Below are 139,014 nucleotides of genomic sequence, written 5' to 3'. Positions count from 1 at the left end.
GAGGGAACGTAGCAGAGGGGTGGTGTGGGAGAACTTGGGAAGGTTGAAGATCAGTCGTGCTGCTGCATTTTGTATGAGTTGTAGAGGTCGGATGGTACATAGTGGTAGACCAGCTAGAAGGGAGTTACAGTAATCTAGTCGTGAGATTACTAAGGACTGAACCAGTAGCTGGGGGGCCTGTGTTGACAGATAAGGGCGGATTCGTCTGATATTGTAGAGAAGGAAAGATTGGTAGGGAAAGATTGCTGATGTGAATCGAGAAGGAGAGTTGGTTGTCTATTGTTACTCCAAGGTTGCGGGCTGTTGTAGAAGGAGAGAGCTGTGAGTTGTCCAGGTAAATAACAAGATCCTGATGTAGTGGAATGAATATTAGTTCAGTTTTGGTGGGATTGAGTTGGAGGTGATGGGCTGCCATCCAAGATGAGATGTCGGTTAGACATGCAGAGATTTTGGAAGCAGCATGTAGATCAGAGGGAGGAAAGAGGAGTTGTGTGTCGTCAGCATAGCAGTACAGGCCAAAAGTTTGGACACACCTTCTCATTCAATGTGTTTTGTTTTTTTATTGTCATGACCATTTACCTTGGTAGATTCTCACTGAAGGCATCAAGACTACATGTATACGCAGGATTTCTAATTTTGTTTGTAATTGAGGGTAAAAACACATATCTGTGCACCTAGAATTTCCCGTCCTTTATGACCTTTATGAAGTAAATCTGTACAAAGAAATGGCCTTTTCAATTTCTTGATGGTATGTTGTAATATCATTGTATATTGAATATCAGAATTATATCATACATGAATGTGTGTATACAATGTGAGTTTATACCTAATTTACTATTATAGCTGCCATCATGTGTAATATTAAAACTGTCTAAGCATTGAAAATATTAGGTTCTTGAGTCTGACATACACAACCATTCAAAAGCTGGGTAATTTCTAGATGTCCTTTTTTGGATCTAAATTAATAGTTTGCTGCATTAAAAACTCCTGTTACTCCTGTTGATGATTGAATATATTCATATATAGAGAGTAACGATATCAGCAACTATTTCTTGAGTTAAAATGGAGTGCTGTCACTTTAATTGTTTCATAATGTTAGAAAACCTTTTAAAATTGATTTTAATGGAGTCCAGTTGCACTGTTTAAAGAAGAAATAAAGACGAAACAAATGAAATGCTCTGATGAATTGGCAAGGGATCGAAATTGACTGATCTTCAGCCTGATCAGACAGATCAATGACATATTCTGATGTATTTCCGAGGTGAGCACGAATACAGATAAATTGAGACACATACGTACGTGTTTGCAAGGAAGGACTTCTTTAAGGATGAATCGCTATGAAACTCGTGAAACTCTGCTTTCAGATCGAGCATTAAAACCCGACAGCCACCGAAGGCGGCTGTTCTTGCAGCGGGGGTTCAAATTAAAATTAAAATTTTATTTGTCACATACATAGTCATACACGGTATGATATGCAGTGAAATGCTTTTTGCGACTGCTACAGACCACAGTATTGCAAATGTTGCAAGTATACAATGAACCAATATGCAAATATTGTAAACACGCTAAAAGTAGGGAGGGTTAAACCATCACTGTGCACTATCCTCACTATCCCACCATGTCATAACTGTACCTCATTATTTCCAACTGAAATGTAGGTCTATAGGTATCCCGTGCCATCAACAGGCAACGTTCATGGTCAACCCCTGGCAGGCCCACTGCACCTGACGTGTTTTTCCAGCATTTCGCCTTCCCATAAGAGATAATGTGAATGAATTAAATCGCAATAATCCACTTTTTTTTTTTTTTTTTTGGTTTCAGGGCACGCTTTGTAAACTTTGTTTCTAGTGGTCGCACGTCAATGCGTCGCAGTGCGCAGAGGTCAAAGTTCAACAAAATTCAGCTTCGACTGTGGCGTCTGCTTTGGGTTTCAGAGCACAGCGCCACCCTTGCCGCATTTTGTTTTGCAACCTGGCTTAGGTGTGCAAGAGAGATATTGAGGTAATGTTGCATAAATATCCCACAGCACCTGTTTTTTTAGCACTAACCAAATAAATCGATTGAAATATGATAAATTATGTAACTGTATTGATTGAAAAAAGAATCCTGTCGTGTGCAAGATAAACACCCATTCCCACCCAAGGCAAACATTTAACAGTGGACAGTGCCAACCAGGATGCCAGCTAGCACACTAGTGAAGTTAGTCAGGAAGTGTGTGAGTGATCCAGCTTCTTAGACTCGAACCTGCTTCCACGCTTCACAACAGCTGTACAGTGTTACAATCTCTCAGTGTCTCTTGCACACGTACAGTAGTCAACCTCTCGCTCGCTTTCTCGGCATCTCCAGCGTGCCAAACTATGATTGGATTATGGCCAAAATGATAATCGCAATAAAATTATTATTATTATTATTTTTTTTCAATATTGTAATCACTATTACTCATCATGATTACACATTTTATCGCACTTTCTATTTTAAACAAACAATAAGTGAACAAATTAAACCTCAAATAAAAATAACTCATAAATAATAAAATAAAATGTACCCAAGACAAAGGGCTAACAAAAATTAAATAGTAATTGCAGAGTACAATGATCATGCAAACAAATGAAGGAGAAAAGAAGCCTATGCAGAAAAGACGCATACTACAGAAATACCAGCCTGTCAACATTTTTTTGGGGTTAAGAGATGACAGAAGGCAGGCCACTATGAAAATACTTCATTTTTTATATTTAATATGAAAGATGAACACCCATTTACCTGCTTATTTGGAAAGAATAACTATAGACAGGGCAGGTCCATAAACAGAGGCATTTCGTATAGACTGTAGACAATGAACTAACTGCAATATATACAGGTGTCAGTACAGAAGACAGATGCTCTGGTCTGTAGTATGAATAACGTTATTTGTCGAACACAAAATTTCGCAACATACAAGATGGTAAAATGAAATTTTGAGCAAGCGCCCAATTGTTGACACTAGAGGACTGGGTTAAATCATGTCCAAAAGAGCTGTGCTCAAGACTCACTGGTGTGCAGTGGATAGAATGCTAGACTATCTGTACAATGGAAGAGATACTGTAGTAGAACTGCCTGAAAAGGTCTTTGCTTGATGCACTGATTGCAGCGTAGCCACATACTGTAACCTACAATAGGATGTGCGAAATGGAGCAATGGAAGACGGTGGTCTGTGTTGTTGAAGCATGGTGTCTGGGTGTCGTTCACCCGGGCATGAGAGGAAACTTGGGAGATGGGTTTCTGCATCTGTAGAACTGTAATCCGAACAGAGGGCAGCATTTGGTTACATCGGTGTTTTACTTGATTCTGTATGAATGAATGTCATGAGAAGACATTTCATATGGTGGCTGCTACGCACGCCTAGTCATTGACCCTTTTTTTTTACCCCCTTCCATTGGTAAAGTTAGTTGATGAAAAGGTCTTTTGTTTAAATGTCCTCAACAAAGGAGCTGAATCGTATTTTCTCCTAAGCAGTAAAGCAGTGCGGATGACTAGGGATGAGATTACATATGATAACTGCTGTACATGAGATGCATTACTCTCTTATATTATGCCAAACAAAGCACCATGTTTTGTGGTGCTAAGTAGGGTTGCAACAATTTTGGTGCAGTTTTGGAGAGATAATCCCGGTCTTTTACATGAATTGATTTCACAACTGCATTAACATATATATAAATCACACAAACATATTATCTAAAGTTTTTGAACTTCGTTAGCAACTTATTGCAGCTTTTCAGACAGTTAAGAAAATATTTTTTTTAAATCTCTGTACACATCTATAGGTATATGTGCTCATTTGTGGCTTTATTTGTTTTTAACTTAAATAGAATCTAAGAATTCTAACCAATAGAATCTAAGCGGGCGAGTGTTCTCTCTGCCACTTCGAAACACACACGAAGCTTGAATGGAGGAAAAGCTGCTCCTAACAATCTCTGCACGTCCAGAGATCTACAACCCGACATTATTGTCTTTTAAACCACGCATATCTTGTGCTCTGAGCCCTGTGGCGAGCACAGTGCTCCAAAATTGTCCAATAAGCATAAAAACGGTCTGCGTTCAGTCTGGGCTCACCTGACCCCGCGGACGTCTGAACCAGGCGTATTTCTGCCGTTTGTGGCTTCCAGTTGTAATGGGTTTGATTCATGTAGTGGAGAAAACATGCAGAGAAAGGTGTGCATTTTAAAGGAGTTCTAGCAGTAGATGCGCAGTGAGCACAGTCATTGTAGCAAATCAATGCATCCACACAGATGTACGAGACCTTAACTCTTGTATTTACATTTACGGCATTTATCAGACGCCCTTATCCAGAGCAACTTACTATCAATAGTTACAGGGACAGTCCCCCTGGAGCAATTTAGGATTAAGTGTCATGCTCAGGGACACAATCGTAAGCGGGATTTGAACCTGGGTCTTCTGGTTCATAGACGAGTGTGTATTTGAAAGCATCATGTGACATCAAATTTATTTGAATTTTTTGCAATGTCTTGCAACCTTAGTGAGTTTGCAAGTGAGTTGGAGTGAAAGAAATACGAGTGACTAGACAAATGCTAGTCACTTGAGTGTTTCTAGAGACATAATCATCAGGAGTGTCTTTGCTTGAAATAGTTATTTAGTGTGACTGGCCCAATCAGATCTGATTCCATGCCAAAGCCTAAAATCAGAAAGGTGTTGGGAGGGCAGATAAAGAAATGACGGTCACAACTTCTCTCTTCATGCAGATTCAGGCTCAGAAACTGCGTGTTGCCAGAACCCAGGGTCCATATTATGGAGGCTCGCTACCAAATGTCAACCAGATTGGAAGAAATACATCTGATTTCCAGGTAAGGCTTATCAACGTGTGGTTCAGGGTTGCATTAAAGATGCCATGCATCTTCATGTGAATCCAGATTCCTTTGCGATCTCACGGTGGTTCGTATTCAGCGTGTCTGAACTGAATGTTGGGTTGTGCGTAGGGCTGCACGATTTGGGGGAAAAAAGACATTATTGAGATCAATATTGCGATATGATGGACACTTGCTTGTATATCAATGAAACGTGGCATACAAATTACTAATAGTGAAATGTTTACTTTCAAAGTGAAACATACAAACTACTTATAACAACTTGAAATGCCCAGTGCTTTCAAAATACAATATTCTACAACATTAAATAATCACAAAAAACTATTTACATTACTGTCGAACGACAAACCCTGGTAAGACTAAACAACTGTTTTGATTATCTTTGGCCATTATAAAATCCTGTATTATAGTTCTTACATTTAACCAAAACGTTGTTTGGAGGCTGACTTGAACACAGGGATGCATAGCTTTGCTAGCTTAGCTAAGGTTAAGTTTTGTAAACTGAGGTGAATTTCTTTAGGAAACCTTCAAAGTTTGAGAAAAGTTAACTAAACAGCTAAGAACAGTCTAAATAGTTAATGCCTACGTTTAGCCAAAACATTGTTTGGAGGCTGACTTGAACACAGGAATGCATATTTTCGCTAGCTTAGCTAAGGTTAAGACTTTTTATAATGGGCAAATATATTCAAAACAATTGTCCAGCCTTACCTATGAAATGTAATCCCCCCTGGACCTGGTTTGGCGCGTACAGCGGTTTGTACAGCCCCAAGCAGCACAAGAGTGAGGCCTTTTTATGCACTTCTGTCCATAGACATGTATATGCTTCACTCCACAGCAGAACCTATCGCAATATGGCGGCAACGTTGACGTCTACCCATATGTCTCCGAATTGAAAGTCATGTGACCAAACACGTTACATTCGACTGAAGTGAGACTTCAGTCAGGTCGCAAACTTTGAGAGAATGAGTGATATGTTGCCGATTCAATCCATGTACTAATCATTTAAATCGCAGCTTTTTGCGTTCATGTAATCGCACAGACTGACATCGCAATTGCGATTAGATTAATTGTGCAGCACTAGTTGTGCGTTTCCTCACAATTGTTTTGTTTTCAGCCCAAATCCCACCTGAAAAAGTGAAATCCTCCAGTTGTTTTTCATACCTTTTTAATGATCCCCTCAAGTCGATCTCCTCGCAGGACAGCCTCCACTCAAACAACAGCTCATTAGGGCTCCTGGCCTCCCCTGTGTGCCTGTCTCTCACAGGGCCCCTTTCATTCCAACCTGGACTCCGCCCGCGCTACGCGCCACCATGGGCTGGTGGAGAGGGTCCAGAGAGAGCGGCGATTCATGTCCCCGAGTCGTCCCTACAGGAGACAAGTATCCTGCTCTTACACCTGTCGCAATTTTGTTTGAACAATTTTTCAATCAAAGTATTGCTTTGATAAAATATATGAATAAACGTAAACCTCAGTAATAGTTGGAGTTCTTAGTTGGAGCCTGCTAAAATATGAACTCAAGGCTTGACTTTAAGGTTGCGCAATATGAACTTATGGCCTTAACGTGCTGTTTTCAGGTCGACAGCTCCCACTGCAGTTCGACATATCTGTCCGCGCCCACTGACCCCAGCTGGCGAAGGTAAAGTCTGCTGAGACTGAGCCGTCCTTTGGGAGGACTGGTCTTCAATTTAGATGTGTTGTTTTGCTTTCTTGCAGCCTCTAAGGGATTTGCATATGTTAGTCTGTCTTGAGGATGTGGCACACTAACCTGGTGGACTAACACACAGCTTTCTCAAGCTTTCGTTTGTAGCCTTGAGAAGGTGCTTTGCAATCCATTCATGTCTTTTTTTTTTTTTTTTTAAATTAACGTGTAACACCCCGTTTTGTTCTTGCAACATCTGGGAAGAAGGATTTTTGTTAATCTTTGCATCGTTTTTATTTTTGGCTGAACACTTTTTCTTTCTTCTTTAACAAAAACACTTTCAGAGAGGGGGAAACTGACTTAAAAGTTTAGCCTTTTTTTCATATACAAGTGACATTCACCTTTTTGATATTTTCAGTGTTGAGGGTGTGATGAGGGCCCTGTCGAAAGCGGGCTTCTCAGCCCATTCATTGAGACCCTGCGTTTTTAGCGCTGGAGGCCGTCAATCAAGAAGAACCATGGACCTGTTTTTTTTTTTTGTGTGTGTGTGTGTGTGTGTGTGTGTGTCAGGGATGTTCAGCACTGGTCATTGATTAACAGCACTCTAAATTCAGCTGACTTGAGTGATTTGCTAGGCCACGTTGTGATGCCAGTCTGATTATTGACTCACCCACGCAAGAAAATCATAGCCCAGCGAGGTTAATTTACACGTTTAGGAGTAGGTCTTCTCACTGTTTGTGAACAATTATAACGGTTTCTGGGTTGAGAGAGACTCATGCCTTGGTTTATTTTTCACTTAGTCAGTGTCCCTCTCTTTGAGCCTCTTCACTGCTTCAGGTTCATTCTCAAACCTGCCTCACTTTTTTATGTGGTTTGGAATAATGGGCATTTTTCTGTCAATCATGAAGGAACTGGTCCAGCAATTTCCCCATGGACAAAAGCCAGTTGTTCCATCTCCCCACCACAGCACTCAACAGGTGAATTCAACCTTCTGCTTATTCTGCTTGAAGCTGAACCTGAGCAGCAGTTCTTTGTCATGAGGTGGACGGTGCTCCCCGTTTTCCCTTGTTAAACCTGTGCGCTCCTGAAAAGAACTTGAATGAATGAGCTCTAACTCTATGCATGTTGTCAGCCTGTATGTTTCTCAGAGAGGTTCACCTTGAGCTGCTTTGGATAAGGCTGATGCGGCAGGAGTCAGCTATTGATCCATTCCACTGCGTGCTTTAGTTCCACCTTTTTTTGAATGACATTGACCCTGGAAAACTAGAGCCTATAAGCCAAATGTGTTTAAGCAGACACCTCTTTCTCTTTGAAATTGAAGCATAGGTTAAGGTGAGAGTACCTTCATCAGGGATCCTAACAAGGCCTGGGTATAGCTCATTTTAAACATCTCCTACCTGTGAGTCTGATGTAGTCATCAGAAGTTTTAATTATTTAACCAAGGGTGATTAACTGACTTGGACTATAAGCGACTGTCTGATATAAAATTCAACCATTTACTGCTCCATTAACATGCTGAAAATGAAGGGCTGTACTTTTTTTTTTTTTTTTTTTTTTTTTTTTGATTGGCAGGAGGGTACCATTATAATCTCAGGCAACGTTATTTGTTCATCTCTAAGGTGGGACAGGGGGCTAACTTGACACAAGGGTGGGCTGCTGCTATCCTCTGATATTTGCTTTCTCTGCAAAACAATACACATGCACAAAATATTAATTGAGGTACATTTTATGAAAGTTTGAATTAAGACACACTGCATCTTATAAGAGCTTTTTAAATTGATCTTATCGAACATTTTTGGTACATTTACATGTCTAGTTTTTATGTGTCAGCAGGAAAATGTATTAAAAATTGTTGTTGCACATTTCTAATCAATAATTAATTGATTATTTGACTATTAAACTGTAATCTTTGCAGGATGGGAAGAACCTTGCCTTTTCCCCCAAGCCTCTTCAAAATTCACATTCCTTTTCCTTTCTTGACCCAGTTTGTCAGGCTCCAACCCACCCTTCTCCTAAATTTTCCACTTACCTTGTTTGGTTTCTTTCCCTTTACACTGTTCTTCCTTGCAGAACCAACTCTGACTCAGCCCTCCACATCAGTGTTATGAACCCTCCATCAGGGGATCCTTTCAGTTCAGGACATGCAGTCAACTCTCAGGGAAGGCGGAGTGGTGAGTCCGGTCCTTCCCTTCATCCATGACATTTTGTCATCACTGTGGTTGTGGTTTCCTTGTTGGTAATAAACTGGCCTATGACCTAGAAAGGGGTGTAACAGTACTGTGTGTAACCCCGTGCTCTCTGCACCGAGTGCCTGTGCTGCCAGCAGCTAGATGTTGTCCAGAGCAGCCATCCAGCCCTTAATCTGCCAATGTCAGTTCCTCTTTTAAATGGCGGCATCAGTGGACATCACAATCACTCAGAATCTTTGTATAGTGTAGAATGCACTAGCATGGGTATGGGTGTGGTAGTAGCCTATTCATTTCCATATGAACCAGAAGACCACAAAGTCACAGGTTCAAACCCTGCTTACTACCATTGTGTCTATTAGCAAGACACTAAACCCTGAGTGTCTACAGGGGGACTGTCCTTGTTATTACTGGTTGAAAGTCGCTCTAGATAAGGTCGTCTGATAAATGCCATAAATGTAAATATACTGGGTTATATGAGTCCTCAATACATTTAAATTATAATTATAAAAATATAACTGAATGTCAAGGTTTGGTTTATGATGACATGAACATACACATTATTATTTATTGTACTGCCACAGTACTTTAAATTCAAATTCAGGTATTCAATTCCACTAATTAATGTCATGTTCTCTTTTACTTACACACACACACAATTTATTTATTTATTTATTTATTTTTCTTCAGGGTTAGCTGAGGCTGAGGGACGAAGAAGTTAGTATCTCTTTATTTCTGTGTTATTTGGACTTTCTTTTTTTACATTGTGATAAATAGCACAAGGATGGAATAGTAGTGAGATCTGTATCAAGAATGTTTAATATTTACCATTTATTCATATATTTGTGTAGTGTTTCCTTATCCTGTACCTCCTATTGAGGAAAATGTGCTTGATGAAGGAAAACTGTTGAAACCCTGGGACACTAAAAAGGTATGCTGTGTTCTGGAGCACTGCTGATTTCTGAATAGAATCTGAATGAAATCAAGGTTACTCAAAAACCCTTCTCTGTCCTATAGCTATCCATGTTGTCGTCTCGACCAAAGTCCTGTGAAGTTCCTGGGATCACGTAAGTTAAACCACCAGATTTACCGGGAAAGACTGTCCCACGGATGTTGTCAGTGGCGTGCTTGCACCTCCAGCACAAATTGTCCAGGGGAGGAGACAATGTCAGGACTTTACAACATGGTTTTTGGTTGAGGTTGCAAAGAGAGTTCACCCTTGGCAGAGAACATTCTTTCTCAAAAGGACTTGACGTAATAGCTTGCGATAAATCTTGATTAATTCGTCCCTGCAGCCTCTCTGCGTAATGAGCTGTCAGTCACGCCATATCTTTAGACCTTTTTGCTAAGTCACAAAATCTACCGCTGCTTCATTTTATTAGTGTGACTAATGCAGCCCAAAGATTTTCCAGAGACAGGTGACACCCTCCTTGGTCTCCTATCCCCTTGTTTGTGGTCTGCAGGACTTCGCTCTCTGTACTCTAGTTAGTCAGGTTGGCCTCAGGTTGCTGAAATTGGCCTCTGTGGGTTGAATTCTGTCATGCTCACCCTTTGCTTCACCAACTTCCTAGGCTTTATGGGCTTCACAGATTGATGATTCATATATATATTTTTTTTAATGACTATCCCCACTCCTTGTCCTGCAGCATATTTCCTTCTCCGGATCAGCAGTCCAGCGCCCCTCATGTCCCTTCAGCTCTGAACACCGGTGGCTCTCTGCCGGATCTCTCCAGCCTCCACTTCCCTTCCCCTCTGCCAACACCTCTAGACCCAGATGAGCCAGGCTACCCCTCTCTCAGTGGGGGCAACAGTACACGCAACCTGGCCAGCACTCTCACTCAGCTGGGAATCAATACGAGCAATGCCTTCCATTCACCAGGTACTGTGTCTGACATTTTCCCAACAGTTCATTAGTCAAAATCATCTTTTATCTGTGTATGTTGTGTGACTCCCAACACCTGTTTTGAGAATCTTATTTAATTATTCAATATCTTACAAATGTCTTTTGGTTTATTTTGTCAAATGCATTAAATAGCATTCAATAACATTTTGAAGTTATAAAAAATATAGCATTAAATGAGGAAGAAGTTGGAAAGTAAGATGCCTTGCTTATCTGCTTGAGAGGATCAAACACAGGAAACACTGTCCCACCCCTCTCTGACACAATTGTGGGTGTTTGAGCTATCTTTTTTTCCATTTGTATGCCAAATGGGTATTATGAACATTTTACTTCAATTTGCACAATCATGTTTTTCACTTCATAGGTCAAAGAATCACATATTTATAATCTGGATCATTTAAAGGATCTTTTTTTTTTTTTTTTTTTTTTTAGGTCTCTTACCATCTTTTCAGGGTACAATGAGTAACCCCACTCTCCAGTCTTCGCTTAGCAACCCCAACATCCAGTCCTCTCTCAGCAGCAACTCATTCCCCAACTCCCTTAGCTCCACCTCTTTGCACTCGTCACTCAGTAACCCTTCACTACAGTCCTCTCTAAGCTCCTCCCCTTCGTTACAATCATCCACAAGCAGTCAGTCATTGCACTCCTCGCTCAGTAACTCTTCCCTAAGTAGCCAGTCCCTACAGTCAGTGGCAAGTAACCAATCCAGCTACAGCAGTGGGATAGGAGGCTCGGGCTCGTCGTCGTACTCTCCTCTCTTACCTGGCCAGGTTCAGGCACAGCTGGGCACGTCCCCACGGAGGAGAACACAGCTTTCCCCTCTCATTGTGACCATGGGCACAGACTCCCGCCGGCACCATTCCAAGCAGTTCTCCCCCACGATTTCACCCGCTCTGTCCTCAATAACACAGGTAAAAAATACTCTACATTATAATCTTGCCTTTTTCTTTGGCGTTCTTGAGATCAAATATAGAGGATCCCTGAATGTTTTTTTTTTTTTTTTTAAACCATGCAGGGTGTTCCCCTGGACACCAGCAAACTGCCAGTGGATCAGAGGCTCCCACTCTATCCCTTTAACCAAGCTCAGCAACACCAAGATGGATCTCCAGCCACACATCATCCCACTCAGAAGGGCATTGGCTCTCCCCAGACAGGTCAGCCACGCCCCCAACAGCCCGGCATCCATTCAGCAAGCCAGCAACAACACCAGCACCAGTCCATGTGCCATCAGCAGCAGCCACGGCAACAACAGCCACCATGTCCACATACTCAAGCTGCAATGACACTGCATCTTGAGAACATGCAAAACCAGCGCAAAACGCACAACGTTCAGATGCAGCATCCATCCAGGCCAGTAGCGGGAGTGGCCATAATGAACATGAGCAGTAACGAGACCCCTGTGGAAGGCCACAACTCCCAGTTCATGCATGAGCAGGGTTCTGTGACAGCCACCACTGACAACCAACAGCAGCAGCCTTCACAGAGCCTCCCCCAACTGCAACAGATCAGCCAGTCTCTGCCCACTGATCTCAGCTTTTACAATGTGAGTTCTCACATAAACCTCAGTTTCCTTGCATCTTTGTTGCCTGTGTAGAGAGGATAATAATTATTGTTCACAGGCTGTGTACCTTCACAGTGGGTAAAAATAGAATCATAATCAGTAACAGTGCAAGTAACCTGTAAGTAACACAATTTAATAGTCTGCAGTGACTCATTAGTTACTGCCAGCAGCCCCACCCTTGTCAGCTCATCATCAAAAGTCATATTTGTTCATGATTTTAGATGTGTGCATTTTGTATTATGGCATCTACACCTCTTCCATACATATATGTTACAGGCTTATTCCAAAATGGATTAAATGCATTTTTTTAAATGCAGAATTCTACACACAACACCCATAATGAGTTTATTGAGATTTTGACAAATTTATTAAATCAAATCACATCCACATAAGTATTCACAGCCTTTGGTCGTCAATACTTTGGCAGCAATTACAGCCTCAAGTCTTTTTGAATGTGATGCCACAAGCTTGGTACATCTATCCTCGGACAGTTTCGCCCATTCCTCTTTGCAGCACCTCTCAAGCTCTGTCAGGTTGGATAGGAAGTGTTGGTGCACAACCATTTTAAGATCTCTCCAGAGATATTCAAACAGATTCAAGTCGTGTCTCTGGCTGGGCCACTCGTTCAATATTTTGAACGAATATTGCGATTGCAATTTTGGCAACTGTTTTTGCTTTTTCAAACAAGCTACATACATTCTAAATGTATTCAGTGCACAAGAAGTGCATAACAAAACATGAAATAACGTAGTATTGTGTTTAATAAACAAAACTGTAGTAAGATTGTCTTTAAAACAGACAACTTAAAATAATTAACTAAGATTAACTAACCTCAACTCTAGTTAATAACATACTGTACACAGTAGTACTAACTGCTTGATAAACAAGACAACATGGAAAAAAATAAAGATAACCTCAATTCCAGTCATAACAATAAATCAAAACCAAAAAACTGATTTCTCTCTTAAAGGTTTTTTGCAAGAAATGAGTGCGAGATGGCAGCTGGTATCTTTTGTCAAGTGTTTGTATTAGTCTTCGGAAGCCGTCTTTACTGACTGTCTCTGCATATATGATAGGTGATTGCGTCTGTGATTTTCTTTGTGCCATTTTGATCCGTTCTCATAAGGCACGGCGCTTGCACATTCTTGAACAATGGATACTTGTTCAGTATGTTCAAGCTGTCTTTGTGTGCTTTTGTTTTTTTCGATGGTCTTTGTCGACATGCATTGATCATGCAATTTTTTATGATGTGGTTGTAAGTTTTGGAACAGATTTGTAGTATTGCTCTGTTTCGTTGGAATAATAATTTCGCAAGTCTTGCAAATTACCTTGCTCTGTGACACATCCTCTCTCCTGAATCCAAAATACTCCCAAACGACTGACGTTGAATTTCTCTTTGGCAGCGAATCATTTATTTTGACCTGCATCCATATTTTATGTTCTTTCCTCCCGCTCGCCTATTCGATTCTCCTGATCAGCTTCGTCATGCGCTCTGATCTTTCTCTTGCTCATCTTAGCTGTAATTGCCCCGTGCGCTGCGTCAGCTCTGATTGGTTAACATATTAAAATCATGCGCACAAGAACGTATTCTGAATAAAAATCTAAATAAATTAATGGATACAATCGCAGCCTTAAGCGGTTTAGAAATCACATGTGCTTAAATTGTTATTGTGATTAATTGCACCGCACTATTTTGCAGACGCCCTTATCCAGAGCAACTTACGTGCTTCCATGTTACATCAATGAAGTGATCAATTCTGGTTCACTAGGACCCCCAACTATGAATATAATCTTTTTATTCACTCTGTTGCAGTTTCTATACATAAATCAGACAACAAGAAAGTTGCAAGTTCATCTAAATATTCTCTAAAGAGGAAGGTCTTGAGCTGTCGTTTGAAGGTGCTCAGTGACTGAGCTGTTCTGACCTCGAGGGGAAGTTCATTCCACCACGAGGGGCCAAGACAGAGAAGAGTCTAGATGAGGGTCTTCCTTTTACCTTCAGAGATGGAGGGACCAGGCGAGCAGTACTGGAGGCTCGGAGTATACGAGGTGCAGTGCGAGGTGTAATAAGGGCTGTGAGGTAGGATGGTGCTACACCATGTTTGGCTTTGTAGGCCAGCATCAGTATTTTGAATGTGATGCGTGCAGCTACTGGGAGCCAGTGGAGGGAGCGTAGCAGAGGGGTGGTGTGGGAGAATTTGGGAAGGTTGAAGATCGGTCGTTGTAGAGCTTGGATGGTACATATAAGCACCGTTGACAGTTTTGCTGATCTGGCAGCATGTAGCTTCTCGGAAACAGCCAGAAGAATTAGCTGTTCTGCAGTCAGCAGTCTCAGCAGTCTCAGTAGAATGAGTTGTTCTGAGGCCAGACTGGTTAGGATCCAGGAGGTTGTTCTGTGACAGATGAAGTGATGGCTGATTGTAGACACAGCCCTCAAGGATTTTAGAAAGAAATGAGAGGAGAGAAACCGGTCTGTAATTGTTGACGTCTGTAGGATCAGCGGTGGGTTTTTTTAGAATTGGAAAAACCATGGCTGTTTTAAAGGCAAATGGTACATGGCCAAATGAGATTGAGCTGTTTGATATAAGAAATGAAAGGGATGATGTGGGAAAAGTGATTCACTGTGAATACTTTCCGGATGCACTGTACATAAACCTCTTCAATTCAAAACCTTGCTGCTCTTTCCCTTGTGTGAAACTGCAAATATATGCCAGTATAGTTTTGATGTGGCATGGTTATGATTCCAGCCTCTGTGTATTTAAAGACTTATGAATTGTGACATTTTATTTCAGTCTTATTTGTCATGCATTTGATGCACAATAAATGAAGTTATAGAGATTAAACATTGTGACACTTTTTTTTTTTTTTTTGTCAGGATGCACTGCTGTCACTCTTTGAAGAACCTTACTTGGGTTTACAAATCAATGCCAGACAAAACCAGAACCACTCTCACCAGGTTGGTCACAATCACTTCAACGGTGTGGCTGTAATTTGAACTGTTTAAACGTGGAATGTATGTGGTATGTTATGCTGCAACAAATGTAACAATCTGCTTAGATGTGTGCTGATTGGTGTTTTTGATATAGACTTGTTAATAGATTTGCTGTGGAAAAGTTACCAAGCTGTCTCTGTCCCCACCCCCCACAGTTCAGCATGGACAGTCGTGCAGAGGGCCTCTCTTTTAACCACAGTTTGAACTCTGTTGCTTCTACTGGCAAAGGCCAGGAAGGGTGTTGCCCTGGAAACCAGGGGATCCTTGACCTCCTGGACTCATCAGAGCAGCAGCTCCTCAATAACTCAAACCAGAACTATAGTGGTGGTGGACGCCACAATGTACCAAACATCATATTGACAGGTATGACAACAGCAAGCCTTTGTTGGATGTTATTCTAAGGACACTTTTTCAAGGACGCTTTCAAGCGCACTGTTGTCCTAGCAGGTAAGGAGGCGGACCCGTTATCTTAAGGTTGCCGGTTCGAATCCCTAACCGCCACGGTGCCACTGAGCAAAGTTCCGTCCCCACCCACTGCTGCCTGGGTGCCTGTCATGGCTGCCCACTGCTTAACAAGGGTGATGGGTTAAAAGCAGAGGACACATTTTGTTGTGTGCGCTTCACAATGACAATCACTTCACTTTTCACTTTATGGTCTCTTGTCTTTTCTTCCCTGTAGGAGACTCTCCCCCCGGGCTTTCAAAAGAGATAACCAGTGCCCTGTCAGGTGTCCCAGGGTTCGAGCTTGATCACTTCTCTACTGACGATGCTCTCAGGATGGACCCTCTTGGTTTAGAAGGATTTGGAATGCTGGCAGATGGAGACCTTTTGCTCTCTGACCCTGCTGTCGAGGATTCCTTCCGCTCTGACCGCCTAAAATGATGCTTGGTAGATGTTGGAGAACTTTTTGGAAATGAGACCAGGGATTAAATCGGGTAAATGGTTGGAATATGTATTAGTCGTGCTTTGGCTGTCCACTGAGGATTTTAATGTGGGTCTGATCAAAGACTCCTGTTCATCTGGTAGGAATACTCAATCATGTCAAGGGGAAGGGGAAATATTAACAGTGTACAAGAATGGGACCATCATGTCTTTGGTCCGGCTCTTTTTTTAATAGTTTTTTTTTTTTTTTTATGAGATGGCACTTACAAAATTTGCCCTTGAGATTCAAAAGAAAATATAGGCATTAGGTTGTATGAGTCTTATCTGCATGTTAACAAATTGCACTTGAGGTAACATAGCCAGCATCCTGCATGCAAAATCACATCTGACAGTCCACTCAACTGGAAGAGTGAATTTTAGAGGCTCTGCTTGCATTTGTGCCCATTTTTTTTTACTCACAGTACTTTGAAGTAGAACCAAATTTGCTTGCACACATCACTGTGTATGATCTTGCAGTACCATTAAGATTCTGATCAAAGGTGGTTTATGCATATTTTAAAGACTGTGCAGACGTGGACCAGTTTCTGATGGATTCTTAGTCATTTTGACAGGAACTTAAAGATCTCTATTTTGATTGCACTTGCATCAACATGTTAGTCAAGTCTCCGCTTGCTTAAATTTTGCATGCAGAGGCTTGGATGTTGATTTAGATGTCTTGCAAGTTATAACATGATCACTGTGCGCAAAGACCAAGCAACCACTGGTCATTTTTATTCTAACTGCACGTAGATTACAGTTTACCCAGCGAGGTAATTATGTGTAAATGCCATTAAGCAGTAGTGTGTATATGCTGGCCTGAGGCCATTTTTGCAGATCATTCCAGGCATTTCTGTGTTTGAATCAGAGCTTATTGAGTAATTCAGGTGTTCTCCTTTGTGCCTGATGTTCTTCGGGGCTCCTCTTTACCCTTTACCTGTGCTTTGCTTTGTTTAGCTTTATACAGAAACGTTCCTAAACAGGTACTGAAACATGGACCCCCCCTAGTGCTTCACCGGTTATATTGTATTGGTGTGTCCTGTTCTCAATTATATTTATGATATTATTTTGCAATCGACCAAATGTTTTGAATCACGTGTATGGTAGTAGTCATCATTCAAGCTTTTTGCCCCTGGTTTAAAAAGTTAAAGTTGAAGCCTGAAAGTGCTGGCAGGTAATGTCACTGTGATTTTGCACCCGTGATTCTTCTCTCCTGCCTGCATTTGCACATGGGTATTCCTGAACAAGGCCATTATCAAGAGACATTTTTATGTAACTAAATATTATGTACTATGAAGAAGTTTATTTTTAAGAGAACGTTGGTCTAGCTGTATATGTATGTAAATTATTACATAAATGTATATCTCTAAATCCAATAATTTATAAAGAGATTCTATATCATTGTATTGGGATGCACCAAAGCAACATCCTCTGTCAGAGACCACAGATTTGGATGTTTGAGCTTGCTATGTCAATTTGCCATCAAAAAAATATTGTTGGCATGTATTCTGTGATATATGATTTATGCCATATTTAAAACTGAAATGATCTTTTACTATATTACTGTTTGTTGGGGTTATGTTTTTTATGTTCACTTTATTGCATAGCTTGTGAAGCATATTTGTAGTGTTCCCTATTTTGAAGTGGAAAAGTAAACACTTGTGTCTTACAGGAATATCAGGAAGTTGGCGGATCAGGAAATTTTCCTGTGATATACACAGGGATTATGAAAATTGCCTCATCTCAACTGCCTGTTGGCACGGTGTATATTACAATGTGTGAAAACTGACCTTTGTCTAGAGTGGTAGCTTTTAGAGTGGGTGTGTTTATGCAAACAGACAGCCTATCGTGTGTATTTTCAGTAGTATTTCGCAAATATGACAGGAAATGGGGTTACTTGCTATCTGATTTGAAATATCAGCATTGTTTTTTTTGTTTTTTTTTCTAGGGGCCTAAAATCATAATGGTTCTTATCAGTATAGTTTTCCAACCAGGCCATATGTACAGTATATGCGTAACTGACAGAATCGTAATGCCTTTATGGATCATTTGATGTGCATGTTATCAGTGTAGAGATTTGTAATTCATTCAGGGAAATTTGGTTTGAATGAAGCCGGTCTGAAATAAAAGATGAGACTTGCAGTTTTCAGAACCCTGCAGTGATGGGGATGTGTTTTTAGGTTCACATTGTCAATAGATGCCTGGCATCCATTAAAAGTATTACTTTTCCACTCTGTTTTAATTTGGCTAATTATACATTTCCCTTGTTACTGTGGGACAGGTCCGATATTTCCTGACCAAGTCCTTTTTCATTTCCATTTTAAATTCTGATTGTCAAAGATGCATGATAGAAGAAGAAGCCTTTCAGTGCGTATAACTGATAGTTTTCAAGATCGGCGCTGGAAGCTGTCTTAACTATTAACTTAACTAAGGGCAGTCCTGAATTTTAAAGGAAGTAATATGCTTGTTCATATTATTTAAACCAGACCTCACAAGTCAAAGCCATGAATATCACAGTCATGATATGTGATTGGTGTTTTTTTTTTTGTTTTTTTTTCCAAAAGGTGTCTTCAGGTTAATGTAATGAAAAGTGAGCTGAATGTTACAGCGGTAATGGCATCATGCGAAATGGCATAGAAAGCTTACATTGATTGTAAAGGCCTGGCTGGAATGTTCCAAGACAATGGGGGCATTATAGCAGCAAAGATTTATGACATCAATAACTGAAAAATACTTAGAAACTGGTTACAGCAGATACCATTCATATGTGGATGTTAGGGACATTCACAATTGATTGGTCTATATTTTGTTGCATGTAGCTTGAGAAATGTACTTTTTTTTATTTTTTATTTTTTATTCTTAATCAGAATTGCAATTGTAGTCTCTGCCAGTAGAGGTAGCTGTTGAACAGCAACACAAGTGATCAAGTTCTTGGGATGAGTAGGATGGCCATATATATATATATATATATATATATATATATATAGTTTTGTTTTCTTTTATTATTATTTTTATTATTTTTGCCATTCTTTGCAGTTATGTTTTCTGTGCTCATTTTCTTTTTTGTTTAGTTTGTGGAAATGTGTTACACATTTTTGAAGTTGCTGTTCATGTCCAACAGTTTATTAACCAGGGAAATCATGTCTGTTGTAAATAATATTCTTAAACATTTATAGGTGCTTCTTATACCTAACAAGTTCTTCTTTTTTTTCTTTTTTTTAAAAAAGACTATCGTCAAAATATTTTACAAAAAATAAAGAAAGAAATTAAATTGCCAATAGTCTCATGCCAATTCTGTCCATGAAATTTTTAGGACTGGTCTTAAATTAGACCACCAGATAGATCGCTGCTGAAAGTCTGTAATTTATTTATTTTTTTTTTCTGCCATATGTCATCCGTTTTTTTTGCACTCTACAGTATTTTTTTTGTGGTGTGTATGTGCCCCCTTTTCTGATCATCAATAATTTTTAAGACACTCATCTCTGATTAAAGCCACACGTGCAATGCATAAATAATAAGATGATTATGATAATGATGATAGTAAAAACTAAGACTTGAAAGATGTTTCACATAAAAATGTTTGACACATCTGGACAAATTAAACTTGAGGTTTTCCCTGAGGAGTGTGTTTTGCTTGCACACATACTTGTATGGCTCTGGAAAGTTGACCATGTTTGAAATCTTTCTTTGTGTCAGAATAGTCCCTGAGAATTGAGTGAAGCGTATGACAAAATCAAGAGTGAGCGGCTTGCCTTTCATGGCACTATTAAAATGGAACAGATACAAATTGTATAATTCCTATATTTAAAAATATATATATATATATTTTGACATGTTTATGCAGGTCTGCTAAAATTATTTGGCGAAACTGCAACTAATAAAGCAGTGAACTGTTTATAAAAAAAAAAAAAAAAAAAAACTCCAGGTCTGTGTATTTACAGTTTGCCCCGCAGACGGCACAGCGCCCCCCTGCGGCCACGACGCGCACGTCGTCAGTTACATTGAACGGTGCCGAGCAGCTAGGCAGCTTATATCCGCACACGGCGCGAATCGACCTCTACCGGCACCGACGAGCTCGAACATGGACGCGCACGTCCTCCGTGCGACACGAGTCCCCGAAACATGAGGGTTTGTGCGGCGCTTCCAGGACTGCCGACGTAAGAAGAACAGGTACGCGCCCGGCCACACGGCGACAAAAACGAACGCAATTGCGCTAGCGCCCGCTAAGCAGTTAGCACGACGCCCCAGTTAGCGCGGCTGTCACGGCTCGGCCCCCCCCCGGCTCACGGCTTCCCTCGGACGCGGTGGAGGACCGGCAGCTGACAGGCGCCACGCTCCGGGGCTCCCCCGTTACTGGCCCAGCGTGTCCGCGGCGGGGGCGCACGCCGTCGCGGACCGGGCGAGGGGTCCCTCGGGAGCGGCGGTAGGTGGCACGCCGCTGCTGCGCGTCAATGCCCGCCTTGTTTCGGGCTGCTGCAGCCCGGCAAACGCCAACGCTGTCAATACTGTTACGTCGTGCTGGAGCCGCCCGTTCTAGGGACGCGTGTGGCGGGACGTTGCACAAGCGCATCGCGTCATGTTTCTTGCACAAGTCTGGACATTACATTACATTTTTACATTTACAGCATTTATCAGGCGCCCTTATCCAGAGCGACTTACAATAAGTAGTTACAGGGACAGTCCCCCCCTGGAGCAACTTAGGGTTAAGTGTCTTGCACAGGGACGCAATGGTAGTAAGTGGGATTCGAACCCGGGTCTTCTGGTTCATAGGCGAGTGTGTTACCCACTAGGCTACTACCACCCTACAAAAGTGGACAAAATGTGGACTTTTTTTGGGGGGGGGGGGATTCAAATGGTTAATCTAGTGACCGAGATGGGGAGACGTGGCGAGAAATCCCACTTTACTACCATTGTGTCCCCGAGCAAGACACTTAACCCTAAATTGCAAGGGTGGGGGGGACATGTCCCTGTAACTACTGATTGCAAGTCGCTCTGGATAAGGGTGTCTGATAAAAATGATGTGTTACCACAGTGTGAAGCTCCACATGACTGCTGCACCAGATCACTGAAACAGAGTCAATGACCTTTAACTAGAAGTAACCATGGGCAATCGGAAAAGGGCAAAGCCTTTGCTGTTGATATATTGGTTCGGATTTATTGCGTTTCGTTTGTGGGCACAGGCTCTTACTCATTTTGGGATTGAGGTGATGTCACTTCGGCGCTTGGTTAGTAATGGCGATGCCGTATTGAAGAAGCTGTTGGAAGTGCCAAGATGTCATTCTTGGCATTACTAAAGTAAACGCAGTGACATGCTTTCTCTTGTCAGAGGCTGGCAGATGAACGCCCCACATTTGGAGGGGGGGGGGCAGAGTGAAATTTTGCAAAATAAAGCTTGTTGCCATATTTTGCTGAGCCCAGAAAATGTCCATGACGGATGAAAATTACGGATAAGGAAGGGTTGTGGGTTCCAATTTCAAACCATCGACGAGGTACCATTGAGCGAGGTACCGTCCCCGTCCCCTAAGGGTGATGGTTTAATTCAGAGTGTGTGCACTACAATTTTATTATTATTATTTTTTATGTATATTTTTCATGAAACGTGATTTTTCTTTGTACTGGTTTTATGGTTTCTTATATGTGACGAGGGGGTTTGTGAGCTCGCTGTTGCAGCTCACGTGTGTTTTCCGGGCAGCTCTGCTGGGCTGCTGCATTCATAGCCTTCTGAAATATTTGAGGAAGTTCCTACTTAGCATTGAAAGTGCTTATACAGCTGTGAAATTGAACAGAAAACCCCTGCAATTTGTAGCCCGAGCTAAAAACGGGAAGTTGGGCTTAATAATAGATGGAACACTTGCATTTCATCCATATGGTGGTTTTCGGTTCTCTCCAAATGTGTGGCGATCACATCTAATGTTTTGGACTTCAGTGATTTTGTTGATTAATGGTAATGCACTTCACGTTAGTTTAATAAAGAATGAGAAGTTTGCTGTTCTTCATACGGTACGGTCAAAAGTGACAACTTCTCAAAATCAAACTTCCCGTGCACTACTCACCTTTCCTCTTGGTTCTAATTGTCTGGTCTTCCATCTGTGCTGCTGTTCTGTCTCCATCACGTTTTTTGCTGCTTGGATGCTTAACCTTCGCCGTCCTTCTTTATTTTCACTCAGACTCATTCTCTTTCTATCTCTCTCTCTCTCTCTCTCTCTCTCTCTCTCTCTCTCTCTCTCACACACACTTACACACACACACACACTCACACAGATCCAGTTTCTCCCCTCCAGTGCCACAGGCTGTAGGTCATTCTCGTGATCTTTTCCCAGCTAAAGGCAATCCTGTGTTCTCCACAGGAGCAGTAACTAAATGGTCCTTTTAATCAGCAGTGTGTTCTGTGAGTGCTCCGTCAGCAATCGGATGGAATCGCCCGGGCTACATCTCGCCCCTTTTTAATAGCGCCCACTTCATTTTTGGAATTGTATTTATGAGCCAGTATAAAGTGCTGGAGCAGCATGGAGCTTGATGCTATTGTTGGTCTTGAATAAGACTATTATTTTTAATAGTGCTGTTATTTAATTGTATTTATGAGCCAGTATAAAGTGCTGGAGCAGCATGGAGCTTGATGCTATTGTTGGTCTTGAATAAGACTAGTTATTTTTAATAGTGCTGTTTTTTTTTTTTTCCCCGTAGGCCTGAGTGCCACTTAACGCAAGACGTTATTTTGAAGTCGGCTGTAAATAGAGGACCTGTTTCTCTGGAGTGCTGATATGTAGAGAGCTGATATAGAGTGGCATGAAATAATCTTTTACAATATCCATATTTATAATGCTAATCATACAAATGATAGGACCAGCATGTGTTGGTCTATTTAACTATCAGGAAGTTGGCGGATATGATCTGTACTGCACTGAGAGTATTATTACTAGAGACTACTCTGCATTTAAACCACCATCTTTGAATAGGACCAATCATTTTGGAATCTGTTTGCATGCTGCGCGAGAGCACTGTGGTACCAGTGGTAGCGCCATTGGTATGTGTATTACAGTTTGAGAACCAAGTTAATGGCATATTATTACTGAAAGGCTTGTTTGGAAGACTGATACAATCTGGTATTGAATGTATGTGCAGAATTTCATAGCATTCAATGTCAACATGTAGAGCGTGTGTAGGGTGAATTATGTGATAGTAGTATTATTATTGACAACCAAATGAAATATATAGGTTTTAAGGATGTAAATTGCTCAAAATGTCAGCCCATTTGCACACATTTAGGATTGTTATAGTGTCTTGCTCAGTGTCCATGTTCGTTTTAGAGTTTTGAACTCATTGAAATAGTTTAATTGTTTAATGTCTGATATTTATGATGCATGTCATTCTGGCCTTAATCTGTCTTGAGCAAAATGTGCACTCAGTTTTATTTTGCTTAGCGTAAATAGATCTTACAGAAAAGAGATCCGCTTGAGAGCTTTCATTTACTAGGAAAATTTGGCTTAACAGTGGCTTTCTGAGTCTTCCGTATGTGCTAAATGGTTGTTTCGTCAGAGTGGTGGTGTTGTGGTAATCCTGCTTTGCAATGGGAGTCACTGTACCAGAAATGCTGAAAAATGCTGAATGCGTTGCCTTTGGCCATGCCATAGATGTGGCCGTTTATAGAAAACAAACTGGACCCGTTCAGTAACATTTGGTTGTTAAAATCTTGAGGAATCTGAAAATCTATGAAATATATATTGAAAACCCATTAAATTGTAAACTCCGATTTAACCCTTAAATTCCTAATATTATGAAAATGAGAGTATTCATTTTTAAACAATGTGTTGTAGCATCATGGTCTTATGTAATCTTTTGTACCATCATTATCTTATATAATCTCTATATAAGCTTAGGGCATGTCGATTAAAAATACTTATGTTAGACCGTAACATGCATGAACAGAAATACGAGGCAAACACGAAAGGAAGAATGAATAAAGAATACATTTATAAAAGTTTCCCGTGTTTGTACGGAGTGGTAGTGACTTCTTGTTGGGTTATTGTTCTTCAAATTTTACAGCAGCTGCCGAGTCTGCAGGAGGACTTTACTGTAATAGAGGGGTTCAGAGTCTCCTGCCTCTGACGTGTCCGCTGTATGTGGGCGAACGCAGCTTGGCCTCTTACGCGCCATTTTTTTTTAATGCGCTAGGGATTGTGAAATCAGCCTCGCCTTTCCCTCCCTCCTTTTTCTTTTCTATTTCCGCTTGTTTAATCTGTGTGTGAGCATCTCTTATGATGTCACCATCATGCACACGTCTCTTCGAAATCTCTCCTTTTTTCCTCGGGTTGGCGTGTGAATGTTAGAATGTGACACAGACCTGACTTAAAGGTAGGAGTTTCATACCCGTAGACGAAGAAGAAGACACAAACATTTACATGTTGCTGCAGGCCATGCTGCTCTGGCCTAAACTAATGTGAAACCGGAGAAGAATCCGACTTTGTTGACATGGCTGAGCACCCTGCACCAGACCTCAGTACCAGGCCCAGACAGCTGAATGAAAGGGGATCAGCACAGAGCCCCAAATGAGCACGGCTCTGCTGCTGCAGCAGTGTAAGGAAGGATGTTGCAAATCCACCCGGCAACATTGTGAAGAGACCAGTATTCAACGAGCCTGGCTTATTCTGATATTCTAAACTGAATATTTCTTAGCATAATTGAAAGTAGATAATTAAGTAGATAACCCCAGCTGGTTTCTGTATTAATGCACAAATCATGTGTTTTACTGGGAAAACAAAAGTTCACTCTGTAGAGAGAAATGGTCTTCATTGTGTGTGCGCGTTGTACGTTGGTCCGTTCATCTGTCATTATGAAACTGTAAACGTGTGCTGGGAGGCTGACAGGAAACAGATTGATGGTGAGAATATCCTGTTTGTCGTTTGACCATGGGCATTAGCCTTTTTGCTCCTTTTTTTCCATTTTCACTTTTTGGCCAGCTCATGAAGTCCACGGTGGTTAATTTTAATGGAAGAATCCCGGGATGCAGCGCAGGGGTGTCCTCACACTGTCATCGGTTGTGTTAGGAGAAATGACGCCAAAGAACTGCTGACACTTGCACATTTCAATCCTGTAGGGCAGATGCAGACAGAGTTAGGTAATAGTTTCTTTAATGTACTGGCTCAATATCAGACTGAGTTCATATATATTTCATATATTTAGAAAAAGTTGAAATGCCCCTGTGACCAACTCTCTCTTTTTTCTTTCCTTTTCCTTGTGTCCCTGTGAAGTGGTGGGTAGACAGGCGGCATGACTGAGGAAAAATGTCCTCAGTTGGTGGACTACTTTGTGGTGGCCGGCATGACTGGAGGCACGGCTCCTCTGGACGAGGAGGGCCAGCCGAGAGGGGGCCGCTCCGTGGAGCCCGTGACTGACCTGGCAGTGATAGCCCGAGGCCTTGGGGAGGAGGTGCCCGAGGGCTTCACCTGCATAGAGAAAACCCTGGGCGGTCATCCGGCGGAGCTCAGCGCCGGCCTCATCAACAACCCACACATGTACCTCTGCTACCGGAGAGGCCACGACAAACCACCCATTGTTGAACTGGGGTAAGGGGTAGGCTAGTGTCACTTCACTGTGCGTATTGGCCACAGTCAGCATTCACTCTTCCTTTATATTGAAGGAACTGCTCTCATGCCTTCAAAACTTTAATGAATAAAATATTCTTAATTTCAGCTCATTTATAGGACAGCAGCAGTTACCTTAACTGTTTTTTGTGGGAACTGTGCTCAGTTATTATTATTATTATTATTGAAATGTACTCAAAATACTACGTAACCTTAGCTACATCAATAAACTTTTGAATCTGTAAATGTTATCATAATTATAATTTATTATAATGAATTAATTAAAATGTATTATAATTAACCACTGATATATAATGTAAGTTTTATTATTCATTATGTTCAGGTAATGCTGAAATTATTTTTGTTTATATTGTTCATGTACTCATGAGTTGTATAATTGCTAGCATGATGTTTCTGTTTCTTCAGAGTTCTATATGAGGGCAAGGATCCCGCCAAGCACGGATGGCAGGTCATCGAGACCACCCCCTACAGCCGTTCTGCCAGCCTGAGCTATGGCAGCCCCACCACCCACCGGACCTTCCTCATGTACAGGCGTGCTCCAGACTCACAGGCCCTCAACACGCTTGGGATCACTGATATCTCCCTCCTCATGCCCAGCAAAGGGGAAGTTGCCCCTCACACCTTCTGTCGTGTGGACAAGAACCTCAACACTGGCATGGTACAGTGTTCAGGCGTGGTTTATTTCCTAATTTCATTATGTTCCACAATAAACCTTAATAAGATGATTAATCCTGTTTGTCCTTTGGCTTGCCTTGTGTGTACAGTGGGGTCCAGCATTATACCTCTGCTATAAAAGAGCAGTAGCCAAGGCCAACGCACTGGTATATGAGGCTGGTAAGTTATTCACTGTTGTCAAAGGTCTTTTAATGTGAGTTAACTTTTGTCCATGCACAATCCCTATTTGCATAACTAAATAAGAGTGCTACATGTTTAGAGAATTTTCTGTTATATAATGTCGGTATCCACTATGATGGTGTAAATGTTTACTTTATCTTAGCTTTTGACTTTATCACAAAGAAATGCTTAAATATATGAACCATCTATTGGCAGCAATATTTAAAAATAGATTGATGCACTCAAGCTGCGGTTTATAGCTTATAATTAAAAATACCAGACAGCAGACATACTTCATTGGTAAATGTCATCAAACTGCTTCTGTGAAAAGGATGTATCTAAATTTACATTTACAGCATTTATCAGACGCCCTTATCCAGAGCGACTTACAATCAGTAGTTACAGGGGACAGTCCCCCTGGAGCAATTTAGGGTTAAGTGTCTTGCTCAAGGACACAATGGTAGTAAGTGGGATTCGAACCCGGGTCTTCTGGTTCACAGGCGAGTGTGTTACTCACTAGGCTACTACCACCACATTTTTGACCTTTTTCCCTTTTGTGATTCAGTGTCTTAAGCTGGAGCTTTACATTATGTGTTCTGTTTGTGAAACTCAGGGCTCATTAGCAGATATCCTGAGGAAGACCTGGAGTCCTTCCCCCTACCAGACTCTGTGCCAGTCTTTTGTCTGCCAATGGGTGTGACTGTAGAGAGTTGGCCACTTAACACCAAGTACCAGCTACCTGTCTTCTCAACCTTCGTCCTGACAACTGCCTTCGGAGATAAGGTAAGCATGAATGCATATTTAAATGAATGAGAGAATTAGATCTTGTTTTACCTTATTAGATCAATTATCTTATTAGATTAGATTACATTTTTCAAGGAAGGTTTCAAGAGCAGTGGTGGCCTAGTGGCCAGAAGGTTGCCGGTTTGAATCCCGAGCCGCCATGGTGCCATTGAGGTGCCACTGAGCAAAGCACCGTCCCCACACACTGCTCCCCGGGCATCTGTCATGGCTGCCCACTGCTCACCAAGGGTGATGGTTAAAAGCAGTTGTTGACAATCACAATAATTTTTTTTACTTTTAGGTTTATGGTGCTGCCATTCAGTTTTATGAAGCGTTCCCAAGAGAGGCACTGTCTGAACGACAGCGTGTGTGTCTGGGCCTGGTCAGTGTGGTGGACCGCAGGCCTATCACCAGCCGCTCTGTGCAGGTGAAGAAGAGCATTTGTGTGTTGTCCCACTGGCCTTTCTTTACCGTCTTCCAGAAGTTTCTCACCTTCGTCTACCGCTACTCCATATCTGGTCCTCATGTGCTGCCTCTGGAAAAGTGAGCTATTGTGCATTCTTTTTTTAGTTTAATTAAATGTTTTATACATATATGCATACATAGATAATATCCCATTCAGACACACTGTACACACTACCACCACTCCTGGCAATATGGACATCTTTTATCATGATTTTTTCCACCATATTGAATGATTTTGAATTATCAGGATAAATTGTCATACTAATATTATACAATAAAAAGTAAAAAAATATAATAATATAACTATTATATAATATAATAATATAAAACATGATTTATTATGTCCTGATTGCCCAACATCTTTTATTATACACAGTAAAGCTTTTATAATGTTTACCAGATGGCTTTTTTGTGTGCAGTGGGGAAATTTGCATCATTGTACATGATTGGCTGTTGTGCTCCAATATAGGCCGAAGACATTCTCTGTCTCAATGTGTTACTATGTTTTACTTGTGATTGAATTTTATAATGGGTTTATCATCGATATAGTCATGTCTCGATAAAATGTTCTGATATTCTAGTTTTCTAATATTTGGTTGAATATCCCTTAACAAGTTGTACCTCAAGCAAACAAGCTTCTGCCATCATTCTAGATGCATATTTGATCCCTCTTTTTTTAGCAGAATTGATAAGAGCTCTTTAAAATGTGCTTGTTTCCTGGGATGAATCTTCAGATGTGCAGACTTTGCAACCAAGTGACAATAACGCTCCCTATCACTTATGTGCTATGTACATGAGCCTGTACATATATATTTAAAAATATATTACATCTTTTGTGGATTTCAGAAAATTCTTGCTTTTGAAAAGGCTCACAGAGAACCTCTTTATCCTACATTTTAGTGCTGCATATTTCACAAATACTATTTTTAAATGGATAATTAAATGAACAATTTCCCATTTTTCCCTTAAGGCACATCTCCAGCTTTATGCACAATGTCCCCTTCCCTTCTCCACAGCGACCGCGGATACTGGTGCAGGTAAGGCATGTTAATAATAATTGTATATAGTATAGTATATACATATAATAATAGTATAGACCTGCTTAAAAACGTACTCTTTCTGCTTTTTTCAGTTTTGACAAGCTAACTCTAACCTTGTTGCAAACAGAAAGCTGCATGGTGCTAAAAATATGCTCCAACTGCATCTATTTCACTATAGGGACTTGCAGATGTGGTTTCATGCAAAGTATATGTGAACTGGTATCTAAAATAAATACAGGTCAATATATAGAAGTATAACATCTGTCGGAATTTGCTTTTAAATTGGTTATTTTAGGGTGCGGGTGGTAGTAGCCTAGTGGGTAAGACACTAGCCTGTGAACCTGGAGCCCCAGGTTCAAATCCCACTTACTACCATTGTGTCCCTGAGCAAGACACCTAACCTTAAGTTGAGACTGTCCCTGTAACTACTGATTGTAAGTCACTCTGGATAAGGGCGTCTGATAAATGCTGTAAATGTAAATGGTTATATTGGTTTGCATTATACATGTATCTTGACATTTGTGTGTTTAGTTATATAAGTAAACACTTATATAAGTAAACACACAATATACAATGACATCATCAAAACATACATGAATAGTACCATTTTAATGCAGTCCCTATTGACTCTGAAATTGCTTAAATTGCATGATTGAGGTGAATCTGGGAAGACTTGTCCACATATGTAGCTTAATGCTATTTGGCGTCAGTATGTCTTTTTTAGAAACTTTAACTCGTAATAAATGAAAAAGCAGAAAACAGAGCAAGTATTCTTGAACAGGATGTATGTCTGTTTTCTGTGCTTTAAATTGCATTTTGATTGTATTGAGTGTAAAGCGCAACTTGGTGTTCTGCATATGTCTATTTTAAGGTTTCCACTTCCTCCACAGGACGATATCACTGGTTAGTTTGCTATCACTGGAGTTTCCTGAGTAAAACTGGGTAAAGAAAAGTTAGCATAGTTATTCAATCATTAGTTGATACTTTCTCAAGCACTAAGAAATCTTTTTGTTGTCAAATTTGACCATTTAAGTGGTGTGTAATTTGTGGTGGACATTAATCAAAGCATGGTGGTCTTAATCAAAGCTTGGTGGTGTTAATCAAAGCTTGCTGTCTGTGTTATGTTGATCCAATGCCAATGCATTTGCGTACTTTTTGTATACTGTCTTTTGAGATGCAGTTGTATTTTTTTCAATACAGTTGTCACCATACGACAACCTTTTTCTGTGCCAGCCAGTCTCATCTCCACTACCACTCAGGTATGAAAATGTAATTTACTTTCATCTCACGGAGCTATTACTTTCTTATTAACACAAACCTAGAATAGCTCTTCTGAATAGAACATTAAATATGTTTTTTGTTAATTGTTATTTACTTTATCCTGCAGTGGTGCAAGCTTTGTGAAACTGTTGCAGAACCTGGGCCCGGAGAACGCCTGCACTCTGCTGTTGGCGGTGCTAACTGAACACAAGTTGCTACTGCACTCTTTGAGGCCTGACGTTCTGACTTCTGTTAGCGAAGCCCTGGTGTCTGTGAGTTCAGACCACAAACATGTTTACTATGTGCAACAATATAATATAATGTCAAACAATATATTTAAATACTAAAGCACTTTAATGGAATTGAATACTGATTGAAGACTAGAGTGGGATCTAAGTGTTAAATATTGTGATAAACTGTATAAAGTTGTTTTATGGTTTGTGTGCTGCAATGGTTAATATGAGGGTGATAAGTGGGAGGGCCTAGTAGTGAGCATGCACCTCATGAGTTGAGGTAAGAGTCTGAGATCGGCAGCGTGAGATGTAGGTCCTGTTGGTTTGGTTCAAGTAAACCTGTTGAAAGAGGTTTGTGGGAAACAGCAGGGCATGACAATATAACAACCCATCTGACTGAGATGCACCAATTGGTTTGACTCTACGATGTTTTTTTACTGCCTTATTGTTGGGGTTTGGTCTAAAGAAATACACATGCATACAAGCATTTGTTTATTTCTTAGTCTTGTTTAAAATTTAGGTTAGATCCAGTGATTTTGTAAGAAATGTAGGTTTATACCAGGGATATTGTAGGAGTCAACACATATGTTTATGGCAAAGCATAATTTTGTGATAGTTACAAAATTGCTCTAAAATAAATGTAAATATATTTTTTCAGTGCTTGATTCATCAGTGGAATGTTTCATTAATCACCTGATTTTGGTGATCTATTAAATGCCAGTTATCTGAATTCTGGGTATTTGGGTCTTTTTTTGGAAGGAACATGGCAAGACATAAATTTTGCAGTGGCCATTCACCTTTTTCTTGTTCTCTGCCTTTTGTCCCCCCACAGATGACATTTCCACTACGCTGGCATTGTCCTTATATCCCGTTGTGCCCACTGAGGCTGGCAGATGTGCTATGTGCCCCCATGCCCTTCATTGTGGGAGTGCACTCTAGCTACTTTGACCTTTATGACCCCCCTTCCGATGTGGTGTGTGTTGATTTGGACACCAACACAATATTCCAGTGAGTCTCTTTTTTGGCCATTTGGCAGCAAGTGATTTAGAAGAGAAAGAAATTGCGTTTTTTGTGAATCTGACAGCTTTCATGAAGGCAGGTTTTTCACTCACTCGATTCAGATATAATGATAACATTCTTCATTCACAGATCAGAAGATAAGAAGCCATTGTCATGGAGGTCAATGCCAAGGAAACATGGCAAAATTTTACTGAATTCACTATCCAATTTGCATAAGACACTGGAAAAAAGTGAGTCTATACAAAAACACAAGACTCCCTTTTTGGATTCTGGAATTGTTTTGCAGAAGGTTACATACATAATTCATACGTTCCAAAAAAAGATGATTGTTCTACTTGAAATATTGCTACTTTGCTTATAATTAAATGTTTGTTTTATGGTCTGTCTAAATTCTCCATTACATAAATAGAAATATCTATTTGTTTCACCTTGAGGTGTGTGTGTGTGTGTGTGTGTGTGTGTGTATATATAAAAATAAAAGCTGAATTCCTGTAAGGAAATCAGATATATTGTCTCTCTGGAGGTTTTGTTGCAAATTAACATGTGATGATGCAAATGAGTTGGGCTGTTGCTCTGAAGCATATTGATTGATATTATCATGCCTTGTTTGCTTTGGCCAGTTTACACTCCTGGGCAGGAGGAGGCCACTCTGGAATTTTTGCTAACAGATTACGATCTGATCTATGGACGCCAGAAGCAGCTGGAGCTGGAGATCCAGGAAGCTTTCCTTCGCTTCATGAGCTGCCTGCTGCGGGGCTACCGCACCTACCTGCTCCCCATCACACAGGCCCCCTCCGACAGAACCAGGGACTGCAGCTCACTCTTTAACCTACATGGTATGAAAATATATGACACAATGCATGAATATGACACAAGCCATGAAAATGGATGGTATAGGGTGAATTAAGGGTGGTTTAAACCTTGCAGGATTCCTGAAGTCTCGGGATCGCACACAGCAGAAATTCTACTCTCAGCTCACTAAAACTCAGATGTTTACCCAGTTCATTGAGGAATGTTCTTTTGTCAGCGACAGACATGCCTGCCTAGAGTTCTTTGATGAATGCGTCCAGAAGGTCAGAATATTAATGTGTACACTAATGTGTTCATATGCTATTGAAATTATACATTTGTACACATGTGATTGGACCATTTATGACAATGCAGTGTCATGAACTCTTTCAGGTTGATGTAGAGAAACCGGAGGAGGTTCGGCTGATAGACCTTGACGAGTCTCACAGTGGTGAACATACCGTTTTCATCATGCCCCCTGAAGAACCTCAGGAAGCTGATGGCTCCGAATGCCCAGCTATCTACAGGTAAATGCAGATGAAAGAATGCACATCCTTTAACACATTTTTTTTAAGTCTGCAAGTCTCCATGAATGAATGCAGTCAAGATGACCATTGTTCTTCTGGTGTGATGTGTTTGCAGTTATGAGACCTTCCCCATACTGCAGCCAGAGTTATTTGACCGCCACGAAAACCAGCTGCGCACTCCCGCCAAGGGAAGTGCCCCCAACAGTCCTGCTCCACGCCGGACTAAACAGGTGGGAACTTGCTGTCATGACAGCTTTATTTGTTTGCTTTAGAAATATTTCACAAACTAAAAGTGTGTCACTTAAATGTCCTCAATTAACAAAAAGTTTCAGGAGTGCTTTATGTTAATGAATTTGTATGAAAGTACAACTTCAGACTAAGGTCACACTCAGTGGTGTAATTAGCACAGCCTCCTGTCAAAGCTTAATTTTGTTAAATACTCTGGCGCAGGAGATAAAGCTGGCCCAGAAGAGAGCCCAGAAGTATGCTTCTGTGCCAGACATGTGGTCCAAGTGCCTGCTGGGACACTGTTATGGTCTGTGGTTCATCTACTTGCCCACGTTTGTGCGGGCAGAAAGTGCGAAGGTCCGTACCCTCCACACGGCCTATGAGGTGCTGAAGCACATGGAGACACGCAAAGTTGTGCTGCCTGATGAGGTGAGAAGTCACTCTACCCGACTGTCATTATTTTTTATTTGCCATTAGTAATTTAATAATTAATACTAATGTTTACCATAAGGACAGGTTTGGATGATGTATGGCGTAGATTTCAGTGATGAGAACATAGCTACCACATTGAGATTAACCTGGTTCATTGCAAGCTTGATTTTGCCTTTTCTTCAAGACTTTTTTCAAGTGATTATTTTCTGTATGTAGAGTTCGTCTTTAATTTGTCACTGACTTTATTCTTGTCCCTTGACACTTCCTAGGTGTGCTACCGCATTCTGATGCAGCTTTGTGGTCAGTATGGACAACCAATTCTTGCTGTTCGGGTACTTTTAGAGATGAAGAAAGCAGGCATAACTCCTAATACCATCACCTATGGATATTACAATAAGGCAAGTTGTCTGATTATACTTGTGGAGTGATGGAGCATATATTAAAGGTCCCATGACATAATTTTTTTTGCATTTATATAGCAAATATCATTAAAATGATTAGTAATCCTTAAATCCAGAGTTAAAGGTCTTAAAGTACCGCAGACCCAATACATTTGTTTACTGGTAACGTCTAAATAATTTGGCACATTTCTAATATGTGTTTTGCATTTTGTGTATGAAATCAAATGAGACAATCCTTCAATCTGTCAGTAATCCACCAGTCTCAGTGCACTGCACACTTTCATGTTTACAAGTGCTGCGTCATGTAAACACAATGTCAGATTGTGCAAAATTATGTGACTTATATTATGAGTAAGTGGAGATTTGCCAGAGAACACCAAATTAGCCACTGGCACCTTGTGTGGCACATCAATGTCAAAGTCAGCTTTATTGTCAATTCTGCCACATGTACAGGACATGCAGAGAATTGAAATTTCGTTACTCTCAGACCCATGGTGCATACAAGTAACATTAAATACAAACAGTAACATTAAATACAACAATAACATTAAATACAAAGGTATAAATACAATTTTAAAAACACAATATACAAATAAGGACACATGGTGGTGGAGAGTGCAAACCATGTAGTGCAACAGAGCTTGTAAGTGTAAAAGTGACAAAAGTGAGGTAGTTGGCAGACCAATGCTGCACAGAGTGACTGGTGCTCGGTCAGTTTGTGTGTGTGTTTGTGTTGGAGTTCAGAGAGTTTGTGGAGCGGAAGAGGGGAGTGAGGGGAGTGGAGGCAGAGCCGGGAGAGAGCTTCCTGACGGCCTGACGGCCTGATCAGCTGCTATGCCGAGGCTTTCTTGGTGAGGCGTGTGCTGTAGATATCTTGGAGGGTGGGGAGAGGGACACCGATGATTCTCTCAGCTGCTCTGACTATGCGTTGGAGAGTTTTTTGGCAGGACGCATTGCAGGCTCCAAACCACAAAGTGATGCAGCTAGACAGGATGCTCTTGATGGTTCCTTGGTAGAATGTGTACATGATGGGGGCTGGTGCTCTTGCTCTTCTTAGTTTTCGGAGGAAGTATAGACGCTGCTGTGCTTTCTGGTACATCTGGTTGAGCTTGGACGGTAAATGAGCGGTCAGCAAACTTCTGGTCTATAGTATCTTCTACATATGATTCGCTGCTTGTAAATTTGTTTTGGTGATTTAGTCCCATGGTTGGTCAAACGCCACACCCTACCCTTACAACACCCTACCTGGTTTCTTGAAGCACCCTGCACATTTTTAAAATAATTTTACTTTGCCTCTAAAGCAGAATGGACAAAGCTTTAACATTTCTTGTTAAATGCAGGATCACAGACAGGCTAGAGGAACTCGTATTAATGTTAAGTAATCTCACAAAGTGATTTTTTTTTTTTTTATGTCATAGGACCTTTAATACACCATTGCTTTCAATTTATTTGTATAGACCCCCTAACGATCCTGTGTCATCACAGAAATATTTTTATAGCTGCTCTGGTCTCCTGATGTATTTTCATTACACATGGTCACGTGGTGCTGCCTTACTTGTTATGGCAAGTTGTGAGCTTCAGATTTTTCTCTTTAGGCTGTCCTGGAGAGCAAGTGGCCCTCTACCAGTCAGGGTGCACGTCTCCGCTGGGCAAAGTTACGCAATGTCATAAAGGCAGTTGCACAGTTCAGACAGCCACTCAAACAAAGGCACAAGCTTTATTCTGTGGGTTCTCGACCAGGTGTGTACCAGAGTGTAAATATCTCTTCTCTGTTGAAAATAAAGGAACAATGTGGGCACTTAAGAATTTTGTTTGTTTGTTTGTTTGTTTGTTTTTTTACAGGAAATGCCCTCTCAAAGCTCCGCCCTCAGTCAGAACTGGTTCGCCAGTCAAGCTGGAGTGGTTTGAGTGAAAGTTCAAGCTACGAATCACTTACTGGCCCCATGGTGAAAAGTAACAGCCTGAGCAGCATGAGTGCTTCGGATGGTAGTGAGTCTTTTTTTATAACTAATGTTATAAATCAATAAACATATTTAGAATTCAAAATTCTACTAGTTATGTCTAGTAATAACTATGACTAGTTATTTCACCCAATGTTCCTGACAGAATGCAAGATGTCCAGGAAAGCTCTTCTAAATAATGCGACTCATGATGACGCCGCTTCTCGAAAGCCCCCTGTTGGTCCCCGTGACAGTGGCACTCCTCCAATGAGACCTGCGTCTGTTGCCTTGGTGCGGCGTAGTGATGTGTGTCTGTCCACCTTCTACAAGGACTATGCTGAGACAGCAGACTCTGAGCCAGACTGCCGCTGCCAGCCCCTTGAGAGGGTCAGCAGGTCAGCGCTGGTGCATCTCTTGAGAACATTGTTGTATTTCTGTAGAGGAGGTGATGTGACCAAAAAAAAAAACAGAATACAGATGATGTTATGTAAATGTGGTGTTGTATGTTTCCCACTTATTGTACAAATAAAGGATCATCTTATGTATTATATAAAATGCACCATATCTGAAATAGTTTCTATAGTTATAAGCCTCTGTTTAGGACTAGTAGGGTGGAGAACATCTATGACCTACATGTATGATCTACAAAGAAGAGTCAATTTCAGATTGCATTTTGAGAATCCAGGACTTTTCTAATATTTTTTTATCGTTCTTTCCCTCTAGGCAAGAGAATGCCAAAGAGAGTTTAAGTCGGAAGGTGGATGAGAACTCTAATAATGTTTCGTCACCAAGCCGACGTTTGGCTGGCAAGATTCAACAGTTTCTGACCCCCACACGTCACAGAGCGTCTGTGCGACGAGCTGCCAGCGTGGATGACCGCAAACCTGCAGGAGGAAGTGGAGGATCAGGCAGTCGAAGAGTTTCTGAGCAGAGGCAGTCTCGGAAGGCCCAGATGACTGAGACGCTGCTGAAGGCTAAGGAGCGCCTTGTAACTGCTACCTCAGAAGTACTTTCAACTCGTCTTTTCAAATAAATTATGATTTATGAGATCATACCATATATTACGTGAGACCTTTGGTATGAATGATGAATTTTTTTTTAAGTATTAAAGTTTAGATTTTTATTCGTTTTAACCAACCAATAAAAAACTGATAATCATTATAATATTAGTATGTTTTATTAGTAAATTTTGCAACAAATTGTGTGGATGGCTTCAGTGACTGATATGGATGTTTTGACATTAAGAAGCACAGCCATAACTGGGCTGAAACTGATACTTAAGCTCTAGACAAATTATTGTTTAGTGAATATATATATAAAGAATATCCAAATGAAAAGTTTTAATTGATTATCTTATTTTAACAGAGCTCTTTATCAGTTGGAAGCGATGTTGACCCATTGGAAGCTCCCAGTCTTCCAAGTATTCCACCAAGAAAATCCTGGGACCCAGTGCCGGAAGGGGCAGGATTTGAGGTAAAAGTGAAGCAATTTCTCTTGGGTTTAGTCTTTCAGTATATTAGATTAGATTAGATTCAACTTTATTGTCATTACACACGTACAAGTACACGGCAACAAAATGTAGTTTAGGTCTAACCAGAAGTGCAATAAGCAGCAAGTGCAGGACACAGGTCAAATAAGTTATGTATATACATAAAGTGATATGTGCAGGAGATGGAAAATAAGTATGAACATATTTATAAAAAAAGTCAGTGTAATGATTATGTGCAAAAATGGGTAGTACAGCGATTATCAGGAGTGTATGGGGGGGCAGAGGAGTTCAGTAAGGAGACATCCTACCACTGCTATGCTGACGACACACAACTCATCTTCTCCTTTCCTCCCTCTGATCTACATGCTGCTTCCAAAATCTCTGCATGTCTAACCGACATCTCGTCTTGGATGTCAGCCCATCACCTCCAACTCAATCCCACCAAAACTGAACTAATATTCATTCCAGCAGATTCTTCACCACATCAGGATCTTGCTATTTACCTGGACAACTCACAGCTCTCTCCTTCTGCAACAGCCCACAACCTTGGAGTAACAATAGACAACCAACTCTCCTTTTCGACTCACATCAGCAATCTTTCCCGCTCATGTAGATTCCTTCTCTACAATATCAGACGAATCCACCCTTATCTGTCAACCCAGGCCACCCAACTACTGGTTCAGTCCTTAGTAATCTCAAGACTGGACTACTGCAACTCCCTTCTAGCTGGTCTACCGCTATGTACCATCTGACCACTACAACTCATAACAAATGCAGCAACCCCTCTGCTACGTTCCCTCCACTGCCTCCCAGTAGCTGCACACATCAGGTTCAAAATACTGATGCTGGCCTACAAAGCCAAACATGGAGTAGCACCATCCTACCTCACAGCCCTTATTACACCTCGCACTGCACCTTGTATACTCCGAGCCTCCAGTACTGCTCGCCTGGTCCCTCCATCTCTGAAGGGTAAAGGAAAACATTCATCTAGACTCTTCTCCATCTTGGCCCCTCGGTGGTGGAATGAAATCCCCCTCGAGGTCAGAACAGCTCGGTCACTGAGCACCTTCAAACGACAGCTCAGGACCTTCCTCTTTAAAGAATATTTAGATTAAATTGTAACTTTCTTATTGTCGAACTTGTGTACAGAATCTACAACAAGAGTGAAATAAAAAGATTGTATTCATAGTTGGGGTCCTAATGAACCGGAACTGATCTCTTCATCGATGGTAACTTGAAAGCACGTTGTAAGTTGCTCTGGATAAGGGCGTCTGCCAAATGCCGTAAATGTAAATGCTTTTAAATGCTGAGCACAGATAAACCTTCAAAGAAGGGGTGGTGCTTGTCCCTCAATAAGAAACTGCATGCCAGAGATTGGATCAGCATCAACGAGCCAGTGACCTACTTAGCTGATGATGAGGATGGTTTTAATATCAGCCTTTTGTTGGGTGCTGTGTACAGGTGCTGATGTCAAGCTGCTCTCTGTGTCGGAGCTGCAACTCTCTGGTGTATGATGAAGAGATTATGGCTGGGTGGTCATCAGATGACTCCAATCTCAACACCAACTGCCCTTTCTGTGGTGCTACCTTTGTGCCCCTTCTCAATGCTGAGATCTCTGATCTCAATGCCAGCAGGTACAGTTTTCATTCAGCTTGACTGCGTTACTGAATAATCTCACAAATATTATCATATAGTCACAAAAATTGAATAACCAAGGTCTCACCTGAATACACTTTTAATGTCTTTTGGCTGATTATGTGTTTGTTTTTATGTCTAATTAGTATATCATAGTTGAATGTTCATCATATTAATTCTAATAATTATTTTAAGGTCTGAAAAATGTATGAGGACTGAAAGTGAATGGGAATGATTGTCATTGTGATACACCGCAGCACAGCACACGGTGCACACACAAAATGTCCTCTGCTTTTAACCCATCACCTTAAGTGAGTAATGGGAAGCCATGACAGGTGCCCGGGGAACAGTGTGTGGGGACGGTGCTTTGCTCAGTGGCACTTCAGTGTAACGTTGCCAGATTGGGATTTAAACCAGCCTTTTGATTACGGGTCCGCTTCCTTACCCCTTAGAACACCACTTCCCCATGGAGATAAACTCGCATAATCTCCCATGCTAGACTCCTGCTAGACCATATGGGAAGTTCTGAAAATTCAGCCTGATTGTTAGCAGGACAGGGTTTGATTTGTGACCAGACCATTTTAAAATTAATTGCATTCAATCAGATTATTATCAGAAAAGTCAGAGCATTTCATATTTTACAGCTTAGAGCGCAACAACTGGAATACAGAAGATGATGTAGAAAGTGCATTGAAGCCCCCTGGTGGACAGGATTGCATCCAGCCACATCTGCATAATGGTGTCAGTGAGGATTCCAGCTCTGAGACCAGTGGCTACTCAGAAAGCAGCAACAACACCATTGTGAGCCCTCTGATTTCTTTTCTATTCTATTTTATCCTAATTTACTCAATTAAACATCCTTTTTGTTCTCCAGTGGGATTCAAATATGGACTGATTAATTTAGTTGGCTTATTACTTCGGTGTCCTTAGGGCTCATTCATTGGGGGTCCCCCTCTGGTCACAGTGGCATATCTCAGCCCACTGGTGCTGCGGAAGGAGCTGGAAAGCTTGTTGGAGAATGAAGGTGAAATGGTCCTCTCCCAAGCCCAGCTGCTCGACAACCACTCAATCATCTTCTGGAACCTCGTTTGGTACTTTCAGCGGCTTGGTCTTCCCAGCAAACTGCTGCAGCTCCTGCACACATCGCAGCTGGCTTCTCACTTTACACCGGTAACCCATTTTCATATTTCATGGGAGAGGAAAAACTTTTAAAAACAACTTTTTATATAATTATATAGTTTATAAATCTTTATTGATTTGGAAAGTTGCATCTGTAACTATCTTTTTGTATTACTGTTGATCACTGGAATTTTTTATTATTATTGTGCAGAATTGGTTAACTTTGGAGCTTCATATTCTTCAATTGTATCTAATTATCAAAGATGATACACTCTCTTTTTTCTATGTTTATATCACAATATATTTAATATTTTTATTTGTGTGCAGAGTGTAGCGAACACAGTTGTAAGAGTGAGACTTATGTGGGACACACTCATGCCAGATACTGACTACTGGCCACCACTTTACATGCTTTGGAGAATACACAGTAAGCTTTGTAAGCTTTTGAAGTCATTCGGCCCACCTGTCATAATTATATGGCTGGTCTGTGTATATGTGTTTTTAATGTTCCTGTTTTCTGGAGGTGGCATGCCCATGAGACATGGCTGGCGGAAACACAATCATCCCTTCAGTCTTGGCTTCCTGGAGGAGGTGCTGCGCTGGGTTGGGATGAATGAGGTACACAAGGCAGTCACCCTTTTCCTGGATACCATTGCCAAGCAACCTGGCAATCCAAAGATACAGAGGTAAGTACTTTAAATTGTTTGAATGTTTCATTAACAGATACTGAAGCAGTGTACCATTTTGGAATGTGTAATGTCCCCACCACATTTATAAAGGTCCTAAAAGTCCCTAAATTTTGTTTTACAGGAGCTTGTACAGAGAAATCCTATTCCTCACCCTGGCTGCCATGGGAAAAGACCATGTTGGTTAGTATGTTCCCCTGATTTGTCTGTTTTCAAATGTAGATTTAATAACATGCTTCAGCAGTTGTTTGATTATAGAGATCATCTTCTGAACCCTGTGTCACCTCATTTTGTGTGATTTCTAACATGTATGTAATTTCCTTCATTGTTTCCCAGCTGCTTTTGATAAGAAGTACAAGGCTGCCTACTCTCGCCTGAGCAGTTCTTTGGGCAGAGACGAGCTGCAAAAGAAGCGAGCTCAGCCCCCGAGCCCCAAAGCTGTGGACTGCAGACGCTGCTTCCTCCTGCCTCTGGAGTGCTGATCCTAGCCGTGGACCAGGGAGACAAACTCCCTTAGGCCCTGACCCACAAGGCCCAGCAGCCAGCCTCCTTCTATAGCCTGTTCAGTGTCAGTACCTTGCTATACCTCACAGTGCTTCGGTCTGTGTGCCCGGACTCACTCTGCACTCTGAGACTATGATCCATCTACAACCACCCCCAAGTGCTGCCTGAAGTGGCTGACCTAGCCCGGTTCATATCTGTGCCTCGTTCTTCCCTTGCCTTGTGGCTGCTGTTACAGTTGAGTGGAACTAGTAACGTTTCTACCCGTCTTCTTCATTAGCCAATGTGTCTGAAAAGCGAATCCCTTTTTAGGTAAAACTCGTGTTTTTCCACATGCTTCGGACAGTAGAGGTCGTCATAGAGGTATATTGCTCGTGAGTGGATCTGTCAGGAAGAGTTTACACTAGGACACCCGCTTCCCTTTACACTTGTTAGTGTCTGGCCCCTTTTCTTTCCGAGTGAAGTTAGGAACCATCTGAAGGCAGCCTGTGACATAACTATGCATCTCAACCTGGAATTATTCCTGCAGTTTGGAAAAGGCACCATATTGAGACTGAATTAACCTCTTTGTCAAAAACCATTGTAGACAGAGATAAAATTTTACCAATTTCAGTCCTCAAAGAGTGTGTTTTATTTCCGCAATCCACAGAATTTGAATGCACATGTGGACAAGTGGCACCCAAGCAAAGGAGGACACGAAATGAACAAAAACAGCAACCTCTGTTTAAGATTCACAGAAGAATCTTCCCATTCTACTCATCAAGCTGTAAATATTCTGTGTTTTAATAGGATTCGACCACAACATCGTTTTTCACTCAGAGACTGTTGAGCTGTGATCAAGGTAAAATGTAACTGACAGAGACGGATGGTCTGCAATTTCAGCACATGTATAGCTTTCATAATGTTATGTATATTTACCTCATTTAAACACAGGTGATGGGAATTTCACACTTTCACTACACTGCTTGTGAAGGTACAGCCTTCTCCCCACTGTGGCTGCCATTTCTTTCAAACTGTCAAGCATCAGTCAGCATGTCTGCTGGGCTTGCTTTAGACACTGTATGAACCAGATTATTATTATTTCCAATTGCCAGTTTTTTTTTTTTTTTTTTCTTTCTTTCTCCACTGGAAACATTTTACTTTATCTCCAAAAGTCTTCTTGCACATCAGAATCCACTTTCATACCAGAATATCTTTTTGGTAATCGCTCAGTCTTTCACTGAGTGATTACCAAACAGCAACAGCAAGAAAAAAAAGAAGCTGATCACGGTACTTATTTTTAGATTGTGGGAAAAAGTTCTAATGCCAAAACCAAACTGGTCTCACTTTGTAAATGGCTGTGTAATATATGTCATTTTTTTGTTTATTTTATTTTGAACTGCTTGCTTTGGTCATAGCCCCAATACTATTCTATAAATATATTTTTCCATTATTCAGTCATCATTATAGGAAAAAAGCTAAAGGACATGTAACATTAATACAGTTATTTGGCAGATGCGAATCATGTCATTAGTGTGTGTGTATAGGCTAATAACAATGGTGGTTTTGGCAGCAATGTATAGCAAGGCAGTAAGAGCATGTGTTGTGTTCAGTGTTTGTGTCCTGAGTTTATGTATGAAACTGGTTTGGTTTACTATTTTATTTGAGAAATAAAGCTGTGAGATTATTTATTCTATTTGATGGATGTCAGACAGTAACGTTCATATTATTTTAGTCTTAAAGTGAGTTTTTTTCTGAAGGCACTGATTTTACTTTTGTATGATATAAAGTACAATCTGAGTACAACAGTTTTCTTTCTTTCATTTTTTATTTTTTTAAGTTCTATACAAACTGCAATAATTGGTCAGGAACAGTAGAGGGCAGCATGCTCAAGGGTGACCACTGTTTTTAGCTGAAAAGATAAAGGATGTGAATGTCTGGGTTGGGGATCAAACAAAATGAAGAAACTCTGTAATTGTGCTAAGGTTTATTCTGCTCTCCTATTTTAATTTTCAAGAATATTTCCCTGTGACCTGGGATAGTGTGGAATAACCAGTTTCATAGTGTTGTTTTAAATGATTATTAAGAAGTGTGTATGAACTAGAAAATGCTTCTGCTGTGAATCAGTACTCATTAGAGTACTGTATTAGTTCTCTCACTTGGATTTCATGTTGGCAGGTAAAGGGAGATCCCAAGGGTCTTGACAGGGTTCAGGTAGTTCTGGGGCGGCCATTACACGTGGGAACATGATTCTTTTACAAATTAATTGCCTGTGCCATCAATAATGATAAATTCACTGAAATGTATATATAAAGGTATATTAACACTGCACCAGGCCACCACCTCCAGGATCACACCTCAAACATACTGAGTTTGAATCCTGTACAGTGCATGTAAGTGAAATTCTTGTATGCAAATTTTGTCACGCAGTGGGTTACCAAAACGTGTGTGTGTGTGTGTGTGCTTGTCTGTGTGTGTGTGTATATACACACATACAGCTCAAAAAATAAAGGGAACAGAATATTAAGACATCTTAGATCTGAATAAATGAAATATTATTATTAAATACTTTGTTCTTTACATAGTTGACTGTGCTGACAACAAAAACACATGTTTATTGATGGAATTCTAATTTCAATGATCCATAAAGGTCTGGATTTGGAGTCACACTCCAAATTAGAGAGGCCGATACAAAATTACTCAGGCTCATCAAACTTTGAAGTAATGTCCTTGAAGCAAGTCAAAATGAAGCTCTGTAGTGTGTGAGGTCTCCACGTGCCTGTATGACCTCCCAACATATCCTGGGCATGCTCCTGATGATGTGGCAGATGGTCTCCTGAGGGATCTCCTCCCAGATCTGGACTAAAGCAGATCTGGACTAAAGCAATTAGATTCAGGTCTGGGGAACGGGTGGGCCAGTCCAAAGCATTAATACCTTCATCTTGCAGGAGCTGCTGACACACTCCAGCCACATGAGATCTAGCATTGTCTTGCATTAGGAGGAACCTGGGCCAACCGCACCAGCATATGGTCTCACAAGGAGTCTGAGGATCTCATCTAGGTACCTGATTGCAGTCAGGCTACATCTGGCGAGCACATGGAGGGCTGTACGGACCCCCAAAGAAATGTGCCACCTCACACCATTACTGACCCACTGCCAAACCAGTCATGTTGCAGGGAGCAGAACGTTCTCCATGGCGTCTCCAGACTCGTAACGTCAGTCACATGCTCAGTGTGAACCCGCTTTCATCTGTGAGGAACACAGGGTTCCAGTGGTGAATTTGACAATCTTGGTGTTCTCAGGGGTGTAATTTTGCAGGACTCTGGCAGTGGTCCTCTTGTTCCTCCTTGCACAAAGTTAGGTAGCGGTCCTGCTGCTGGGTTGTTGCCCTCCTATGGCTTCCTCCACGTCTCCTGATGTACTGGCCTGTCTCCTGGTAGCGCCTCCATGCTCTGTACACTATGCTGACACACAGTAAACCTGGATGAGCTGCTCTACCTGAGCCACTTCTGTGGGTTGTAGACCGTGTCTCATGCTACCACTAGAGTGAAAGCACCGGCACATTTCAAAAGTGACCGAAACATCAGCCAGAAACCATAGGAGCTGAGGAGTGGCCTGTGGTCATCACCTGCAGAACCATGCCTTTATTGGGGACATCTTGCCTATAATTTCCATCTGTTGTGTATTCCATTTGCACAACAGCATGTGGAATTGATTGTCAATCTGTCTTGGTTCCTAAGTGGACAGTTTGATTCCACAGACGTGTGATTAACTTTGTCTTGTAAATTTGTGTTGTTTAAATGTACCCTTTATTTTTTTAAGCAGTGTTATACAATGTACAGTTCAATGTACAAAATTGTGCGACAGGGCAAATTGCAGGCAAGTCAGTAGACCATCAACTAGTTGGTGGTCTGCTTGTCCAGGACCAGATGCTGCTGTACTGTCTGCCTGACTATAGCAGACTGATCAGGTTGTGACTGGGATGACTGAAGTCTTTGATTATTTTACCTGCTCTCCTCAGGCACTGCCTGGTGTAGAAACCCTGTGTTGAGGGAAGCTCAAGTCCAATGATCTTTTCAGGGCACTGCTCTATTATCTGCAGAGTTTGTATGTGCTGTTGATTCCATATCAGACTCTGATTCATTCAGTTAGGATGCTCTCAGTAGCACAGCTATAGAAAATCCTGAGGATGTGAGGGCTCCTGAGGAAAAAGACAGAGTGTGGACTGTCCAAGTGAGGTCCTCTGGGATTTGCACTCCTAGTAAAGGGGAGATGCTCACACTCTCCACTGCAGCATTGCTGATTGTGACGGGGGCGTATTCTCCCCTCTTCGTCTACCAGTTCATTGGTCTTGATCTCGTTGAGGATGAGATGGTTCTACCGGCGCCACTGTGTCACGGTGCTGACTTCCTCCCTGTATGCCGTCTCATCGCCATTGGTGAAGAGACCCACCACTATAGGTCCGTCAGCAAACCTTCACAGTGATGTTTGAGCCGTTCTTGGTGTGTAGAGTGAGTATAGAAGAGGGCTCAGTGCACACCCGTGAGGAAAGCCGGTGTTTAGAGGATAAGGTGATGTTGTCCACTCAGACTACCTACATTTTTTTACATTTTTACATTTACAGCATTTATCAGACGCCCTTATCCAGAACGACTTGCAGTCAGTCCCCCCCCTGGAGCAACTTAGGGTTAAGTTATCCAGAGCGACTTGCAGTCAGTCGCCCCTGGAGTAACTTAGGGTTAAGTTATCCAAAGCGACTTACAATCAGTAGTTACAGGGACAGTCCCCCCCTGGAGCAACTTAGGGTTAAGTGTCTTGCTCAGGGACACAAAGTGGGATTTGAACCTGGGTCTTCTGGTTCACAGGCTACTGCCACCCTACACCACTACCTGGTGTCTGGCTGACAGGAAATTGAGGATCCAGCTCCACAGACAGTTGCTCAGTCCCAGGTGCCTTAGTTTCCTGTCTATTCTCAAGGGTACAATGGTATTAAATGCTGAGCTGTGATCTACAAACAGCATTCTCACAATTCTGCAAGAAATCAGAAGGTCTTCATTGTGTCGGTTAACATGTAATAATACCAGAATATAAGAATCACTACAGATTCAGATGTTATCGTTAGTTATTTATAAGGGCTTGCCTTCACCTGCACCAGCTGTGTTGGGTCATTTGTGACATAGCTTACAGATGAGTTTACGGTGAATCCGGAAAATCACTCGCAGTTATGGGTGAATAATTTACTATTTCAGCATTAACAGATCTCAGATCTTGAGTACTTCAGCTTATGATCAAATCAATTTATCTCAATAAGATCTTAAAAACATGTAATGTTCAAACATGTTAGTGAGTGGCCATGTGTGTTTGTCTTGCGGTTCAGGTCCTTCAGTTTTATTCAGTTGAATTCAGTTCTGCTGTGTTGAGAAGTACACTGAAAGGGACTCGTCATAGACAGGATCATCTGAAACCTGGAACAGAAAGAAAGAAACCAAAAAACTCAACAGAGAAACTATGCAGAGATGGAACTATGTTTGGCTAGCGATTGCATCCCCAAAGGCAATCTAGTCCAAACTAGTGTTCATATAACATGTAAAATGTTTTGGTCAGATTTACATGATCTGAATGTAACAGTAATGTCAAAGTTTCTTTTGTCCTCCTCTCCTGTAAAGCCCGAAATCAGGGCAGTTTAACACTACATTCATGGAAAGGATTGTTAAGGGTCAACATTTTTGAAACTTTGCCAGAGACACCATAGAACACATGCCGTTCGCTTAAAGGAATACCAGGCGGTCTTTGCTGGTTGAGTTTGGAAAGAGGTCAGCCCTTTTCTGAATAAAAAAAAAAGCAGGTTGAGAAATAAGGACCAACTGAAGATTGTGGTTTTCCTTAAAACGTATCAATACTAACCATTTTTGTTGTATTTTTTTTAGAATGTGGCACACTGTTGCCATACTGATTTATTGCCTAATATTTAAAAAAAGAAATTATTAATTTAAAAGTTGTTTCTTCCCTCCTTTGTGCCTACTGCTTAGCCCCTCTCCACTATTGCTTCCTACTCGCATCCTTGCTGCCTGTTCTCCTCTCTGCCGGAGCATAATGGAGTCAACAGCTTGTGAAAGTGACAGTGTGAAAAGCATGCAGAGAGGGAGGGAGCAGACCGGCAGCTCAGATTAGGCCAGTGTGATCGTCGCCATGCGAAACCAAAAGGGCCATTATGCAGCTAATAGGATGAAGGGCTGCTGTTTGCCTGGCCGCGGGCAGCCAGAGTTAATACGGCCACGCCGCTCCCACTGCGGGACCAGCCCGCCTCAGCGGACAGCTCCATTACACAAACGGAACACCTTCCTGCTCCTCCTGTCCTTCCTGGGGATTTTAATGTTAGGCCAGTACAGTTTTTAATTTTTAAACTGTGGGACATATTATGACATATAAATGACATATTCTTGATAGATTTTTTTTTTGTACAGATATTATTGCATGTAATAGCAACCTGATGCAAGGTATCACCTATTATGTATCAGGCTCTAATATAACCTGATGGAATATAATTTTTAAAAACACATTCTGTTGTATCTTGAGAATAAAATGTAATTGTCTGGTTTTGCCCGTTGGTATGGCAACTTCAGTTACGAGTTCGCACCTGCTAGATCACCACTGCCCATTTCAGCACATTTTATTACTTATCACATCACTGAAACATTACAATAACGCAGTGCGTTTTGATTTATCTGTGCATTAAATTGTTAATTTAAAAGCCGTGCAGAGCAACTCTGAGTGGGTAGATCACGTGTGTTCACTGGAGGGCAGGCTTTAAAGGCATAAATTGGGTTTGGGGTTGTTGTTCTCCTCCCCTGTACCCAGCTCGCCTTTGTTTAGTTTGCTGATTGGCTGGGTATAGTGAGTGGGCTGGCACAACTTGGACCCGGCCCTAATTAGATCCCTTTTGCATGTTTTTGGAGGGACGCGAGGACCACCTAATGAAAAACACACTACTGGCCTGTTGTTCTGTGGTTTGGGGGGTATGCATTGTGTACGTTCGGGGAGACCCCACTGCGTATGTTAATGCTTGTTAATTGGCTGTTCTGTCATGCAGCGTGGTACACAGCATTCAAACAACTTGGCAGCCGAGCCGCTCTTTGAACTCAAACCAAAACGAAAAACTCCGGCACCAGAGACCGGTTCGGGTCGACCTGTTTCACGACATTATAACAATATAAAACCGTGTATAATAGCGAATGATTATTTAACAAAAACATTTTTATTGCACTATTGTCGACTATTGACTATTGTCAATTAATTGATCCAGGGAAATTAATTAAAACGAACTGCACTGCCTTTATGGCCTTTTGTCAGTGAAAAGCCCCACAGATCGGCTGGTGAATATTGGTGACCCTCAGGTTCTCCAGGTCGTGACCTTGGCCTTGCTGATTCTATATATTAATATATGATATGAACATCTGATTATTTTATATACATGTATATATATGTATTCACCTCCGGTGAACGTGTGGCGGTGTGCGGGGCGTCTCTGACAGGACGGGGACCTGGGGGGGGGGACAGGGCGCCGCCCTCGTGACCCGCCCTTCACTCCGTCATTGGCTCGTTCACCCGCAGCCGCGCCGCGCCGCTCGCGCCATCAATGTCCATTCAGCGCGCGCGTCACAGGCGACGACGGCGACAACAACAGTGTCGCATTAATTACCGGCAGCGGCGAAGTGAACACTGGTCCGGCACGGCTATTTCTGAGAAGGGCCCCGGACGGGACGGGACGGGACGGGTCGAGGCGACTCCGAAGTTCGGAAATGCGGGGTTAAGTCTCACGGCCACTTCTGAGGGGACGCGCATGTGGGACGTATCCGTTTCCTCCCGGTCGGGTGGGAGAAGTGAAATGAAATGTCTCTTTGAAAGTCGTCTTTCCTCACGGATTCTTCGAAACATGGACGCGACGGGGAGTTTCCTGCTGCTGGTGCTGAGCGTCTATTGCACAGGTAACTTCTGTTCAGAATGGTCTAGAGAACTTTGCAATGTGTGTGTGTGTGTGTTTTTTTCCCCACTTTATGTACACAGCACCATAAAATCCTCTAATTTCTGTTTCCTCACGCCATGCATTTGTGGTGAAATCATGTGGCTTTGGGGAATTATTGGGTCTGGATGTAGTCTGTGCAAGGTGCATTTTGGGACTTAATTGGGGTGTAATTTTATAGACTGACAGCCATCCTAATGTGTGTGGTGTTTTCTCTGTTTGAATTTGGCTCCTGAAGGACTTTTCCTCCCCTTTGGAATTACATTATGGCTAATTTTAGTTTTCATGGATGAGTGTCCCTGAATAAGCCATAAGGTGCTTTAAGCTGTTCAAGTTCAAGTTTTTGGTCCAAGTAATCGGCTTCATGGACCTAAACCAGACGCTGACCCTAATACCCGACATGGTCATTACTTTTACACCCTCATTTCCATGAGACTGCTGCGAGATTTGCCCCGCGATTGAGACCTCACTGGAAGGTGTGTGTGTGTGTGTGTGTGTGTGTGTGTGTGTGTGTGGGACAGGGGGGTAATCCCTGACCAGCTGCCCTGCACCATACCTCCTATCCTCACACGTCCTCGGCCAAGACACCCCACCAGTTCAGCCGACTAATCCAGGTCTCCGCTGAGATTGAATGAAGGGTCTGCTCTGTCCCTGCGAATCTCGCTTAGGCCCGTCCTAAAGGAGAAGGGGACACACCAGGGTGTATGTGTGCAATTGTGGAGTGTAGAGTGGATTTGTGTTCCTCACAACACCCCAAAAGCAAAAAAAAAAAAACTCCCCACGTTGCTTGTTGCATCCATTTCACTTTGCGCTGTGGGAATAAGGCTTACAAGAGGAAAATGTTACAGGCAAGCACTAACATTTAAAATATATCTCTAGCCCTGTGCATTTGATCTGCAAAACGTACTAGTAAATTTAGGCTGATTTGCACCATTAGAATAAACATATAGGGCCAGTGATCACTGCTCCGGCTGTGATGGTGGTAATTATGCGCTCACACTTCACTGCTGGAGGATAAAATTGAATGAACACGAAGGCATTGTTGCACGCTGAAAACATTTTTGTGCATTTGTCAGGTTTAAAGCCTGGAAAAGCACACAGCAAGCCAAGAAGTGAGGCAAGTTTAACTCCTATTAGAGAGACAATTACCCCATCCTGGGATGTCTGGCCCCCGCTGGGCCCTTGCTTTGAGCTGTTCATGGAGACTTTTTTTTTTTGTCTCTGGGACTCTTTGCAGTCACGATACAGAGAGAACTCTTAAAAACTCTTTAAAACTCTACTGTAGTTTGAGGAAACGTTATGCTCAGTACTTGGACTATTGCCCTCAAGTTCAATTAAATGCATCACATATTTATCTGATGTGTTTGAGTCTGTGCCTATTAATGCTGCAGTAAAAAACGGTTTTGGTGGAACACTTTGGGCAGAATACTTCAGGTTTGTCCAAGCTTGTACTTCAAATTGTGTAATTTGTAGGTAAAGAGCTCCAGCAGAATGGGACATTTCAATTGCAGATGCTGGGATGCTCTTCAGAGAGTTCACCTCCCCCCATCCATCCACAGCAGACACAGACAGAGAGGGATGCAATCAATGAGGGGATTTAGCCTCCAGTGTTTGCCTTATCCATGTCTCCCTCATCGCCCATTTACTTTCTTGCGAGGGGGTGAGCTCAGAGGTGGCCACAATAGATTGTGAAGTTCACGGCCAGTCTGGGGGTGGGGGGGCAATAAACAAAAGGTAGGCGGAGACGGAGGGCTTTGGTGGCCGAACGCAATCTGTCCGCAACCTCAGCCCCTCCACCAACTCTCTCATGACCCCCAGGGGCTGAGGTCACAATCTGCGGGGTTGGGGGCGGGGACAGACGGGGCCCCCCCAAAAAAAAACCTCTCGCCTCATTACGAGCGCCCAGATGGGTGGCGAATTCATCCCTGAACTTCAGTGCTCAGTCACAGAGTTAAGGTTTAACTAGAGGATTGGGGCGTCGCATTGTGAGGGCAATGAATACAGCTGGGGCTGCAGACAGGCCACAGCAAGTCTGATGTGACAAAGGGCCCATTTTCCCCTTTGCTGACTGCACAGCATACACAATCTACTTATAATCAATTAGTACCGTGTGTGTGTGTGTGTGTGTGTGTGTGTATATATACATATAGATATATAAAACAGCATAATAGCAGTGAAAGTAGTCAGTATGCCCCATATACCGAGGCATGATACACAAAAGAAATGAGATCGATTTAAATCTTAACTACGCATTTTGACTGACCTTTATTACAAAGCTTTTTAGTATTACATTTAAAAGGCTTTTCCACGCCCAAGAATGTTTGTGTGACAGCATCAGCATCATCAGGATCTCGAGTCAATTTGGCTCATCCCCAGAATCCCATTGTGACGTTACATACTCCATTCAGAAAACAGATGTAGCGTTCCCCAGGTATCCCGAAGGCCAGCGCTTCCCACTAGGATTCTGAGTGCTGTGCTTGTGTGAGACGCTGGCTCTGAGGCATGAGCCGATTGAGGCACAAAGGGGCAGAGTGCGAGCTGCGCTGTGTGACACAGGCGTCCTCTGGGAAGGCTGAATCGCGGGCCCTGTCACCGAGCTCCTCGGGAGGCTGCAGCCTGGACCACGAGCCTCTCCATCTGCTGCTGTCCCATCAGTGCAGCAGGAGCCGAGGGAGAGAAGCGGAAGTGTGAGAACAGAGCAGGAAAATATCTTTTCCAAAATCCGTATTATCAACGTCGATGTGTCTCGATTGGCAGGGGTCAGCGGCTTTTGGCTCAGAGGAAATAATTACGTAGGCAAGAGTTAATTTGAGGGACAAAACCAAGTTGGGTCTAGTGGGTGGACGTTTTTCCAGCAAGAACTGGAGAATTGCCAAGGGTGTTGCCTGATGTTTGCAGATGAGGACAGCTTGGCGCTGAAGATCCTTGTCCTCTCAGGCTGGGATTGAAGTTGATGTTGAGTCAGGTCACTGGTGGCCGCCATTTGGGGCAGCTGCGGTTGGTGTAGGTGACTGTGTCACACTGGGGTCAAGTTTTTTCTCTAGGTGTCAGCAGTCCAGACGTCGGACGTAGTGTGAAGTCTCATTTTCTCATCTGAATGCACAAGTTCAAGTGCAGCTCCCATGTTTTGTTCCGTAACAGCTGGGAAAGGGACAGGAGGCTGGATGTTAGAGAGGTCAGAGGACTGAGATGGTGAATCGTGGAGCAGAAGAGGTCCCCCAAAAACTGGAGAAAATGGGGAGACGGGCGTGTCTGCCGTGATGGGACTGGGGCAGCATTTGAGTGATCGAGTGGCATGGGAAAGTCACCTCCAAGTTCAAGTGAAAAGAGAATGATCGGCATGGAGGCGGGGTAGAGGGGTTGCAGAAAGGGGGCAGATGGTCCTCTTATATGGCTGACGAGATTGGATGGGGGTGGGGTGGGCTATCAGTGGACTTCCTTAGCCCAGTCACCCTGCCACCCCCAACAAACCCTGCCCCTTCTGCCTTCTTCCCTACTCCTTGCATTGTTGCAGCTTTCTCTGGTTCAATAGCTCCACGGCATTCATGACCATTGTGAGGATGTTTTGAGGGATGGGGTGGTGGGGGCTTAGATGTTCGCTGTGACGGAGAATGGGAGAGGGTGACGGCGGGGGGGGGATATGCTAACAGAGCTATCAATCAGGCTGAGGCAAAGTCAAGTGCAAGTTCGTCCTGAAAAATGGACCTAAACAGTGGCTCTTCATGCTCTTTGTGGGCCCCCTCCTGTGCTGTTGTCTCTCACTTTTTTTATGCAAACACCCAGCAGTACCGCCCTCAGAATGAAGCTGTCACCAGTGCGCCCAGCGGTGGGGCTCCTTTCACTTCCCGAGTCCGGACCCACTTTTCTCCCAGCACCTTTGTGGCAATGAGTTAATGTTCTATGCCTTTTGCTCTGGCTCAATTTAGCACTGCTTTCATGGCCTTGTAAGACTCTGGCTAGCGCTGTGAGATCCAGCCACATCCGAGTCCATTGCAGTCAGGGTCTCTTAAGCTTTAATTAATAATGGTGTTGCTCGGCTGCAATTAAGACGCCATTAAGCAAATGGGAAGCCTGGATGCTGTCTGGCAATATCAGATGTGCATTAATAAAAGCCAAGTATGTCTGCTTCCTGTGCTCTGTAGGATTCAATAATGAGGTTTAAATACATTGTTCCTCATGGCCTGGAGCAGCTGCAGTATGAAAAATGTCATCTCAGTAGGGCTAGCGTGCAAAAGCCGGAAAAGGTTCACCCACCGCAGACATGCTTCTCTTTACTCTAATTACATTGGACAGTGAAGTGTTTTACTTTTATTCAGTACAGCGTAATTTATGCCACTTTTATTTCTTGTTAACCCAATAATAGCGGTCCACTTGCCGCTGCTTCTTTCAAATCTAGGTCTTAGGTGATTGTAAATAATTTATGAAGGAGTAATGGTGGATCGATAATGTCCGGTCATGGTCTTAATTAATTACTTTAATGTGGTCACTCATTACTTGCCCTCATCCTAATTATCAGTGCCAGTCATAAAACCAGTCTTTATGGCTCTATAAACCTTAGGCACACAACCAGTGAAAGGCTGTGCATTACGTTGAGGCAGAGACTGTAAAGCAGAAAAGGGCGTCAGAACATTAAAGGTTAAATGTATAACTTGATATAAGCTGAGGACCATTAGGTAAAAGGTCTAAATGTTAAAGATGTGAACTGTGCTGTCCATGATATGATAACCTCACTATATACTCCATAACGCTCAAGTTCATCCATTCGTATGCCACGTTCTCTGTTTGACTTTAGATCATCATCTTCATCATACGCCATTGAAAGCCATCATCCCTCTCATCCTCCCTGAGTCTTACCTCACCACCTCTGCTTCTTCTTTGTCCCATCATGCCATCATGTGAAGCCCTTTCATCAACCTTCAGTAAAATAATCTCCACCAGCATCTGTGTCCACTGATCCAAGCTCCTTGCTAAACCTCTGACCTTACTGGTGCCCCTGTCACCCAGACTTGGGAAGAGCCTCTGAACTAGCCTTCATGAAGGAGCCCATCGACGTCATAGCTGTGAGAGATCGGCCCTTGTTGCTGGACTGCCTGGTAGAGGGAGAAGGACCCATCTCAGTGACCTGGCGCCGCAACGGGGTGCCTGTGCCCACGGGGCAGAAGGCGAGCGTGCTGGAAAACGGAACCCTCCTGATCAAAAACTTCCAGAAGCGAAGGGAGAGCAACGAGACGGATGCAGGAGAGTACGACTGTGCGGCACAGAACCGATATGGCATGCTGATCAGCCGCAAGGCCCGGGTGCAGTTGGCATGTGAGTACAACTAGAGACCACTCAGTAAAATTTAGTTTACCACTCAATGATTTGCCAAGATGCACATAAACACTATATATAGCCAGAAACATGCAGATTATATTAAATATTTTATATTCAACCTAAAGTTTCAAAAGTAATGTGACTGTGCTTTGACATGACAGGACATTGGGCAGAAGCAGAAGGGTCGACCAGTGGGTTAAAGAAATTTCCTGGTTCTGTTCGCTATAGTTGGCAGGATCAACTGGAAATGAGTTACTGTAGAAATGGTCACTTTAGAGTAAATTGCAATGATCAGTCCTGCGCTGCTTAAAAGACTCTCTCATGAAGAGGAGCACATATACATCAGTGTGTAGATGGACCGGCAAGAGGTCACAGATTAAATATTAATATTTGATAAAGCACACATGAATTGATTGTTGACTTTATTGCTTTTTTCATAGATCGTTTAGTGTTTGCAAAGGAGTAAAACTCTGCTCAAATAGAATAATAGAATAATAGTAAAACTCTGCTCTTCTCAATAGAATAATGTAGTAATGTATTAAGTATAAATGGTAAGTGGGATGGTAGTAGCCTAGTGGGTAACACACTTGCCTATGAACCAGAACACTACAGAGTCACAGGTTCAAATCCCACTTACTACCATTGTGTCCCAGAGCAAGACACTTAACCCTAAATTGCTCCAGGGGGGGACTGTCCCTGTAACTACTGATTGTAAGTCGCTCTGGATAAGAGCGTCTGATAAATACCATAAATGTAAATACCATAAATGTAAATGTAAATAAATGATATTACATTTGTAGTGAGTAAAATGCGTGAACAGCATAAGTAACTGTATCTGAAAGGCAGGCATTAGATTCCTTATTTCGTCTCACTTTAATCACACCTGACAACTCCACCTCCCCTCCTTCACCCGCTCACTTCACCCAAGCAGTGCTTTTGTTGGCGTTGGCCATTAATATCTTTTGCTTTGGTCTAACAGTCCTTTGAAAAGCAAACAGCCTTTTGTTCTGACCATTCCCGTGGTCAAATAAAACCGCAGGGTGCCAGAAAGGGGTTAGGTATAATCCAGGAAAAAATATTGCTCTTATAAGGTTTTTTGGTGTGGCTCTCACCAGCCAATATGTTACCATGGTAATTTAAACGGCCACTACCATTATTGATCATAGCATCATGGTTTGATAAACTGCACATGCTTGTGTAGAGAATCTCTGCAGCATGGAGTAGTTTTTTTTAAGGCAGGAGTCGTATAAACACGGCTTCATCTCTTTCAGCTCTGCCCAAATTTCACACACATCCCGAGTCCATGACTGTGGATGAGGGGGGTGTGGCGCGTTTCCACTGTGCCGTCAATGGAATCCCCGAGGCCAGCATCACCTGGGAGAAGAACCGGACCACCCTGAAGATCGACGATTCCAGGTGGGCGGGGCTTAGCATTTGCACTCTGGAAATCCACACAGCCCTTACACACATGTTCTGACTTTTTTTTTTGCTTTCCTGCTGGCTTTCACGCGCACAGGTACACTCTGCTACCCACGGGCATCCTCCAGATCACCGGCGTGCGCAAGGCGGACAGCGGTGTGTATCGTTGTGTGGCCGTAAACATCGCCAACACCCGCTACAGCCACGAGGCCCAGCTCACAGTCACAGGTGGGGCTTCCGCTCTGCACATCTGTCTGTCGATGTCTTCAAGCTCAGCATTTCCGATCTGTGAAACACGCTCTCTTCTCCACTGCAGTTGCAACCGGACGTACCTACAAGGAGCCAGTGATTCTCTCCGGCCCGCAGAACCTCACCATAACTGTGCACCAGACTGCCATTTTGGAGTGCATTGCCACAGGGAACCCACGGCCTATTGTGTCCTGGAGTAGACTTGGTGAGATATGAAATGTTTTATGTGCTCTGATCATGTAATGATGTTATGTTTTACAGTAATGGAGCAGGCATGTATATAGGGTGAATGATTTTTGTCTGTTCTCTGTATAGATGGCCGCTCCATTGGAGTGGAAGGCATCCAAGTACTGGGCACAGGAAACCTGATGATCTCTGATGTGACACTACAGCACTCTGGAGTTTACGTTTGCTCTGCCAACCGGCCTGGCAGCAGGATGAGGCGTACAGCATTGGGCAGACTGGTGGTCCAGTGTAAGTCCTCCAGGCACCTTGTGCTCCACTCTGTACATTTTTATAACAAGCAATAGTGGTGTTCTGTTACCAGAGATATGCATGTCTCAATATCAATCTACACATCAGTATTTCATTGCCTTTTAGTTATTGAATAAAATAGATGTATTCATAGTTGGGGTCCTAGTGAACCGGAATTGATCTCTTCATCGATGGTAACTTGAAAGCACATTGTAAGTCGCTCTGGATAAGGGCGTCTGCCAAATGCCGTAAATGTAAATGTAAATGTAAAATAAAATTCTGCGCTCTTACTAATTCCTAAAGCGATATTAAAACAGTTATGCAGTTGTGTGATTAATGCTGACTATTGAGGACCTCCAAGAAAAAAACATAACAGAAAACATTTATAGATTTTTTTCCCAAAAAGAAATATTGTTTGGAGCAATTTATTCAACAATAGATTTTTTTTCTAGTCTGTGCTGTCCAGAGACTTACCCTAAGGCAAAAGCACTCGGACATCTACTAGAAATAAGGATGAATATGCATACCTGGACAAATAAGGCAGTGATTTTGGGATGGTCAATCTACATTAAACCTGGGCAGGATGTGTCCATGACCTTAGGCTTGATTTTTTTTAACGCCCATCCCCCACTCACCTTTGACCCTCAGTAAAGGGGCTTGGGGTAAATGCACTGCCGTTCTGAGACCCCGACCCCCATTTTATAATTAATGGAGCAAGCTCCAGCTGGACACAGATAATGGACTATACTGTGTCCAGGCTGAAATTACCCTGCCTCAGTATTGACAGTGTTTATTTATCTTACAGCATCCTTTCCTGCTCTCACTGATGCTGGAAGTATATTTATGGCTTAGAGACTCATAGGCTACATGGCTCACGTTATTAACAATTGTAATATGTGTTATGTCCAAACAACTCAAGTGGCCCTTGGATGCTCTTGGCTGTAGGAAACTGCCCTCTGGGATGCAGAAACAGAGTACACTGGTGGTCCTGAGGATATGAAGCTTGCATCCAATAGAATCCGTGAATTTTCAACCCAGCTCAATCAATCAATATTGCATCCTATCAGTATTTCACAATCTGATTGGGGTTCAGCTTTTATGGGCAGATGCTGGCTAATGTATTCATTAATTTATTGATTGACTTTGAAAAGGGACCAAAGTCCCTGACCAGTGTAATTTAAACTGTCGCCCTCTTTATGTGGCCACAATGTATAGATATGGAGCTTCCAGTTTAATTAAATAATGCAATTTTATTAATAAATAAGTACTAGTCTTCTTTGGAACTTATTTTAGATTTTGTGCACGTTTGGATGTGACTTACCACTAATATCTTAACACATACAAGCAGGTTTCAATATTAAATGCATTTGTATGGGTTTACTATCCATAATGTTATCCCATCTGCTTGCATGCATTATGACTTCTCCCACATTCACCGGCTGGACTTGAACTTCAGGATGATTTTGCATTTGATTGTCTTTCCAGTGCTCATTTGCATATGGTGCAAGATAATGGGATGTCTTTGGCCTTTCACATGGCCGTGATCTGGCCCAACACATGTCTGGCCCTGTCTGGTCCGCTCTGGTCATGGTTAGATATCAGTCAGGCTGAGACAATGGGGGCCATCTGTGAAAGAAGAAGGAGAAGAAGAACATATTAAAACGTGTGATCAAAAGTAAAAAACATAGTCCAATGTAAAGACAGTGTTGGAGAAAAAATATTGAAAAGTGAAAGTGTGAGAGATAATTAAAGATAAGGCCTGAATAAAATTGGATCTGAGTATAGGGGGAAGGGGAATAATTGTGTCTGAGTGAAGGATCACCTCTCACCTCTCACCCTTGACCTGCTCCCAGAAGGCCCCCAGGAAAAGATGCATATGAGGTCTGGTGGACCCAGGGATGTGGTCTGCAGGGGGTGCTTCTGCAGAAGCGTGATTGATGTACCTTTATAGAGCTGGGGGACGTCATTTTCCCCCTCAACATGTCACTGGGTCTTCTGGGACAGTCACTTTGGTCCCAGCCTTCAGGCAGCTGTGGCTGACAGAGGATTGGCCAAGTTCAGAGTGAGGGGCTGCGAGAAGACTAAAGGACATAAAGGCGCTTGGGGGCCACTGTGTTTGCATAACAGCTTATTCTAAAACGTCCGCACATACTCCAGTTTCCCAGGACATCACTGCATGCATTTTCTGAGGAAATTAGTTCCATAAAGATTCATTTAGATAAATGAAGATTTGAAGAGAAATTATGTTCAATTACAGTCCATGGCAAAATTTCCTCTTTGCTCTTGTTTGTTGTAAGAAAAAAAAAGGTCTTTGTTTAGAAAGGTCTTAGTTTGACAGAACACTCATCTCATCAAAATAAAGGGTTTTGTTGAAGTTCAAGTGTGAAGTGCACTTCAGGGGTGAAGAGTGTGAGATGGGAGAGATTTATTAAACAGCTGCCCCCTCCCTTCCCAGCAAACACCTCATCCAGCTTCATACACTCCAACCCCCCCCCTAGAGTCACCCCCCAATTCAGGCTCACAATGGGCCCCGTCTATCTGTCTCTAGTGGGCAAACCTGCACCCTAACCTCTATCACCGGCACCCCCACCCTGCGTCTGTGCTGCACTGCACAGCTGTAGTCTAGAAAGCATTCTGTTTGCAGATAAAAAAAGACAATTTCCCCGGTCCCATCAAGCCTGTGTGGATGTGAACTGTTTTAAAAGGATAGGGATAAGAACTCGCTCCTGTCTGTTCACGCTGGGTGTTGTTTTAGTCATATTTGTCCCATAACATGGCTTTGCTGTTTTTCACCATATGTGATACTTTGGACATAAGCAGGTTTTTGATTCAGGAGATGTGTAATAGCAAGATAACAAATACATAACAAACACAATTCTGGATTGTTGTGAGCTGAGCAGGAGAATATAATCCCACAATTGATTAATTGCTTCTTTTCAAACCATTCTAAGTTCATCCCCCCCTTTGCCCCTCCAACACCCCCCTCCCTCTTCACATAACCCTGACAATAGGTCTGAGAGGACACCCCCCAATCTATTTTTTTAACAAGGATACGCCATGGCAGTAGATCAATTATATGAGGAAAGTGGAGGCTCCAGGTTGTGTGTATACCCCCAGTCATTTGCTTTATTGGAGCAGGTGTTTGTTGGGATTTCTGTCCCTCATGTGACATGACGGCACATATTATTCCTTTAGAATTATTTAGAAATTTCATTATATAGTATAATCATATGTTCGCCGGACTGTGATCTGCCACTATTACTTTTTTTTCCAGATTTGGGAATTGTTTTCTTGTTGTTTTTTTTTTTTGCTATCGCCATCCCTTCTGCATATCCCTTAGAAGCAGTAGATTGTTTCTATGAAAACCTACAACCTTTTGGTTTTGTTTGTAACAAAGTTGAGAAATTGATTTGACTTTGCTGCTCTCTACTGTTAATTTAGAGAAGTACAACAGTAACAGCACTGAGCGCAGCAAAGCAGTGGGAATGGCCTGTCCAAATAAAAACCAACTTATACTGTCACATCATATGACATGCTTCTCTCTCTTTCTGTCTCTGTCTTGTCTCTCAGCTCCCCCTGAGTTCTTGCAGTGGCCACAGTCTGCGTCAAAACCACTAGGGGGCAGCGCTGTGTTTAGCTGCAGTGCTCAGGGAGTGCCTGAGCCCCATTTGATTTGGCTCAAGAACGGCAAGATTCTGACTCCAGGAGACAATGTCAAGCTTACTAACAACAACAGGTATCCCGTTTTTCCTGCAAACAATGTATAAAGTTTATAGTTATAAAATATATTTAAATATTTGAATAAATATAAGTAAACATTATTTCTATTTCCTATTCACTTTTGCTCCAGCACATTGGCAGTGACTCGCATCACACCAGATGATGAAGCCATCTACCAGTGCATTGCAGAGAGCAGCGCCGGCACCAACCAGGCGAGCGCCCGCCTGGCAGTGTCCATTTCCAGTGACCTGCCGGATGTGCCCCAGGACCTGACAGCCACGCCGCTCTCCACCACCAGCCTCCAGCTCAGCTGGTCTCAGCCGACACATTCTGCCACTGACAGCATCATCGGATATGTGTTGCACATCCGCATGCTTGGTGGTGAGTGCCCAGTCATAGCCGTCACTGGTGGGGCTCTGAGAGGCTGTCAGACTCTACAACTTTCTCATTTTGACTCACAGAGCCTGATAGCAGGGAGCTGCAAGAGGCGGTGAGCAAGACCACCTTCAAACACGACTTCAATAACCTGGAGGCAGCCACCACCTACTCCATCTACGTGAAAGCCTATTCCCCACTGGGGGCCAGCCAGCAGTCCAACACTATCATAGCCACAACACTAGGGGGTGGTAAGTTACACAGCAGCACTTTCTGCTCAATCATTCAATTATGATTCATTCAGTGAACTAAAGAAACAGTTCATTTTCCAGCTAAATGTGTTTTTCTGATGTCCTTTCATTTTCCCTTTCTTCCACACAGTGCCCACAATGCCCAGTTTCTTCACGAAGGTGCTGAATAAGACCGCCATGCAGGTGTTTTGGGAGCTGCCCAGTAAGCCCGGAAAGGTGCAGGGCTTCAAAATGTCCTATCGCATGGTCCCTGAAGAGCAGTACAAGGGCGAGGAGCAGTTCCCCAGCCACATCAACACCCACACCATCTCCCACCTTGGTTAGTGAGATCAAATTACACAAAATGAGCTGATCCTTTGAAAAGTACAAGACCACTATGGGCTGTGTCTTCAAAATATTAATATCTGCCTCTATCAGAACTTTAAGACCCACTGTTTTGTTCAGATGTTACTGTTTATTTTTGCACTCATGTCATTGCAGAACCTAGCGCTGTGTATGAGATCCAGTTGGTTGCTTTCAATGGCAATGGGAACAGCACTGGTAACAAGCGCCTGGTATCATTGGCTGAGACTGGCACCAAGAGCAGCAACGGTGAGTATTTAGTAAAGCTATGAACCTTCACTGGTCTCACGATTCGATTCGATCACCTCGATATTGATGCATCCCATACATTTTCGACATTGTCACATGAAGTGTTCGAATACAGGAATTAAGGTCTCGTACGCCTGTTTGGACGCTTTGGTTTGCAACAATGAGCAGAAAAACTGTCGCTGTTAAATCCGCGCTCACCTTGTAACAGTCGTATATGCTGTTAGTTCCCCTTTAAATGCACACAGCACTATGCTGTGGACTGAGTTCGTCGTTTGCCCCGGTTCAAATGCATATCGACCAGTCAGAGAAACTGAGCAGACTGGTCCAAGCTCCTGTGGTATCTTTATTATTTCATTTTGTATTACATAAAAGCAGTAACGTTTGGTACGTGTGATGTCCCTGTCGCATGTACAAGAGGTTACTGACATTTACCCGGGCGTGACGGAACTGAAGCGCTGTAAGCCTAAGAAGTAGAGAGCATGATGGAAACCACAGCAGCGGTGTGAGATTCTCGCCTGGTTCAGACGTCCGTGGCGTCAGCTGAGCGCAGACTGAACACAGATGTTTTTTCTGCTCATTAGAGAAAATCTAAAGCCGCTTTCAGACCTAATGCAGCAAGGTCCACTGCACTTGAAAATTGTTGGTGATCTCTGGATACTCTGAGATTGTTGCATTGATTATACGATTAATTGTAACACCCCTAGTATTTAATGTCTTCAGAACCCTGGGCATTAATACGTAAGGTGTCTTTAAAGTCTGACGTTTGGTGTCTGTGCTTTCTTTACGCAGGAGGGCAAAGTCTCTGCAACTGCAGGCAGGAAGGAGATGGCTCCATGACTGGCATTGTGGTGGGCATTCATATTGGTATTGCCTGCATCATCTTCTGTGTGCTCTTCCTCATGTTTGGATACCGTTGCAGGTAGGAGAAAAAGAGGCGATTTACTTCATTACACCTCCAAAGTTGTAAAGGTCTTGAGATTCTATTTAACTGTAGTTTACCCTGCAGGAAAGGGACACAGAACAGCTGGAACTTGCCACAGAGAGGTGACAGTGGCCAGGTGGGCCAGAGAGATGGAAGTTCGAAAGAATTGGTGATCCGCCCATCAGAGGCCATAGAACTGGTGCCTCAGGTAAGGGCCATAATCAACATGTATCAAATAAACATTCTGACTGTTTAGATTGAAGAATTTTCCTGAGGATAAAAAAAGGAACTTCATGGCCTGAGTAGCACTGTTCGCCATCCACAGATCCAGAACTCCAACCAGAGGCGAGCTGAGGAATGCCAGCCCACATCGGCACTGTGCCACGTTCTCGTTGAGCAGCACCCAGGCAGCCAGCAGTCCTCGGGCACTGGATAAAGCGTCAGGCTCAGCTCCAAATGCCACACCTCCCCCATTAACCCTGCTGGCTGTACTGCATTTTCCTCCAGGTCCTCTGCCTTAGCGATACAAATATCTGAGCACACACAGATAGTGGTCCATCTCACTGCAGATCATGGACAGCCATACTAGCATGACTTTTTGAATGTAAAAATGAGTCTCTATAGACTTTTTCTTTCTTTTTGTCCAGTAGGAGTCCTTTTATTTTTTCTCTGGTCTGAAACCAAAGCTGGTTTTCTATTAGCTTCTTTTGAAAATGCTTATCCAGCACTACATCTATAAACATCTACAACATACTATTACGAATACTAATAATAATGTAAGATATTTTATAACCTCTTATAACCTTTTATGTGTAGACTGTAGATAGACCAACTAATAACATCTACAGTTATGCTGCACAAAAAATACCATGGTTCATAATATATTAATTTTGGTTTAGACGGTTGCAGTGTAGATGTTAAGATGTTTTGTATCTGTAATAGTTTTACAATGCCTTATACACTTATACAATACAAGACTCATTTGGTTCTCTTGACATATTAGCCTTGAGGCAGATCAGTGTGGAGGAACTCTCAGTACAGCCATCCCACCCCAACCCCTTCCCCTTCCTTACCCACCAGACCTCTTTACCTCCAAAGATAGCTACCTCAGCCTGACGAGAACGTCTGAGCGATCAAGGTGACCATTTGCCTGCGATGCTGCTGGTTAAGCATACCTACCTCAACCAAAACTACCCTTGGTGTGTCTTTTGCCCTCTTTTTTAAAGTCTGCCAGAACTAGAGTCCTTTTACCAGCTGCTTCTTCCTACGTTGAGAGCATCTTCCTAAGACTTTGGATTTTTTCTATTTCTTTTTTTAATCCAGCGGTCTTTAAAGAGGAAAAATGACCCATGAGAAACATGTTGCCAGGTCTTCTTGCAGTTTTGTTTCCTGCCTCATCAGTAAATGATGGTAACAATGGCTGATTCAGGACTGAGCTGTATGTCCCTATGTTGTCCCTATGTTTGACCTGCTACTGTAACAGGCAGACCTGCACAACTTGTTGCTGTCTTTTTACTAGAGTATACGTGCTGCTGTCATTCCTGCTGCTGCAACAAAACAAGAGCAGGATCGCTCTCTGACAAAACATGGAGGAACACTGAAAACAATGACCCACGATGCAGCGAGAACAGGAAAGTACGGACATGAAAGAGCAGCATCTCAGCAGAGTGGTGGGATGTGTTCGAGCCCTTTTCTGTGTCTTCTGAACATTCTGAACAGCTGGATTGCCTCTGAGATTTGGTGCTGTGGTCAGTGCCCCCTTGTCGTCTTGGAAACTTGATCTCCTTTTGGAGTCTTGCCAGCTCTTTGTTAGGTTTCCTTGGTGACTTTTTTTTTTATTTCAGGTTCTTTAATTGATTACACCAGGCAAAATAGAATACTAGTCGATTTTATAAACCTCTGCCTCACCAGCTTTCCAAAAATTCTGTGAAAACCAAGCTGAGTAATATCCAAAGATGTTAAATTAATGGTTTTCAGTCTTTTTTAAAAAAGTCAATATTACATGTCAGCTGTTTTATGAATTCTTACCATTAACCAAAGCCAAAAGCTCATACCTTATAGATGTACTTATAACATAGAGACACATATTAGATTAAACAGAAGCTTCTCTGTACCTCTGAATACACAGAATTTTTACAAATAATATCTAACCTTTGAAGAATTTCTGGTGAAAATGTGATATATTTTCATATATTGATACAAAATGTTCTTGCATTTCTCTTTATGATAACGGAGTTGAAATAGCCAAAAACTGTCCTCTTAAAAATAGGGATTCTATGACCAAATACTATAGCTATTTTCTGTGACATTTCATGAAAAGCACAGTAACATGGGAGTGTGTGTGATTTGTGAGTGGGGTAGTTTTTTTATGCTGTATGTATGTGTGTATGTGTGTGTATATGATTCTACTGTTGCTAAACCTTGAGAATATTAGGAACTATAGCTGGGCTTTAAATTATTTCATGCTATATTTTGGTTAATAGCCAGTGTACAACTTGACAGCCCCTATGTTCTCAAGGTGGCAGAACAAAATGTAATTTCTAAAACAAAAATACATATAAAGCCAAAACAGGACAGGAAACACAGATATTTTGTCATCTGAGTTAAGACAAAAAAAAAGGTAAAATATTTGTAATTATATAACAAAAACAAAAAATTAAAAAAATTAAAAAGAAAAATACTGGCAGTTCTTTTTATAGAACTTTTCCTTTCCTTTAAATTATTTCCCTCTCACCAATTGTTTGTTCTTTTGTGAATGGGAAATATTGCCAAAATTGTCATAAGTTCATTTTTTAAATGTTATTAAATTGTTATTAATTTTATAATTAATGTCTTTTGATTCTCCATCCTTTTTCAAGTTTGTATTGCTTTTCCCATTTTGGTTTATTTTCTTGATAGTTGTTAAATTTGGTATGATATGAGGTAGACAGAGGTTTAGCAATGGACTGTGCATTGACAAAAGGTAACAAAAGGTTGACTTGAAAATATTATATCCACCCATTATATCCAAACCTATTATACTTTGGATCTGATTAATATTTAAGAATATTTGGTTATTACACATTATACATTGATAGTACTCATGTAACCTAATGGCTGTCTTCTTCATCGTACACCATGAGCAAACATGAACCTCCAAAGATAACAGTTGATACATCATAGATCACATTTCTACTGGGGAAATATCCTGTACTTGACAGAATACCTTTTTTGTATATAAGACATTACCAATTGTCCAACACGTCCACTAAATAGAAACAGACACAAGTAGATAATTTAGAAAAATGCTTGTACCAATGAGAAAAGTAATGCTTTAATGTTCATTTTGTTCCCTTCTATAAAACCTTGTTTTGTGTGTCATTGAAAACTGAAGCTTTAATCTGTTGTATCCACTGCTTTGTTTTTGGTTCAGACTGAATTCTGACATTGATATTGTTGGCAAAATTGTCAGTGGCTTAGACCCTAAAATCTTTTCATTCACTAAGGTTATTATCTTTTGAACTGACTGGTCTCTGGATTTGCTGTACATATCCTTGTCATGTTTAACTGCGATTCTCTGTTTTTCTGTTTTCTCTGCATTTGGTTTTAATGTCACCTTTCAACCAAATAAAACAACCAACATGAAGTAGACCACGTGCTCTCTGTCTGTGTCTGTACTCTGCTCTGGCCCTGTGATATTATGCAATGGCATGCGCAGCACAATATGGACTGCATCTGCTTGGCAGTGTGACCTGCACCACTCATGCTCATTCTGCTGAGCGATGAGATATTGGAGCCAAGGCCCCCCGGGCAGCTACAGATGAAAAGACCTGGCCTGGTACCAGGTAGAAAACGTTCAAGGTGAGCACTAAATCAGCACCATACACACCAGGGGGTTATTTATTTCAGTGTAATTGTATAGAAAAGACTGAATCAGCAACGCTCTGTTGGCTGCGTCCACTAGGCATTTATTTCTTAGGTCATGTAACAATAACAATACCTGTATAGCTGAAAATGTATTACCTAAAAGTTTTTTATATCACTAATTGTAGAAAATCAAGTTCATTTGTCAACCCTTAAGCTCCAACTACATATTAACTGATCTGTACAGAATGCTAAGATGTACTGCTAATGCAGTTTTTATACTAGAATATAAAAATACCACTGACATTTTTTAATTCGGAAATGTGAGTAAAGTGAAAGTGATGGGTTGTCACATATGACACACCACAGCACAGCACCCGGTGCACACAGTGAGGGAGCAGTGGGCAGCCATGAAAGGCCTGGTGAGCAGTGTGAGGCAATGGTACTTTGCTTAGTGGCACCTTGGCCGATTGAACCACCAACTTTCCAATTACAGGTCTGTTTCCTTATTTGCTCGGCCAAACACTGCTCTTATGAACTATGTGCAACATAACTGCATTATTTTGCATACTAATATATGCATGATGGCAGTGCATGATTCAATAATGACTAATTATCTGAAATTAGTTGTAATTGGCTGCCTTATGATACCCGACTTAAGTATTTCAGAAAATTGTGCTAAGCTCATAATTAATATATTAAGCATTTCCTCACTTGGCTCCGATCTTCACCATAGAAGAGATAGGAAGTGAGTTGCGCTTTTCACCTGATTCATACATTTTTAATTCCTGTGCCATATTTCACAGAACATACATGACACTATGTAGCATCTAGTTGGTAACAAAGGGAATGCCTTTTAAAAGGAGAGTGACATTTAAAACTTTGCTGGTAGATAAGTCATAGAAAATAAGCAGTTCAATCATAAAATTTCGAAATCATTATGCAATGAATTCAATAGAGCCCCCTTAATGGCTTTTTGTGCTACATGGATGTCAGATCCTCATCTTCTGACCTTGGCTTCTTCCTCATTCCACTTTCATGTATTATTCAAGGAGTCTATAAATACATTTTTCTTTTTGCTCTGCATAACTGATATAGTAACTGATATAAACCTGAGCACTCAGCTTCTCAATTCTCAATTGTCTATGGCTTTTGTTGACCAAAATGTAGATTTTGTGATCTGCAACATTTCTGCCTGTCAGTTGAAATTATCATTTTTACCCATAGTTTTTATTACTGCACACTCTGTGTGTCAGACAGACAATGACAATGACAATGTTAACCTTCCAATGAAAACAAAAAAAAACCTGTTATATATGATTATGGATCCACAAAAAGAAGCCCTTTAGTCATTGCAAACATCATTACTGACAAGCTGAGGGTAGAGCTGAGAAGTGTGCTGACAGCAGTGAATGATCAGTGTTTTCAGATATTTGAGGATATCATGTCACCACCAAAATAAGAGAAGAAACAACACCCGCCAAAGTGAGAGTTGTCATTTCCCTTCGGCTGCTCCCATTACGAGGGGCACCATGGCGGCTCAACCGGTCTGTTATGGATGCTGGGGACAGAACAAAACCCATCCCTTTCTTTTCAGTTTCAACTGAACTGTCACGTTATGTCTGAATTGGGGAAAAGCAAAGCAATGAATACAGCACAGATGGTGGCATTTATTGACCTGGACAGCTTCATTTTAAATTATGACTGCAACGAAGTCAACAGCAATTCTAAACCTTTATAAAAACAGTACAACTGTCATAATTAATATGTCAATCATTGTCATGTTACATGGCAAAATAAATAGACACTAGTAGCGGAAAACATTGTAACATGCAACATGTTTTGGGTTCATGACAATTTATTGCAATTAATCACTTTTAATTTATTGCAAAAACTACAATTGTTTTTGTTTTAATTGATTGGCAGACTTCGAAAGTATTTAATATAATATGTCTTTATAATATAATTTTTTGCTGGCATGAATAACTGCACCCTGCGACCTTGGCCTTTCGTATAGGACAATGCAATAAAGACCACGCTGTCTGGGCACTGAAAGAGATGGGTGAGAGAGGGGTGGCCTGTTCTTGGAAATCAGAAGTCTACAACTGCGGCACAATTGTGAGATTTTTTTAAATCAAACTGGATCCAGATCTTTATCTGAAATTACCTTTTCATTTTTTAATGAAGGCCAAATAAAGGCCAGTCTTGTTGCTCTTTGTGCCAGAACCTGAGCTCATGATGCCTTTTCATAAATGCTGTTAATAAAGTTTGGCAGGAAAACATGTTTCTGTTGCTTAGATACCATTGCTTGTGAGCTTGTGGCTCCCAGTCACATTTTGGTCCCATGCTGCTCTATCTCAGCATGTACCTAATGTCTCCTGATCTGAAGTGGTCCTTATTGAACCAGCATAGGCAACTTACATATTAAAATGAAATAATCTGATGAAGGTGCATGTCCCAGAACACTCTGAATTAGTGTCATCGTAAAGCAGAAATTCAATTAATGTTTTGCAGTGGTGTGCAAAACACGGATGTAAGGCAGATGGACAAGCTGTCTGTCTCAGTGAGCACATCACAGAGCAGCCAGGCCGAGCCCTTCCCTCAGCCCACTGCAATGGGTCCAATCCTCCCTCAGTCCACCTCCACAGCCTTCTGCTTCACTGCAAACCTGCAATCTGCAATAAGTCGTGCAGGTGGAATTACAAAAGAAATTCACATGGACACAGATCTGTCCCTCTGAAGTTCAGTCCTCAGGCAGTATATGCAGTTTATTCAGCTTATTACCTAAACCAATTTACTTAAACTCTTCAAATTTATATAGATAAAAAAAACGGTAAAAATCTGCAAGATTCTAAAGAAACTAAATGAGGACAGTTCATTGTGAACTGGCTGGACTGGAGATGTTGCCATGGAATCTGGCTATACAGAGAGGGGCACACAGTCTGGAGCAAACCTGGTAAGGTGTCTGCAAGATCTGTCTGCAAGATCTACCAGGACATCCTCACTTCTTGCTACACATATTAATACAGCTATTTTCTAGTCAGGAGCCACGTGCATGAGAATATTAGTGTTTATTCAGAACTATGATGAAGAAAGCAGAACGTTACTGCTTTGATTTTCCATTTAGACCACCACATTGTGCACAATAAATGTCACTCCTGCTTTTCTTTCATGGATGCTGCTTTGTATCTGTACAGTCACAATGAATGAAGTCCTTTAACACGAATGCATCTAATGCCAGGTGGAGCTGTCTTTTTATAATAATCTTAGATTGTTGTTTGCCCTCATTTAGAGCAAAAATAAAGTCTGACTTTGATACTTTTCGGGGGTTAAAGAGATAAGGACGGTACCTTGTCCCTTTCAACTGTGGTGACAGGCCATTACAGTGACCTTCTGCTGATAAAAAACTCTGTTTGTGTGTTTGCGTCCCAGTTGAATCCATCCATCCTGCATCACTGTCGCACAGGACATATTTTCCCCTACCTGTGGATTCACTGGCTTTTGTTGCCTGTCCTGTCTTCCACAGTGAGGGGGTTCATCCTGCTTCTGGACTGGGAAAGGAAGAAACCAACCAAGAAAAAGAAACTTCACGAAACAATCACACACAGTGTTTTATGGGCAGTCACCTGGGTGTTCAGCAGAAATCATAACTAATACGCTATTTCCGTTAATCAAACAGAAATCATTGAGTATTCTAACAACACATTGTGACAAATGTATTTAATATTTAAACTTAGGTCTCCTATTTGAGCCACTTTCCTGACCAAACACCTTCACACCTTCAACAGGATGACTCAAGAGAAACATCAAGACTAACAAAGTTATTAGCAGCTATCAGATGTGAGAAAAGACAATTGCAGCATATTAACATTTGGCAAATTTGGTTTCATTAGATATCGAGAATCTCCGGACCAAATAAATGATAAGATGACTAGTAAACGTCTCAGTAAGCGTCTGCGTTTGATTTTCCAGCACGACAGTCAGATCATCAAAAACAACATCAAAACGAAGCAAACTGGAGAACGACTGAACGTACGGCGACAACCCCTCGTAGTGTCTTTGGTGTGACAATAACTACACACAGTGTTTCTCCCGCACACGGTGGCTGTTCTGCATGTGTGTAGCACATAGTGAGATGCAGACTGAAAACACTACAGATTGCCACATAATTGTGACATGGACATTATTAACTTTGAGAATACACACAGATAATTGTTCATCTTGTCACATCAGAAGTCTACTCCTCTGGGCCCTTTACACTGGGAGCATCAGACTCCTGCTCTCCGCTGTGGCGGCCATGTCGGGTGGAGAGGTGGTCCAGTGAGCGGGGGGAGGAGTTCTGAGGCCTACAACACCAGCAGCGCTTCAGATCATCTCGAAATGATGGTGTGTAGAGACCATAAATGACTGGGTCACAGCAAGTGTTCAGGTTGCCGAAGACAAAAAGGATGTGGTGGATGTACTCTGGGGTCACCTTGAGCATCTCTGGTTGGAACCAGTACCAGATGCCCAGCAGATAGTAGGGTGTCCAGCAGACAACAAAAGACATGACGATGATGATGGTCATCTTAAGAGTCTTCAGGCGAGCCTTTGGGATCATGTCTGTACCACTGCGCCTCAGGCATGACTCTCCAGCTGGAAAGAAGCAACAACCATGAAGCAGACTCTGATTCTACTCGACCGGCATTGACAGGCAATTAACACAATAAATGAGTTTTCCATCATTTACTGGAGCCGACCTTTGTTTTTGTGGGCCTGGCGGTTGATCTCGATGAGAATACGGGTGTAGCAGCAGCTCATCACCAGCAGGGGTATGACATACAACGTGACAAAGTGGAACATGTTGTAGACCGTCTCCTGCCACCGCTTCTGGAAACTTCCATGGGTCGCACACTGAGTGAAGTCAACTCTCTCTGCCTTGATGGCCCGGAATATGAACAGCTGAGGAGAGAATGAAATTAACTAAGCAAACATTCCAAGCAAATATATGGCAAGCGTTACTCACAAAAATTATCCAACATTTAAATGATAAGTTGCAAAATTGAGAATGTAAACGAAATTAATCAAACAGTAAAAATCTTTTTTTTTTTTAATTGGACAGGTAGGTGACTACAGAACCTGTACTTTCTTCATCTTTGGCATTATGCCACGGTGCATTTAACACATTCCCGCAGCTTTTCTTCTGTTGTATCGTCCCCATTTGTTCATCACTAAATGTTAATTTGTGTCACTAATACACCCACCAGGTATGGACACAAAACTCCCAGCAGCTCTGACGCCTCTTTCACACCAGATGAGGTTCATTTGTTTTGGCAGATTCATAAATTGATTTTGCGGGGTGGACGCATCATTGGATACTTTCTGAATTGAAAGTACAAATGTACAGGCTGCACAATTATTTTGCTCACACAGGTTTTTTAATGAAAAACTATTAAATGAACAAGGCTCAGCTCATTTTTATATTGATCCAACTTCTACCTAATCTGCTGGGATCCTCCTTCCTTTTCAATCTTCAACTTGACGTTCCTTGAAGCCCCCTTCCCCCACGTCATTCCCATTATAGATCTTTGTAATGAACAGGGCAGTTGGGTTCAACGAGACAGCTTTACCAAAAAAAGAGCTTAACAAATGCCACAGATGACACAGCGAGTGTCTGCTATTGGTGATGGGGAATAATGAGGTAGAGTAATGCATAGCGAGGTATTTTAAGAATGGACGAGGGAGCAGGGTGACCTTCTCAAACCCTGTTCGGTGCACACTTTCTGCTCTGACCCAGCGGGGCCATCTGACCTTAGAGATTCCTGCATTTTTTCATCATTCGTGAGGCGTTCGTGCTAGTCGGAACTCATAATGAAAGGGTTGCGGGTTCAAATCAAGGTTCAGTCCTCACACACTGCTCCCCAGTCGCCTCTCGTGGCTGCCAACTGCTCACAAAATGGTGATGGATTAAATGCAGAGGACAAATTTGTTTTGTCGTGTGCTGTACTGGCTGTGTATCACAATGACAAAACAATCACTATTATTCATGTGTCACCAGCAGGAGACCAGTCACACTGTGAGATTCACTCAGAAAAGGCTAATTGTTTTTTCATCATTAAGCCAACTGTCCTTGGAAATGTAGTTATTTCCTTTAGATTTAGAGCAATCCAGACTGCACCCACCTGTGGAGATGCCAGCAGCAGGCTCAGCATCCATGCCAGCAGCAGCATCCTCTTGTTGCGATGGTTGGCGTTGAGCGAATTGAGGGGGTGCAGGATGGCGTGGTGTCGGTCAAGACTGATCACCACCATGATGAAGGCTGAAGCCTGCATGGCAAACAGCTTGAGGAAGCAGAGCAGCTTGCACATGGTGTCGCCCGCGTACCACTGCACTGTCACGTTCCACACCATGTCCAGAGGCATGACGATGAACGTCATCATCAGATCGGCCGCTGCCAGGCTCACGATGAGGGGTCGGAGGTGGGAGGCCAGCCGTCGGCCCTTACCATGCAAAATGCTGATCAGCAGCGCCAGGTTGCTGAAGGCGGCAAACAGGAAGAGCACCAGGGTGGCCCCGACCCGGAACTGCGCAGCTCGAGTGAAGGTGGGTGCTTCCCAGTCCGTGTCTTCCGGTGCCAAGGAAGTGTTTGTGACATAGTTTACCAAACCCTCCTGAGGTGAAGGGTGAGCAGGTGGGTAGTTCCCGGACATCTGCGTCACTTATCCAGTGGTACAACGGGGATGAGATAACAATGAAAAGAAATTACAATAAAATAATCCCAGCAGCTTCACTCAGTCATGTCTGTCCTTGTGGACATAATAATTGCCAAGGCTGTAAAAAGTTAATGTCAGTGGGATACCTAGGAAAAGTACAGTATACAAAAAAAAAGTATATTAATATACAAAAAAAAGTATAAAATACACAAAAAAAGTTTTTTTTTATCTGCCATTAAGTATATTTTAATAATCCTTAGTAAAATGTTTTTTATTAAAGTTTAAAATTTAATTCATTTAAAAGTGGCATATGTTATGTGTATTAAAGTATGGACTATATTGGATCAAAAGAACAAAAAGTTAATACGCTAAATGTTCTTTTACATTTTCAACAAGATTGTCGGAATTTTATCAGACCATACAATCTTTCAGTGAAATGCTGAATGCACAGAATGTACCAGGCCTGTTTGAGATTATCCACAGAATCAGTCATTGCTTCTGCTGGGAACATATAACATTGGATCAGATTCGGTTAATCACATAATACTAGAAAGAATGCAACAGTGTTCGGAAAGGTGTTTTTTCAGGGGCAACAGAGTAGTGAAAGCATGAAGGCTCCAGCAAAGTGTATGTGAGCGAAATCTACATTAAAGCAATCCAGGTTGTTAAAAAGCAGATGTGCTGCACTTAAAGCCAACTATGATGTCAGTGTCAAGTGGTAAACAAACAAAAACAGCTCATTTTGCAGAATTGTGAGCACCACAGAGGAACAGTCAGACATTCATCCATGCACTAAAAGCTAAATTGTGAAATACTAAAAGCAAGTTGTTGAAATATTTTTGGAAATCCTAACAAATCCGTATAGAAATTATTAAGACTTGATGGCAGCAACAAAACATACTTTTATTACAGTGACCTGATCACACTTTACAAAACTTGGTTTTGTAAATTATAAATCACACAGCATCCAAATGAAACTCTACCTCAGTGTCTGTCTTTTGTAGCGTGTTTCTTTTCATGACCTTAATATAAAAATGAATACAATACTGCTTTTAAGGAACCAAAAACAGTAAGTAGATTCCATAATGAATAAACCATCCATTGAACCACATTAAAACATGCTCTACAGATATCTTTTAGCATGTAATAAATCATGATTATGTGTAAGAAATTCATTATCTTTTTATAAGAACACTGCTGAGAATGTGGTACATTTGGTTTGAAATATTTCTCTTGTTAATTTCATCATACATCCTTTAGTGCACATTAATTGGAAAAAAAGTTGCCTTCTGGCCTCCTGAACTCTTGTCTGTCAGCTCTGTGTAAAGGCTCATCTGTACTGTATGTACACCTCCAGTGTTGGCCCTGGAGATAAGGTGTGACATTGCTTTCAGTGGAACAAAACCAGCCACAATCTCCCCTCTTTCCGCCATTCTGGGCTGTTATTCAGCAGCAGGTGATAACTGGCATCACATCGAAACTTCTAGCACAATCACTCACGAAAAGGAGATTTTAAACAGGAAACACCAGGTTAACACACTGGGCTTTTTTTCTTGCTATGCTCAGTGGATGATTGAAATGTGGAACTTAAAAACGAGTCTACAGAAATATGGTCACATAATCACTATGGCTCATTTCCAGCCCATCTTTCACACCCTTACAACCATCATCATCAATCACATATACAGTAGGAGCATGTTGGAAGCTTTTAAAATCTCCAGAAAGAGGAGCTCAGAGAACCCAGAGGAATTATTTCCAATTTGCTGACCAAACATTTTGAAAGAGCCAATTTGTTTTAATGGGTGAATGTCCACATACACCGGTGGCCACGACAACACACACCAGAAAATGTACCCGTGCACTGATATCTCTATATTGCTCATTAATTATTATTACTTGATGAGTTATGCCGCTGCAATTGTTAATTTCATAAAACAGTGCACACAGAAAAGTGGATTCTTACCACGTGCGGATGGGAATGGACTCAGGACCGAACACAACGCCGGGCTTTTTCCATCAAAGACGCATTCCACGGGATTAAACTACACATTTCCAGCACGACCCAGCTGCCGTGCGGCGCAGTATTTCCTCACCCCCCTGGTCCCCCCCAGCGATCCCCGAATTCCCGTCGCCTTGCTGCTCGGTGGAAAGGTTCCGATCCTGGCGGGATCTGTCGGATCGGGCAGGAAAGGTTCCGATCCTGGCGGGATCTGTCGGATCGGGCAGGAAAGGTTCCGATCCTGGCGGGATCTGTCGGATCGGGCAGGAAAGGTTCCGATCCTGGTGGGATCTGTCGGATCGGGCAGGAGCTCCCGCTTTTTGGGCTCCTCTGCGGCACTGCGGGAGGGGCGCGGAGTGGAGCTGTCCGCTCCCGGGGTGCTGAAGCGCCCACAGACTCGTCACTTGTTCAGCACAGTTGCGACTAGATTGAATTAGACTGTAAATAACTGCCATTAGGGAAGCACATTTATTTAAATCTTATGTTTATTGTAACATCTTCATCGTCAGCATCGTCACATTCAAGTAAAAATAAACGTTCTGGTTTACGAATAAAAAAAAACGTGCACATATGTACCCATACTGTACACCAGTGAACAGATGCTCATGGGTTCTTCTGGTTTATTCAGAACTGAGCATGGCAAAGTGTAATTAAAACGCTGACCTAGCTCAGGGGGGGTTACATTTCGATTAGCATAATTATGAAACTGCTAAAGGTCTGCCTCGGGAAAAAAGAAGCATAACCATTAGTTTAAAAATACAAAAGCATAAGATCTGTCGAGATAACACTTGAATAAATACATTACATTAAAATACTGGGCCAAAAAAATTTAAATAAATAAGTATTACAATTCTGAAATAAAACAGACATAAGGATCCCTTTCAAGACACTTAAAATGGATTCAGATGTAAATGCAGAACATATACAGCACAATTTTCATTTAAATTAAAGCAAACCAGTAATACAGGAACATTCTATACTGATCAATTACATAATACAGAGGTTCGGCTGCATATACCCGTATATGCACAGAGAACACAGAGGTCTTCAGAATTAACCAGCAAGTTACATCATGTTCACAGTAGTCTCCAAGTTCCATTCAAGTGTTTTAATGTAGCGACGGACAGAGTTACATAACCGTGCACAACCTCGACCTCAGCTTCATCAGCACGGGAGCAGCTCCCTCGTGCCTGCTGTGGTTAGTCACATTAGACATCCCAGGCTGGGCAGGCTCACTAGAACATAAGAAACAGATAAATAATCGAATCGATCATAACAGCCAAATTCCTATATTTGCGCCAGAGAACTCCCCTCACCCGTTTACTTCAGTTGTCCTTTCTTTGACAGTTTCACCTAAATGACGGGGAAATAAAAATTATGTTAGGGAATTAAAACATTAAACCTTATTCCATCATCATAATGTACTAATAAGTACTAATCCATTTTGTGGTTACATATTATGTGAAATAACTCCCATCAGCAAATGTTAAACAGTGCTCTAAAAATGGTAACTGTATGTGAGCCGCATAATTCTGAATGCTGAGCTCAGCTACTCTTATTTTAATCATTCCAGTAGATACACCAAAGTAAAAATGTCAATCTGAACCAAACGAAAACCACTTGTGCAGCTTACCTTGGTGACAGTTTTCAGTAGGTGAAGGGTCATGTTCGTCAGGCTGTTCACTGATTTCATGCAACTCCCTGTAACAAAAAGAGTTTGCAGTTCATTCTCTGTTTATTAGCATGTAGTCTTTGTGGCAGCCTCGCATTTGCAAATATGAATGAAACCATGCTGTTTATGTTTGATATAATTGATATCCTCAGCTTTCAGAGCTCATACAAATGTTTTCAGTGTCTGGCTTACCAGAGAGTCCAGAGGGAGGGGGAATCCTGCACACAGTGCAGCACTGCAGCGGTGTGAGAACGCAGTCTGACAGGCCAAGGTCATTACCTTGTTCATTAATATTTGATCTGTTGAGTCGGGTTCAATTTGTACTCTATTATATTCAGTGCAGATTCCCTGAATGCTCACACATTAGAATAATTCTCACATGTTCAGTGTGAAGACTAAACAAAGAAAGGAAACACCAAATTGTGTGTTGCTTTTTAGACAGCATGCCATGTTTCTTTGTGCTCATAGAGCTTTACCATGCACACACGCTATTTACATACAAAAACGCAACCAATCAAATTCTACTAAGAGGTGCCTTTGTTAATAATATGCAAAAAAAGCTAATAAATAAACATTTGTGGAAGGTGGTTACATTCATGTGGCATATGGGTCCTTGTAAAGCTTACCAGTTCAACACAGCACAGATGGAAAGATCATGAAGCTGGTTAAAAATATGAACTCTGATAATCGTTTGAAGTTATTGTGAATATTGACCAGCCTGTAATGCTGGACAGAGACCTGTACCATGCATTTAGTAGTCAGTTGGAATTCAAAAAGAGGGTTTAATGTCAATTTTCAGTTTTAATTAGCAGATTACTCATATTTGATCTTAATGGTCTGTTCTGCCAATATTTAACAGAAAAGTCAGATCCTTATTATAGCGAGAAAACAAAAATCGGTGTGTGAGAGTGAGAGAGACACACAAATCCTCCTTGCCTGTCTGTGTGTTGTCCTCTGGGATGTGAATGTGGAGTCATCATTTCACTTTGACGTTTCTGTTCACCATCTGCCCCTGAGCTTGATCCCTCTCCTCCTGCTGACAGAGCGTGTCATCACTCATCAAGTCTTCTGAACCATTAACATGATTCAGCCTTTTTTTCATATTTTAACCTGATTCATACTTGTTTTTTTTCACTGCAGAATACTCACCCTGGGAATCATTATCTACCATCTCTCCTTTCACATGCTCTTTCCTGACTTGGTGAGCTTGAAGGAGCTCGGCTCTGTCTGTAATTCTGCCGTGAAATGTGAAGACATTAACCACCACTGCATACAGTTCAGTAATCAGAGTAAACCTATGACGAAAAATATGCTGAAAGTACCGTAGTGTTTGTCTGTGGACTCTGATGTTCCGATTGGATCTCCTTGAAACAGGACCTCTCTGTGAAGTGAGTGAATTCTGTCATTTACTAATGCCTCAAGATCCATGAGCTGGAACCTATGCCCATAATTTTCTTTCACGTTTAATAATGATGTATTAAATACATCCATGTCAACAATAATACAAGTCGATTTGACTCTCTAAGCTCTCCATGAGTCATCTTAAAAACGATGATACCTGATTGAGGGAAAGCCTGTGCTGCAGGGCTTCACTCAGTTTATTCACTAGCTGCTCTTGGGCTGAGCTTTGTGAATCCTGCAGTTCAAACAGATAGTCTTACACAGAAATATATTTTTTCTTTAAGGATGAATGTAATGTCAATTAGTAATATTCTCACCTTACACTTGGACAGTACGCTGAGAGCCTGTTTGTAGTAAACTATGGCTTTCTCTGGGTCCCGCAGCTGCATTCGTATTGTTCCCAAACCCTCGCATGCTTGCCACTGGCCCATAAAGTCTTCTAAAGAAAGAGAAGCCACAGACACGGTGTAAAGACAAGGATATAGTGGACATTTTTACATTATATTTACATTTAGGGCATTTGGCAGACACCCTTATCCAGAGCGACTTCCAACATGCTTCCATGTTACAACTGATGAACTGATCAGTTCTGGTTCACTAGGACCCCCAACTATGAATACAATTTTTTTATTTATTGCAGTTTCTATACATAAATCAGATAATAAGAAGGTTACAAGTTAATCTAAATATTCTCTAAAGAGGAAGGTCTTGAGCTGCCATTTGAAAATACTCAGTGACTGAGCTGTTCTGACCTCGAGGGGAAGTTCATTCCACCACCGAGGGGCCAAGACAGAGAAGAGTCTAGATGAACGTCTTCCTTTTACCTTCAGAGATGGAGGGACCAGGCGAGCAGCACTGGAGGCTCGGAGTAAACGAGGTGCAGTGCGAGGTGTAATAAGGGCTGTGAGGTACTACACCATGTTTGGCTTTGTAGGCCAGCATCAGTATATTGAATCTGTTGAAGTAACGTAGCAGTGGGGTGGGAGAATTTGGGTAGGTTGAAGATCAGTGATATTAGTTGTGGAGGTGGTCAGAGATGTGAAGTGGAGTGGAAGAAAGGTCGGAAGTTGGAGAAGGACGACTGAAGACCAGGTCCAGGACATTCCCTAATTTGTGTATGGGAGAGATGTTGCTATTGGTCAATGAAAAAGAGTGGAGAAGGGGAAGAAGGCAGGATGATTGGAGTTTGGCTAGTGGACGGTTCAAGTTACCGAGGAGAGTTAGGAGAGTTAAGGAGAAAATGCTGAGCAGAGTGTCCAATTCATCAATAAAGGTCCCAAGTGACCCTGGAGGGTGATATTTGACAATGAGAAGGATGTTCTCATTGAGAAGAAACTGAGACTGCATGGAATTCAAATGAAGAGATGTTAAGATGTTGGAGAGGTGTGAAGGACCCATTTCGCGATATTAAAAGGCCAGTACGCGATATTAAAAGGCCCTCCCAGTTTTTCTAGGAGAACGTGGGAGAACGTGTAGTGAGAGGAGAGGGCAGCAAGTGTGTTCTGAGGGGATATCCACGTCTCTGTTAGTGCCAGGAAGTCTAGGGAGTGGAGAGTAGTGAGGCCAGAGATAAAGTCAGCTGTTTTAACAGCAGATTGGCAGTTCCAGAGCCCACCTACCACACTTGTTTGCACAGCAGCACAGCACAAAGTGCACACAGTGAAATTTGTCCTCTGCATTTAACCCATCACCCTGAGTGAGCAGTGGGCAGCCATGACAGGTGTTTTGCTCAGTGGCACCATGGCGGATCGGGATTCGAACCGGCAACCTTCTGATTACGGGGCCGCTTCCTTAACCACTAGGCCACCACTGCCCCAGGGTGGGGTAGATGAGGTTGCTGGTAACAGAGCCTCTGCAGCGTGAGAATGTTTTCCTGTAAGAGATAGTTACTGGAATAAGTTTCAGACACATTATTGCTATGAAGAAAAAAGGCAAAGATGGAAAAAAGAGGACGAAGGAAAGATTCAAGGTTTGGATTGATGGCTGTTGCTTTCCGCTATAGACACAGTCTGTAATGGAGTGACCTTCACTAGAAATCCCAGGTGTTACCAAACTGAACTTAAAAATCATATTAGGAACAACATACACACACACACACACACACCTACCTGTGTCTTTAAAGGCTTGCAGTGAATGCAGGTAGTTTTCTCCAGCCTCCTCCAGGTTTTCCAGCTGACTGAGAGCAAACGCTAGATTGCTAAAGCAGCGGCCCTGAGCACGTCTGCTCCCCAAGGAGCCTAGCAGCAGAGCACAATAAAACAGAACAGATTTCCGATTTTTTCACAATAAATTCAAAGTCAAGACGACATGACATTCTGGATAAGGACGTCTGCCAAATGCCACAAATGTAAATGTATGACATCACATGTGTTATCCCAGCCGTCGGTTTTGGATTTTACATCTCCAGCTGTCCTTCATACACCCCTTCATAAAATATTATATATAAAAAACAAAAAACAGCATCTCTGCATGTTGAAATAATCCATGCTGGCTGGGGGTCTGCGGCAAACAGAGGAAATGGGAGAAATGTTTTCCCCACCTTATTGAATCACTTTACGCCTGGCGTTCCCTGCACCATCTACCGCCGCTCCCTCCTTCCTGCGCACATCACCACGCTGAATCCTCGTGATGGACCAGATCGATGGAAGGCGGCACACAACAGATACAGTTCTGTACGAGGCAGGGTTCTGCTGTGCACGCTACTAAGAAGGATCGCTCACACTGAAGTGAAGTGAAGTGATTGTCACATGTGATACACAGCAGCACAGCACACGGTGCACACAATGAAATGTGTCCTCTGCATTTAACCCATCACCCTTGGTGAGCAGTGGGCAGCCATGACAGGCGCCTGGGGAGCAGTGTGTGGGGACGGTGCTTTGCTCAGTGCCACCTCAGTGGATCGGGATTCGAACCTTCTGATTACGGGGCCGCTTCCTTAACCACTAGGCCACCACTGCCCCTGCCACATCTTGTAAAGTTTTGAAGTGTACTTTTAAGACACACTTTGTTATATGCTGAATAAAATGTACATTTGCAGCAATGGGCAGAAGGTCTTATACAGAGTGACTTACAAGAGTGCCTTAAAATTTCCATCACGGAAATCCCTCATTCGGTTACTCACCGTGCAGGGCGGCTGCTTCCCTGTGAAAGTCCAAGGCCTGCTCATACTGGCTCAGCGTGTTATGGACGGCACCCAGGTTCTGAAGCACCACGGCCAGCCGGCGAGGTTTGGAGCAGGCTAGGGGCAGGGCCTGTTCATAACACTCAGCAGCCTCTGGGAAAAGTTTCAGCTGAGAAAAGCTCAAGCCAAGGTCTGTGTACAGTTTACCTGTGAGCGAAGAACGATGTTCTTCAACATTCACACCATTAACCATTTGAATGTGGTGACAAATGTTGATATGCAACACCATAGGTCAATTCTCAGATATGTATGGGCTGTTGTTGAGAGAACGGGGGATGTCATCAATTTCAAAATAATTACAGAACACAGGATAAATGGTCATAGATATACATAATCGCGTTTCGCCCATTTGTGGCACAGCAAAGCACAACTAAGAGCTAAAATATTTTCACCTCAATCCAAAGTATTAGAATTTTTCAAGTAAAGAAATAGTCTCTTACAAAGTGTGTTTTGATCTTTGATGTTAACGCTCAGTTCCAGACATTCAGTGAACACGGTGATTATGTCATCAGCAGTGAAACTCCCGCTCTGAAGCATGTGGCTCCCTGCCTCCTTTAGGGCCATCGCAGCACTGTCAAGTCTGCCTGCAACCCTGTAGCTTTCTCCTGCCCTTTGGAAGTTCTGAGCTGCTTGTGTCCAATCCTGTGAGAACAAACCAGTACACATCTGTGTGGAAAATACACAAGCTTGCAATATTTACTTCAAAGCAAACAATAGTTGCATACATAATGTATAATGCTGCATTTAAAGCCCCCTTTTATGCTCTTTGTGTATTTATGTTATGTTGTGAATTACGGACTAATATTTCATTAAAGAAACATACATGAACCTAAAGATTACTTTTGCACGGAGGCTGCAGCGAGCCAGCTTCATACAGGTGTCCCCCTCACTGCAACCATCACCCTGGGAGCGGTAAAGCCGAGCCGCCTGAAGGTAGTGTCCCGCTGCCTGGGCCTGGTCCTCCAAGGCCTCGTGCGCCACGCCGAGGTTAAACTGAAGGTCTGCAACCCGTTCCCCTCTCTCACCAGGCTGAGCTTTCTTCAGAAAATCAAGGCCCTTCTGGGGCTTACCAGCTTCTACGTAGGCAGCACCAAGGTTAAATGCACATGCTCTCTGTACTCGGATCTCCTCAATCTGAGAAATATATGAAGTTCAACAAAATGAACTCTTATTAGTCATTTCTAATAAACTGAGCATTTTAACTAGATTCTTATTCATTGTTATTCACAAATCAGCCTTGATGACATTCACGTATCTTCACATAGCTGTACCTCTGCAGCAGCTTTGAAGGCTTTCTTGAAGCAGTGAAGGGCCTCACCACTGTCCCCTTGCTGTAAAGCACTGTGACCAGATGATGTGAACCATTCGATATCTACCAGAACCTTTGATTTGTTCGCATTTCCCCCTTTACTTCGGCTGCCATTGTCACTCTTCTTTTTCCTCTTGTGGCCCTCAAGGGGTGGCAAGCCATCTGATGCCATAGAGAACACGTCACACAAGCTCTACATGAGAGCATGGCTGTACTGCAAAAGACAATACGGAACTGGGTTTACCTTATACTGACATGATCTTTCTTCTCCAATTGTCCAATTTTAAAACTGTGGAAATCTCCATAAAAATGACTATATTACTTCTAAATTAATAAACCAACTGCTATTTAAAGTAAAACTAAATGTATTTAACGTTTTTTAAAGGAGAAAAACTGATTAATATATACTGTATTTTTCCTGCTTTCTCTATGTAAATTCACCACAACTGATAAAGACTGTAATTTAAAATCCAACTCATAATATAATGATTGATGACAATAATAAAAAAATAGTTTTGTTTTTATAATTTTGAGGTAAATTAAAGGTAGATTTTGAGTAAAGGTTAATTTTTCATTTCTTTGACATTTAAGGCCAAGTTTTTTTACTTTTATTAAAAAAGATCATTCAAAATGCATAGATAATGCAGAAGCAGTCCCTCACTTTTACACAAGTCTTCCATGAATTATGAAAATTCAGGTCAGCATCCATGCACATGGGGCTGCTGCTGCCTTACGTGTGCAATTTCATTCAGAACGATCTATATAAAAGTGTAAAAAAATAATATGCTGATGTCCATTGGACAAAACAAACATAGTAGTGATGCAAGTGGGACAGCATTTAAGCATTATAGTGATGCAGAAGGACAGTAAAGCAACATTTTATCATAAGTTGATTAAAGAAACACGAATACAGTAAAGTTAGCTGATTGCACGAAGCACCTGGAAAGCTAACATGCGACCCGCAGCCGACTTTGGGTAAAAAGGCCTGAGATCCCAAACTTACAAGCTCTACGCGGAGCGTGCGGAGTCCATGAGGAAATCCATGCTCACCAAAGCCGGCGAATTACTACTCACTTCAAAGCGGCCACCAAACGCACGACAAGCCCATGTTTTATAGGGCAGAGATGCCGCGCTGCTGCGCTCAGTTTACCCTGGTTACTACGGCAACGTGAACTCCAGACGGGTGTGGCGGCGTCACATCCACACCGGAACAACTTCTCCACGTTCAAGTTGAACAAAAAAAACAGAAACATCATCATCATTGTTATCACTACGAGTACTAATTTTTTTTTTTTTACATATAAATAAAGTTAAATAATCGTTGTGTTATCAGAAAGTTAAGTTGCGAGTAGGGTTTCTCCACATTTCGTGCAGACAGAGGACGCATACTAAGTGGTGCAGAAGAGCTGGTAAATCATGACTTAATCCATGGTCTCAACGGAGAATTATGACCTACACGATCGATTCATGACCGATAAAGGACTTTACATAAAAACTGAAGGTGCATAACCGTGAAACTAGTTAACCTAGTAACAACGTGAACCATAAGTAAAGGCACAAAAAGTGTTTGCTTCTTTGTGGGTCTGTTTAAACGTTCGCCGAAAAACTTTACAACAAAACATCATGATGCGAGAGAGAAGGGCCTTGCGGGAGCCGCCATTGACGTCGCCATACCGACGAGCTCCGTTGGCCCGCCTCCGCTTCTGATTGGTTCAGATGTCTGACCAAAACAAAAAGTTGGATGATGCTGTACGCGTCACAACTCGGAAACACGGGACAAACCCGTCATGTATTGGTTGAAAACGGGACGGTCACGTATTTTAACTGACGAGAGGCAGCCCTGGTTATGATATGGCCATGATAAAAAAAACAACAGTTCCAATGAATAAACCCCCGCTACACTATCCAGAATAAAAACTAAATCTTATCATTCGATAACCATATAGACATATACAAGTTGATAGACGCACACGGTTACAGAATTAAATCCTCCAAACACTTAAATGTGTCTTTTCCCCAAAAGACTACAAGTACATCAGTACCTCTGTGCAGACGACCTGTCAATCGCGTCAGCCAATCAGCGTCGAGGACTGTTATCCAATCACGTGGCGGCGGGACATTCAAACTGGAGAGAAGCGTAAACAGCGACCGTCTGTGTTCTGACCGCCTCTCAGTAACAGTTACGGCTGTACCATAAAACTTGCGGTTCTTCTTTATCACGAATGTCGGTCTGCTTTATATCGAAATAAGGCTTGATACTTTTTCACGTTTCGATTTAAGTTTCGTTCAGCCACTCGGAAACTGCGAGCGAAGGGAAAATGGGAGAGTCTGGTGGACAAACACGTTCAGGGTGTAAGTAATTAAAACTCGTCATATTCATGTTTTAAGTTAAACGGCAACCTGTTCAAATGGATAAAATAGGTTTTGCTCTCTTACAAAACAATAGGTTTGAGGCTAGCTTGTGTCATACATTTCTTCAGCAGCAAGGTTAATGTTGAAATCTACAAATCTCGGTGACTCTTTTCTTTTACGCTTATAATAAAACGATGTATTGCTTTCATGCAGACGAGCGTTTGACTGCAGAGGAAATGGACGAGCAGCGCATCCAGAACATCGCCTACCAGTACCTGTGTCGGCTGGAAGAGGCCAAGAGGTCTGTGAGCACCTCACTACGAAACGTCCCAGTTAAAAGCTGTTTGACTGACTGACTCATGTAAATCTGTGCACCGTTCCATGCGTTTTACACTTTACCAGCTTGGTAAACTTTCCAATGACCTTCTAGGTGGATGGAGGCCTGTCTTAATGAGGAGCTGCCCGCTGTCACAGAGCTGGAGGAGAGCCTGAGGAATGGCGTACTGCTGGCAAAGCTGGGGAACTGCTTTGCCCCTAAAATAGTCCCTCTGAAGAAAATCTATGACCTGGATCAGGAACGTTACAAGGTGAGAAGGCAAAGATTTTTACCTAAAGTGAGAACTGTTTCAACAGTGTCTAAATGATGGATCCATATGTCATGTCGCACCCACCACACGTGGTTCTGAAGGCCGTGTGTAAATTGGTACTATTTTACATCCCAACAGGTGGCAGGGATACAGTTCCGGCACACTGATAACATCAACTTCTGGCGGAATGCCATGGTGGAGATTGGTCTGCCAACGGTAAGCCGTAATGAGTGATAACATTTAATATGCATTTTTAATAGCTTTTTGTGGATTCTCTGAAAATTTAAACGCTCTAAGAGGTCTCATTCACAAACAACTCTTTGCAAAATGGATCAGATTGTTCAGGAGATTTCTTTTAATTAGTCCCGTAGCATTCACCCATTTATAATGTAAACATGCATTCACACATTCTCTTTATAAATTTGATTTATTTTAGATCTTTCACCCAGAGACAACCGATATCTATGATAAGAAGAACATGCCACGAGCAGTATACTGTATCCATGCCTTAAGGTAAGAATTTGTTGATTGAGAGAAGCATAACGGAACCTAAATCAAACTGAGTTTAAAGCCCCCGGCCGTCCTCCCTTCCTTTGCAGCTTGTACCTGTTCCGTCTGGGTCTGGCACCTCAGATCCATGATTTGTATGGCAAGGTCAAGTTTACAGGTACAGACCTGCCCTACGTCATTTCTGTGCATTCGGGTCCGTGGTGAAGGACTGCTGTCTAACTGTTGCTTCTCTCTCAGAGGAGGAGATAAATAACATGAAACTGGAACTTGACAAATATGGCATTCAGATGCCTTCTTTCAGCAAGATTGGAGGGATATTGGCTAATGAATTATCAGTGGATGAAGCAGCAGGTAGTATCTTTTACTAGTTATTTTAGCAGTTGTTATAGTCATACCTTCCCATATGATGACCAAATTCTGGAAGTTCTCTGCATTTCAAATGGTTATCCAATTAATTAATGGTGAAAATAGAAATGTCAGCTATGAGTTAAGAATGGTGATCGCTGACTGTGTGCTCTTTAGTCCATGCTGCAGTCATTGCCATCAATGAAGCTGTGGAGCAGGGCTGTGTGCAGAACACCGCTTGGGCCCTGAGGAACCCCAACGCCATGCTGACCGAGCTGCAGGAGCGCCTCATGGCCATTTATCAGGAAATGCTGCGGCAGGCACGTTCCGACAAGGCAGCTGATGCGTACAATAAGGTATAAAATGCTGTTTGCTTTATTAGATTTAATTTGAATACACCTTTTTATATGAGTATGCAATATAAAACTGTCATCTATGTTCAGCGCAATGGTTCTGTGGAAAAGGACATTTATGAAGAATACCTTACACAACGTGAAATTCAGGACAACATTAACAGGGTGAACGGTGAGTATGATTATAAAATGAGTAAAAACATTTTTACTTGTATAGTGTTTTGAATATGATTCTAAAATTGACACTCCTGGGAATGTAACCCCACACATGGGGTGATCTATCCCTACCATTGAGTAGGATAACTAAGTACATTCACCCTTGAAACTCTAACGAATTAGAAAGTCTGCGTTGATGGACCTTATGGTGGAAGGGTCTGTATACTGTTTTCTTGTTGTTATGGAATAAATGGAGGTCTTTGTGTGCCATCAGTTCGTGCAGCAGTGGAGCAGGTAGACGAAGCCCTGGAGTGTGGGGACGCTCTGACACTCCTCTCAGCTCTGCAGACCCACTGTTTGGCACTCAGGGGTGTGCTCCGAGACAACAGCTCTTTGTACTTGGAGCAACTAGCCAGTGACCGAGAGCAGAAGGCACTGGTGAGATATTCCTAAAAAAAAAAAAAAAAAACTAAAATCTTTATTCAATATCTATTTAATTGCACAACAGGATTGGGGCAGAAGTTAATGTGGCCTCACACCTAGATTTCTTTGCTTCTGTGAAACAGCAGGTATCTTCAGATCTTTTGGAATCTGGCTTTAGGATCCAAAATCTTGCATAGTTTTAACCAGGTAGTCAGTCCGAGCATGTCACGACCGAAATACCTTCACGCTTTGCCCAAAAATAAGGTGAAGCTGAAAGAAAAAAATGCTTTAAGACACTTGTGCACGTCATACTTAATATTTCTATTCTAACCTGAACACTTAAAGCCATGTGATCGTATGACCTGTCTCAGGACATCGGTTCTGTGGAGCCACTGGACTGTGATGAACTGCAGGAGGGGATCAGTTTGGCCAATGAAGAGGCTCAGCGTTCACACACGCGTAGGTTTCACACCCCCTGCAAAAGCAAAGACCCATCAATTTCTCAGACCTAATTACATCAACCACCATACTGGTTCATTCTGCATCATTATAAGAGGTGTGTGTTTGTTGGGGGGGGTGTAGGACAACAGGCTGTCTGTAAAATAAACGAGGCCCTGCGGCATGGAGAACCCCGGCAGACTGTTCGTGCTTTGATGAACCCAGAAGCCCAGCTACCAGATGTGTACCCGTTTGCGGCGGAGCTGTACCAGAGAGAGTTGAGCCAACTGCAGGAGCAGTGCCCTGGGGTATGGCTCACCTCTCCGGTTCTTTGAGTCTCGCTGAAGTTCACGTTTCTGTTATCAGCTGTGCTTTAACAATGATTGCCCACATCCATACATCGAGCCCAGAGACAGTCCCAAGGTTCCAGCTGCACTGCTATTGGACATTACTAAATTACTGATCCATATTCTTAGGGGGCGCTACAGCAAGAGGAGCTGTTTGTTGCAGTGGAGATGCTGTCTGCTGTGGCCCTGATCAACCAGGCAGTGGAGGCCAAAGATATGGGAGCATTCTGTGCCACAGTCCTCAGCCCCACTGCTGGACTTGCAGACATTGACGACAGTCTAATGCAAAGGTGAAGCGCAGTTTTTAACGAAACGCGGGCCAGTCACAAAACACAGAAACAGCCATAGTGCTTTTCTTCAGGTATTTCGAAGAACTCTGTCACATGAAAAAGAGAGCAGGACGAGCCTTGCTGACCTGGAATAACCTTCAAGGGGGTCTGAACTCTGTCAATGCCGCAGCCCAGGAGGAACATGACCGTAAGTAAACAACAACTCCACTCAACGAAACCCTTTTATTTGCTCGCTGGCTCGTCAACTCGTGTCTTCGTTTGCAGAGATCCTCACTATTGGGCTAATCAACCAGGCACTCTGCCGCAAGGATCCACAGAAAACGCTGGCTGCTCTTCTTCTGCCCTCTAGTGGCTTGGAGGAAATAAATCCTCCAAATGCCAGGCATTATCATGAGGTTCTCACTCATCTGAAACAGCGCAAAGCAGAGGTACAGGGCTACAAAGGACTGTCGCCCATTTGTGGTCAAATGCATTTTATTTATTTATAAGGTCCCCTGATATTAAGTTTTTTTTTCTTTTCTTCTATATAGATCTAATTGGCCCCCTAATACTGATCTGAAGTCTCTTTCCGAAATTAAGCCTTTGAGCGGAATCACAACCACTTTTACCCAGTCACACAATGAGATTTCCCCAGGACGCACGGTTTCAGTGTGTGTAGCTTTAAATGTTGATGAGGAAATGTCGTGACGTATAGAAGTCGAGGGGGCATTTGCAGAAATGACATCAACACCATTCACAAACCACACTGTTTGGTGCAAACACAAAGTTGTGTTCGTTCTTACAGAAAAAATAAAATTAACCCACTGGTTCTTTGGTCTCGAATGACTGAACGTGCTTTGCATGTTTGGAAGCCACGATGGTCAGTAAGGAAAATGTTTTAGGGGAGGGGTGGGAAATTCTCTTGGTGGAAAAAGCATTAGAAATGGGAGGTAACCTTTCCCCTTATGACATTTACAGCATTTATCAGACGACATAAGTGGATAAATTCCAGATCTGTCAGTCTGAGCTGCCGTTCTCTGAAAGGTGAAACAGAATGGCCAAAGCACTCTTTATAAATATCACAATTTCTAGCCACTGCAGAACAATAGATAGGCTAGGGTAACATGTACATTTCACAAGATTTTGAGTATTTGTTGGTGGTTTATATATAAAAACTTTCATCTAATTCAGTTGAGCCGAGACCCAGCGGCAGAGTTGTGGTTGGAGGACATTCAGAGTGGAGTCAAGATGGCCAATCAGGACACACAGCGAGCCCTGAAGAGTACGTAGTTTTTCTTTTAGAAACATTCACCTGATTTTGCATCAGGTGAACAGGCCACAACTTATATTTTGCTTTCATGAATGTTAAAATTAGTTTCATCCAGTTTTAAAACTATTTTAACTAAATCGCAGAATGTTGTGCAAATGATTGGCTGTTAAAATAATATATACTAATAATAATGTCTGTATTTATCATTTTGCTGGATTTGTTTCACCCCATGATATTTAAAATGAGCACCATACATCATGCTGTACTAAGCTTCAGTCATTACTCCACAGTCATACATAACTGTTTTTGCCAGTGTGCCTGGGCCTCGCTGCAGTCAATCAGGCTGTGAAGGAGGGCAAAGCGGCACAGACTCTGCGCGTCCTGCGCCTGCCAGAGGTGGCCCTCAGATGTGTAATGGCTGAATGTGCCGGTGATTACCAAACCGAGCTTATGAATCTGCACCGAGCTAAAGCAATGGGAGGTCAGTCTACCTTTACATTTCAAAAGCTGTTCATTTTTCATTTTCTTATGCAGTCTTTTTCTATTTTATTTGGTTGTTAGGGATATTGAATAAGTCAGTCTGTGTGTGTGCGTGTGTTTTTATTTATTTATTTTTAAAATTATATATGTGTGTGTGTATATACATTGGTAAACATGCACATTATATAATTTCTGTAAAATAATGTGCATGTTTACCAATTCTGATCTGAACAGGTGATAACAGAAGCCCCTGGCTCCGAACCAAGACCCCGGATGGCAGCTCCTATTACTTCCACCTGCATAAGCTGGAGGGCACATGGGAGAGACCAGAGGGTTTTGTGCAGAACAGCACATTCCTGGCTCATGAGGAGATACAGGTAACCTTGCAACAGCCTTCACAATAGCCATGGATACATTAGCAGATTGTCATGGACATGTGTTTTACAGCAAAAAAAAAATTGTTTTGAATGTTCTATCAATGTGTGGAAAGTTCAAATTCAGAAAGTAAAAACAATCACCATGATTATTACAGACATATTTTTTTATTTATAAATAATGGTGCTAATTTTTTTATCTTTATTGCCTTTTCAGTAGATCATAAACATAAAAAAAAAATTCTGAATGATGTGTTGGTGCCCCCTGCAGGCAGTGGTGAACAGTGTGACATCGGCACACAGCAGAGAGGTGCAATGGAGGGCCAGAGAGTTTCTGGTGCTGCAGCTACAGGCCAGAGCTCGTGGTTATCTCTTTAGACAGACGTTTTGGGCTCGGCTCCATTACTTCAACACTCAGCTTCCAGCCATCATTACCATCCAGGTGAGCTCACCACCATAGTCCCACCTCAGTCAGTCACCCACATTAAACAAGGCCGAATGTCTGTCACTTGAACAGTTCAATACTTTTTAGTATACTGAAATTATTACACTTTTTAATTTAGTCACACTGGAGGCGAGTCAGACAGCAAAGGGCCTACAGACATCGATTGGAGTTTCTCTACAAGAACTGGAGGACAATTGTCAAGGTAAGTGAAGTGATCTGGTGTAATCAGGCGTCCACTTTTCTGATTTTATCCAGTTGTGATTACAATTTTCTCACACATCCTCAGATCCAAGCCACAGTGAAGATGTGGTTAACCCGCCAGAGGTATCTTGCTCGGCTTAAATATTTCACAAGACATGTAAGTGTGTCATCTGTGAAACTGGCTTTAGCCACTTATGTAATATGAAGAACTAAATTGCTGTATTTTTTTTTTTTTTTTTAATCATGTTCACCTCATAAAATAAGACATTCTTTCTGCAGGTCGATGCCATTGTGAAAATTCAGGCCTTTTTTAGGGCAAACAAGGCACGAGAAGAGTATAGGATGTTGGGTATGTTATAATTGGCTATACTGCAACATTTTCTGTATAACCTGAAATTCGCTGCTAGCTCTAGGTTTGTTGTAATATGGTCAGTCCAAAGAATGATTAAAAAAAAGTGTAATATATAATTTTTTGTTTTACTTACCTCAATTCTTAAGGTCTTTGCCTCTTTTTTTCCCTTCCGTCCCATTGTCTGATTGCTCTATAGTACATTCAGCTACGCCCCCTCTGTCGGTGGTGCGAAAGTTCGCACACCTGTTAGAGATGGGAGACAATGATATCCGACTCGAGGGGGAACTGCTGCGTCTGCGAGAGGAGGTGGTACGCACCATACGTTCAAACCAGCAACTGGAGGCTGACCTGGACCTAATGGACCTGAAGATTGGCCTGCTGGTTCGAAACAGAGTCACACTGCAGGTGTGTCTTCTGTTCTAAATCCATAGTGGGACTTCTACAATATATGAAATAATGGCTTAAATCATGAAGCGCTTTATTTATTTGATCAACACTTGTCTGGTGAAAAGACAAGGTTTTCACTGAAGTGCATCCTGGACTTTACTAAAATAATTATGAGAGACCTTTTATTAGTGTTTTTGATTACTGACTGCACTGCTTTTCATCTGTTTTCTGAGCACAGGAGGTCGTATCACACTGCAAAAAACTGACTAAGAAGAACAAGGAGCAACTGTCTGATATGATGGACTTGGACAAACACAAGGGGCTGAAGTCTCTGAGTAAAGAGAAGAGGGAAAAGTTAGAGGCCTACCAACATCTTTTCTACCTGTTGCAGGTGAGTGCAGGAGTTTTAATAAATGTAATGATTTATGGACCAGCATTGCAACTGTCCATTCAACCTGGTTGAATTATGTCTGCAAATGTTTCCCTCTTCAGACACAGCCCCTTTACTTGGCCCAGCTCATCTTCCTCATGCCTCAGAACAAGTCTACCAGCTTTATGGAGACTGTTATTTTCACCCTGTTCAACTATGGTTCAGACTGCAGGGAGGCTTATCTTCTGCTGCAGCTCTTCACCAAAGCGTTGTGCTATGAAATCAAGTGAGTTTATGCTGTAAGGTTTTCAGATTTTAGAGAATTTGCATTTAAAGCAATAAAACTGTAAAAATCAGATGGAACAAAGCACACTGGGGATCATAAAGTGGTTAAACTGAAAAATTGATCCAATGGTAACATATCAGTGGTTGATGCTACACTGTAATAACTGATATAACCGTACAACTAAAGATATAAAACCATGTACTGTGCATACTCTATTTTAACTCAGGGTGAAAGTGGACCAGCCTCAGGATGTTGTGACTGGGAACCCTACTGTCATTAAGATGCTGGTGAGTTTCTACCGTCATGCCCGTGGACAGAATGCACTCAAGGACATCTTGGGTCCTGCGATACGCGAAGTTCTGCAGGATCGGTCCCTCAGCATCCGCACAGACCCAGTGGAGATCTACAAGAGCTGGATCAACCAGACCGAATCTCAGACTGGCCACAAGAGGTCAGTAAAGAACACATCCACATATTTCTTAACAGCAATATATGAGCTTCTTAAGAGCTACGTACATCAGCGCTTGTACCAAGGGGGAGTAGAAAACAAGTGCCTTGTCTTGCAGACTGTGACTAGCTCTGTGAATTCCAACAGTGTACTGTCATAGGATGCCACCTAGGGTTCCAGTAGTGAAATTTAAATATTCGACGGACAAAGTGAAAGCCGTAGGGTGTAGCTGAAAAACAACTGAAGTGGTATGCAGTGTAAAATCATAGACTGCTCATGCTGAGGCACACAGTGTGCAGAAGTCACAAAAAGCCTATGGGTTAAGAATGGGATGTCATTACGTGTGTAAAGTCATGTGTCCCAATACAATACATGTGCATTATTAGGCATTATTGTACATGACTACAGCATTGCAAATACGCCATCAAGCAGAACTTCATTTATTGATTTAATTCATTCCATTTCTTGCTATAATGCTGTATTAACTGTATCCTGTATCTCAGCACCCTTCCGTATGAGGTGAGTGCAGAGCAGGCCCTCAGCCACCCCGAGGTACAGCAGCGCCTGAACATCGCCATCACCAACCTAAAGAACCTAACTGACCGTATGCTCAACGCAATCACCAGCAACCTCCACAAACTGCCGTAAGTAATCTGTGATATTTTTTTTCAGGCACTTCTTTGTGTGTGAATTTACCTGTCTTGGAATTTTCTCTTTTCTTTATTTAGCTATGGCCTGCGCTACACTGCAAAGGTTCTAAGGGATGCGCTACATGAAAAGTTCCCTCAGGCCACCGAAAATGATCTATACAAAGTTAATAACAGCACTGTCTTATATTTATATTTCTTTTAAACAAAAATTCAGTGTCCAATTCAATACTGAATTTTTGTTATCTTTACATCCTTTTCCCAGATTGTCGGGAACCTTGTGTACTACCGGTACATGAATCCAGCTGTGGTGGCTCCAGATGGCTTTGATGTTGTGGAGTTCTCTGCAGGCTCTGCCCTGCTGCCAGACCAGCGCCGGACCCTTGGGTCTATTGCCAGAATCCTGCAGCACAGTGCTGCCCTCAAACACTTTCACGGCGACAGCACCCACCTGCGTGCTCTCAATGACTACATCACCCTGACTCACGGCAAATTCAGGTCCGCGCCACGTCGGTGTGTTGAAGTCAACGCTGAATCCAAGCCTGGTAAAGAAATCAATTAACTTTGTTTTTCCTTTACCCACAGGAAGTTCCTGAGGGCTGCTTGTGATGTGCCAGAGCCGGGGGAGCGCTTCAATATTGATGAATACTCCGAAATGGTCATCGTCAACAAGCCTGTCATCTACATTTCCATCAATGAACTCCTCAACACTCACAAGGTCTCTTTAACTACATCTCCTTTTTACTGTTGCTGTGCTGGTGTATTACAAAAATGTTTATGAGTAAATATTGTGATTTTAAAAAAAAAAAAAAAAAAAATTTATACACAGCTTCTTCTGGAGCACCAAGATGCCTTATGCACAGATCCATCAGATCCTCTCCCAGAGCTGCTGAGGGACCTGGGGAAAGTTCCCTCCATTCAGGCTATTGTTGGTAGGTAAACAAATTACATTTAGCAAATGTTAATTTAGATTAGGATTCATAATTTAATCCTGCCCCTCTTATGCGTCAACAGGAGAAGGTGTGGTGAATTCTGGAGATCCTAATATTGAGCAAACCTTGGTCCAGTACAGCAAGATGGAGGTGTCCTTGACGCTTACCAGCAAGTTTGATGTTTTCAAAAGTTCAGATGACCGCCCAGATGCAAGAGGAATTCTACTGAGGTAGGTCTTCTGGGATCAGTGATGTGATGACGTTTTGTATTTCAGAGTAAAGAAGTGTACTCTTCGCTTATTTCCAGCACAAAACAACTCATCATTGACGTGATCCGAACACAACCTGGAGAGACGCTGAGTGAGGTGCTCAGATCCTCTGTCTCCCAAGATCAGGTATGCTGATCGTGCGCGTGTGTGGCTTGATTTTATAATCCCAAATGACAGTATTGCCATATTGCCTGTAATGGCCAATGCTGCAGCATTCATGCTAACTGTGCTTCCAGGAGCTGCAGCATGGCTGGATGATGCACCGCAGGGCCCAGCGAGATGCCCGCACCCCTGAGAAGATGAAGAGGAACCAGTCCCTTATTGCTGATGGTAACCTTTCTTTGGAGGAAAAGAAGAGAAAGATCCAGCGGAGCCTGAGAAGACTGGAAGCCTTGGGCGTGCTCAGTCCCCCAGACTCCGAGACGCAGATCCTGCAGCTCATTGCCAAGGTACACCGCTGCATGCCCAGAGCAACCTCCAGTACATCTAAAAAAAAAAAGCTCCACATACAGCCACTTTCAGCAATTCCACATGGATTCCTGGTATATTATAATATATATTATTGGTTGAAATGTAGGTATTGTCATCTGTTGAAGTATCACTTCCTTCTGTAGGACATCCGGCACCAGCGTCTCTATAGGCAGCGCCGGCAAGCAGAACTGGTGAAACTCAGGCAGACTCTGCACAGCCTGCATTGTAAAAGTGCTTTTCACAGCGAGCAGGTGGACTACTACAGCCAGTACATCACAACCTGTCTGCAAAACTTAACAGCCAACAATGGGTAAGAATGTGCTTTTATCTGACGTCATAAGATGTAATTGTTTCCATACATTTAATATTCAATATGATAATGAATATGTTATGATGAAGAATGCTGTTTCTATATGTCACTCCAACTGAAAAGTACCTTAATGTTCATCAAAGCACAATATTAATTGTCCATTAAAGATTTGGGCAAGAATCATTCCTGTCAGGCAACCATGATATTTTTTTTTTGTTAAGCTTTTGGAGCTCTGTGAGGATTTTCATGTGTTTCTTTTATTTGTCATGTGCATAGTTATAGCAATACAACATGGGAAAAAAATAAAGCTTTTATTTTATATGTTCAAAGAGAACATAACACACCAACATCATTCGGTAGTGGCTACATACTCTGCCGAAGTGCATCGATTGCACAATGTAACATTACAGTTGACAACGTTGAACATTCAGATGGTGGGGCTGGGAGGTATGAGGTGTGGTGGCAAGTCCTGCTTCAGCATCCTTATGGCCTGAGGATAAAAACTGAGATGAGAATTTCCTTTAGTCCAGTCCCCTTGTTCCCATGAAATTAGAAAAGCGGGGAGTAAATTGGTGGGCTATTGGGTGTGTGAAGGTGGGATTTAATAAATGCACAATAACTGGTGGTGGAGGAGTGTAAAAAGAGAAGGTCCCTGAAGGTGCCTTGTGGCACATTGTCTCTTGTGTTTTAGTAAGGCCAATGGGAAAAAAGCAGCAGATAAGGCAAAGAAGAACAAGCAGCTGATCCTTACCTACACCGCTGCTCGCCTGTATGAAAAGGGAGTCTTGCTGGAAATTGAAGATCTGCCAATGACACAGTATGACCAAAAAAGATCTTGATTTTTCCTTTCAGTGTTCTGAATCCTAATCAACTTTTGTGTCTGTCAAGGTTCAAGAATGTCATATTTGACATTGTTCCCAGTGAGGAGGGTGGGACATTCCTAGTGAAAGCCCGTTTCATGGGTGTTGACATGGAGCGCTTTCCCCTAAAATATCAGGTGAGTTTCCAGTGGTTTGGAGTGCGAAAGTGTAAGTGCCATAATTCCAGCATGTATCATTATGACCTTGCAGAGTTTAAAGTTGTATGTGAATATGAAGATACATATGCATGCGTTTTGCTCTTCTAGGACTTGTTGCAGCTGCAGTATGAGGGAGTGGCGGTGATGAAGATGTTTGACAAAGCCAAAGTCAACGTCAATCTGCTCATCTTCCTACTCAACAAAAAGTTCTTTAAAAAGTGAGTTGTGTTCATGCAACCATTGAAAATAATATTTTGTGCTCAGAAACACCTAATATTTGAATTAATCATATCGCATAAATCTGAATCTCTATATCAATAAATTAGTACAAATTACTTGTTGCACAAAAAATTGCTTAATTGCCAGAAAACATTTGGAGTAGCTGCAGAAGTATGGGTCCTCTGTCATTGTCATTCATTAGGATTTGGCAGTTTGTGTGTGTGTCTGCCTGTCTGTTTTAAATTTACTACAGTGATACTTGTGTATTAATATATATATATCCAATATAATGGATAAAATATCATATGTAAACCTTTATGCATATCACCAGTAGTTTTAGTATGGAATTCAATGAGGGATACATTTTACTTGTTAAATTGTTTGGTTTATGCTGATGTTTTCAGTCTTTTTGTGTTGACACTCCATTTTAAAACTCTGTGCAGCACTTTGTGAATTATTTATGGCATGGTCTTAAATAGAACACTCCTCCCTACTCATATTATGCTTACAATCAGATGTAATGGCGAGCTGCTCATATTTTAGAGTATGGCATTTCACATGGCACGCATGTTAACGAAGCAAGCTTGGAGGCTATTCAGCTATAACTCCTAGAAAAAGAAAGGGGCACTACTACTTTAGCCTGCTTGAAGACCTTAGCCAGCGTTTATATTGTCTATGTGCACCATTGTGCAATCCATGGTTCTGTCTTTAATACTGACTGGTGGAGTGGCCCTGAGAAGGTTGTTAACAGCAGCTGTAGCTGCTTTCACTTTGCCTTTTTACACGCCCCTTTGTAAATATTTTCTGTCCACTACCTGTACTTTCCTCTTACTGTATCTAATTTTCTTTATTTATCCTTTTTTTTCCAGTTTAAATTCCTGTGTATAAAATGTCACGTTAAAAGTAAAAACTTTTGTTTTTAAGTGTCTCCTGAAGTGGCTAAATAAAAACTAATATCCACTAAGCTGGACTTGAAATAGTTGTTGTCCTTCTACAGTTAGACTAATTTAAGTGTGTGTGTGTGTGGTTTTTCCATTATTGATCATGTCATTTCAATAATTTTACCATACTAGTTGCATTGTACAGTAACTATTCACACATGCATCTAAAAGCGAAGAAATAAAAATAAATGGATTTATCTTAATGCCAATGATTTGATTTTTAACAAGTAATAAGGTGCTGTACAGTAATACTAACAGTATTCAAACCGAGCAGTATTTACAGCTCCCATTATTAACTCCACGTACGTAGGCACGTATTTAAATATCTCGTCATGCTCCACGTCAGGTCATATTCCCGTGTCTGTGTGGTGGTGGGACAGTAGAGGAGCTCGACTGGCTGGACTCCGCTGGCTTCTTGCCTGCTTGTGTACATGGCCGCTAGGGGGCGCAGTTTACAGCATCTGTGCACTGGCACACGTCGGTGTGTTGAAATGATACACATGAACATGTATTATAGTGTTGTGTAAATTGCGGTTTTGCATTATTATTTTTTTTTTACAAAGAACATATCGTTTTTCTCTCAATGCATAATTTTGGTGTGGATCAAACAACAAATATTTTATTTATTTATTTACATTAAAATTACATTATTATGCAGTAGTTGTTGCAGGAAAGTGCAGGTTTTGTAAGTGTCCAGGATTTGTAATCGGGACTGGGAGCACGTCTGAACTGGACCGTAGTAAAGTGTGTATATAACATGCTCTTTATCAGCCAGCGGATGTGTGTAGCCGTACATTAGTTCATATTATCGAGCGGTTCCGTGTCCCCTCCCTTTCAGACCGAGACAACAACGCACACACACACACACACACACACACACACACACACCTTAATAGGGGCGCGTCACCGACACAGTCACCGACCAATAACTCGCCTGTCTGGGCACAAACCAAGGGGATGAGCGGCTGTCGGGACCCAATCAGCGCCTTTGTATCGCTCGCCGGTGCCGGGGACTGGTCGCTGGAAGTAGCTGCATCGCATCAGCATCCCTAAGCGAATCCGAAGTTAGCGGGACCTGCGGGGTGAAGGCGACCGAGGTGAGACCGGGGATCGGGCTGCGGCCTAAGCACCCGTCGCGCCGGGCACCGCGCGGTCCGGCCGGGGTCCGGGAGACGGGGCCCGTGGGAAGGCGGCCGGGCGATTGTTCCCGAGCGGCCGGCCCACGGTCCGCTCACGAACCGTTATGAATCCCGTCAAAAGTTCGCCGGATCGGGCGACAAGGCGCTCGGCGCGGCTGCGTGCGCCGCGCCAGGGCGACATTGTGCGCCTCGTTTCGGCCGGAATCCGGGTTATTGTTCCGTGCGGCGTCGCTCGGGGTTCATCCCCGACTGGTCGGGGGAGGAAGGAGGAGAGAAAAACGGCGACCCGCGTCTTCCTGTCTGCGCGGGTACAGTATCTGCCATTAACGTTGTCCAACACGCAGACCTCCTCCTCCCACCGACCATCCTTTTTTTTTTTTTTTTTTTGTCGGTATATATTATCGTTGCCAGGCCTTTTAGGGTGGTCGGCCGCCGTGCGATTGACACGCGTGAGAAAAAAAAAAAAAAAAAAAAAAAAACCACGTCAGGCATCAGCCATTTACGTAAGTGAAGACGCGTTCGCCCTCAACTTGGCGTCCATGCAAATGGCTCCCCCGAAGACGGGCTCCGGACGCGGCGTCACCCGGCGACAACTTTCCGCCTCCGTGCGGGGTTCTGATGCGCCCGAACGGGACGAGCGAGGACGGAGCAGAAGCACCTGCGCGACCGTGTCGGTTCGGGAAGAGACCGGCGAGCTCCATGATCGCACCACGTCCGAAATCCGCATGACGTACCAAAAAAAAAAAAAAGAAGAAGAAGAAGAACGAAAACCGGCTTGTTGTGGCCTTTTAACCTGCGAAAGTTTTCATGTCTGCGAGTGAGGGAGGAAACGACAGGGCTCTTCTCCCACGCTGGGTTCAGAGTTTTATTACTCCGGTTCACTCTCTCCAGGTGATCCTAGAAAGCAGGAACTCTCAGTTGTGGACATTTGGAGGCAGAGTGACCCTCCTCGGCCTGATGCTGAGGTCGTGCTTCTGCAAGCCCGTATGACGGTTTAAGCGTTTGAAGATGCCTTCGGCTCGTAATGAGTGTGTGCACGCGTGTATCCGGGCGGGACGCTTTGAAAATTTCGTTTACGGCTCGGGGAGAGATAATCAGAAAGGTCATCAGTCAGCTTTGCCAGGAGCGGCGCGGCGTACGTGTGGCCACGAGGGCCCGAGCCCTTATCAGCGGCGCAGCTGTCATCGCCGCTTTGAATATTGCATTAGCCCCATGATCGCATGTCTGCTGAGCGCCGAGGACGCGTCTCGAAATATGGACGCCTTCAGTAAGGCCGAGCGACGCGCGTCTCCCTCAGAGGGACCTCCTGGTGGGACCGTGGGCCCCCGTCGGGGTGGCTTTCTGCGCCGTGTCCCTCGTCTTTTGCTTAATGGTGGTCAAGCGGGCAGATGCCGGATGCGTTGCTCGAGTGGCCTGCATTTTCTCCCGAAAGCTCTTGAAACAGCAGTGACCAAAGATGACTAAATGTGACTCAGAATGCCGAACAATATGTCCCCCTCGCGCAGCTCGTGTCGTTCTTGTTGTTGTCGTTTTCGGCTCCATCAAAAGCCTTCATTGGATTTCAGACGAAAGTTAGCCGTGGCGCTCGATCCCGTCGTTTACATTTACATTTACGGCATTTACCAGACGCCCTTATCCAGAGCGACTTACAATCAGTAGTTACAGGGACAGTCCCCCTCCTGGAGCAATTTAGGGTTAAGTGTCTTGCTCAGGGACACAATGGTAGTAAGTGGGATTCGAACCCGGGTCTTCTGGTTCATAGGCGAGTGTGTTACCCACTAGGCTACCACCACCCTTGTGGTACCACCGTCACTTCTATACATCCCCACCTCCGCCCTGCGCGATGCCCAGATCACTAACAGCTACGTATTAAGAGATAATTCCGTATCCCGAGGTTACAAACCGGCTCAAACTGGCTTATTTTTGGCACCAGGAGAAAGAAGAAGAAGAAGAAGAGGGAAAAAAAAAAGAACAGAAGGAATCACGACTCCTGTGCTCTTAAAGGAAAAGGAGCACGGCGTAATAGGATCAGGTCTGCCGGGCACATTTTTTTCACCAGCCCTCTCGCCGCTCCGGCGTTTTTTATTTTAAACTTCTGCCGTAAGAGCGTGGCGCATTTTAAATAATTGGTCAAAAGAGACACACACACACACACACACACACACACACAGCTGCGAGGGCACAAAAACGGCACCGCAAAAATAACTCGCAGTCGATCATGTGACCTCTGTCACCCTCACCCCCACCCATCCCACGCTGTTGTGGACCTGATCTTACTGTACTCCCCTCCGCTGACGAACGCTGGTCTCCTAATGAAAACCATGAGGTGCGTTTCAGAGGCGAACGCAGAGATTTCGTGCACACGCCGATGGCCGGAAGCTGTCAAAGTCTAAATAAGCCTAATGGGCCTTTTCCAACTCGAACTCTTAATGCATTTGTGCAATAATAATAATAATAATGTCTTTTTTTTTTTTCCCCACCCTGCACCTTTTTGGATGACTTCCTGAAATGCAAAAGATTTGTTAGCGATTTAATTGCGTAGGCGTCCATGGCTCGGCCATTTTCCTGCTCGCTCTTCAACATCGTCCCCGTCCTTTTGACTTCCGAGGTCTTTTTCTCCAAGCCACCCAAAGCAACCAACCCTCCTTGCCTGGTTTCCCTCAGGCAACTGCAGAAATTAAATTGATTAGTGGTACTGTCTAAAAATAGATTAAGCGGTTGCCATGGTAACCATAGGACGAGTTGTTGCCTTGTTTTTAATGAAGACCCGGGTCTAAGTGTTGTAGTCGAGCGTGCAGGAGGGAAGAGGATCTGCTGCTTGGATGCTGATGCTCATTCACGGCTCTACTCCTTGCGCTACTCCGTACGCCATATCGCAACTTCGCGTCTTATCTTAACGGAAACACAAGCGCGCAACTTATTGCGCGGTCCGCAGGCAGTGATTTATGAAACGTCCTGCTAGCGCGTGGGCTGATCATGATTAAGTGCCATCAGTTCAGAACTCCAAATGCCAGGATCTCCAGTGTTGCTTGTTACTTGGTAACAGACTTGCCTCCCCAGTCGCGTCAGTCAGGCAGGGCCGAGCGGTGAATCATCGCTTGATATCGCCGCTCTGCGTCCACCCATCTTCACTTCAAAGCATCTAAACTTCACCGGCTCATTATTGCAAAGGGCTTTTAAAGAATTGAGAAATTTTGGTGACTGGCGGGTGGTTGTCGATGCATTGACTCACATCTTCCGCGCCTTCTAGTGGTTTCAACGTGGATTAGACCGTTCGGACCCAGCGATTCGCAGTTTCGGACTTTCCCACGTTACACCGCAGGCTTTGGCCTCAACGCTGACAGTTCCCGGTCCTTTTGTAGGAATTTTGTCCTGTGATCTGTGCTAAGTAGGCTAAATTTTGCTGGTGCGGCCTAATTATAACAGCGATCAGGACCGTGGGCTTTCGAGGTCTCTTGTTCTGTGCCCACACCGCTGATCTCTGGTGCTTGTGGACTGCTGCTTGGTGCCCAGCATGGGCCTTGAGGACTTCATCTTTGCATGAATGTTTCATGTCGGATGCACTTGGCACTGACAAGCAGATGTCCAGATGGAGGCCAGATTGGAAGATCACTGTGGTTTCCAGGGTCTAAGATTGCCAGATCATTCAGCACATTAGGAATGCCCATATCTTATGAAGCCGCCCCAGTGCTGAACAGACCTCTTCACTTCGTATCGTATGCGTATTTTTGTCCTGTTCTCTTCTGTTTTTTTTTTTTCAACGTCTTCAACCCCTGCAGTGGTATATTGTTTGACGTTGAGGATTACTCTGGGTCTAACCTCAGCTTGGACCAAGATCTTGTGTCCTCTTGAGCCAGGCTCCTGTGACAGTTACAGTTCCATTTTTTTTTTTGTCCCAAGATTCAAGATGCATAGCAGTACAACGCACAGTGAAAAGCTTCCAGAGTGTGTTTTCATTGTACATAGTTAAGTAATCGTTATTGAATTAAATAAACTAGAATAAAGAAGGCTAGAAGAAAGTGATGTGATTGTCACATGTGATACACAGCAGCACAGCACACGGTGCACACAGTGAAATGTGTCCTCTGCATTTAACCCATCACCCTGAGTGAGCAGTGGGCAGCCATGACAGGCGCCTGGAGAGCAGTGTGTGGGGACGGTGGCACCTCAGTGGCACCTTTGCGGATCGGGATTTGAACCGGCAACCTTCTGATTACAGGGCCGCTTCCTTAACCGCTAGGCCCCCTACTGCCTTAGTAAGCAAGCTATAATGCAAGCAAATATATTTATGTTCATTGAGAACATAAGACACAGACATAAAAATGTTTTGGTTATGGATGCAACTGTGCAGACTTTCTATGTACCAGCTAGGTCCTGCTTCTATTGAAGTAGTGGAAATCGCCTCTGTTGAGCTCTCTGTAATGTTCGTAGGAACATGGCGGGTAAAACATTCACATGGGAACCAGATGATCGCAAAGTTGACAGTTTTTCCACTTACCGCCATCGCGTAAAGGCAAGATTTTCTAACCCTGAGTTGCTTCATGGGTTCTGTCACTGTAAGTCTCCCAGGATTAGAGCAAATGTGATCTGATGTAGTGTAATGTAGTCATGTAATAAGGTAAGGATGTACATACTGATCAGCCATAACATTATGACGGGTGAAGTGGATAACTCGGAGATCTTATTGCACTGACGCCTGGCAGCAGCTGTGATACATTTCACAGCAAGTGAACAATTTGTCCTTGACGTTCATGTGCTGGAAGCAGAAAGCATGGCAATTTACTTAAGGGTCATTTAAGTGACTTTAACAATGACCAGATTGTGCTGCCAAGCAGCTGGGTGATAGCACCTCCAAAACTGCAGCTCTTGATGCTCCTGGTTCTTTAATGGTCAGGATCAACTGAAATGTGTCCAACATTATATGTGGTCCAACAAAGGTGCCAGAGCACACAAACTGTGCAGCACAGTTTGTTGGAGATGGGGCTGGGGCTGCAAAAGCAACTACAATCTGCACATGAGCGTCCAACCTGGACCACGGAGCAATGCAAGAAGGTCTGCTGGTCTGAAGAATCATGTTTTCTTTTAAATCATGTTGCTGGCCGGGTCTGTCACTTACCTGGGGAAGGCGGGGCACCACAATAGGAAGTAGCAAGCCAGAGATCTTGGGCTGTGTCCAGCTTTCATCTGGATGTTACCTGGATATGGACCATCAATCCAAATGCCATCCAAGTGAACCCGTTCATGGGCACAGTCACAGTGTTCTGAAAGCTGTGCCATTTCAGTAGGAGAATGCACCCCTGCCTGCCACAACACAATAACGTGTCAAGAATTGTTGAGGGACACAGCAATCAGTTTGAGATGTTGACCTTGGCCTTCAAATTCTCCAGCTCTCAATGTAATTGAGCATATATGGCGTGTGGTGGAAAAAACAAGTCCGGTCCATGTAGCCATTGCCTCACAACTAAAGGGATCTTCTACAGACAGCATGGTGGCAAATATACCACAGCATACATTCATAGATTTTTTCAGGTTTATGGGTATGTGTAGATGTCTTTGTGGTTTCCTAAATGTATGGGTCTTACTAAAAGTAATTTAAGCACTTTAGTTTGAGAAGAAGTCTCAATTAGATCTCTGTTCTTGTTAATCACTTGATGTGATTATTGGATCCTATTTTCGAGGATCTTCAGCGATGAAACCTGTTGAGGTTGCTGAGCTGACGTTAAGCTTTTGTTGGCATGGTGATTGGAGAGGAGAAAGAAAGTATGAAACGGCATTTTTCGCAGCTATCATCCCTGTGAAACGGAATTGCTTGTGGGTTCGCATCTTTCCTTTGGAATCAGCGTGAAGGTGAGTGTCTTGACGGGTTGTGGCGACCCAGAGCTCTGCTAAAACATTTAGTGCTGTGAACATCCTTTTCGCAGGTGGAAGGGAAGTGATTGTCAGTGTGATGCGCAGCAAACACACGGTGACACAACGAAATGTGTCCTCTGCATTTAACCATCACCCTTGGTGAGCAGTGGGCAGCCATGACAGGCGCCCAGGGAGGAGTGTGGGGACGGTGCTTTGCTCAGTGGCACCTTGGCGGATCGGGATTCGAACCGGCAACCTTCTGATTACGTGTTCGTTTCCTTACCCGCTAGGCCACCACTGCCCCACATGATGTGTGATTGTTCATGAAAGAAAAGGAAGAAGCACATTTCTTTGAGTCATGGATGTGTAATGAAATCTGTTTTTAACGATTGCACGTCTACAACACAGTGCAGTTGGTCACGTCACGTCACGTCACGGCCTGGATGTTGACCTGTTTGGAGACGTTTGGTGGCCTGTCATGGCTGCATGGGCTTTGGCTTCTCTAAGACGGTCTCGAGTTGTACCAGGGAGATCTACCAAAAAAACTGATATTTACGTAAAGCCCTTTGATTAATGGGCAGATGGTGTGTTTACATAAAGAACAGCACGCGGGGGGAGGGGCCGTGGAAGTTTGCTTCATCCTTTTGCTGTGCCCCTCTTGTATAACATCCTCACTCTCTCACTTGCTCACTCACCCCCCCCCCCCCCCCTCCTTTTCCTCCCCCTCCTCGCAGACTGGGACCTGAGGATATAAATACACGGCTCTTTGTTGTCATTACAGAACTGTACTGAGGTGGGGGAGGGTCAGACAAAAGACCTTTATGTTGGAATGTGGCGTAGACGTAGCCCGCGTGATGCCTCTGACCGGCCGTCCGGCGCAGCTTGGCTTTTACGTGCTGTTTTTTTTTTTTTTTCCTGTACAGGTACGTCACACACATAAACACGCAGGTCCCCAAATGCCCCCCTGGGGTGGGGTGGGGGGGGGCTATAACAGCAATAGTAGTCGTCAATTTTAACAGTGGCTCGGCGGATCTGGAATAGGTAAGTGCGTGTTCGTCTACAACGTCCCGTCCATCTTGGTTGCCTCTCCTTCCTCCTGTGATGCCGGCGCTGCCTGGAGGCGCGGGACCGTAGGCTGGCAGCGTGCCCGGAGCTGTGCGTCGGTTGAGGAGTGCGCGTGTGCGGCTCTCTCGGAGGCGGGTGGGGGTTGGTTGGCGAGCACGAGTCTGGTTTGTGTAGCATATGTGGGGAACAGTCATTGTATTATGTAAGGGTGGATTGGGAGGGGACAGAGAGGGTGAAGGTTGCGTGTGGGCGTGGGCACGGGCAGTGGTGGACGGGCGGGCACTTGTGCACTGACACACACACACACACACATAGAGAACGACAGATGTGATTGGCCTGTTGGGGTCCTGCGTGCTTTGGCTCCAACACTCTGATTTCTTTTTCTTTCTTTCTCTCTCTCTCTCTCTCTTTCTTTTGTTTTCTCTCTCTTGCTCACATGCACCTTCTTGTTTTCACTCTTTCGTCTTCCATCGTTTTCTGGGTGGGTGGTTTGCCTCTGAGCTTGCCTGGGTTTTGGATATGTGGGTGGGTTTTTTTTTTTTTTTTTTTGCAAGATTTCTTTTTGAAACAGGAAATGGCAACTTCTGTGACTCACCGGTACTTTTGCAGCGACTTACTTAAAAAGGTAACGTGACAAGAACTTTTGTCTTTTGAGAGAACCCGCAAGTGAGACAGGGGTGGTAAAAGAAGGAAGACATAAAAGAGGTGTGTGTGTGTGTGTGTGTGTGTTTGGGTCTTGGGGTCTTGCCCAATGAGGCATTTTGCTCTAATTATAACCATCCCACCCCACCGCTGCCGCACCCCTCCCCCAGTCTCTCGGCCCGGCCTCGCCCGCTCTTTTGGACCGCTGTCTGCTGGAGGGCTTTGCACTGCGGGAGAAAGAGATTAATGCTAAGCTTGGTCAGAACGCTTCTCAAATTTCAACCCTCGGAAATCTGTTAAATTACTTTTAATGCTCGCTGCCACCGCTAGAGTGTTGTGTGTCTTCGGCAGGGCGTCCTGTGGCTTCGGCAAGATTGTGTGTGTGTGTGTGTGTGTGTGTGTGCGTGCGTGTCGGCAAGTAAATTATAAGCAATCAAAATAGGTCAAAAAAGGCTGCCGTTACAGGAACACACAGATCTCGTTGTTTTTTATATCTTTATGATGTTTGGTTCGGTCTAGAATCATTCCAAGCAACCAAAGCATCAAAACACGAAATGTCAAAGAGTGTAAATTCATTTTTTTTTTTTTTTAAAACCCACTTTCCAAAATGACAGCATCCAGTAGCATTGAAGACCAGTGATGGTTTCGAGCTAAATTCAAGCGAGTTAAATAAAGGTCTCTTTATTTAAAGAAAGGACATCTAGAGTATTCCACTAAGGTGATAATGAGCTCTTTTTGGAAAAAGCTTTATTGTCATTGCAGCTTCATACACGTTGGACAGTACATAGTGAAATGAAGCCATGTTTCTTTGGAACCTGGTGCTACATGTGACATTTAAATAAAGTAAATTAAGTAACCAAGGCTTTCTAGAAAAACGACAAAATCCAAAAATTGCTGTGTATCCTCGAGGATGCCAGCATCAGTGGCCACTCGGGAGATGTGACATGAAGCGACCCTCTGGCCACATATGCAATCCCGTGAAATCCTGCGGCACAGCAGCCCTGGCTCTGACTCGGTGGGACCATTGTGCATGCTTTAAACGCGAGCACCCTGCGTACACCGAGTTCAACCGTGCCCTCTGCTCTGCTCCGAGTCGGATCGCGTTACGGCTCTTGCAGTCTGGATAGGGCCAGGGGAGCCAGCGTCATTGCCCACTGGATGCCATTATGAAAGTTGGAATCCCACAACCGTGCTTTATGTCTTCGGTAATTCCGGTGCTCTCACTTCATACTGTACTTCGCCAGCCGCACATCTGGTTAGCCAAACAAAGCCTATGCAATGCAGTTACACAGTTCGCCTTGACTGTTACGCTCCCAGAGGTATGTGGAGCTTAATTTAGAGCCGAACATAAAGCAACTGAAATTGGGCTGTGCGTTCTTTGCAGCATTCTTGCAGCAAACTGGCATAGTTAAACATGCAGGCAGATATTTATTTCATAGATATTGCGCAGTCCTCTGGGATGTAGTTGCTGTGTGTTTTTTTTTTTTTTAAGTACAGAACAGGCGATATGTGGATATGACACATCCCTGACAAAGAGGTATTAACCACATAATCGCATCTCTGACCAGGACTGGGCGATTAATCTATTCAGCTCAATCTCGGTGATCAGCTTCAGCCAGCTTTCTTGATGAAAGTGGCAGGAATTAGCATATTTTGTGCAGCAAAGAGCAAAATGGCTGAAGAAGACTGAGCCGAGGAGGGCAGCGATGGTCGTGGTTTTTTTTGTATGTTAATGAACTGTTTATTATTTCTGTTGTCTTCGGATTCAGTCTGTCAATGTCAGAAAAAATTGTGATAAAAATCTATTGAAAAAATGGGAAAAATGTATATTGTGGTATTAAAAAATTTTTTTTTTTTACATATTGCACAGCAATTTTTCAAACCAATAAACTCTACAATCCTGGTGGAGGCAAATTCCCATTAAACAGTTATAGTGGTTAAGTGTCAACAGCGAGATTGAACATCACTTTTTACACATGTGGATAAAAGATGTGCAATGACATTTATGTCCTACTTCTCAAATGTGAATGATGCCCTACTTTTATAGTTTATTAGATCATTTTTATTCTTTGTTATATCATTTTAAATTCAGATTAATACAGTAATCCTCCCTATAGCAACATGCTTTTTTCCTGTTCTGCAAGTCAATCAATATTTCAAGCACAATTTTCAAACTAATCCAGGATTCTGACATTTGATCTTTCGAGTGCAGCCCGCAGGTGATGTGTGCAATAAGATGTGTTGCTCTTTTCCTCAGGATGGATCGGATGAGTGAGGAGGCCCTGCGGCTGAACCTGTTGAAGCGAGGCCTGGACGCGGCTGATGACCGGGGAAGGGAGGAGATCCTGTCCAAGCGGCTGAAGATGGAGGGCCACGAAGCCATGGAGAGGCTGAAGATGCTGGCCCTGCTGAAGCGCAAGGACCTGGGTGGCCTGGACAGCATGTCTGGGGGGCTTGGGGACATGAAGGGACCCTCCGCTAGCAGCCACGTTTCTATGGGCTTTACTGCATATGAGGAGAAGATGAATGGAACGTTGCGTGGCTTAGCTGGGCCACATGGGCTAATGGGAAAAACAGGGAAAGAGAACATTGGGGATGAGCCTGTGGATATGAGTGCAAGAAGAAGGTGAGTCAATAAACATCTATTATAAACTATTCCACTATCGCAGTTGGTCTTCTTGTCCTTCATCGTTACTTTGCTGTGTGTGAAAGTCAACATGGCCCTGACTTTGCATCTTTTGCAACACAACACCTCCTTTGGTCACTAATATAATAATGTGTAGTAATGTGAACGTATTCATTGTGGTCATTCACCAAATAATGAGAGCCAAACTTCGCCATAGTGATGTTGACCGGGAGCGGCGCACCCCCTCTCCAGATGTAATTGTCCTCTCAGACAACGAGGCTTCGAGCCCTCGAGCAGCCTCCCAAAGTGAAGAGAAGGTCAAGGCTCCAAACCTGGACATGTTCAAGGTACGATGCCATGACTGACATCTGATCCAGACAGGAAAAGATTTGCTTTAATTGTTCATTTGTTCCGTCGAAGGTTACGAGTGATATCACACTTTTTAAAAGTATTTTATGTGTGTTTGACTGTCCGTGTGTCATATTCAGGGTAAGAGTGCAGAAGAGAGACAGAAGGTCATTAAGGCCCTTAGAGAGGAGCTGCGTCTGGAGGAAGCTCGGCTGGTGCTGCTGAAGAAGCTGAGGCAGAGTCAGCTTCAAAAGGAGAACCTAGTCCATAAGGTCAGTGACCTGGCCTGTTGTAATATTTTTTGTTTTCAAAGGAGATTTGTAGATCTAGTGCAGTAAAGTATAGTATCTTTTGCTATTTGTGTTAACAGGTGCCTGTGGTGCAGAACAGTGCAGCTTCATCTGTGCACAGTTCCCAGGCTGGGTCCAAGCCTCCAGTGAGGACTGGACAAAGCCAGGAGGCTCAGAACCTGCGCAGCCTACAGGTGAAGGTCTGGAGGGTGTGGGTGTGTGATTGTCCAGCATTTGAATGGAGACCTGGTCAGGCGAGATCTGCTGCAGTTTACGGTTCTCGGTTGTATTTTTGGTCTGTGTTTACTGCCATCTAGTGGGGATACAATGTTGTGAAGTCAAAAATAGAATCGGACAGCAGATATAAAAGGCATAAGCATAAACTAGGCCAAGTAATGCAGAGCCAGAAATTATGAATCAATTGGATTTTACTAAAAACATTTCAAATGACTGCCATTATATGCAGGTTCATGAATGTTTCAAATGAAGGAGTACAGGAAGTCTCCTAAGAGACCATTAAAAACCACCAGGGACAGAAATGTAAAAACTGTGTATTTGAACTTGGGAGATATTGTCCTGAGAGCACTCGTGCTATTATTTCCAAATGCAGGGTCATTCAGTGATCAGGTCAGCTTCCAGCACCACTATGCCCCCAATGATGATGTCACAGAGGATCATTGCACCCAATCCTGCCCAGCTGCAGGGTCAGAGGGTTCCACAAACACAGGTGCTTATGCGCTCGACGCCTGGGAATCTCAGCAACACTGTGAGCTACCAGCAGGTATGGTTCACAGAGGTAAAAGAATCAACATTTGACATTTGCTCTGGTGCCTGTAATACAGGTTTCTAGTTTTTTTTTATTGTTCATATGCTGAATTATTTAACAGAATGTTTAAACCATTTAATTAAAGCTGCAAGAGTGATTCATTTTAATCCTTTGTGCTCTTAAATATGTTATACCATCATCTGCCACTAGGTGTCAGCAGTATGTTAAATTTTCGAATAGGGACAAATCTGCAGTCAAATAAAAATTCCTAATTATAATTTCTCACTTATTAAACAGAACATGTAAGTTATCTTTATCTTTTGTGCTTCTCAGGCCACCACTCAGCAGGTGTCTGCCTCTCAGCGCTCTGGGTCATCGTCTATGTACATGAACTTAGCTCATATGCAAGCGGCTGGTGCTGGAGGGGTAAGTGCAGTGACAGGCATGGGGGCGGTCAGCCCCTCAGCTTTATCCAGCACCGGGGCAAGCTCCCTGCAGGATCCGGTCAGCAGCCAGGCAGCGGCCAAGCTAGCTCTACGTAAACAACTGGAGAAGACTTTACTGGAGATCCCACCTCCTAAACCACCTGCCCCGCTTCTGCACTTCCTACCTTCGGCAGCCAACAGCGAGTTCATCTACATGGTTGGGCTGGAGGAGGTGGTGCAAAGCGTCATTGATAGCCAGGGTGAGTATGTAAAAAAAAATCAAGGTTTGCTACTCTGTCCACTATAGTGCTACTATGTGCTACTAAGTTTGATTTCCAAAAGATCGAAATAATACAATTTAATTTGTGTCTAATAATGAAGTCACATGTGGTGCAAGATGTTAAGTCCAGGCCAGTTCATTTAATTTAATCATTGATTTGATTGCTTCTCACAGGCAAGCTGCGTGGACCTTTCCTCCGAACAGAACCATTCATGTGTGCCCAGTGTAAGACAGACTTCACCCCCCACTGGAAGCAGGAGAAGAGCGGACGCATCCTTTGTGAGCAGTGCATGACGACCAACCAGAAGAAGGCCCTCAAAGCGGAGCACACAAACAGGCTGAAGAATGCCTTTGTGAAAGCTCTACAGCAAGAGCAGGTCAGACAAAGGCAAAATTAATTCATCCCATTTTTGTTGCAATACTGGGGCAGTGGTGGCCCAGTGCTTAAGGAAGTGGCCCTGTAATCAGAAGGTTGCTGGTTCGAATTCCGATCCACCAAGGTGCCACTGAGCAAAGCACCGTCCCCACACGCTGCTCCCCGGGCGCCTGTCATGGCTGCCCACTGCTCACCAAGGGTGATGGGTTAAAAGCAGAGGACACATTTCGTTGTGTCACTGTGTGCTGTGCTGTTTCACAGTGACAATCACTTCACTTTCAAGTTCTTGGTGGTTACCAATACGATAGATCTAACAAATGAAGGGGAATTGTGCACAATTTTCATGAACGAAGCATAATGGCTGTGATTATGTTGTAGGAGATTGAGCAGCGATTGCAGCAGCAGCAGGCAGCTCTGTCCTCCAGCTCTGCCGTGACCGTTCCCAGTGCCAGCAAGGCCGAGTCCCTGATCCGTCACCACACTCTCAGACAGGTACGGCGGTTTTACTTAGTAAATATAAACGTTAGGAGGAGACTGGAGAGCAGTTGGAGTTGGTGTGTATTTTCATGGTTTGTTGTTTGAATGGTCTGAACTGTGTAAATTGATTGCAATTTCCCTACATAAATAAGGAATTAGCCCCCCCATAATGACAACATGAAATAAGTTTACTTGAGGCAAATTTATTAAAAATAAAAAAAAACTGAGAAATCACATGTAAACATCAATACTTTGTCAATCCACATTTTTTTAACCAATTACAGCCTCTTTTTGAATTTCCACACCTATCCAGTTGGCCAAAATGGCCAGTTTCACCTATTCCTCTCAAGCTCAGGTAGGATGGGAAGGCATTTAAGATCTCTCCAGAGATGTTCAATCAGATTTAAGTCTGGTCTCTGGCTTAAACACTCAAGGACCTTTGATATATTGGCTGTGTGCTTAGGATCGTTGTACTGCTCAAAAATGAACCGGTACCCCAGTGTGAGTTCAGTAGCGCTCTGGAGCAGGTTTTCATCCAGGATGTCTCTGTGCACTGCTGCAGTCATCTTTCCATCTATCCTGACTAGTCTCCCAGTTCCTGCAGCTGAACAACAACCCCACAGCAATGATTCTGCCACCACCATGCTTCACTGTAGGGATGGTATTGGCCTGGTGATGAGCGGTGTCTGGTTTCCTCCAAACATGACACCTGGCATTCATAACAAAGAGTTGCATTTATGTCTCATCAAACCAGAGAATTTAGTTTCTCATGGTCTGAGAGTTGTTCAGGTGCCTTTTAGTAAGGAGAGGCTTCCATCTGGCCACTACCATATAGGCATGGTAGGTGGATTGCTGCAGAGATGATTGTGGTGGTAGGAGCCTAGTGGGTAACACACTTGCCTATGAACCCGAAGACCCAGGTTCAAACCCCACTTACTATCATTGTGTCCCTGAGCAAGACACTTAACCATAAAATTGCTCTGGGGGGGACTGTCCCTGTAACTACTGATTGTAAGTCGCTCTGGATAAGGGCGTCTCATAAATGCTCTAAATGTTAGTGTAAGATGTTTGTCCTTCTAGAAGGTTCTATTCTGTCCACAGAGGACCTCTGGAGCTCTGACAATGTGACCATCGTTTTCTTGGTCACCTCCCTGACCAAGTCCCTTCTCCGCCGATTGCTCAATTTAGGTGGCCGGCCTGCTCTGTGAAGGGTCCTGGTGGTTTTGAACTTTTCCCACTTACAGATGATGGAGGCCACTGTGCTCATTGGGACCTACAATGCATCAGAAAAATTTCTGTAACCTTCCTCGGATTTGTGCCTGGAATCTGTCTTGTCTCGGAGGTGTACAGACAATGCTTGTCAGCTGTGGGGCTTTATATAAACAGGTGTCCGCCTTACCAAATCATGTCCAATTAACTGTTTTTTCCACAGTTCCACTCCAATTAAGCTGCAGAAACATCTCAAGCATGATCAGGGAAATCAGGATGCTGAGATTTGAGATTCCATACAAAGGCTGTGAATACTTATGTACATGTGCTTTCTCATTTTTTTTTTATTTGTAATAAATTTGCCAAAACCTCACATTGTCATTTTGCGTGTGTAGAATTCTGGAAAAAAAAAAAAAAAGACTTAATCCATGTTGGAAAATAACTGCAACTGTAGATAGCAGATGCGGTTCATTTTATGTTGCGAATGATGTTTATAAGATATAAGAGCTGAGTTCCTCTCAGAACAATCACAATCCCAGGTCATATCGTGACAAAATAGACGAAATGCCGGATGACAAAACTCTCCTTATTCCTAATAGGCTTCTCAGAGCAGTCAGTCCCAGGCCTCTCTCCAGCATGGTCTGTCCACCTCTGCACGGGGGGTGCTGTCGAATTTTGCCCAGGCCTCACAGCTGTCTGTGGCCAGTAGCCTCTTAGGCATGGCAAGCAAACAGTGCGGCAGCTCCAGCAGCCGGGCACATCATGAGAGTCGGCGTCAGCTCTACAACATCCCTGGTGAGTTTGGATAGCAAAGAGTAAAAGAGTACACTGCAGTGTACTGATTCGTATCACATTTTTAAATCAATTTCACGAATGAATTTCATGTTTGTTGCTGTTTGGTTTCAGTGCTATTTGTTTTTTGGTGTACAGTAGTTCAGAACTTAAAATAGGCCATACTAACCTCCTGAACTTTACCCTGTTCTTACTTTTGTCTTCACTATGCCACTAGGGATGAACATTGCCTACTTGAATGCAGCCAGTGTTGGAGGACAGAAACCATCCAGTCTTGCAGACAGGCAGAGGGAATACCTGCTTGACATGATCCCTCCACGATCCCTGTCCCAGTCCATTACCGGGCAGAAATAATGCCTCCTTCTGAAGTACTTAAGAACAAATCCCATCCCCAACCCAACCACCCTGTCGCATGCAGTGCCTGTTAGTGTGCCTATCAACTAACCTGTAAGAGCGATATGATCAACGCTTTTTTTTTTTTTTTTTTTTTATATAATCAAGAGATCTCTGAAGTACATGATGCACAGCATCTCTGCTATTGCCGCCGTTATTTCAAGATTTCCCCATTGTCATCAGTTATTCTAACAAAGAAGTCTGTTCTTGCAGACTCGTGTGTTTACTGGGTGCTGTTGTGTGTGCACGATTGAAGGTCATAGATTTTATTTTGTGGTGTTCTCTCCACCCCCCCCTTCTTTTCTCAAGTGATTTAAGCTGTCTTTATTGATGACTGATGGCAGAAGAGCACTCATTCAGCTCATAGCACATCCCTGTGTTGAGCATGCATCTCTATCTGAACGTGTGCAGCTCTGAATGACTGTATTAAAATCAAAAACATTTTTGAATGGCAACCTTTCATTTGAAAAGTGATCTTAATGATTAAGCCTTATCCACACAGCTGGAGAAGACTGGAGTGATCTTTTTAAAAATGAAAGTTGGGAGTTTTTAAATGTTTAATTGTAACTAACTTGGCAATACTGAATTATGTTATTTGAAACTTGGGCTAATTTTTTGTACTTTTTCCTATAACACTTTTTTTCAAACAGTTCTCACAAAGAGCAGATGATATTGACTCTGAATTTAGTTCTGTTTGCGCCTGAACTTAAAAAAAAAAAAAAAAGATGACTGGTATCTGAATGCAACACTGCAAGCTGGAAGCCACAAGTAAAAATGACAAAAAAGCAGGAGCATCAACATGCTGTTCCCAGTCCTTGTTACTTCACCATGTGCTTGTCTGGTGTGACTTGAGTCCCTGCTCAACATTCCAACCAGAGATGGGCTTCTGTTCAGAGGCTTATAGTGAAATAAATGTTTAAGGATATTCATTGGAACATCCCTTGTATATAATGTACCTATTTATGGACTACAAAATATGTGAGTACGGGTGCCTTTTCCCTTGTCTTTCAGCTCTTCTTCCTTTCCATTTTCATGAATTATTGAGTTTTTTTTTTTTTTGCTCCCCTCACTTTAGAATGAATTACATAATAGTGTGATAAAATTTTCTAACATTTGTCTTTATTTGCAACGTCTTCTGTGAATAATATGTTGTATCTTTAAGGTACTTTTCTAGAAGACGATAATCAGCTCAAAATGTATTTTATGATCTATATAAAGGTAATCTGTAGCCTTGAAGAGTTCCTGGTTAAATACGCCAGTGGCTGCTTTGTGTTTTAGCTCAGCTGTGGTCGAAGCAGCCAGAGAAACATGCATTAATGTATAAAATGTTGTCCCAAGCTTAACATTTACCTGCACCAGTTCAGTCATACCAGTCATGTCTCATACTTGATCAGATACTTATCAGGTTTCCCTTGGATAAAAAAAAATCTTTAGATTGCATTGTAGTTTAGGTTTCAGAAATTGCTCAAAATACTGCCACTGATTACATGTATGTATCTAGCTATATTAAAGAGTATTATGGAAGTACCCAATTGGTAAACTTGAGTAACAGGTGCAATATTTGGAGAAACAGGGAAGGTCACATTTTATTTATTTCTGTAATTGATGCTCCAAATGTCCACACATCTGTACTGTATTTTCTTTCCTTATGAGTATTTCTTTTTGAATATTTTCTGTCTTGTTTTGTGTATTCTTCAGTGTACCTGTGTGTTTTGTGTCTGTGAACAAAGAAATGTCCTCAATTCTGACTTTTAGCGCCATTTTAAATGGTTTTCATTTTATATTATACTGACTTTCTTTTCAGATAATGATATAGCATTGGAAATAAATATTAACATTGGAAATTGTTTACATCATAATGTAAACATTTGCTTAGAAAGAGTTATGAAGATGCACTGTAAATACGCCTTTTCTCCTTTGTAGATTGAAATGAAGATGATGTTGTAAATTGTGTAGAGAAGCAAACAAAAGCCATGGATAGTGTAAAACTTGTCATTTGGCTGTGCTCACTGTGTATAATTGTGCAACAAGTGTATAATGGGTTCTTACTCTTCAGTAATGATCAAATTCAGTTACTGCACAAGTGTATTTTTGTACCATGTAGTGGCATTGTTTTTTTTTTCAAGCAAATGTTTGTCTAAATAGTAATAGGCAACTAATCAGTTTCATCCACATTATTTATAGTTAAAATTAATGTTGAACGAACCTGATTTTTATTATTGATTTAATCTGATAAAACCCAGGCAGTCCTTTGAGGATGTAGGGTCAGACAAAAAAAAGTACTTATTTTTTTCTTCTTCTTCTTCAAGTTTGAGTTTGTGCATGGCCCAGACATTAAGAAAATCTTGAACTGTGTTTTTGATGCTCACTAAGTGTTAACTGAAAAGTTTTTTTTTTTTTTATGTGGGCTCTCCGAGAAGAACATTCAAATTGAATGTAGACATGATGGATGGAAACAAATACTTTCTTGTTGGACAATATTCGCCCATCTAGTTTCAAAATAAATAATAAGAAATAAATGAATGAAATGCATATGTTTGTTATGGGTGTTTTCACATTTTTTTGGGAGTGGTTTCAGAAAGAAAACAGAATGCTCAATTGTAATGTATGTCATGAAATTGTGAAATCATTTTTGTTCAGCTCTATATTTCGTTAATTTGGTTTTAGCTTTGGGAGGCCACAAGGGGGCGATATAAAATAGGCAATTTTTCTCTTAATGTCTTGGTAATATGTTCTTATGTAGAGTTACTGTTAGTTGGTTAGTTGAATTAGTACCATTACCAGGATTAGACAAATAGTGCATATTCCTGATAAATACCTAAAGTATCAGATGTTAAAGTATTGCTTTATACCCAGGACACCTAGTTTTGATGTGACAGAGCTGTTGTCCAACTGGTGCTTTTAATGCTGTTGACCCACATCAGAGAGAAACCCTCAAGAGACTATAGAATGCTACAATGCCAGCTCTGGTACCTGTGAGGAGATAAAATCCCCACACACCTCAATAACCTTTCATGGCTGCCCACTGCTCACTAAGGTTGATGGGTTGAATGCAGAGGACACATTTGGTTGTGTGTGCCGTGTGCTGCAGTGTTTTACAATGACAATGTCACTTCACTTTCACTTGAAAAAGAATCATCAGCTGGATCCAAATGGTGATGCTGTCCACCATTTGGTTAAAATTATTTGAAAAAATTGGTGAGTGATGAAGGAGAGATGGAGAAGAGGATGTTTCAATGACTTTCAATAATGGGGTCTGGTAGGATAACAGGTCCACATTACTGCCTGACTGAAGCCACAGTGAATCTCTCTAATCTGATCAAAGTGAGCCAAGGGAAGGAGAGGAAGGAGAGGTGGTTGAGTGAGAGAAACATTTCATTTGTGGGTGAACACTGACAGAAGGAGGGACCGGAGAGCTAAAAGAAGATGTGGCCAGAGGTAGGTGAAGAGGTCTAGTTGTTTATCCTCCTTTTTTTTGTCTCACAGCTGTGTGAAGGAGAGGGATGTTAAATAAGTATGAAAGCTTAGAAGAGTCAGTCTTTGGGTGCTGCTATTGTGGATGACAGGATCTGCAGCACAATATGTCTGGATTGTTTTTGTACTGTGATTTTGTCCATAAGAAAAAAATAATTTTCTGTTTTGCTACTGTGTGCCCTGCTGTTCTCATTTCAAGTAGGTTGTATGAGATACGAACAATTAGGCCACATTTACATTACATTTACAGCATTTGGCAAAGTGACTTACATCAGTGGTATTTACCAATCTGTAAATACATTAGCTTAAGTCAGAACCCAAAAAAAGCAGAACCGCCTGCTTTTTTTATGTAGAAAGTGTATGTCTGAGCTCATTTTAGTCTAAATATTTTCTAAACAGGAAGGTTTAGCTTGCATTTGAAGATCTTTAAAGACTAAGCTATTCGAACAGTGGAAGTTCATTCTACCACACCGGAGTCAAGACAGAGATGATGCTTTAGTAGTACCTTGAGAGATGGTCATACCAGTGCGGGAGGATCAGGGAGTTCAAGGTGCAGAGCGAGGAGTGATGAGAGATCTGAGGTAGGAGGGGGCTGACCCTTCCTTGGCTATATAGGCCTCTGCGGCCTATAGAAGTTGAGGGGGCATTCTCGGAACACTTTTCACAATGTTTGTGCAGACAGGAAGTTGTGTCTGCGTTTTTCCAGAAAAAAAATCCCCTTATGATGACATAACGAGCTAAATTCCAGATCTGACAGTCTGAGCTGCCACTTTCTGAACAGTGAAACAGAATGTGCCAAAGACCTCTTTACACCTTTTGCCATTTCTAGCCACTGCAGGGCCATAATCAAGCTAAGGGAACTCGTATAAATAACAAACTGCACCTAAAACAGAACAAAGAACAAGGAAACCACATCCAAATATAACAATGCAGATAACACCGCAAACCACATTTAGACCTGCTTTTTTGCAAAGAGGGAAGCTGTTAAACTGGTACCAAAGGCATCACTACACCCTAAGATGAAAAAAGATTTATCATTTAATCAAGACAGAAAGGTCATATTTTGGCAATTTTTTCGCCTATACAGAAATTGAACAAATTTACTGCAAATTCAAAAATATGTCAGCAAATTAAGTAGTGGTGCTGTGAGATCCAAATGTAATATCTTGTTTGACTTCCATGAGCTTGAAGGACTGCATCCATGCAGATTGGCAAAGATTCATACAATTTACTGATGAAGTCATCAGGAATAGCAAAGAATGTTGTCTTGCATGCCTCCCAGAGGTCATCAATATTCTTTGGCTTCATCTTCCATGCTTCATCCTACCCCAACCATGCTAAATGATGTTCATGTCTGGTGACTGGGCTGGCCAATCCTGGAGCATCTTTGATGGAAGTATGTGATGGAGCACCATCCTGCTGCAGAATTTGGCCTCTTTTACAGTTGGGAATATAAAAGGTAGATTTCTTGGTATTTTAGACTATTGATGTTGCCTTCCATACTGGATGTAACCCCAGACCATGATTTTTCCGGCACCAAACTTCACTGTTTTCTGGGTGAATCTCGGATCCATGCGAGCTCCAGTAGGTCTCCTGCCATATTTGTGATGACTGTGGTGTAATTCGACAGAAGATGTATCTGAAAAATCCACCTTCTGTCACTTTTCCGGCGTCCATCCTTTTAGCAGGCTGTGGGCCTTGGCAAATGCCACATGGTTTTTTAAATTGTCTTTTGTTTAGTGTTGGCTTCTGGGCACTGATTCAACCAAGGAGGCCATTTCGAGACAGAATCCGACAAACTGTTCTGGTTGACACAGGGACTTCAGGTGACCAGGTCTCGTGGGTCTCTGCTGCAGGGGGAAATGGGCTGGCCGTTTTTTGAGCCAACAAACAGTCCTCTCGAGCAGTTGTCTTGCAGGGTCTGCGTGACCTGGGCTTGTCAAAAACATCTCCAGTCTCTTCCAATCTTTTTTTTTTTATCCTCTGTACTTGACACTGAGACACATTGAAGGTGTCTGCCACATCAGCAGTGGATCTGGTCTTCAGCCTCTTGATAATCAACACTTTAGTCTCAGGGCGGAGGTCTAGTTGCAGTTGATGTGAGGGTCTAGTGTACTGGGGTTCTTTTATACACACATGACACCTAATTGATCCATTATTAGTCACAGGTGAAGCTCATATGACAAGGCGACAACACTTACGTCTTTCCAAAAATGGACTCAGTGGGCTTTACTGAGCTTTAATTACTATAATACTTTTTGAAAGTTTTGCCCTGAAACATTATTACAAAAGCTGTTGGGAATAAAATGAGCCATTTCTTGTAAAAAAAAAATCTTAGTTAGAAATATATTTCAGCTGCACTTGAGGTCAATTTGTACACAAGCAACATGACTTTTGTTTTCAATAGTTGCTTGTATGCTGTACACTTTGTACTTTTGGCAGTAAAACTATCATGGTACATAATATTTCAGCTCTAACATGGATAAGAAGATGTACTATTAGTATTCTATGTTAGTAGCCTTTGGCTGCTCACTATGAGCCTCGAGCACTGTTCTAATGAGATAGTAGATTGTCAATGTACTGTAAAAAGTGCTGTAAAAATACAAATTGATTGATTGAAGAAATTAACCCAAGGAAGGATCTTTTGTTCAGTGGGTTTGTTTGCTTTAGGTTTAGCAATATTTCCTTTTCAGTCTGTCCATATTGTGCACCAATGGAATGAGTGAATCCGTTTTAGAAACTGATGACTTCCTGTGAGGTGCAGCATACACACCTCTGCTCTCTTCATTCTCATCACTCAACTGACGGCGCAGTCATTAAAAAGGTCAGAACATACTTTCTCTCCCTCTACATTTGACTGTGAAAGATTGTGTCATTATTACTTTTCTGTATGGTAATGTTTTTAAAATTAACATAGTTAAGGAATCTGTTTTAAAAGATAATTTAACATATTACAAATCTGTTGATATCAGTTATATCCAATGCATATAACCCAGAAAAAAATAAATACATTAAAAATTCTGTAGTAATAATGAATTTCATCACTTAACATTAACATTTGATACATATTTGTTTCGCTCTCATTTATAGCTCTTTGCCTCATGATGTCCAGCGCAGCCAGTGGGTTTGTGCTTGTCCAACAGGTCCCTCCAAACATCCAGCCTGATGCCAGAAATGCTGTCAGGCCAGCTGTCAACTCTGTACTGCAAAAGTTTCTCCAAGGAGAGCCGAAGGCTTTGGGGGTAAGAACTAATTTTTTAAATAATAATAAAAAAAAAAAATGCTGAAATTAGTTTCTCTTACTTCATGCAGTCAGCTGAAAACACATACTACACTCAACATTACGTCTTTATAGTCAACTCACGAATTGTTTTCCTTTCCTCAACAGACAGTTCAAATAATGATTGGCGTGACAGTATTTTTGTTTGGTATTGTGATGTTGTTCAACATGATCGCAGTGATAAAGTTTTCTGGCATCATGTTCTGGGCAGCCTTGATTGTAAGTTCATTCAAGCAAGAAGTAGCAATCATCATACCAAAAATACATAAATTTAATTTAAACTGAACTAACTGATCTTTCGTGTGTTTTTGATCTTAGTACATAAGTGCGGGCTCAATTGCTGTGGCTGCCGATAAGAATCCAAACCAGTGTTTGGTCAGTACTTTCATGCTCTCTGTAGAAGACGTCTGAAGTAAACTGTGTCATGTTTGCTAATGAAATTCCTAAATCTGATTTGTGTTTCACATGCATTTATCTTGTTCTGAGGAACAAAATAGAATGAAACACTGATGGAACAAAAACTATTTAATTTCAGAAATTTGTAGGTCAATGCTTGATTGATCTGTTTGAAAGAACAATTTTAAATTATGTATCTTGTCTTGCAGGTCAAAGCCTCATTAGCTTTCAATGTCATCAGTGCAATAGTAGCAGCAATAGCAGTGGTTCTTCATTCCATCGACATGATTATCATTACATCAGAAATGCATTATAGGTACTACCGGGAAAACAGCAATAGTTACGTTGTACATGTGGCCATGGTAACAATCTAATTATAATTTTAAATTTAAACAAACAAAGAAAAAATTTTTTTTTTAACATTTGCTGTTCTTGGTGTTGTTTTACTGTAGAGCAACATGTCTGGGATCACTGGTGTGATGATCGTTTTCTCACTGCTGGAATTTATCATCTCCATCTGTTTATCGGTGTTTGCATGTGGAGCCACTTGTTGTTCCACAGATTCACAGGTTTTCACAGAAATGCTTACTTCTTCTTACATTTCACCCAGCCTATCCTTCACCACACGTTGACTGTCTACAATATGCAACAACTAAACACAACAATGGAACAATGGATATTGCTAATATCTCATTACATAATTCCATTTTTACTTCAAACAGGTGGTTTATATTCCACATTTACCAGCCCAGGCTTTGTCTACACCTACTGCTTCTCTTCCTAATCAGATCACCTCAGGGGTAGGGAAATGATGATGGGCATGTAATAACAATATGACATCTGCATGACATCTGACATCTGTGGACATGACATTGATGCAATGGAGTGTTTTGTGTTTCTCAGGAAGCATTTTATCCAGCCAGCACTCCTCTAGAGCAGTATGGAAGAAGTGGACCTGAAGCTCCTTTTCTTCCACCTCCGCACTATGATAATATCCAGAAATTTTAATTTCCTAGAGACAGTCTCTCTATGTTAAACAGATATAGTTACATAAAACATCCCAGTTGTTCTCTAAATCACTTCTGAAACTTGTATTTGTGGAGACTGGATGATTTGTGATTCATTGACAGCAAATTCAAACAAATACAGTCTGGTTCTCATTGTGTAATTTGTTATCATTACTACTTTTTTCAGAATGTTTTTTAAAAGTCTTTTTAAATAGAGTTGTGAATAGAGTTATGAATCCATGTATTGTTTATATATGTTACATAAATCTAGTCAAATTATTAATTATGTTATATATGAAAGCAAATTTTCTCTTTTTACAAAAATGATCATACATGTAAAGTATGATATAAATGTCTGGTGCCATTTGGTTGTTATTTGAACAGTGAAAATTAACAGTGTATGATAAAATAATTCATGTTTAATTTTTGTTGTATTTGAGACAGAAGCTTTCATGCTAACCCTTTCATGCTAATACTGTATGTTGCCACTCAAAACCATATGGAAGTTATTCAGTAACTTTTTTTCTATGCAGATAGATAAATAGGAATAAGTCATGAAGCTTGAAGAGTCTTTTTCACTGACAACATTTCGTGACACGTAGTGACTCATTTTGTCACTATGTGTATGTTTGAGTGTGTTCAAAATCTAAACCCACATCGAAGGGGTTTCTGGGAACAAAACCATAGGCACGTCAACAGCTTTGGTGGTTTGTGGTCTGCTGTGGAAAATAAAGATTTCAATAACCCAACTCAGTGAGAAAAAAGTTTATTGAGAGCTCTGCTGCGCATCAGAAAAAACTTTGTCTGACTAAGGTACACACATGCATTTCTATCTCACCCCAAACCTATGGCCAGCTTGCAGAGCTGGGACGAAAACGTGGTTATCATGTTTTTCAAACCTGTTGTTTTTTCTGAAGCAGTAGATTAAGCTGACCTCCCAAAACACAATCTGATTCTTGCAAATACTAAATCAAAACACACCGTTGAACATACATAGAAGAAACAAAGAAGAAAATGCAATTTCCCATTACCTGTAATAAAATCCTGCAAGCATAGAATTATAATTTTCCATTACATGGTCCAATGGCAGTCTGGGTACCTGCATTCAGCTATAATAGATAATGGTTTGATAGGTCATGGTTGCTTTGCGGTTACTGGGACACTTTTGAAAATTGTTCACTGAATATTGTTTCATTTGAATTATGATCCAAACTCACCGTAAAGAATTTAGTCACAGACAGTTAGTCTGTGAGCACTTTAAACCAGTGGTTCTCAAACTTTGCACAATTAAAATACAGAATGGATGACTATTTAAATGGTCCTAATTTTATTTCTAACATGAATATTATGTATAATTGAATCAGTTATTAATTTTACACAACAAGTGAGGATATTAACATATATCTGCTTTTTTCAATTTTTTTTTATATAAACAATAATCTTAGAGACTCCAGAACAACCACTAGAGGGAGTCTAAGTTTAAGAACCTAGAACAAAGAAACCAACCAGCAACCTTCTGATTACGAGTCCGCTTCCCTACCCGCTAGGCCAGCCACTTCCACTATGCCTTGTCCTACGTCTTGCACACGGTTAGGAGCACAGACACAAAGCACCAGGCAGAGGGATGCGTGTTGGAGATCTGAATGCCACAGTCAGCTTACTTTTTTGGATATGCTGGAGCAATCTAGCCTGGTTGGTAACAGGACAGACTATACATTTGACTGTGCTATTCTTAAAAAACTGGTTAAGAAATCCGCAAATTACAGGTGCTAAAGGAAAAGGTCTTAAAACCATACTGGTCTCCACTACATGAAAATGACAAATCTACTTGGGACTCAAAAACATAAAGACATGAATCATATTAGGTATTGTCAAATCATTGCATTACTCTATGAAAATATAAACATACCATACTCTAGATAGACATGTATGCACCTAGGCTGAATGTGTGCTTTCCTATGTTGTTTGGTCTCCACAGGCCTTACATGCCATTTGAACATAATTAGAATATTGTAAACCATGTAAACCAATATTGTAAACAATGTAAACCAAATAATTAAATAACATCTGGCAACATTAACTCAACTCTCTTGTTCATGCTTTTTTGAGCAGTACTGACACCTGCTGGACAAAACATTTACACCAACCAGATCACCACCCTGGAAAGAAAATGTCTCAAATCCCTTTTTATTGTCCTTGGACAAACTAAGCCACAAACTTCCTAAATACAGACAGCATATCGTCTGCCCCACAAGGGACAATATCACACTGGACAACTGTTAAACCACATTAAAAGATGGCAGCTCTGGGACATTCTGATCACTGCCTCGTCCATCTTACTCCAGTTTACAAGTAACAATTTAGACATGCCAAACCTGTAACCAAGAAGAAGTGGACCAATGCAGCAAAGCAAGAACTGCATTGACTGCACTGATTGGGCTGGTTTTGACGATCTATCTTATAATCTGGATGATTTGACAGATACTCTGACATCATTCATCAGTTTCTGTGAAGATGTGTGTGTGCCAACCAAGATCTGTACAGGCAAGCCAGGAACACGCTGACCAGGGAGATCAAGAAGCTGCTATGAGAAGCTGACAGAACGGTTCTCAGCCAATGACTCTTGTGTCAGTGTGGAGAGGCCTGCCAGCTACAGATGACCCCCACCCCCTGCTGAAGAAAACAAGACCTGGTGGATGATCTCATTAACTTCTAATCTAGGTTTGATATAACCCAAGACCATGAAAGCCCTGGGTATATCCCCGCCCTGCCTTAAAACCTATGCTGATCAACTGGCTTCCATCTTCACCTGCTGCTTCAGTAGACACCTGGAGCTGTGTTAAGTTCCGTCCTGCTTTCCCCAAGAAACCCACCACCACAGGACTGAATTACTACAGACCTGTCACCTTGACCTCTGTTGTCATTAAATTCGTTGAACGAGTGGTTTTAGCCCGTCTGAAGGTCATTGCAGGACACCAGCTGGACCACCTGCAGTTTGCCTCCCATGCAAACAGGTCTGTCATGGCGCCCACTGCACCACAAAGTCGATGTTACAACCATGGCGCACAAAGAAGAACGGTTAAAAACAGGGGCAAGACTGACACACGTTCATAGTTGTGTTTTTCCTTCTATGCTACCGCCAATTATTGTACTGCTTCCTTGCACTTTGACCTAATTTGCCCCTCGATTCCTGTTTTTTTTCCCTTCTGGCGTCTCATCTTCTGCCTGCGGTCTACTCTCCCACTCACCGCCTGTGCGGCGCTGCCCTCTCTTCCCTCTCAGCCACCAGCAGCAACATGTTTCCATCATGGCAGATCACATTCGCTTCTACGATCCACTAAATTCACTAAATTCAGTTCTGAGACACAGTCCCTCAGTACTGGTGCCCCTCAAGGATGTGTCCTCTCCTCAATGATCTTTTCCATCGACAACAATGATTGAACCCCCGGGAACACTGTTAATCTTCTGACATTTACAAACAACCCCATTGTCATAAGAACTCATTCAGGATGGTGATGAATCTGCATAACAACAGGAAATTCAGCAGCTGGTACACTCAAAACTGTAGAGATGACAGTGGACTTCAGGAGCTCTCCTGTGAAGATCTTCAAGTTCCTGACTACCACCATTTCACAGAACCTGAAGTGGGAGACCATCTCCTCCATCCTCAAAAAGACCCAGCAGAGGATGTACTTCCTGAGGCAACTGAGGAAGTCCAGGCTTCCGCAGGAGCTGCTGATGCAGTTCAACACAGAAGCCATTGAGTCTGTCCTGTGCCCCTCCATCACAGTGTGTTATAAAGCAGGTACTAAACAGGACAGGAACATCAGACTGTAAGGAAAACATAAAAGATCATTCGTGCCCACCAGCCCTCCATCCAGGACCTGTCCCTCTCAAAAATCAGCAAAAGGGCAAGGGAAATCTTCATAGATTCCTCAAACCCAGAACACAGGGTGGTTATAGAGTGTTCTCCACAAGATATAAACCAAACACAGGAAGATCTGATTTTGCCAAACATCATCTAGAATAGCCTGGAATAACATTATGGGCAGATTAGACAAAAATCAACTTAGTGACTTAGTACCATAGTGACAGGAAGAGAAGAGTATAGAGGAGTAAAAGAACTGCTTATGATCCAGAAAATACCACCTCATCAGTCATGCATGGTGTTGGTATTGTCATGATGTGGGCTTGTATGGCTGCCAAGGGAACTTATTGAAATGCATTTAGTGATGGTGTGATGACTAAGCAAGATGAATTCTGAAGCAATATTATCTGCTCATAATAAGCCGTATGCTTAAAAATGTTATCCTTTATTCATCTATGCATGAACAGTGGGTAGGGAAAGTATAAAATTTTCACTCTTTGTTGTATTGCAAAGTATTTGCATATTTATTAACAAAGTTTCACATGATCCTAAGAATGGAGACCATTTGCTCAGTATTTAGTAGAAACATCCTTTTGCACCCTAATACAGATCCTCACACCTTGATTTGGGGATCCTCTGCCATTCCACCTTGCAGATCCTCTCAAGTTTTGGCAGGTTGGATGGTGGCAACAGGTAAGGATGTGGACCTGTAATCTGAAGGTACCACTGAGCAAAGCACCATCCCCACACTCTGCTCCCCAGACACTTTTATGGCTCCTCCCTGTTTCACCAAGGTGATGGATTAAATGTGGAGGACAATTTTTTTTGCGTGCACCATGAATTTCACAATGACAATCACTTCACTCTCATTTTCAACTGAGCTTGTTTACAAACACAAACATCTTGTAGAAATCATGACACACAGAAATACACACACGTCTTTGACACGCCTTCCACTCTTTCTGTAAGAATAATGCCCTCTGCTATCTACAATATGAAAAGAACACGCCGCCTGTACTTTGTCAGACAACTCTGTTACACTGTGATGACAATGACCCGAAGCATAGTGCGAAAGCAACCAAAAACCTTAAGGCACATACGTGGAATGTTATGCAATGGCCAAGTCAATAAGTTGACCTGAAGCTGATTGATTATGCATTTCACTTGCTGAAGACAAAAATGACGAGGCAGTAGTAGAGGCCATGCAGTGTCACCAAAGATGTAACCCAGCGGCTGGTGATATCTATGTGCTCCCGGCTTCAGGCTGTAATTGACTCAAAAGTATTTGCAAGCATTAAAAATTGAAAATTTGATTTATGGTCATTTATTTATTGCATTACTTTTGGTCCCTTAAAAAGTGGAAGGCACATACACAAACTGTTTTAATTCCCACACCAAATTGGGATGTAAATACCCTCAAATTAAATCTGGAAGTCTGCAGTTAAAGCACATCTTGATCATTTCATTTCATTCTATTGTGATGGTGTATAGAGCCAAAAACATTAGAATTGTGTCAATGTGCCATTTATGGACCTGACACGCAAGAGCTGGATTTAAAGCATTTCACTGCATATCATACCATGTATGACTATGTATGTGACAAATAAAATTTGAATTTGAAATATTTTTGAATTTGGATAAAGAGATTCAACACCATGGACACCATTCCCTCAGATTCATTTCTCAACAGACAACTTACTATTCGCTACTGCATTATGTATTTTTTGTCTCATCAGCACCCTGAGGCCATGGTTGCTAGGTGATTGGTGGTGGCACATCATCTCAGTAGGCTGAACAGTTCAGCCCTCCTCATTTCCAAAATAAAAACGAAACTCATGACAGCAGCTCTGCTCATGCATTGTCTGTTCGCAATCTTAAGACACCTCTGAACAGGTAGGCTTTGTACTGCGTACTAAATACTTATATTTTGTATTATAATGGATACTAAGCACAATAGATATTATTAAAATGTGTTTTAAGCATTGTTTATAACCTTACATTATTTATGTTATGATTTTAAAATGACTCCACACGAAAAGAAAGGGGCACAAAAAAGATTGCACTGATGATACACGATGGAATTGTCTAGTGATAGACTTTACTTTAATTATTTGAAAACTATTTGAAATGACGGGTCACAGGTCAAAGACAATCAAGGAGTTGAATAAAACCAAAATCCAAGACCAGGCAAGACTCCTTCACTGTCAGAAAAAAGATGATAAGAAGCACTTTCAGACTCTAACAAAGGCAGCAAACACAACTGTTAGGTTCCTGTCTCCCAGGGGGATGGCACCATCACTGTTGTGGTTACGCTCTTCCAAGGCCTGCAAACAAACATGGACTTCTACCATTTTATAACATAACCTGTCCAACAAAATGTATAATGATTCTTACCTAGACTATTTGATTAAAATTTTCAGTTTGTTTACCTAAAAAATATAAACCTTTATTTAATGCATTAACTGGTAATTATTTTTATACTCATTTATTGATACTGATTTCCATTTGTAAATGTCATCATTCACACCAACGAATGCAAAGTTCTGGACTGACACCTCCCCCCCATTTTTGGCACAGGACAATGTCAAAATACAATGACCCGATGAGGACTAGACACAATGAGGCTACATTTATAGACCTAACATGAGGTGGACACTATCAGGGCATCAGGAAAACAGCCAACACCAGAACTATTTATTGTAACATATTGGAGCAGCCCGTAAAGTCGGGCAATGACAACAAGTGAAATTTGCAATGCCAAGTACATTTTTACCATAGAATTGCTTGTGTTTTTGGATTAATTAAACTATTACTAAGTACTGAGTAAAATCTAAGTGGAAATCCTTTTCTGGTAGGTAAATGACATTCCACGTTTTTTTTCTGTCCGTGAGGTGTTACATTTCACCCTTTCAGTTGTTGCTGTAACAGAAGAAGTAGAGTTCAACAGAGCAGCAGCAGAAACAAAGCCACCAGGTAAAGTTGCTTTTGCTGTATGTTGTCACTTGGCACAATGTAAAGAAACTGTATTATTTTTGACAGCAGAAAGAAATGTTAAGTCTTTGAGTGTTGATAGAAATAGTTACTCTCAAAAAGGGCTAAACATTTGTGCTTGAAATAGTTTCATAAAGAGATTCTTTCCGTTCAACCGAAATTCTGTAACAAGTTCCTTATATTAAAAAAAAATTAAAACTAAAAGACCTTCAAATCACAGGAGGCAATATTTTAGTCACAACAGAAAATAGATAATACATCAAATGGTCAATCTGGGAAATTAATTTAGCACCTTTCTGTCAGGATCCAGTCCAGAAGGGGATACTCCGGGTCCAGGATTCAGACCTGGGTTTCATGTTCGTCCTGAGTTACTATGACTCCTGATTGTTTCCACCTGTGCATAAAGCTGCCCTGTTTGTGTCAATGCGCCGTCAGGTAGTTGTTGGGTGATGTTTCCCCTGTCCTGTGTTCGTGTAATAAATCCCGTCTCATGACGTTCATATGCGTCCTCTTATCCTCACCATTAAAATAATATTAACATTGACATAACATTATCATAAGATTATGAGAAATTGGAGATATCTCAGTGTGTAAGGACAAGGCTGAAGACCTTTTTTGGATGCCAGAGGTCATCAGGTCCTCAGATCATTTATCGGCATGATTGTGTCACTGTGTCATGGGACATGGCTTGGCAAGGAGAAAACAGATGCATTCACTCGACTTTGACTTTTGATTTATGTAGAACAAGGACACATAATACAAGACAAGGTACATCTACACCAGCACATGAGGCCGGAGTACCCACCTAATCAGAACTGTGACACAATGACATTACAAAATGGCATTACAAAATTGGCCTGTCTGCAGTCCAGATCTTTCCTCTATAAAGAACATTTGGAACATCATTACTAAATTAAAAATATGTTAAGACAAACTCATGAGCTGGAAACCTATATTGGGTAAGAATGGGCCATATTCCAGTCAGTGCTGTACTGACTGCACAATCCCCCAAAAATGCAAGTAAAATGTTCTTGAGAAGAGGAGTGAAGCACACTCCTGAGTGAAAACAGTTCAGTCATTTACTTAAAAAAGTTAGGAAAGAATGTCCACATGGAAATTTATCTCAATTCTCAAATTAAGTTTACCTATTAACAAGAGTTGAAATTATTTGAAAGTAATTTTTGTAACATTTTATTCATATAAACTTTTTCCAGTGTATTTTAACTTATATTTAGTGTAATTTTATTCAGAGAAACTCAAGTGTCACGGATCAGCAGCAGTGCAAGGAAAGAACGCATTTGCACAAACAGGATTTACTTACAACAATGTACATGGGACAGGATAACAGGCATAGGACAATGTCAAAATACAATGACTCAAAGAGGGCAAGACACAATGAAGTTACATTTATAAATCGAACATCATATGCACACAATCAGATCCTCAGGAATACAAACACAACCAAATCTCTGAAACATGCACCATGATTAACATGCCCCTATCCCAAAAAGGGGCATGCTTAATTTTAATAAATGTAAACACTTGCCACAGGAAGCACAAAAGAGGGCCAGTTCCCTCAAAACACTCCCATTACTTTACAACACAAAACATGCACTTTGTACTTACCATTTCCATATATTTAACTGCTTGCAAATTTGTTTCAGTTATTGTTAAATACACATAACAAGTGTTTAAAATGAGAAGTTTTATGAGCTCTTTTTGACAAGATCAAATTTGATCACCCTAGAGTCCAACAAAAGTGCATGATCTCACACTCCCTGTACTGTTTCATTGACACAGCATGCACTTCCAGTCTTTCTGTATATTTTGCTGTTTAGAAATTTGTGTCTGTGATTGGTAAGTGTTTTGAATGTAAATTTGTTTTATGAAATATGAATTGCACCTTAAGCCACTGTACTTTGCTTTCTTTAGTTTTTTTTTGAAGGACCTGTCATATCACTGATAATGTCCAGCTCGGTATCGACTGCAGATGGGTTTGTGGTGGTCACCCATATCTACCCACAACAGCCTGTCCACTCTACATCTACAATTGGACATCAACAACACAACACCAGCTATGCTGTGCCAGGAGTCTCATGTGCACTTTGGAAATTCTTGAAAGGAGAACCAAAAGCACTAGGGGTGAAAACTATTTCATTCCGTGGTGCTGTATTAATTGTGTTACATCCTGTAGTTCTGTCTGTACGGTAAAAAACACGTATTGAAGAACGGTGTAACTAATCTGTCTCTTGTTCTCCACAGACGGTGGAAATAATGATCGGTGTGATCATGTTCCTTTTTGGCATTGTGATAGCCAGAAAGTCTGAGGGAGTGGTGCTCTACTCTGGTATCATGTTCTGGGGAGCCATAATTGTAAGAATGAAGAACTTTTATGCTGATATTCTTCTGTCTTTACATTATGAATGCATCGTGTTTATGCCTTTTTATTTCTCTCTCAGTACGTCATTGCAGGTTCTCTCTCTGTAGCAGCTGAAAAGAATTTGAACCGGTGTTTGGTGAATACCAATTTATTGTAGCCTTTATTATTATTATTATTATTATTATTGATATTTTATATGAATATTAATGTTACTGTTGAAAGAATAATTTGTTCATCCATAGTTATAGTGTCATGTTCCTATCATTCATTCAACATAAACTATACACCCAAAGGTCTGTGGAAATCTCTTGCATTTATATATTTATATAATAAAACACTGGCAGCTGTAGATGTTCAGGAAATGTCTTACTATCTATTAAGGAAGAGCTCTCTGGAGCTTCTGGTAAAAAAGAAATGAGTACAATACATACAGTACATACATACAAATGCATGCTATTTGACATTTCAGGTTAAAGCTTCACTTGGAATGAACGTCGTCAGCTCCACAGTTGCAGGAACTGCTATAATACTTCATTCAGTTGATTTCATCATTATACTGAGTTCCCGATACGGCTTCTCTGACAGTTATTATTTCACTCATCCTTACGAGAAGTACCAGGTAATAAAACAGTTTTTGTGTTCATACCTGGGAGTAATATCAAGCTTAAGAAGTACAGGCTACGTTACTATTTAATGTGTGAAGTGAACAGTTCTTTCATTTCTGCTTTCTTTTACACATAACTGTGTGTGTTTCAGACCACAGCACTGGGGATCAATTCTGTGATGCTGATTTTAGCAGTGCTTGAGTTCATTGTTTCTATCTATGTATCTGCATTTGGATGCAGAGCCACTTGCACCTCCAGCACTCAGCCACTAGTCAGTACATTTTTTTCCAAATGTTTTGATATGTTTTATGTGCAACAGTCATGCTGATTTATTTTCAACATTTTCATTCTGCTTCAGACTGTGCACATTTCTGGCTCCATGCCAGGATCCATGCCAATATCAACAATTCCTGTTTCAGGTCTGAACACTTCAGAGGTAGGAACATCTTAGAGTGGTTTCTAATATGATATTGTATAAGAACTGCAGAAATATGTACTGACTATGGATGATTTTCTACCAGCAGACTGCCCATCCGCCACCATATTCCTTCATAAACAGCAAACTGGAGCAGGACCAGAAGAATTAAACCAGATAATGATCTGGCTTTCCACATTAATGACAAACTCACTTCTACATGAACATTTGTACTTAATTCTATTTACAGCATTTAGCACACAGTCTTGACCGGAGCAACATGTACATAGATTTTTTAGTCTTAAGACTATTAGAGACTATAAGCCTGTAAGATCCATGCCATCACAAACCCTATTAAAGTGAGATAAAAAATCAAAAGTAGAGTCAGGAGCATAAACATTTATATGGAAATGATTTTGTAATGGACAAGTTAGGAAAATAAGCTCAAGCAGATGCTTATTAAAATGCGTGTCTTTATTTATTGCTTTAAGCTAGGAAGGGACTCTGCTGTTCGGATGACAATTGCAAGCTGGTTCCATCAATTAGGAGTCAGAACTGAAAAGAAGGCATGTCTTTTTAATGAGAGGAGGCTCAAGATGACAAGAGATTGAAGTTCATAAAAGATGAGAAGTGACCCTATGTTTAATCACTGCTGATAGATAGGAAGGATCAGGTTAGGTTTTTGGACTGTTGTAAACATTTAAGGACGGTGTAGCATGTGAGGATTTTGGTACATGTTGTGGCAGCATACTGGATCATCTTAAAATTAAAAGTCTGAAACTCACTAACAAATAAAAAAGTGCAGCAAGCTTCTTTAATGGACATCAAGCAGTTGTGATCCCCTGGGCTATGTCATGGGAGTGAATCCCTGGGCATTCCACCTTTTTTTTGGCCTGATCAAAAGAACAATCAATGATCATGTCAGTCTCTGTGGACAGCCCTCCCATTCCATGGTTTATCACTTGGCTTAGCACTTATTGATTTAAATTAACTAGACTAAAAGAAAGACAATCAAAATATGTTAATCACAGCTGGCATCATACATTTGCCTTCATGTTAAGTGACTACCATATTTGGTCTGCTTGACCTGGAACAGCAAAAACAACAAGGTGCTTTGAGTTTACCGGACACCTGTGCACATGCACACTGTGAGCTCATAGTGTTGGATGTGCTCCAAAGCATCAGCAAGTTCTCAGGAGTTCACCATACTGTGTGAAAGGTCAGGGTATGCAAAGGCTACAAATGCTCACAAAAATACACAATATGGAATACATAGCAGCTATTTATGGTCTGTGATAGAGAAGTTATAAAATGTGTGGTTAGTAATACAAAGTTGAATCAATCAGAACTATAAAAATTAGTTAATTGTATGGAATATATGTTAAACGCAAAAAGTTATAGAGATTCATATAAGGAAACTGAAAATTATACAACACCAGTAAAGTGTTGCAGTATTCAAGTTTCAATGTTTTGACTGAATGTAGCTAAAACTACTAGCAAAATACAAAAATAAAAATAAAGAACAATTTCTCACGTTTGTTACATACATTTATGATATTTATTTGAAAATATCAGTCCTGCTGTTTCAGGTGCTGGTTGGCTTTCTATTCCTACTGTTTACAAATTAATTTCACTTCTGTTTTAGCCATTGTGTTGTGTTTGGGTAGTGATGTGCTTCTAACCTTTAAAAATAAAGGCGAAACATATAAGTACTTAGTGAACTTTACTTTTGTGATGCTTTCTCACCCTTCACTCCCTTTTCTTCTGAGTGAGTGGATACTGTTGCTACAGTGAAAGCAGAATGTATTATGATCATTTAAAATTAGATCTTGTAAAAGCTCTCCATTTTGCAGTCCCACATTTGCCAACATTTTACTCTGGAGTAGTGGTATTTTCATTTGTTCATTAATTTTCCCATGAGTCTATTAGTATAATTTTGATATGATTATAAAGGGAGTGCTTCTGAGGTTTACGAATCAGCATATATGTTATTGGGTCAAAAGAAATGAAGATGGAACATAGAAGACATGGCTGCCTTTTCCCATACATTTAGAGTGATTTATCCCTCTTAAAGTAACTGTGTCATCTTTAAACCTCAAGCAATTCATGGTACAGCATCTTGACCATAACCTACACCAAAATATTGCTAAAAATAACACAGGGAGATATTAGCAGACAAATGTCTCTCCAAACTATCCCTTTGGGCACATTTTAGTGTATGTGACCAAAGCTCTAAAACTAATCTATCCGTATAGTTACTCACGCCATCTATTACAGCTGAGGATTATAATATAATAATACAAATTTATTATAATTATATCTAATTATTGTGATGTAATTATTACACAGTATTATAATTTAACTATATGGTATTGTAATAGTTAAAGTTCCAATAGCATAAATATCTGAAAAACTAGAGCAGATTAGTTAATAAAGCATTATATTTCTGGGTCTGACATGGTACATCATCTGCTGATCTATGTGGAAACAGAATCTCTCAAACATGTTTCATGCATTATAAAGTTTATGCATTATAAAGCACTGCTTCAGTCAATTTATATGAGAGTGTGGTAATACAAGATTTTAATCTGCAGACATAGAAGAGTCTAGAATATAGACTCTTCTGTGTCTTGGTTCCTCGTGGAATTAACTTCCCCTAGATGTTCGAACACCTGACTCATTAAATATCCTCAAACGCAAGCTAAAACCCTTTCCTTTTAGACTCTAGGTGAATGCGTTCCTAGTACCTTGAGAGGACCTGGAGAATCAGAGATCGAGATGCAGAGAAAGGAGTGATCAAATATCCAGAAGCTATCAACTGTGTCAAATACCGCTGAGAGGTTCAGAAAGACAATTTTTCTGACATAGCAGCATGTAGTTTTTCAGTAACGGCCAGAAGAGCTGTCTCTGTGGTGTGAGTGCTGTCAATTGGAACAATGTAAAGAAACAGCATTTTTAAACAACAGAAAGCAAGTCTTTGAGATTTGATAGTAATATGTACTCTCAATAATGGTTAAACACTTTAGCTTTAAATTATTTCATAATAACATTCTGTTCATTCTGTTCAGTCTTTCCATTCAATGTTAATTAATATTTCCCTTGAACCTTTGGTTACTTTCATGTTGGACCTGTCATATCACTGAAAAAGTCCAGCTACCCACATGTCTACCCACAACAATTGAAAGTGAAGTGATTGTCATTCTGAAACACTGCAGCACAGCACGCGGTGACACAACAAAATGTGTCCTCTGCTTTTTAACCATCACCCTTAGTGAGCAGTGGGCAGCCATGACAGGCACCCGGGAAGCAGTGTGTGGGGACAGTGCTTGCTCAGTGGCACCTCAGCGTCCTTGAACCGGCAACCTTCTGATTACGGGTCCGCTTCTTTAGCAGCTAGGCCACCAGAACTCAAATCCACCTTCTGCCATCCGCATGGCATGGAGGATGTCTCGTCGTGCTGAGGTGTCCTCTTCTTGAGGTACTTAAATCTGGTCCCCCTTACCCTGGTCAACCTTTTTCAGGAAAAATTGTATGTCATTAATTCAGAAAATGAACAGATTTTTTCTCATTGTTTTTTTCTTGTTAATTCAGTGGACAGCTGTGCCTAGCTGGGGTTTTTTTTTCAGTTCCTTCAATGTTCTCCCTATTGGAGTACAGTCCAGGGGCTGTGTTCTATTTTCCTCCTCTCTCGCCATGTGATTCCGTTTTCTCAGTTTTTTCCATATCCTCTATCTTCCAGTCCTGTCTACCCCCATACCCCCATGTGTTTGTGTAAATGTACGGTCACGTTGATGACCAGTGACATGGTGCATTGCAACGGCAATAAAGGTTCTCATCGTCATAATCATTTTTTTCTCATGCCCTGTGCAGTCATGAGGTGTTTCGTATGAAGTTCATCTCACACTTTTCAGTCATTGTTGTACCAGTAAGGAGAAGAGGTAACATTGGCCATTAAGGTAAACTTACTCTTGTTGTACATTGTCTTTTAGTACAATGTAAAGAAAATGTATTTTTATACAGCAGAAAGTCTTCAAGTCTTGATAGCAAGAGGTTCTTACAATAAGGGTTAAACATTTATGCTTGAAATATACACTGAAAGTTTCCCTTTTTAAAAGAACTCAAAGGAATCACATGGATTCAACTTATTTATTTAAATATTTCTTAACAAATAAAACATTTAATAATATAACGGAATAAGGACAACCTAAATGCAAATGCATTGAATTTCTTTTGGTCTTTTTATTCTATGTTAAATTAATGTTTCCCTTGATTTTCAATCTTTCTGTCTTTTTTGTAGGACCTGTCATATTTCATCACTGATAATGTCCAGCTCGTTATCGACTACAACCCATGTCTACCCACAACAGCCTGTCCACGCTACATCTACAATTGGACATCAACAACACAACACCAGTTATGCTGTGTCTACACTTGGGAAATTCCTGAAAGGAGAACCAAAAGCACTAGGGGTGAAAACTATTCCATTCCGTGGCGCTGTATTAACTGTGTTACATCCTGTACTGTACTACAGTAAAAAAAACACGTATTGAACTACGGTGTAACTAATCAGTCTCTTGTTCTCCTCAGACAGTGGAAATAATGATTGGTGTGATCATGTTCCTTTTTGGCATTGTGATAGCGATTAATTCTGAGGGAGTGGTGCTCTACTCGGGTATCATGTTCTGGGGAGCCATAATTGTAAGATTTAAGAGCTTTTATGCTTATATTTTTCTCTCTTTACATTATGGATGAATTGTTTTTATGCTTTTTCATTTTTCGGTCAGTATGTCATTGCAGGTTCCCTCTCTGTAGCAGCTGAGAAGAATTTGAACCAGTGTTTGGTAAATATAAAAAAAATATATTTTTGTTGTTGAAAATTATTTGTTCAGCTATAGTTATAGCGTCTTATTCCTATCATTCATTCAACAGACATTGTAAACCCAAAGGTCTTTGGAAATCCCTTGCATTTATTACACATCCCACTATCTAGAGGAAAAGCTGTGGCGCACAAAGAAAAAAAAATACATACGTACATACAAACAAACTTACTGTGTTCTCTGACATTTCAGGTTAAAGCTTCACTTGGAATGAACATCATCAGCTCCATAGTTGCAGGAACTGCTATAATACTTCATTCTTTTGACTTCATTTTTATATTGGGGTTTGTTCATCACCACTGTCATGGTCCATATTATTGCCCTCAACATGAAAATATGTACCAGGTACCGTATGATGTGTTCACATCTGAGGTAATATCAGGCTTAAGGAAGACAGGTTTTTGTCAGTAGTACATGTTAACGTAGACAAACAGGTTACATTTCAGTTTTATTTTTAAAATAAACAGTTACTTCATTTCCACTTTTTTTTACACATTACTGCGTGTGTGTTTCAGATCAGAGCACTGGGGACCAATTCTGTGATGCTGATTTTAGCAGTGCTTGAGTTTGTTGTTTCTATCTGCGTATCTGCATTTGGATGCAGAGCCACTTGCACCTCCAGCCCTGAGCCACAAGTAAATAACATTTTTTCATGCTTTAAGTGCAACAATCATGCTCATTTATTTCAACATTTTCTTTTTGCCTCAGATATTATACATTCCTGGCTCCATGCCAGGGCCCGTGCCTATATCCACGATTCCTGTTTCGGGTCTAAACACTTCAGAGGTAAGAACATCTTAGAATGGTTTCCAATGTGATATATTATAACAACTGCAGAAATATGTGCTGACTTTGGATGTTTTCTTTACCACCAGACAGCCAACCAACCACCTTATTCTTTCATAAACAGCAACCTGGAACTGTACCAGAAGAATTAACCCTGATAATGATCTGGCTTTCCACATCCATGATAACCTCTGTGAAAATTTCAAATTAGTTTCAGAAAAATCAAAAAAAGCCAACTGTTGCACTTTGATGTCATTTGTTTCTATTGAGTAGATTATGACAGGCCATCAATGCTATTTTGGAGAGATTTAAAGTTTAGAGAAATCATCAACCTACAAATAATACAATTGAAAAGTGTGCTTGAATCAATATTTTCTCCTTGTTTCGGTTTACTGACTTTCAGATTGTATTGACTTTGTTACTGGTCTTTCAAATTCCTTTGTAGTACTTTAGGGAGATTTATTGGAAACTAATGATTTTTGGGTTTATTATTATTAATAAAATGATCACACAAACCAAGTGAGCTCCTTCTTCATCTGCTTTGCGCAAAGGGGGAGAGAGAGAGAGACCTCAGTCTCCTGCACAATTCTCTCTTTCTCTCTCTCCG

At 41.9% G+C, this 139,014-nt stretch overlaps 10 protein-coding genes across 25 annotated transcripts in view; 8 read left to right on the top strand and 2 right to left on the bottom strand.

Annotated features, from left to right (window-relative positions):
• The window catches only part of LOC114791137 (CREB-regulated transcription coactivator 1), a 22,463-nt gene extending 3,130 nt beyond the window's left edge, over window positions 1-19,333 (top strand). Inside the window, exons 2-15 of one of the 2 annotated variants that reach the window (XM_028981703.1) lie at window positions 4,737-4,838; window positions 6,124-6,237; window positions 6,434-6,495; window positions 7,407-7,475; window positions 8,569-8,669; window positions 9,375-9,401; window positions 9,536-9,615; window positions 9,702-9,751; window positions 10,331-10,563; window positions 11,017-11,495; window positions 11,600-12,127; window positions 15,021-15,101; window positions 15,293-15,500; window positions 15,817-19,333. In XM_028981703.1, the coding sequence (XP_028837536.1) occupies window positions 4,737-4,838; window positions 6,124-6,237; window positions 6,434-6,495; window positions 7,407-7,475; window positions 8,569-8,669; window positions 9,375-9,401; window positions 9,536-9,615; window positions 9,702-9,751; window positions 10,331-10,563; window positions 11,017-11,495; window positions 11,600-12,127; window positions 15,021-15,101; window positions 15,293-15,500; window positions 15,817-16,019 (2,337 nt within the window). In that variant the 3' untranslated portion in view covers window positions 16,020-19,333. The remainder of the gene's footprint in view (window positions 1-4,736; window positions 4,839-6,123; window positions 6,238-6,433; window positions 6,496-7,406; window positions 7,476-8,568; window positions 8,670-9,374; window positions 9,402-9,535; window positions 9,616-9,701; window positions 9,752-10,330; window positions 10,564-11,016; window positions 11,496-11,599; window positions 12,128-15,020; window positions 15,102-15,292; window positions 15,501-15,816) is intronic. The other variant, XM_028981704.1, reaches the window with a different exon arrangement.
• Window positions 19,334-20,056: 723 nt separating this feature from the next.
• On the top strand, window positions 20,057-42,821 carry dennd4b (DENN/MADD domain containing 4B). 4 transcript variants are annotated; one of them, XM_028980785.1, is made up of 29 exons: window positions 20,057-20,225; window positions 25,304-25,618; window positions 26,063-26,315; window positions 26,422-26,491; window positions 27,105-27,274; window positions 27,576-27,817; window positions 28,710-28,776; window positions 29,980-30,038; window positions 30,167-30,311; window positions 31,105-31,280; window positions 31,422-31,522; window positions 31,913-32,128; window positions 32,220-32,365; window positions 32,475-32,608; window positions 32,724-32,838; window positions 33,059-33,265; window positions 33,538-33,666; window positions 35,265-35,409; window positions 35,512-35,655; window positions 35,776-36,004; window positions 36,333-36,615; window positions 36,975-37,082; window positions 38,560-38,732; window positions 39,378-39,534; window positions 39,664-39,903; window positions 40,180-40,279; window positions 40,376-40,538; window positions 40,663-40,721; window positions 40,875-42,821. In XM_028980785.1, exons 2-29 carry the CDS (start codon window positions 25,323-25,325, stop codon window positions 41,018-41,020), a joined length of 4,473 nt encoding a protein of 1,490 aa, XP_028836618.1. In that variant the 5' UTR covers window positions 20,057-20,225; window positions 25,304-25,322; the 3' UTR covers window positions 41,021-42,821. The 4 variants fall into 4 exon arrangements, with proteins under 4 accessions (XP_028836618.1, XP_028836616.1, XP_028836617.1 ...); XM_028980783.1 differs by having other exon boundaries at window positions 40,180-40,288; XM_028980784.1 differs by having other exon boundaries at window positions 35,512-35,658.
• A 5,863-nt stretch (window positions 42,822-48,684) lies between these two features.
• LOC114790310 (immunoglobulin superfamily DCC subclass member 3) lies at window positions 48,685-65,983 on the top strand. Of its 2 annotated transcripts, none has more exons than XM_028980271.1 (14): window positions 48,685-49,004; window positions 53,832-54,349; window positions 55,624-55,768; window positions 55,869-55,999; window positions 56,088-56,225; window positions 56,336-56,494; window positions 60,065-60,230; window positions 60,345-60,595; window positions 60,676-60,840; window positions 60,971-61,159; window positions 61,321-61,431; window positions 62,221-62,350; window positions 62,438-62,561; window positions 62,679-65,983. In XM_028980271.1, exons 2-14 carry the CDS (start codon window positions 54,073-54,075, stop codon window positions 62,787-62,789), a joined length of 2,097 nt encoding a protein of 698 aa, XP_028836104.1. In that variant the 5' UTR covers window positions 48,685-49,004; window positions 53,832-54,072; the 3' UTR covers window positions 62,790-65,983. The 2 variants fall into 2 exon arrangements, with proteins under 2 accessions (XP_028836104.1, XP_028836103.1); XM_028980270.1 differs by having other exon boundaries at window positions 62,426-62,561.
• A 3,918-nt stretch (window positions 65,984-69,901) lies between these two features.
• gnrhr3 (gonadotropin releasing hormone receptor 3) lies at window positions 69,902-75,186 on the bottom strand. Of its 2 annotated transcripts, none has more exons than XM_028979381.1 (4): window positions 74,852-75,186; window positions 72,358-73,034; window positions 70,936-71,137; window positions 69,902-70,831 (listed from the first exon to the last, which is right to left on the bottom strand). In XM_028979381.1, exons 2-4 carry the CDS (start codon window positions 72,883-72,885, stop codon window positions 70,434-70,436), a joined length of 1,128 nt encoding a protein of 375 aa, XP_028835214.1. In that variant the 5' UTR covers window positions 72,886-73,034; window positions 74,852-75,186; the 3' UTR covers window positions 69,902-70,433. The 2 variants fall into 2 exon arrangements, with proteins under 2 accessions (XP_028835214.1, XP_028835215.1); XM_028979382.1 differs by having other exon boundaries at window positions 72,358-72,893.
• A 150-nt stretch (window positions 75,187-75,336) lies between these two features.
• Window positions 75,337-83,740, bottom strand: ttc24 (tetratricopeptide repeat domain 24). Of its 2 annotated transcripts, none has more exons than XM_028980844.1 (14): window positions 83,454-83,740; window positions 82,413-82,664; window positions 81,982-82,275; window positions 81,582-81,783; window positions 81,082-81,288; window positions 80,069-80,197; window positions 78,278-78,399; window positions 78,118-78,195; window positions 77,882-77,940; window positions 77,709-77,794; window positions 77,496-77,595; window positions 76,521-76,588; window positions 76,204-76,240; window positions 75,337-76,122 (listed from the first exon to the last, which is right to left on the bottom strand). In XM_028980844.1, the coding sequence occupies exons 2-14, from the start codon at window positions 82,620-82,622 to the stop codon at window positions 76,017-76,019; spliced, it is 1,698 nt and encodes a 565-aa protein (XP_028836677.1). In that variant the 5' UTR covers window positions 82,623-82,664; window positions 83,454-83,740; the 3' UTR covers window positions 75,337-76,016. The 2 variants fall into 2 exon arrangements, with proteins under 2 accessions (XP_028836677.1, XP_028836678.1); XM_028980845.1 differs by having other exon boundaries at window positions 77,496-77,592.
• An 861-nt stretch (window positions 83,741-84,601) lies between these two features.
• On the top strand, window positions 84,602-97,529 carry iqgap3 (IQ motif containing GTPase activating protein 3). The gene is made up of 38 exons (XM_028979095.1): window positions 84,602-84,802; window positions 85,016-85,103; window positions 85,233-85,389; window positions 85,528-85,605; window positions 85,826-85,902; window positions 85,989-86,056; window positions 86,137-86,250; window positions 86,422-86,600; window positions 86,688-86,769; window positions 87,028-87,191; window positions 87,548-87,635; window positions 87,759-87,922; window positions 88,091-88,251; window positions 88,323-88,438; window positions 88,516-88,679; window positions 89,422-89,512; window positions 89,814-89,981; window positions 90,215-90,357; window positions 90,626-90,796; window positions 90,918-91,001; window positions 91,086-91,157; window positions 91,280-91,349; window positions 91,549-91,757; window positions 91,978-92,130; window positions 92,232-92,395; window positions 92,622-92,846; window positions 93,347-93,487; window positions 93,572-93,656; window positions 93,756-93,988; window positions 94,076-94,208; window positions 94,320-94,422; window positions 94,505-94,652; window positions 94,730-94,817; window positions 94,928-95,140; window positions 95,306-95,472; window positions 96,164-96,289; window positions 96,361-96,469; window positions 96,599-97,529. The coding sequence occupies exons 1-38, from the start codon at window positions 84,769-84,771 to the stop codon at window positions 96,710-96,712; spliced, it is 4,944 nt and encodes a 1,647-aa protein (XP_028834928.1). The 5' UTR covers window positions 84,602-84,768; the 3' UTR covers window positions 96,713-97,529.
• A 986-nt stretch (window positions 97,530-98,515) lies between these two features.
• LOC114789756 (transcriptional repressor p66-beta-like) lies at window positions 98,516-116,860 on the top strand. Of its 3 annotated transcripts, none has more exons than XM_028979098.1 (11): window positions 98,516-98,747; window positions 108,604-108,972; window positions 109,190-109,319; window positions 109,461-109,592; window positions 109,691-109,804; window positions 110,221-110,391; window positions 110,710-111,061; window positions 111,256-111,458; window positions 111,836-111,949; window positions 113,743-113,938; window positions 114,153-116,860. In XM_028979098.1, the coding sequence occupies exons 2-11, from the start codon at window positions 108,605-108,607 to the stop codon at window positions 114,287-114,289; spliced, it is 1,917 nt and encodes a 638-aa protein (XP_028834931.1). In that variant the 5' UTR covers window positions 98,516-98,747; window position 108,604; the 3' UTR covers window positions 114,290-116,860. The 3 variants fall into 3 exon arrangements, with proteins under 3 accessions (XP_028834931.1, XP_028834929.1, XP_028834930.1); XM_028979096.1 differs by having other exon boundaries at window positions 110,221-110,406; XM_028979097.1 differs by lacking the exon at window positions 98,516-98,747 and adding an exon at window positions 106,235-106,329 and having other exon boundaries at window positions 110,221-110,406.
• Window positions 116,861-120,465: 3,605 nt separating this feature from the next.
• Window positions 120,466-123,167, top strand: LOC114791233 (membrane-spanning 4-domains subfamily A member 4D-like). Of its 3 annotated transcripts, XM_028981888.1 has the most exons (8): window positions 120,466-120,626; window positions 120,893-121,044; window positions 121,191-121,301; window positions 121,401-121,457; window positions 121,688-121,840; window positions 121,931-122,047; window positions 122,201-122,278; window positions 122,382-123,167. In XM_028981888.1, exons 2-8 carry the CDS (start codon window positions 120,904-120,906, stop codon window positions 122,484-122,486), a joined length of 762 nt encoding a protein of 253 aa, XP_028837721.1. In that variant the 5' UTR covers window positions 120,466-120,626; window positions 120,893-120,903; the 3' UTR covers window positions 122,487-123,167. The 3 variants fall into 3 exon arrangements, 2 of the variants coding, with proteins under 2 accessions (XP_028837721.1, XP_028837722.1); XR_003749945.1 differs by having other exon boundaries at window positions 121,931-122,278; window positions 122,382-122,451; XM_028981889.1 differs by lacking the exon at window positions 120,466-120,626 and having other exon boundaries at window positions 120,774-121,044.
• Window positions 123,168-128,154: 4,987 nt separating this feature from the next.
• On the top strand, window positions 128,155-133,122 carry LOC114791234 (membrane-spanning 4-domains subfamily A member 4D-like). Of its 4 annotated transcripts, XM_028981892.1 has the most exons (10): window positions 128,209-128,246; window positions 129,267-129,326; window positions 129,648-129,700; window positions 131,277-131,486; window positions 131,607-131,717; window positions 131,804-131,860; window positions 132,194-132,343; window positions 132,481-132,600; window positions 132,688-132,765; window positions 132,851-133,122. In XM_028981892.1, the coding sequence occupies exons 4-10, from the start codon at window positions 131,310-131,312 to the stop codon at window positions 132,914-132,916; spliced, it is 759 nt and encodes a 252-aa protein (XP_028837725.1). In that variant the 5' UTR covers window positions 128,209-128,246; window positions 129,267-129,326; window positions 129,648-129,700; window positions 131,277-131,309; the 3' UTR covers window positions 132,917-133,122. The 4 variants fall into 4 exon arrangements, with proteins under 4 accessions (XP_028837726.1, XP_028837723.1, XP_028837724.1 ...); XM_028981893.1 differs by lacking the exon at window positions 129,648-129,700 and having other exon boundaries at window positions 128,155-128,246; window positions 129,245-129,326; window positions 132,854-133,122; XM_028981890.1 differs by lacking the exon at window positions 129,648-129,700 and having other exon boundaries at window positions 128,155-128,246; window positions 129,245-129,326.
• A 3,458-nt stretch (window positions 133,123-136,580) lies between these two features.
• Window positions 136,581-138,686, top strand: LOC114791232 (membrane-spanning 4-domains subfamily A member 4A-like). 2 transcript variants are annotated; one of them, XM_028981886.1, is made up of 8 exons: window positions 136,581-136,700; window positions 137,042-137,213; window positions 137,332-137,442; window positions 137,529-137,585; window positions 137,814-137,966; window positions 138,137-138,256; window positions 138,330-138,407; window positions 138,497-138,686. In XM_028981886.1, the coding sequence occupies exons 2-8, from the start codon at window positions 137,067-137,069 to the stop codon at window positions 138,557-138,559; spliced, it is 729 nt and encodes a 242-aa protein (XP_028837719.1). In that variant the 5' UTR covers window positions 136,581-136,700; window positions 137,042-137,066; the 3' UTR covers window positions 138,560-138,686. The 2 variants fall into 2 exon arrangements, with proteins under 2 accessions (XP_028837719.1, XP_028837718.1); XM_028981885.1 differs by having other exon boundaries at window positions 138,137-138,407.
• Window positions 138,687-139,014: the final 328 nt, after the last annotated feature.

Source organism: Denticeps clupeoides, chromosome 5 (assembly GCF_900700375.1).
Source record: "Denticeps clupeoides chromosome 5, fDenClu1.1, whole genome shotgun sequence".
In the NCBI taxonomy this organism is placed as follows: Eukaryota; Metazoa; Chordata; class Actinopteri; order Clupeiformes; family Denticipitidae; genus Denticeps; species Denticeps clupeoides.
The sequence above is the reverse complement of the archived record's forward strand: the minus strand, read 5'-3'. Positions and strand labels throughout refer to the sequence as shown.

What these genes read in the sequence shown, in the direction of transcription:
- dennd4b (XM_028980782.1), top strand. Translation starts at nt 25,323, where the DNA reads ATGACTGAGGAAAAATGTCCTCAGTTGGTGGACTACTTTGTGGTGGCC. An exon ending in GAATGCCCAGCTATCTACAG is followed by an intron (nt 32,609 to 32,723) that starts GTAAATGCAGAT and finishes ATGTGTTTGCAG; the next exon opens with TTATGAGACCTTCCCCATAC. An exon ending in AAAGCAGCAACAACACCATT is followed by an intron (nt 39,535 to 39,663) that starts GTGAGCCCTCTG and finishes CGGTGTCCTTAG; the next exon opens with GGCTCATTCATTGGGGGTCC.
- LOC114790310 (XM_028980270.1), top strand. Translation starts at nt 54,073, where the DNA reads ATGAAGGAGCCCATCGACGTCATAGCTGTGAGAGATCGGCCCTTGTTG. An exon ending in TGTGTCCTGGAGTAGACTTG is followed by an intron (nt 56,226 to 56,335) that starts GTGAGATATGAA and finishes TTCTCTGTATAG; the next exon opens with ATGGCCGCTCCATTGGAGTG. An exon ending in GCACATCCGCATGCTTGGTG is followed by an intron (nt 60,596 to 60,675) that starts GTGAGTGCCCAG and finishes TTTGACTCACAG; the next exon opens with AGCCTGATAGCAGGGAGCTG.
- gnrhr3 (XM_028979381.1), bottom strand. Translation starts at nt 72,885, where the DNA reads ATGTCCGGGAACTACCCACCTGCTCACCCTTCACCTCAGGAGGGTTTG. An exon ending in TGCTGCTGGCATCTCCACAG is followed by an intron (nt 71,138 to 72,357) that starts GTGGGTGCAGTC and finishes TTCTCTCCTCAG; the next exon opens with CTGTTCATATTCCGGGCCAT. An exon ending in CCAGGCCCACAAAAACAAAG is followed by an intron (nt 70,832 to 70,935) that starts GTCGGCTCCAGT and finishes GCTTCTTTCCAG; the next exon opens with CTGGAGAGTCATGCCTGAGG.
- ttc24 (XM_028980844.1), bottom strand. Translation starts at nt 82,622, where the DNA reads ATGGCATCAGATGGCTTGCCACCCCTTGAGGGCCACAAGAGGAAAAAG. An exon ending in GGAAGCAGCCGCCCTGCACG is followed by an intron (nt 80,198 to 81,081) that starts GTGAGTAACCGA and finishes CTCTGCTGCTAG; the next exon opens with GCTCCTTGGGGAGCAGACGT. An exon ending in AGAGGACAACACACAGACAG is followed by an intron (nt 76,589 to 77,495) that starts GCAAGGAGGATT and finishes TTTTTGTTACAG; the next exon opens with GGAGTTGCATGAAATCAGTG.
- iqgap3 (XM_028979095.1), top strand. Translation starts at nt 84,769, where the DNA reads ATGGGAGAGTCTGGTGGACAAACACGTTCAGGGT. An exon ending in GGCTCAGCGTTCACACACGC is followed by an intron (nt 87,636 to 87,758) that starts GTAGGTTTCACA and finishes GGGGGGGTGTAG; the next exon opens with GACAACAGGCTGTCTGTAAA. An exon ending in TGGCTCATGAGGAGATACAG is followed by an intron (nt 90,358 to 90,625) that starts GTAACCTTGCAA and finishes TGCCCCCTGCAG; the next exon opens with GCAGTGGTGAACAGTGTGAC.
- LOC114789756 (XM_028979096.1), top strand. Translation starts at nt 108,605, where the DNA reads ATGGATCGGATGAGTGAGGAGGCCCTGCGGCTGAACCTGTTGAAGCGA. An exon ending in GATATGAGTGCAAGAAGAAG is followed by an intron (nt 108,973 to 109,189) that starts GTGAGTCAATAA and finishes ACTTCGCCATAG; the next exon opens with TGATGTTGACCGGGAGCGGC. An exon ending in AGGAGAACCTAGTCCATAAG is followed by an intron (nt 109,593 to 109,690) that starts GTCAGTGACCTG and finishes TTGTGTTAACAG; the next exon opens with GTGCCTGTGGTGCAGAACAG.
- LOC114791233 (XM_028981888.1), top strand. Translation starts at nt 120,904, where the DNA reads ATGATGTCCAGCGCAGCCAGTGGGTTTGTGCTTGTCCAACAGGTCCCT. An exon ending in AGAATCCAAACCAGTGTTTG is followed by an intron (nt 121,458 to 121,687) that starts GTCAGTACTTTC and finishes CTTGTCTTGCAG; the next exon opens with GTCAAAGCCTCATTAGCTTT. An exon ending in CTAATCAGATCACCTCAGGG is followed by an intron (nt 122,279 to 122,381) that starts GTAGGGAAATGA and finishes TGTGTTTCTCAG; the next exon opens with GAAGCATTTTATCCAGCCAG.
- LOC114791234 (XM_028981890.1), top strand. Translation starts at nt 131,310, where the DNA reads ATGTCCAGCTCGGTATCGACTGCAGATGGGTTTGTGGTGGTCACCCAT. An exon ending in ATCCTTACGAGAAGTACCAG is followed by an intron (nt 132,344 to 132,480) that starts GTAATAAAACAG and finishes TGTGTGTTTCAG; the next exon opens with ACCACAGCACTGGGGATCAA. An exon ending in CAGGTCTGAACACTTCAGAG is followed by an intron (nt 132,766 to 132,850) that starts GTAGGAACATCT and finishes ATTTTCTACCAG; the next exon opens with CAGACTGCCCATCCGCCACC.
- LOC114791232 (XM_028981885.1), top strand. Translation starts at nt 137,067, where the DNA reads ATGTCCAGCTCGTTATCGACTACAACCCATGTCTACCCACAACAGCCT. An exon ending in TGTTCTGGGGAGCCATAATT is followed by an intron (nt 137,443 to 137,528) that starts GTAAGATTTAAG and finishes TTTTTCGGTCAG; the next exon opens with TATGTCATTGCAGGTTCCCT. An exon ending in AACATGAAAATATGTACCAG is followed by an intron (nt 137,967 to 138,136) that starts GTACCGTATGAT and finishes TGTGTGTTTCAG; the next exon opens with ATCAGAGCACTGGGGACCAA.